The following is a 138,088-nucleotide window of genomic DNA, read 5'->3' on the forward strand; positions in this document are numbered from 1 at the left end:
CACACATGCATTCATTAGTAGTTTTCACAAATGATTCAGGCCTCAACTGTTTAGCTATAGCCTAAGAAGGACTGGCGGGGCCCTGTTGAACACGGTTGATAGGACAGCCAACTCTCAACTCGTATGAATCTCCTGTACAACTCCCTGATTCGATTCCTTGTCATGCACTGCAATCCCATCTCTACCTGTAACTTTCTCTTCCAGCCTGAATAAAGTACAAAAATTCATAAGGATGGTGGACTGTATATTATATATGTGCAATTGTATCTTACTTTACCCTACACTTTTGAGTTGCAAATTGCAAAAAATTGAAATTGAAAATTTTGCTTTCCTCATGAAACGAGCACTTGCTGGAAGGAATGGTTTCCTTTGGATCTTTTAACAGTAACTGCATTAGTCACTCAGACTTGACAAATGTTTGATAAAAATTGGCTGGAATGAATATTAGTACAAGCAGTGTGACAGAGTTGTACAAAAACGGCAGGGATTGCGAGTGCGTATTGTGACGTTGTAAAATGTTTGCGTGGAACTGTGAGATGGTCTGGTCAGCCCTGTTCTTCAGGAGTCCTTACCCATCACCGAGTTACATGAGCGTGTCCTTGTACCACTGTGCCAGTCCAACAGCTCATTTTATCCTCCAGAGCTCTCATAACTTTACATTCTGCCTCAGATCTGTTCAGACCTTTTCTGATATTTTATAGTTACAGAATTGCAAAGGCTTTTCATTGAATAATAGCCATGTTTATAACATTGTGCCTTGATAGGCCATTTGTGATATTTTCCTAAGCAGTAGAAAGACTGTAATTAAGTATACTACAGCAGTGATTCATACGGTGATTCATAAAATAAAAAAAGTGGCAGATTCATGGGGTGAGGGCAAATACATCATACTGTGAGAAAACAAGTGTTTTATATTTCATACAAATTTAACCCTAAAAACAGCCAAATATGTGGGCCAGAGCACACGAACTGGAGTTAGTGCTCGTAGATTTTTGCTGATACAAGACACACACATCTGTTATTGGTCTAGATGTGTCACATGGACCAGTCATGGGAAAGTGCATTGTGTTCTGACAAAACACCACATCTTTAGAATGGTAAACCGTTTAAAACCATTCACACAGTAGTGTTACGTTCCATTGATATTGATATATTTTAGTATAATGCGCAACTACAAGTCAGTAATCAGGCTCATTTTAACTTAATGGAATGTACATTCATAAGCATTCCTAACACCTTCACATGGTTTTACTGTTTTATAAGGCATGTATAACTGCCGTTGTCCTTGATTTCTTACATCTTGTGATGTGGTGCATGTTATGAAAAAAATCAACTATGCACATAAATAGTGTATCCGTAACATATCATTCGTGGCAGTTATAACACTTTTAACTGCCATGAACAATACAGAGCTTGTAAATGCATCACAAAACAAAAGCACAATGCTCACAAAGGTGTTGCGTATGCCCAGTGAAGGCCATATGAAGCGCTCGAGTGACTCAGTCAGAACAGGCACAAGCACAGCCCTATAGCCTAGACAACCAAACACTGAGCCTGAGCCTGAGCTAGTATTAGCCAGCTACAACTAGAAATACGTAACAGACAAAACTGACCTTATCCCACCATGGGTATGGTGAAATTAAGCACAGCTTTCCACGCTCCACCAATTGCCACAAGCTCTCCTGTAGTACTGTGTGGCCTGCAGTGATGTAGCCGCTGGCTTGCAGGCACCTGCATCAGAGGAGTGCATGCACTCCAGCTGCAGAGCTTCTTGCAAGCGTGCACATGCTAGAGGTGACTCAAGAGCTGCACCTGAATGGGGGTGGGGGGGTGGGGTGGTGAGGCAGATGCAATGATGCTACATATTCTGCAGACATACGGGCAATGTTCTGGCACCGTAAAATACCGCACGTCCCCAGTTAGACCACCTCAAGTGCATCTCTGTACAACTACAGAATGAGCCTAATGCCCAGTAATCCAGACCCCCCAGATGAAACCCAGCAGCTGCTGGGAGATCACTAAACTGAACATTTTTCATGGTTTCCGCATCTATTGTGCACCGGTCTATTCGCACCGGATCCAAAAGCGGAGACGAGGTGGCACCCATGCAAGCATGCAGTTGTGGATAGATCAATGAGTCTGGATGGAGACAGTTTGTCGGGAAAATAAACACTGAGATTGTCCAGCAGATGTAGGCAGGGGGTGTGTGTTTGGGTTAGAGTTAGAAAAAAAGATAAAGTTACATACGTCTGGGGTGTGTGTGGTTGGAACTGTACCAAATTGGGATAGTTAGATACAGAAAGACATTGGTGAGCTGGTCATCTCCTAAAAGACTGTTTGTGCTTTGTGAGCTGTCCAAATGACATTTCTTCCCTTTCGAGAGTCCCTGTAGCATTGGCCCACTGTGAAGAAAGATCGCTAAGATGTGGGTGAAGTGGTGAAGGAGAGACAAAGACAGGAGGCTCATTTTCAAGGCCTGAGACTTTGTGGTTGCAACCTTGAGAAAGAAAAGAGTGAAGAAAAAAAGACAATGATTTGAGATTCAAAAAGGCTCAAGCTCAGGGAATAACTGATCTCTCACGGATAACAGTTCCATCAGAAACTTCACTGAGAAACCTCCTTTCTCTGGAGGTTTGTGGATGAATCATTTGTGCACAAAATCACACAATTAATCGCATTTATTAAGCAATTAATTGTTGACCCAAGAATCTGGTTTCACTACACTACAACTATCACTTTGGTTCTCAAGAACACAGCTACCCTATGAAGTGCATTATGTGGATACTGTGGGCACAGATGATAACCAGTGCAAGGACTATACTTTTAGACTACATCTCCCAGAAAAATTCCTGGTATAATTAGCATAGGACAAACAAAAGTTATAACTATACCACAAAAGGCAGCCAAGCGCATAGGAATTGTCCCTAGCTAGGAGAATTCCAGTTAGTTCCAACTGGGAATATGCCCCACAGGCACACTTATGTTTGGAGGTTCCTGCAGTTTTCCATTTGCGAATAAGATGGGAATAGAGTATATCAATGCACACAAACACACGCACACACTATTCAATCATCAGCTATATTCTGTAATTCAAGTGACATCATCCGTCACCATGGTGACTGTCTGGTAGAACACTGCAACGCTGGTTTCCAGCCCAGATGATAACAGGGTTGTCACCAGCTTTAATCCTGTCGAGGTCACTCTCTGGTCTTTCTGCAGCATGGACCAGCAATCCTGTCAGTGGATTATAGGCCAACTGAGGGGGAGCGGGAGGGGGGGGATTTTTGGTTTCCTGCTGTACATTGTTTCATAAGAGTAAAGAGAGTGGTTATCCATTTCTCAGAACAGTCACTGACAAACTCACTTGTGAGACAATATTAACATTTACTTTTAAATTACTCTAAAACTGCACATCTGTATGTACTTGTGCTAAAGTATGAAAGAATTAAACTTTCTTTTGGGTTGCTAAAAGTTGCATAAGCATATATGTATGTATATAAAGCAATTTCCTCATTATTTATTTAATGGCAGCACAGGTTCACCCTTTGCATGTTCCACAAAGTGTAACAGTGCATTTCCAGATGTCAGCACAACACAAACTTGAGTGCTACCAGTGGACCCTGCAGGAAGCTAAGCTATATAAATAGCTGCAATTCGCTGACCAAAGCGGTGAAATGATCTGGCCGAAACCCAGGAAGGGGAAGAGTCGCGGGTGTGCTGTAACACGGGCTTGGGTGCGCGGAGCCGATCACGTGATCACCCCCTGAAAATCAGGCCCACGAGTGGGAACAGAATGTTTCGCTCCGCACAAAGGTGAGCCGCGATGTTCCGGCACACGGCCTGATCCAGACACCGAGGTGCGACCGGCCGGGAGGGGCCGAGAACAACGGAACAATAGCGAGCGTCTGCGAGCGCCCAGGCTAAAAGCGCCGTCCTTTTCCAACCCGAGAGCAAGACACCGGACTCCTGCCGGGAGAGTTTGTTTTCTGAGGTAGGTATGGCGATCCACAAAGCCTGCGGAGGGATGAAAGCTCTGCCACCCTCCCCCCCACCCGCCAAAACAAATAAACAAAACACACACACAAATGCCACAGCACTGGGTTTCACTGTGAAATAGGCCACCACACCACATCCTGCAAAAGGAACAGGATTCTTGGTAATTCTTGGTACCATGTATCGCAGCGCATACAGAGATAGTTCATCATCAAATGTATACACAAAAACAACGTGGAAAATTCATCTGAAGAAAATCCTAAGAAAAAATGACCATTGTAATCAGTATTTAACCTGACTATTATTGTTCAAATTATGCATGCAAGCGAACATACAGGCATATGTGTACAACTGGAGCTTGAGAAGAATTAACTTAAGAGTGTTCATTTGGATGAACTGGGCTCAACATGTCCAGCAGTTTCCTCAGGCTGAGATTTCTACCAGTGCGCCCTTAAGTGACTCTAAAATTCTGGTCAGGAAGCACTTGTAGGAGGCCCAGTTTGATCTAGTCTGGTTTAGCAATGTTAGCAAATTTGTTGGTTCGTTTTTTCTGATTAATGGCATGTTACTCCCCTAGTAACACACTGTTAGGCCACAAAAATGGAGGTGGGGCTTTCCACAGCATTTATTCTCCAGAGTACGGAAGTGAGCGTCTCTCTGCTGTCCTACAGAAAACTCCTGATGTAATAATCACTCCTTCCCTCCCCTCTACCGCTGAAATGGAGTATTTATCACTTAGGCAACAGTTTTGTGTTTTATACAGCAATTTTGACTTTCAGCCCAGCTGTGAACGTGCCCTCTTTCACCTTCACAACAAGTACATAACGTCATGTTTCTTGACATCGCTTTACCCTTAAATTACTTCAAAACTACCACAATCACAAGCTGGAAGTCAACGTTTCCCCCGAACGACCTTTATTTATATTGATGTAGCTATCCCCTCTCACAATTGCTCAATATGGGAGGTAAAACTTCAGACTGGAATGGAAATACCAATTGATTCCTGAAGGATGCAGTAAAATAAATGATTTAGAGGTGACCTTCTGACAAGCTCCTTAGAGTGTAATATTGATGGGACAAGTTGCACCAACCTCACAGGGTGGGATCAGTTCCGCCTGATCCGTTCATTCCTCCGTCCACCCATAAATCTCTTGAGCAGCACGCTGTGGCTACTACAGTGAATCACTGCCCGCATGAACCATAGCAGCCATGATCACTTAAAAATATTCTATTGCTTTTATTAGTGCCCTCCCTGAGTGGACACACCTGTGTGGTCATTTTACACCAATTGGAGCCCATTCTCCCAAGCATCCAGGAACAGATTCCAGTGAAGGCCTCAGGAAGGAAGGAAGTGAAGGAGCAACTTTTGAACTACAAGTAAATGACTAAGTACTGATATTCAGGTGAAACATCTGACAATTGTTTTCTCAAAACTAGCCATGCTACCAGAAGCACGTAATGTACTTTAGGTAATTCTGAGAGGGCTAGCATATTCTTCACAATCAGTGGCCAAAATTTGAGATTTCAGTCTGCCTGTTGCCTCTGCTGAGACAGGACAGCTCTCACAGATGGGATGAATCTGGTTGCCATGATCCTTGTATCTATTCAGGCGGCTGTGAAGCGCTTTCAATCACTAACTCACATGAGCCAATCAAAATATATTGTGGGGCATGGCAAAAAAACAAATCAGTTGGTCAGTAACACACTACAGCTCCACCCAGTGGGGCCCACACAGCCTCATTCCAGTTACCTCACAAAGAGATTTGTTTTCATTGGCTGGCGGCTGAATATTATTACAAACAAACCTCTGAACACTAATTAAGAGCTCATGCTGCTTCCAAAACAGCAGGGAGCTGGAAACCCAGACAACCTGTCAACTGAATACGCTCAGAAACAAGCCCAGAACTGGGTTATACCTCAAGGGCGAGGCTGGATTGGCTGACCCAGGATCAGTTGGGCTGAACATTCCAAGAGGCCCCTGTTACTGGCAGCTTGTCCTCGTTATATCATCCTCAGATGAGGGACACTCTGCAGTGGCTGTTATTACAGACATTTTATTCTTTACGTGTGTGTGTGTGTGTGTGTGTGTGTGCATGTGTACAAGAGAGATCCCTCAACAATGAAGCAAAACCTTCAAACGGTATCACCATGTAAGTATTACTTTATTAGATTTCCCTCTTCATACACAGAAGTAATAGTAGTAGTAGTGTCCCATCTTTGGGAAGTTGGTGGAGGAGGCATTATTCAATACAAAACCGAAGCACATTCTAATGACACAGAACATTCAATGTGAAAAGTCAGAACTATCAAATGTGGGTGGGGAATGTGTCAGGACAGGGGCAGCAAGCAGGCTAGTTTTATTTCATTCATAAAGAGGGCAATGACTACTACCCCACTGAACCCTGAATGAGATATTACCCATAACCCCCACACCCCCAGGACAGTACTATCAATTTTAGTTCTCTTGGCCACAGATAAGGGGAAGGGGGGGATGGGGGGGTCCATCTCTTACACATGTCCTCACTCCTCATGTGTATAGAGGACCAACTGACAGAACATCCCAAAAGGGAGACCGTTTTTAAAAACTCAGATCGTCTGCAGTCATGCAAACATAACAGAAAGAAATCCGCACACAGAGGGGAAATAAATTTTAAAAGTGTGTGATGGACCCACCAAATGCTTTCCACACCTGGCAAGGACCAAGGCAACAAGGCATTTGGGTGCCAGTGCCACCTAAGAACACCAAAGTTTACACAGAGTATAGAGGTGGCCCCAGTGGTCAGTCTGAAAGGGGTCTGGAGAAAACGATTTACAATACTGGAGACTGGGAAAAATAAAAGCCCCCCCCCCCCCACCTCACCTCCCTGAAATGCAGCAACGCACTGCAATGGTCCCAGGTGTGAAAGTCCTTTCATGGGGGGCATGATGCTATTAGCTGCAAATGGCTCGCAAAAGCACAGCACTGATGCAGAAAAGTGGTGGGCTGTGTGTGTGTGCGTGCGTGTGTGTGTGCGTGCGTGTGTGCGTGCGTGTGCCTAGGGAGGGATGGAAGAATCTGCAGAACAAAGTCACATAAATACTCAGGAGCTTTCTTATCACACCTTGGGTGAGAGCAGATCTGAGCTAGGGGAGGGAAGGGATCAATCTGTTGTGTGCTGGCAGCTACTAGCTGTCAAAGAAGTTTCTCTGCTTGCAGAGACAAGTGCAAAGCTCTAAGAGAAAAACCAAAGCTGCAGAGGTGTCCGTCACAGGCACAGACACAAGGCACAGAAACCATCACATGCTTCTGTAGCCAGGACCAGTGAATGGGTCAGGGTGTGTGTGTGTGCCTTTGTGTGTGGCGGCATCTCTCTAATGGGGGAATGAGGCTCCCTGAATCTCCCGAGTGGGAGGAGCTACAACATGCTGTCAATCACTGACTGATTCCAAACAAAGTATTTTATTCATTTTATGTTACTGCAGAGCGAACCACTCTCAAATCAGCGACTGGTGGCCTGTTATAAGCACCCAACCATTACATGGATCACAAATTCGCCATTCTCCCATTACGTGTGCGTGCGTGCGTGAACGTGTGTGTGTGTGTGTGTGCGTGCGTGCGTGAGCGTGTGTGTGTGTGAGAAAGAGAGACTGTCCACGGTATTTTGCGTTAAAAGGATCTAGGATGTTTCTGAATGAAAGCAGCAGAATTTACAGCGTGTACACCGATGCGTCCCCTAAACATCTACAGCCACCCAAGCAGAAAGGAACCTTTCACAGCTCCATGGTTTCCCTACAAGCAGTCGGTTGATCCTGGATATCAATAAATACAGGTGCGGTGAGTCTCGGGGGGGGTGCTGTGCGCTCAGACTCGCAGACGTGCTCCATTAGGCCAGGGCGAGGACTGTGGAGAGACACCAAGACAGGGAGGGAGGGAGAAACGGAGGGATACAGACAGAGAAGGATGGGAGAGAGAGAGAGAGAGAGAGGAGGAGTGAGAGAGAGATAGAGATAGCCAAAAGGGGGAGAAGGGAAGGGAGAGATGTGTGAAATTTAATACAAGTGCAAGGATTACATCTGGCTCAGGTGGGATTGCTATTATACTGGAGATGTACATTTGCAAAAGTTTGAGAGGATCCAGAAGTTCCCATGATCAAATATAACAATAACTGACCACACCCTGGTTTTAAAGCTCCACTTTGTTCACTGTGATCAACATGGGAATAAATCTGCTATATGAGGTTCTTTAGTCCTCCCCCACACTAATGAGAAACAACTTGCACGGCGTTTCTTCCCTTCAGCATTCAAACTCTGATCCGTGTAATCGATCAGCAATCCCCCCCTCTCGCTGGAATAATGGAATGATCCGTGGCTCAGCCCGAGTCTCCCTCTCGCTGGAATAATGGAACGATCCGTGGCTCAGCCGGAGACATACCGCTTATGGCTTCCTGGGCGAAGTATTTCACGTCCATGTCCTGATCGTTGGCCAGCTTCTCCAGCACGGGTTTCACCTCTGTCTGCAGAGCGCTGTGGGTCACATGACACGTCAGGCTCCACCCTTCCCGCTTACCTTACCACCCTAAAACTTAGCAGGAGAAGCCCCTCCCCTCTTGCCTGCCCCATGGGACAGGCAGCTCCTTGCAGTTTTTCCAGTATTTTCCCCATAACTAGTAAACTACCATTAGCACTGTACAGGTTTATTAGGTAATAATAATCAAAGTGGATTTCATACAGAAGCTACTATAAGAGCTCAGTGGTGGCCAAGAGCTCAGGGGTCAGGGGTCGGGGGTCGGGATGCGTACTTGCTGTCGAGGACCGGGCCAATCTTCTGCAGGGACTTGGCCACGTTGAAGCGCACGTTGGCCACCTGGTCGTTGGACATCTTGAGGACGACTGGGAGCATCTGCTTGGTAGTGATCTCCTGCCCGCAGGCTTCAGACAGGGACTGTAACAAAACCCAAAAAAACAGCTCCAGGATCTGCCGCCTGCGCAGGAGACTGTAAAAGGGCCCTGCTGAAAGCCGTGTGCGCTCGATGCGTAAGGGACGGCCGCGGGACTCACGTTGATGCAGAAGAGGGTGGTCATTCTGTGCAGGTAGTTGGGGTCGTTGGACATCCCCAGCACCTTGGGAACGATGGTGTTCTGGGCCCACTCTGCTCCAAACTTCTCCACCAGCTTCATCAAGTTACAGGTGGCCGCCTCCCGGATGGCATACACTGAAAGACAGCATGATGTTTTGATATGATCATTCTTCTCTCCTCTTTGCCCTTCTTAAAATCCCCTTATTCTCTTGGTGTTAGTGGTAAGCTGGGCCCTACTGATGTAATCCTACTGCTGCTCATGGCCCTGTGCTCACAGTAAGCGGTTGGAGGGAAAACATTTGTTCACATCGATGTATCCTTCTACAACCAATCTTGCCCCGCCCCCCAAAACCTGTACCCCTCAATGTTTCTGCGAAAGCCAAGCACCTGCATATCAGGGCCCGGCTCGCAGCACATGCTCCGTCAGATTAAGCGCCTGGGCGCTCTGGAGAGAATTACACAGGTGAAGCCTTTCCGACAGGGCAGGAGTCACCTGCTGCGCCCAAGAGAGTGAGCCAGTAACAGCACATCTACCCATCATGCTCTTCACAACCGCATGCACGCGCAGAAACATACAACCACACACACACACACATACATACACAACATACAACCACACACACATGCATATACAACATACCCCCCACACACGCGCGCACGCGTGCAATTACAACATACAACTACACACAGAAACATACTTGCCCTCTCGTGGCTTGGACAGGACACTCTCTCATTAAAACCAAAAGCTGCTACCCCTGCTGTCCTCACATTTTAGGAGGTCACATTTTATAGGCAGGGTGCTGCGGTTAGGGATGGGGGGGGGGGGGTAGGGTGTGACAGTGGCCTGGCACAAACATTTAATAACAAAGTTCCACTAGGGCCCATCCATCTGCCAGGGGCACTGGGGACACCTGCTCAGGGCAGAGTCCGGGGGCCCATTAAAGCCACAGCACACAGCCTCTTAGAGACTGTTTACAAACAGTCTGGGGGCAAATCTGGGGTCAGTGCTGATCAGAGCTGCTTTGACCAGAACTCTGCTGGTTCAGCTAGGAAATGTTTTCAGTAAGGAGGGAAAAAAACTCCTTTATCTATTGGGTGATGATATGACAGCCAATCAGTTGTAAGGCCACGTGAGCGCACACTGCATTTTTCCCCCAATCACGTGGAAGCTCTAACGAGGGGCCCCGATAAAGAATGCTTGTGGAACAACTACAAAGGAGAGCCACGCCTTCCAAATCCCTACAGGCCACACAGGTATTTCACCCAGTTACTGAACTGATTATTATGCACATTTATAAGACAGCAGTGAAGTAGGGAAGGCCCGTTAGAAATGACAGGGCCAGACGCCTGTACCGTACGCAGGTAGAACCACAGCTACTCATCCACACAGAGAAACAGAGAAAGCCACTGCAGCCACAAGCCTGGGAGGTGCTCAGCAGTTCCTGTGCACCGCTTCCTGAGCAAACGTGCCTTTCATGCCATCGCCACCACCAGACCGTCACCAAGCTCCTAAAGCTGTCGCGTCAACGAAACCAAGAGCAGATTTTCAACTGACGGCATTGACTGAGTTTCTATTCGAGGGAAATAAAATTTTTTAAAAATTAAAAAAAAAATTGTTCTAGATTTTTTCCAAATTATGAACAGAACAGATTCACTTCCTAACTTCCTACCAGCCCTGTCGCCCCCCCCATGCCAACCCCCCCCCCAATGCAGCCGTGCAGCATAACACATGCAGGATCACCTGGTTCCCCCCCTCCCCCCTCCCCCCATGGTGTGAGAACGGGTATGTCTCCGATTACAGCTGCGCTCAGCGCACTCCCCCCCCCCCCCCGTTCGCAAGCGCCATCGGAGCCCGTCGGCCACGGAGACGACCTACATATCACACCGCACGTCTGCTAGCTCCGCCCTCTCTGCCAGCATTCCGCCAACTCAGCACGTCTCTGCCAGAGCCTGGCCCCTCCCACTCAGCAGAGATGGGCCCCTTCAACAGAACAGGGGTCCAGCCACCGAGGGCGTGAGGTGGCAACCCAAACACTGCCGGAGTGTGGGGGGGGGGGGGGGGGGGGGGGGGGGGATGATCACACCCTGCCCAAGAGATGGTGAGACGCAGGCTATGCGGACGTGAGCCCTAATCATCCATTAAGAAGTGTACTCGCTGTTTTACTACCTGCCTTCCTCAACTCCCCAACAATGTAACCGATTCATCCCAGATAAAAACACTCACCGTGGTCCACCAGCCACGCCATGCAGAGGGAGTTCAGCTTCTCGTCGAAGAACTCCACACCCTGTAAGAGGAGGACAGAGTTAGCGGCGCGTGTGTGTTTGGGGAGGGGGGGGGGGGGGGGGGGGATTAACTGACCCACTGACCCTTTAGGTGGCATCAGGCTGCCCTGCAAACAGCATTTCATCAGGGCTTTACAACCTTGTCATCGCTGTGATCGCGTTACACTCCATCTGGTCAGACTGCCGTTGCTCAGAACTGAAGACGGCCGGCTGGCCAGCGCACTCTCACACACGGAATGACAAACCAAGCCCACCACAGCCAAGCAGATGCACCCAATACACGCGTATGAGACCATGCATCATATCTCATACTAAAAAGCATTTGTGATGCTTTCTCTGAGATGGTAGATGTGAAGACACCTTCCACCCTCTTTCTGCGGGCCAGGTGTGGACTTATTTGCCAAGTCTTCAGTCAAAGGCTGAAAGGCTGAGCTCATAAGACGACCTGATGCCCTGATCAAGGTCCTTTAACCAAAATAAATGAGCCGTGTCAGAGAGAAACACACAGATGCACACCCTTCTGTACGTGCGTTTTGAGCGCACGTTGAGCACAGTGAATCTATGTAATAATACCATGCAAGAGCACGGCCAGACACACTTGGGTCTACACCCTTTAATCTGCGCCACATCGCGATAAAGCTTTGCCAGGCGATCGGGTATGAGCTGCACACTCCTCTGGGCGATGTGTAGCCATGAGCAGAGCCCCCACGGCTCGCCGACGGACCGCGGAGTGAACAGACGCCGCGGCCGGCTGCATGCTTTTAGGAGGCCCGCTGTGGCAGCCAGCAGCCTTTACATGGGACAGAGGACACTGCAGTGCTGGGGATGGCCTAGCCTTGACCAGGCTTCACCAATCTGGGAGATGTGGAAAGGAACCCGGGATTTAAATGGTTTTGGGGCGGGTCTGGGGAGGCGAAGGGGGCGGAGACTCACCAGCTGCCCCGCCAGCAGTGGCATGTACTCGATGATGGCCAGCCGGACCCTCCACTTGGCGTCCTCGGCCAGCTCCACGATGGCGGGCAGGAGGGACTGAGACAGCTGGCGGATCCCGATCACCTCGTTCACGCAGTCCAGGTTGGAGATGATGTTGAGGCGCACCTCCGGGCACTGCAGGGCGTCACAGAAGTGGGGGGAGGGCATAAACATCCCTGTAATCCCTGTAGTGGTCATGCTACACTAAGCATTATAACTGCTTATATGAAATTAACACTTTTATTAAGATTTGTTCTTTTCAGTCGTACATATGAAGTAGGGCTGTCACTTTCGTTCGATAATCAAACTTGCTGGAATCTCAGAAAACGTTTACATTTTGTATATGTAATTGCGAATTTGTAATCCCGTTGTCTAGGTGAAATAAGAAGCCTAATTGCACACCGCGCTCATCTGTGTCGCGCACATAGTAACGCTCAATATCAAAGAGACTGATAAAGAACAAGCCATGTTATTGTTTTGTCTGGAGAGTACACTGTAGCCTAAAAAGAAAGTTAATGTGTCGGTCAAGCTATCTGTAGGCTGTACATTCCAAATGGAGGAGCCAAGAACAACTGAAACTCCACCGCACCTCAGCAGTGTCATTTAGAAATATCATGGGTTCTATGCCACTGGAGACAAAATAATAACCAAGGAGAAAGTCGCCTGGAGAATACGCAAGCAGCAACTACCCTACTAACCCTCCAGCGGCACACAATTATTTCAGCTCGGTCAGTTTAGTTTAAGTAAGCCATGACATTGTTGTAAATTAATGAGGGACTCAAGCGTTATAATTCTTTCTTGCATGTGAGCAACAGTTGATTTACAGAGTCATTATATTGCTGTGAACAGCATCACTGGTATTGTTATGATCTTCCCTGGTTTTATTTTAACAAAACTTCAAGATATTGTTGTCATTATTTCTGTTATGGCATAGCGCAATTAAGCTATTTAGTGACAGGTTTAATGGGAAAATTAAAACTGGAACATAATTATACATTTTATTAACATGTAATAGCAGAAAATTTGAACAAATTTTAAATTACCATTCACTTTTCTTGAACAATAAAAGAAGATTTTTAGCAGTAAGCACCAATCAAATGCCAAGCCCACAGCCCTTATGAGATGGCTTCCTAAACACTCAATTCTGTAGATTTTATTCTGCAGGCTGAACTACGCTAGCATTCATAAATGATCCTTGTGAAAGCCACTGATTCTGTGTCAGGCCCAATACGCCAAACTAATCGCTTTCCAGGGCTTCATTTTCAAAGCGTTGGACAGCCAAGCATCAGCTCGTCATATGAAGGGTCAACTACAAACGCAACCCGACATATGCGCGGTTTCCCCTGGGAGCAGCTAACGCAGCACGGCCCAAGCATAGCCGTCTCCAAAGAGCGGGCGCTTCATGGCTCAGAAGCATACAGCCTCCAGAGACACGGCTCAACGCGGTCGCTAAAATCGCCAAGTCCGCCACCTCCCGCGGCGCCGCCAAACTCTTCCAATTAACACTTAAAAAGTGCAAGAAAACAGAAGCTGTTCCTTGGCAGAAGGAAAGGTTTCTTCTCTCTCTCTCTTTTACCCTTAATTTCAACAGACTTTGGACAGCCCGTTTGCATGTTCGTGCTGACCCTTGCGGGTTCCTCACTGGGCACAGGGATGCGTGCACTCCCCTCTGAAATGTGTCATCTCAAGCAGTGCGCCAGTGCAGCAGGCGCCGAATCGAGACGACTCGTGTGCAGTGCGCACGGACAAACTGCTGTTGCCCAGGTGACCCAGGGGGCTGGGGAGGCAGGCATGCGAGCAGAAGACACCTCACCAACCGAAACCCCTCCTGCCCCAGTTGATGCTCCAGACAATTATAAGCAGCACCGCGTGCTTTAGCGCCATACAGAGCAAAAGCCCCGGCTTCCTTCCTTGAACTAGAAATACCGCCTCGCGGTTGTATGCCTCCGCCAACCAAGGCAAAAACGTGTTTGTGAGGTCACAGTGACCTTGACTTTTGACCGACAAAATCTAATCAGTTCATCCTTGAGTCCAAGTGGACGTTTCTGCCAAATTTGAAGAAATTCCCTCAAGGTGTTCCTGAGATATCAGGTTTACAAGAATCGGGATGGACGGACGGAGAACCCAAAAACATAATGCCTCTGGCCACGGCTGTGAATAAAAAATGAATGAAGAAGGAACATGTCCAATAGAGCTCCTCCGTCAAGCACCATCTTGAGGATATGAAGAAAGGATAAAAATATTCTGTCTTCTATACACATCTGACGTTGCCAAGTGTTTGTTGTGTGTACTACGTGAAGCGAGCAATGCAACACCTGCGGAGGATGAGAGAAGCGCGTCTGAATGGAGAGACGGGCGCCCGTCCGAGCCGCGCTGGCGTCGGGCGGCGGGGCGTTTTATATGCTAATGCCCAGCGCCGCGGGCTGGCAGGATGAAACGACGGGGCCTCGGCGGGGTCTGGAGCGGGGCGGGGCGCGGCGCGGCGCGGCGCGGCGCGAGGGGCCGGCCTCCCCTTCCTGTGCGTCAGCCAGCCGCGGCCCGGCACCTGGGCTCTCTATAGAGCTGCTAATTTTTCCCCTGCTGCCTTTGGGACACTTGAAGGCTGCCGCCTCCTTGGAAATCAAGCGGGCCGCGGCCTTTCAAATTTAAATTTTTTTGCTTAAAAAACCACCGAATGACGGGGGGAAGAGGGGAGGGGGGTTTAATCAAGCCCCTCACTGCCCAACAAGAACATCGCGCGGAGCGGCCCTTGGAGCTAGACCCGCTGAACCCCCTGTAAAAACAGAGCATTCAGTCGGGACTGAACAGGAGGCCCTGGGCACACAGAGGAAAGAGAACCACTGTCACATGATTGACGCCAGTCTCATCCAACATACTCCTGCATCAGTTTTCAGACAGGCATTGCAGCAATCCAACCATACTGGTGAGTCATTCGTTTCATGTCCTCAACGGCCAAATCTAAATTGCAGGCACATGAATACAAATGTATATGCGCTCCTGGTGTTTTCTGCCATTATATTCTCCATGGTGATATTGTCCATTTTCTTCAGCGAAGACTTGGGGATCGCATGATCACATTATGCACTGCAGCATTTTGTGATCAATGACCATTAAACAGAATACCTCTCAAAAGTATTCTCGAAGAGTCTGCGACCTCAAACAACACATAATTATACACAAACTGGATACATGTCAAACCACAGAGAAGCACATCCAAACAGGCGAGGCTATGAGAATACTCTGCATTAGCACGACCACGGGAAGACAGAATAAGTAGCGCTGAGAGGGTCCAGAGCCATCGAGGCACCTGGGAAAGTGGGCGAGGTAGGGTGGGCGGGGCAGGGCGGGCGAGGTAGGGTGGGCGGGGCAGGCCAGGCGGGGCATGGCGGGTGGGGCGGGGCAGGGCAGGAGCAGTGAGGAGCTCAGGGAGGAGCAGCGGCTCACCTCGTCCTTCAGCTGGGCCAGGAAGAGCGGGAGCAGGTGCTCTATGGTGTTGTCCTTCCCCAGGATGGTGGAGAGGCCCATGATGACAGAGGCCAGGGCGGATTTCACGTGTTGGTTTGTGTCCGATACCAGCTCCTGTCAGAGAAAGGGAGAATGAGAACGCTCCCAAACACACCCACCCATCAGCAATGCCACCCACCCGCACACAAACACATGTACGCACACACAGCATCAGTTTAATGATGAGGTCCAATGCTAACTGACAAATACGTCTCACAAAACACAAAAGATGATGTCATTCTACCAAAATCAAAACGTACATCTCTCTTTAAAAAGTTGCATAAAGGAATACCATGAAGTGAGATAAAAGTTCAAAGACAGCTTCTTAAAATATCCAGAGGGCTCACCAAGATTTACCGATTAAATTAGGACAACTGTAAAAGATAAGGTAGAACAAAAAGCAGTCGCTTGGCTCCAGGTCTACGGAACTACTCAAAAATCCCCAACTCAACGGCGCCCTCTGCTGTCCGCTCCCAGGGGCAAAGTTGAGCGCGAAGCTCAGGGTGAAACGGGGCAGACAGCAGTTTGCTCAGGCAGAGAGGGACTGGCAACCTGAGGTGACCGTCCTCACTGGAGAACAGCTGACTCATTCCGCGAATGCCTGGAAAACCTCATTACGAGTCCCAAAGACGACATGATCCTCCCCTTAAGCCCTGCGTACCGCGTGCATTCACCAGCCAGCCGTGGGCTGCGAGCAGCAGAGGAGCGGGTTTACACAACCTGGACCGAGCCTGGAAGGCATTCCCAGGAAAAACCGCCCGGCGGTTTCTGGTTCATGCATGTCAGCAGTACATGTTGTCAAGGTAAATATGACACTCGTACGGGTTGCCTTGGCACCCAGATTTCTGTCTGGCTCAAACTTCTCGGGATGAAGAGGACAAGCGTGGCAACGGCGTGCCGTGAGCTCATTCTCAGCTGAACAGGCCGGACAGGTCCGACCCAGGCGTAACCCTCATTCATGAGCTACAGTCAAATCCTACCGCAATTCTGCACCACCAATTGGACCACGGCCAATGTGGCACCCCAGAAACACATCAGTTTGGCACCGTTAGTTCTTATGAACAGAAAGTGCGCATTTTTACATGCCAAATCTCCTTTATATACATTTTCATTTCAAACACAGTCATGCATTCCATATTTAAGAGGACTAAATACATCATTTTTAAATCCCCTTGAATATAACGGAGGCTCAAAATGAGACCAACAGATCCTTCACGGATTTCATTTTCATCCATCTTCATAAAACTGGAGAACAAGGGCAACATTAAAAAGAATTTCAGGAAATTTAAGACAGTTCTGCGCAGAAGTTCAATACACTGAACATTTAGATCGGTGGTGACAGGAGGAAAAATAAACATTTCCAGCTCACGTCAGTCATGCACGTTACATGTAACACGGATACAACAGCAAGCCGGAGATCATTTCTGCAGGGCAGTCCCAGGTGCCCTTTCAGTCTCCCACGGTTACTCAACCTGCAGTCAAAGCAATGGCGTGTCAAGGGAGACAGCGCACGATTGGCCGCAGGTAAACTAGCTGGGGGAAATGGCCCGAGTGGCTTTGTGCCAAGTGTCAAAGATCACTCAAAAACCAGCCAAGAAAGCACTCCTCAAAGTCATGCCAGTTCATTCTGCACACACAGCTTCAACCGTGACAGCTGCTTCCTTAAATTCTACAGCTTTTCAATTAGACGAAGTTCAAGAGAGGGGGCCCCACAGGGCCTGGTTATAGCTGGACCTACCCAGAATGCATTGCAGGTGCACATACAGCATTCCTACTCAAAATCAGATTAATATTTCAAGCTTGAATGCTTTTCTACAAAAACAAAAACAATTTAGTTTTTATTCAGTATGAATAAGTGTTGAGATGACACATCCCGCATCACAATAAAACAAGTGCGACACAGGCTATGATCCAACATGGATAGCAAGTGATAAGTGACGAAGAGGGCGGAGCTGAAGGAGACTGGCAGGAAGAAGGGGGCGGGGCCTCTCACCTTCACACAGGGGAGAATGTGGCTCATGATGATGGTCTCTTTGCTGTCCTCTGGTAAATTCTCACAGAACTCTGAGGGGACACAGACACGCGCGTCAGCGAAAGACTCTGCTGCCGGACGGGGTCGCGGCCGAGGGGGCCGAGGGGGCCCGAAACGCTGCGGCTCGTCACTCACCTTTCACCTTGTTGGCGGCGGCGGCCCGGACCTCCGCCTCGCAGTCCTTCAGAAGGTTCTGGAAGGCCGGAACCAGGTCGTTCTTGGTGATCTCTGGCCCCACAGCTTTCTGGAGCTGCACAAACAGGGATACAGAATGGTAAGTAATGGTCCGGCACCGACACTGGTTACCCTTGCATCCCCTAGCACACAGGCCTAATGGGAATCATGTCCATTCTCAATGTCTTCCACGGAACCGACAGACATGGAGAACCGGTCAGCATATTTCCAATACCCTGCGTAATATGTGCGCATTGAAAACTCTGGCCAAAAACAGAACATCGACACCACCCACAAATGAAATCCCTTCGCTTTTCACGCCTGTCTGGCAGCTAACTGCAGCCTATGCAGCACTTAGCAGAAGGAAAGAACTGCCAGCCTGAACGCGCGTCAATACATCAGTCAAAGAAAACCACGGTTATCAAGGCAGCCTGGCTGTTTGTGAAGGGTGAGAGGGGACTGGAGGTAATTTAGAACCGGAGAGGTTAAAAACATTAGACACGTCCAAATAAGGTATAATCCTTAGCGTGCGCGCGTCATTCCTCTGAAAATAATGCCATCAAAAGTTTACAGTGACTCACAAACTACTGATTTCTTTCTTTCTTTTTGCTTTCTGTTACGTTTCACATAGGCGGCGTTAAAATGCTATGCCCACTCGACGCAGCGGTGACGTGGACCAGAGGCTTAACAAGACAGGAAGCAGACGGCTTCTTCCCCGTCTCACCGGGGAACATTCACCCAGCCGCACAGATTGCCAATAATAACGCGGACAAACAAAGTGATCAGGGTTTCCATGGTTACCCATCACCGCGGCGCGGAACGCACAGGTTCGGCGCCCCTGACGCAAGCCAACGCCTTCCGCGCGCGACAGCGGCGGGGTGTCGGGGGGGGGGGTGAGTAATCGTCACCGACGGCGCTCGGCTGCGTGATCGACCTCGGGAAACGCTGCGTTTGTGCGGCGTTCCTGAGGCTCGCCGTGTGAACAGAAGGTTAAAGGTCAACATCCCTGTTACTACTGCTGTGCTCGTCAGCAAGGTAATTAGCCTGGATTCCTTTCGCATATGTCCAACTGCCTCATTGTATTAGCTGCTGCGATGCCAGTCTCCCTGAACAACGCTGTCTAATGAATATGCACAATACAGAAAGAAACAAAACGTATAGTAAATAGCTGAATGAGTACTTTGAACTGTATGCATTAAGTATTCCAGGTCAGGTGGGCTGAAGGGTCATAGCCTTGAGCCTGCTTGGACAAACGGTACTGCAGGGTTTAATGGTTCACAAAGGAGGATCATGGAGCTGACTGATGCAGAGGGTGAGAGAACATCTTCCCCACGCTGGGCTCCTGCAGCAGCGCTGGCCCCGGACCCCGGGCCCCGGCAGGCCCAGGGCTCAGTCGGGGGAAGGGAAAAGACCGTGTGCCCCCCCCGTCCCCGTCCCCTTTGCGTACTAGTGACGCCAATAAGGAAACGAAGACAAAGGAAACCTTATGAAGAGTCTGTATACCTGCGCTATGGATTACGCAAATGACAGTTTGTGTGCAGTCACCGCCGGTCCCCTCCCTACCCCTCACCTCGGAGAACTTGTCGGCCACCATGTAGCGGACCCTCCAGGACTTGTCCTCGGCGGCCTGGCGCAGGGTGGGCATCACCAGCGTCTCCAGGTCCTCCTGGGGCAGCAGGGTGGCGATGCTGACGCACGCCTCCACAGCCAGCAGGCGCACAGAGTCCTGCGTGGGGACGGGACAGGGGAACAAGTCCGCGTCAGTGTGCAGCTATCGATAAAATACACTGAAATTAAAATGTATTAAGCATGCTCCATTTCCCTGAGGCTCCAGTGGGGCCAAGCTGGAACGGCCCCGCCCACTCAAAGCGTTTACCTGCTCGTCGGAGGCCAGGGCGGTGAAGAGGGAAATGATGTCGCTCTTGACGTAGTCCAGCTCCAGGACTTTGGCGAACTCGCCCAGCTTGGAGGCGGCGGCCCGGCGCACCATGGGGGTGTCGTCCGAGCACAGGGTTCGGAAGTGCCTACGGGCCGGAGAAAACCCAATTAGGAAACTCCCTCAGGGCCACGCCCACTCGGCCCCCGCCCACAGCGACTTCGTCCAGGACACGGAACTAAAAAGCTGACGGCTAGAACTAGGTATTCAGCACATCGAAGCCTCTGGAGCGATGGGGATGCCTGAAAAACGAGCTCTGCTCAGCTTGCCAGCAGTACCGGATATCACAATCAAAACAGACCTCAGGAATGATCAAATCCGCTTTGATAACGAAACGCATTATGACTAAGACAGCCGCCCAACCAAACTAGCAACCAAGTGAAAGCTGTTTTTGGCAGACACATTTAATTATTTAGCTTTGTTAGAAAACACATTAGCCACAATAGTCAGACCATCAGATAAATGAATAATGTCATATTAGGGGTGTCTACACCCAGAATATACTACCGAGCCTAATTTTAACCCCTATACAGTATATTACAGTCTTATCACAATACGCAAGTGTGTTTTTGGTAGGCACATCAAAAGCTCTCCAAAGAAATCACCTGAAAACACATTATCAATGAATGACATAACAGTCTAAAGTTAGACATGACCTAAGTACAATCCAAAGGTGGGCGGAGCATTCTTCCCCTCATTCTATTGGTTGAAACGCTGCATGGCAGTGAGGTGTGGAGGCAGGGGGAAGGACAGCACTATAAACAGTCACGTGCAGAGCGCAGGGAGAGGAGGAGGGGCACGCACTGGCGGATCTCGGCCTTGACGGTGCTGGAGACGCGGGGGTAGCAGACGCTGAACAGGCCGCAGGCGGAGGTGCGGGAGGTGAACCAGTCCCCGCTGGCCAGCCTCTTCACCAGGGGCTCGAAGTGCACCTCCAGGTCCACGGGGGAGTGCTCGTGGGAGATCTTGCGCAGGGACTCCACGGCCTTGTCCCGCACCACCGTCTCCTCCACGGTGGCCAGGCTCTCCAGGGGGGGCTGAAGGGGGGGGGGGGGGGGAGGACGACACAGTCAGCACTGCAAAGCCTGAATTTTACTGCATCAGGCACTTTGTCTTGTATTTAATGATTCCGTTATCCCCTGTGACCAATTGATTTCTTGTTGGCAGCACTGTTCTATGAATCAACTCCAGTTTGCTTCTGTGGACACTGCGTAGCCAGTGCCATTCAAGTGTTGGCGTGGGGGGTCAAAAAGCAGGGATGAATGCACTCAGGGCCATTGATCAATGAAAATAACGATCTTTTAAAAATACAAAAACAAATGCATTTCCTATGACAGAAATTAGTTTATTTTTATTCGCACACAGTTCTAAATCAGAGGACTTGACATGTTCAAAATGTAAACATGAACATAGACCATGCAGGATGAGGCTAGAAACCCAGAGGGGCTGATATGGGGCTTTACTCATCAGTATAAACAGAATAACTAATAAACAAACACAAGACAAAACAAAGGAAAGAAGAAAAAAAAACTAACAAAGACAATACAGTAAAATGAATAAGATAAAAAAACAATAGTGCGTTAGCGTGTAAGTATGTGCGTGAATGAGTGCATGAGTGTGTCTGTGCAAGTGCGATTTTGTTGCTTGGATTAATCAGAAAAAATATTTTTGGAATTGTAAAAAATAAGGATTCAGAGGCAATGCTATGATAATTATTCCAGATTATTACACCTTTGTATCTAAAATAACACTGACCATGGGTAGTGCGATAACAGAGAGGGTGAAGATTTGCCTTTTATGCTATGTGTGAACTTGGAAATAATTGATAAAACATTTGGGAATTCAGTTGGGAATATATTTGGTAAGTGTTAAGGTCTTCCACAGCCAAGTCTCAGAATAGCTATGTACACAATTAATAATAGTTAATATTACAAGATATCTACCTGGTCCACCATGTACTTACACACATGTACAAGATCTTGTTCATGCACTGTTGCATGAAAATTATTTGGCCCATGTACTCCAGTTTTAAAAAGAATCAGACCTCCAGGATGAAATAACACCAGTGTAGACTCACTGAGCATGGGGTATGACCAATTAATTGGATGTCATTTCAGAGGGAATCTGTGTAGCACAGGTGCGCCATTGGATCAACAGTATCTCGCCGCTGCTCGCACAAGTAGGCCCGACAAGGGATGATGAAATTTTGGGCTGGAGACGTGACGTGTGGGGGGCAGGACGCAAGCTTACCAGCAGGCAGTGCACATACTCGGGACCTCCCACCAGCATGGTGAAGTTCCCCAGCTGCTCTGCCAGGGCGAGGAGCACCTCGTCCTCATCGTAGATGGTGTCTGCGGAGGGACAAACATGACAGGAGCACGCGGTATTAAAACGGCTGCGATAAAGCAGTGTAGCACTTACCCGACAAGCGACATGACGAATAACATACCACACAACGCATCCTCCTCTCCTACACAGCTATGAGACACAGAACACGAGTCATTCGTCACAGGTTGCCATTCATTCAACCTAAAATAGCCTGCGCAGGAGGCGGAGGGGTACTGCAGGTGGAACAGAAGGGGGGGGGGGGGAAGGGTCTGTCTCCGCAGGGACGTACCGGTCAGGAAGGGGAGGAGTTCTGTGCGGGTCCTCTCTACGCCCAGGGCCAGGGCGATGGTGGACAGCTTCTTTATGCTGTTCAGCCGGAGCTGTGGAGGGGACAGAACAGGCAGTGTTAATGCTGAGACAGGGAGACTATTTAAGACAGAGAATAATACGTTCACAGCCCGGCTCTCAGGACTCCCTCTACAGTTAAGACCAGATTTGGGCCCAGAAGAGCTGTGACTGTACCCACTGTTATGAGCTGAAGAGCCTCTGCGTCTCTCCACAAATATGCTCAGGCAAGAAACGCATATGATGCTACAGCAATATCAGACTCATTTGATCTACAGCCCAAGTTGTCAGTATGAGCGGGAACTACGGGGCTGTGGTTAGAAAACTTTCGAACCTTAACCTAACTCGTGGGCTACAGGTCAAAACCATGGCCGATTAACCACAATTACTGTAGCAAACGCATCCAGCCATCAGCCGCGAATCTCCCGGACGCGCCCTTCTCCATTAGGTAATATGCTGGAACAGTAATGGCGGATTTCATTTTGTAGGTATGCTGTCACTGAAACATTTCCCAGCGCTTTTTTTGGAGTAAATTAAGGTGCGTGAAGCATCAGAAGCTCTACAGGGTACCGAGAGAACATGCATTTACAGCTGGAAACGCAGTTCTCATAGAGGCTGCCATGGCAACCGATTAGCTATAATACCCGCCCACCAGCAGTTCCCACATCAGTGCGTCTGCAGATCCTTTCCGTTGCTGAAAATAAACACTGGTCTCCCCAGTACACCCTGCAGCATCAGCTTCTCACTACAGAAATAATTGCAGATTTTATTTTAATTAATTCATATATATATATATATATGTTACACCACTGACGAAACTACCTGAGCTGAAGGCCTAATGACTTGCAGATTTATACACCTAAACCCACTGTTGCAACAATGATGATGTGCTCTACCGGAAAGCCTATTTTTACTGTTTACATTGATGATTCAGAGATAACAACCTATTAGTCAGAGACTACAGGTGCGTGCCAGTTTGCCTCAGCCACACTGTTCCAACATCCCAGAGACTGTTCACCCTGAACACCAGCACAATTTCCCTTTCCAATGTGATGGAAGACACCAGAGTTATACTGGGCAACAGCAGTGACCCTCCAACAGTGAGTCTAGTGGCTTTTGCTTTCACCTTAAGATCAGAAATTGATTCAGGCCCAAGCAAACCAGGTGACCCGAGTTAACTGTATAATCAACTGCTTTAACTGATCGGTTACTGTGGTACTCAAGTTCTGAGTAACAATGAAAGCCAGCAGACCCTGCAGCTCTTGAGTAACAAAAGTTGAGTAACAACAGAATCCAGTGAGGACCAGTGGGCTACAGTAAATGAAATCCCGCCCCTTAAGCCAGCACTGGTCAATTTGGGGATGCCGGCGTCTCAAGACCCGAGATTCCTCATGAATCTGTCTGTCTACCAGAGACAACCGGTCGCTCTGCAATGAGAGCATAAAACTGTCCGCACAGCAATTGTAATAATGAATACTGTAATCATTTAACATCATAGAGAAGTCTCAAAATGACAAGACATTACAGATCGTCTGCAACAAATGGCGACTGAATTCGTTACGCCTGAAATATGCCTGGGGAAATTAAACCAACATCCATAAATCACTGAGAGTCTGTACAGTAAGTGAAGATGGTATAACTAAGACTTGATCAATCACCTGCAACAGAGTCCCCTGAAGTAATGACTCACTCTCCACACACATAGCTTACACCAATGTGCAACTGACAAGTACACTACATAGTCAGCATAATGTATGGAGGACAATCAGCCAACAACTTTGGAATAAGACTCCTTGGCTCATTCCTGAAGTGAAAGCAGGTTACCAGCTATCTGTATACAGGACTAACCATTCCATGGTTGATTTTTACAACAATCTCTAGCCAAGTCTTCACTCCACATCAGGCATTAATAGGCATGAGGCAAAATATTGTAATATTGAATCTCACAAAGAAAAACAGGGTTTCCCAAAGGACAATAGCGGACGGGGAAGTGCCTCACAGGGTAAGCAGCAATGGCATGAAGCAGTGAGCAGTGGTATTCGCACGGTATAGCCAACACCTCACCTACACGGTACAGCCAACACCTCACCTATAGAACACACAACTACACAATGCCAACAGCACAGAACCATTTATTGAAAGGTTCAATATAGGATTACGGAGATGTGAGTCTGAGGTGTTACAGATTTTTCTCTGATGTTAGTGGAGGTGGAACACCTCCGCTAACGATACCTGGGGAAACCATGAAAAATATATCAGCGGCACAGAAAGTGTCCCGGTTGTCTACATTTTCACCTCATTGTGAAACAAGAAAAAAAAAAGATTTATGAATTCAATTCTGCATATTCACATTGTCAAGCTGCGTCAGGCGCCATGCTTATTTTAATCTTACCGGTTTATCCAACCTTTTGTGTTCCCACGTTCCCTTACTGAGGGGTCACGCTGAGGTCACTAACGCTGGGGTACCACACGTACCACACGGCTGAGACTAAAATCGTCTCGTAAAAACTATTTGACTTGATTTTGTAGCTTACATTATTAGGCTATGCATATTTAAGCACTTGGTTTTTAAACACAGGTGTTAATTGTTGACAAAATGGACATGCCCGTATGTAGAACTGCCAAAATCTTTGTTTTACCTCTAAAACAAACTATTTTATTGTTTATAAAAATCAGTGACAAATGGCACTGATTTGAATTTATATTCTAGTTACATTTAATAAATCAAAAAAGTTGAGCCCTGGGTTGCTTTTCTTCCACTCATTCAACATAATTTAGTTTTGCACAGCACCATGGGAATATTGCATCACAAACCCTATATCAGGATGGGCAGTGTATCATCTCATGGTAAAGCATTCCCCTCTAGGGTGAATTTGTTTGTTTTTTAACCAAAGAAAAATGGAAATATTCTAGCCACAGTGAAAAGGGCAGAGCAGCAAAACATCAATGAAGCTAGGCTAGGCCATTATATAGCCAGGAGCTAGCTGCATGAAGGAAGAGGGCAGTGTTATGGAAGAAAACACTAAATTGCACCTTAACTCAACCATTGGTGGTAAACAGCGACTGTGCACATACATAATTAATATTTTACAATGTGTTAGAAAAGGAACACTCCAGACTATAATGGTGAAAAGTTCAGGGAAGACAATTGGTGACCTTTTGGCTTTAAATGTTGTCATTTTGCTTCAGTGTGACATACGCTGCGTGCATAGAAGATCTGATGTTGCAATGAAAGTCAATACAATAACTACTTCAGTTCAACAAGTTTAAAAGACAATACATAAAAATACTGGCTAGTGCACATGGTAGAGTCAAGTGAAGTTGTTCATTAATTACCATCTAATGTGGAATTTGCACTTCAGGCAAGACAATCCACCGCAGTACTCAAATTAGGCTACTTCGTAAATTTTCTTTAATATCAAACAATAAAAGGTAGCCATGTCAGCTAGTCGCACGAAGTAAAGCTAGCTAGATTATATCGACACTATTGCAGTGGGTATGTTTTCAGTCAAACGTGATGTTGAAAATTTGCACATCAACATAATAGAGGGTCAGGTGCAGCTTGCCAACTAGTGACGTAAGTTATAGACGTTGGTCCCGTAGATGGCAACAATTGATTAAATTTAATATAGGACGATACCTATCCAAATATAGCGATCGATAAGACATGAATGGATGTCAAGCAGAGCAGTGACATCAATGTTAGGTAACATTACCTGCAACGGCGATGTTACAATCATAATCACTATAATTAAAATCTAATTAAAATTAGTTTGTTAACGGCCTGGTCCAAATGTCTTTCGTTAGCATCCTTGTTAACAATAGCAGATTGATAACTAGCTACGGCCTCCAGAGCTTCACCAACGTAATCACTGTGCTTCCTAGCTAACCCACACAGAATCGATTAGCCAACCGAACCAACGTTGGCTAGCCCAGTTAAAACCGTCCCTTCGATGAGCACCATTCATTCGATTACGTGCCGTTTATATACCCACGATTAAAACACAAGTAAACAAAGAACCCACAGCGTGTCGTACTTCAACCAAAGTAACAGAAGACACCATCTCACAATCATATTAGGGTTTCTAGCCGGTATTAGTCAGCAAGCCATCCAGCTAGCTTTATTGCTAACGTTAACCGGCTTTGATTTCTGTAATAGGCCTTTGCTGTAACGATAGTATTTAACCCAACGAAATTTGACCATTTGATGTGACAAATAAACCCGTATCCACGCAAAACTTGTGTAAATCGTTTTTGTCGTTTACCTGGACATCTTCGTTCCGTAGCTCGTCAATGAGCACTGCGATAGGGTAGAGAGAGTCGTCTCCATCAGCTCCCGCCATTTTGGATAAGATTTGCGGCTTCCGCCTGGTCCCGCTACGGGGTTTCTTGTCGGAGAGAACAGGGACGGTAGCAGCGCTGCGATGATTGGTCAATGGCAATGTATTGTATTGGATGAGCGAAAGGCGTTGGAAAAGCGATGCTACTTGCAAGCAGTGCAGACTTGAGTAAGGTTGGTTTTTGTCTCTGCACCTGTAACATTCGACCACAAATTCAAATTACCAAAAAGAATATGTTGCTTGTAAGTATTTTTGTCCCTATTGTTTATCATTATTTTGTTTAGTAATATTTTTTTCCTGCAATCATAGCTATTAGTGTGGCGTTGTTTCTATTGTTACTGTCCTTTGTGCTGATGACATCAAATCACTGTTTGATCAAAGCATCTTCACATGAAAGATTTAAAAAAGTTATTTAATATTTTGGTTTTGGAAAAGTGGATGGCAAAGCTGCATGGTGCAATTTTCAATCAGTTGTTGGATGCTCCGATATTAGTCGGGAGCTTTTTTGTAATCATAATTAGGGCCACCAGCTTGCCTCCCCTGGTTTCTACCACTTCCGTCCTCCGTCAGCTAGAGGTCGCGATAGCTTATTTGTCAAGCGAGCCCCTTGTCAAACAAATATCCCATTTGTACAAACCAGGTGACCTGAGTTAACTGTTTAATCAACTGCTTTAACTGATCAATTTCTGTGCTACTCAAGTTCTGAGTAACAATGAAAGCCAGTAGACCCTGCAGCTCTTCAGGACCAGGACCAATGGCTCAGATACTGCTGTAATCCCTGCAGGTCACATGGTTGAGACAAACTGGGGGCCCTAATTTATAATGCATTGTCCTGCATAGTGGTCTTTTGGAGGCTATATTATGCTCCTGGGGTTTTTATGTAAAACGCCTGCCAATTAAATATAGCAGGACCTAGTAAACCCCTGCAAATGAATTAAGCCAAGATGGAGAAAATAATTGCTCTTTTTATTAAACATACTGTAGGTTACTGCTGGGCCATAATGTTAAAACAAACATTTGTATTTCATAAATACTTGCACTTATGCTGTTTTTCAGCTCCAATTCTTGTTAAATTTGTCAAAATGAATTATGAATGACAGCTGCTTCTATAGGCTAAATAATAATTATTGTTGTGAGTCATATAAGCCTGTGGCAAAAATGTATTTTGACCAGAATGCCGAAACGTAGTTTATTTCTTCCAGCTAATCTCGCTATTTCATCCTGCTTCTGTTACAAGTGAAATTATGAACAACATTGTTGTGTTATTATAGTGAGTTGGCATATTATGGCAAAAATAGTTTTTTTTTTTTTAATTGCGAGTGAATTGGAATAAAATGCAGATTTTGAAATGTCCTGCGTTTCAATGGGCTAGCATGACCACTGGTTTAGACATGGAACATCTCTATCCAGTACAACTCACACTATTGAATACAGCATATAGGCTAGTATTAGAACATGGTGTATATATGCAAGGGGTGTCCTGCTTGATCAGCCGTGGATCAGGACTGGCCGGTTTTGCTCTATAACACACGATCAGTAACTGGCTGGTTTATTTTTATTTTGGCCGACTTGTATTCTGGTTGTATGATGTAAGAAATGTAAGCAGTCCATGCACAAGCTGCATTGGAATGCTGCTGCTATATCTTTCCCAAAATGTCAGTCATCTGGAAACAATACTAAATGTGTGAAGTGGACATTAAAAGTCAGTTTTTTTTTTGTATTATTTTTCATCAATCCTATCGGTTTTGATGATATTTTATGTAATTGCTTCATTGTCAAGTTTTGGCTTTTTAGATTTTTTTGTCTTTCTCTTTTATGCCAGTAGCTTCACCACAGCGTCTATGGGGCATATCAAAATAGGCTACAGGTTCAATGTAGCTTCAAGCAAGTCTATATAAACCTGTTATTGGGAAGTGGAAATTAATGTGATTGTTGAAATTCATTTGTCAAGCTTAAAAATAATTGTGTCTGAACTTACAGAATTGATTGTAAGCTACACTATTCTGTGCGCAAACACATTTTATTTAGCTCTTCATCTGTGTATTCCGGTTCAAATAAAAATAGTCAGCCATCAAAGTGAAGAGGCTCGACAACATCCTCGTGATAGTGTGATAAATAATTAGCTAGTGCAACATGTTCAGGGTTTGGATTTTCAACGTTATTTTATGAAGGTAATCCACCTTAAAGGTAAAACATGTTGACTCTACTTGCACTGTTTGAGGTGCTTACTAGAGAAATCGGTTCTTCTGCAGCGACTGCGGCAGATGTCATCCTGTCCATTGTTGCACTGAAATGTCTCCTAAGATGATGGAGTTGAGTGCATGTACTAGAAGAAACCAGTGAGCTTAAAAGCTAACTGACAAAAAGCAGTGTGTTGTTTCCCTCTGAACTCCACCCAGAAGAAAACACAAACTCAAAGACCAAAACACATGACACTTAATACCTTGATCAGAACACACTCAGACCATCTGTCTGTCCCAGTGATTAAAGCTTTCACTCATTCATTCATTTGTGCAAAACTACATCAATAATTCATGTCATTATCAGGCAGTGCTGTATAATTGCAGAAATGAAAGGAGAAGGTAAAAGCGAGGGGGGGGGGGGGGTTCACAGGGAGCGTTAAAGTGAAAAATAGACTCCCAATCAGCACAATGATGGTACTCTCTTTGCTAATGTCTGGTTCTGTCGACACTACACTGTTGTAGACATGCTTGTGTTAGAACATTTTGCACCTTTGAGACCATTTTCTTAAAGGCGCAATCCACAGTTGTACTTTATGGTCCTTGTATAACAACTTATAAATTAACAATGCGAGAAGATTAACAAACAATATACACATTAAAGAGAAAGTTATTTTTATTTTCAGAATGTTTATGGTAATGGATAGAACTTACTGAAGTCTGCTTTCTTGCTGATGTATTAATGACTTCGAAGGTAATTTTTCATAACAGGAATGCAGAGGATGCTGTTTTGAAACAGATTTATTGCAGAGAAATAAAAGGACAAAAACTAAAACGGTTTACCATCTGCATATTTTGTTCAAGTTACTTTGACATTTGCTTGTTGAACAAACAGTTTTAGTATTTGAAACATAATTGCAGTTCATTCTAAAACACTTGGAAGCAATGAACAATCTAAGAAATAAATGCAGCAAACAATGAATTGCCTTGAAATTATTGTTCCTCTCAGTTTAATTGGGTAAAATGTTGGTTTTGAGATTGAATGTTCATTTCGTGGAAGCAATTTTACACAATTGTTTTTGTTTTTTTATTGCTGATATTTTGCAATTTCTTTGAAAAAACATTACAGGCAATATTGTCCTGATGACTGGTATTCAAGTGTTATAAAAGAGCAAAAGAACACAACGTATTCCAGTCTAATCCGTTTGAAATGACACAGACCGCATAAGTGCTAAAATAATGACCACAATCTCCAGTACACGTCGACTCGCAAATCACAGGATTGGCGAGTCACCGAAGATGATCATTGGACAAGAGTTTGGCAGAACGAATGGCTGAGAAAGAAGTCTACGTACTTGACCGTTAATATTCTACAATAAAAGAAAATCACATTTAAAAAGTCATATCAGGGTACTTCTGAGTGGATCGGTCAGTGCAGGCGCACTCTGTGGACACAGGCTGTGCATCAACACCACAGGTTTGGGACTCAGATAGGTTGTTAGCTAACCGCAGTCAGCACAACTGCAGGTTATAGTCAGTGTTGTTCTGCCAGGGGTTAGCTGGATTTAAGTTGGACAGGGCTTCTCTGGTTAGGCAGGATTAGTTCCTCCTAACAAGGTGCAAGGTATCCACACACTACCAGGCTGCTTGTCATCATTGAGAATCACGTGTCCTCTGATGGCCAGTACTGCATGGCCTGTAGGGTGTAGAATTGGCTTGCAGGCCAGTGCATCGGAGGAGCTGCAGTATTTCTGGTGCATGGGTGGGGGTGGCACAGTGATAACCTGATAGCCACAAAATAAGGGAAAATTGTTCAAATGTTTCAGCAACAACCTAAACACTTGTACACAAGTTTTTACTTAGCAGTAACATTATTTGAAAATAATATTTAAGATTCACTTTAAATTTAATTAATTTGTATCTATCCGTTCACTTGATGTTATTATGTAGTCATTTGGGTTATGTACCTTGTCATTTACAACAAACCCAGTTCTATAAGCAGTGCTCCATGCTGCACACTTATAAAGAGATACTGTGTCCCGTTATAGATGGGGCAAGTTTAGGGAGGCTGTGCTTGGATCTAAAATGTATTTATTCAACATTTATCCTTTAAAAAATAATAATTTTTGAATTGTTAGTCAGTTACATATAAATGTTGATTGACTCCCAGCCTTAAATTTAGCCCATACTGAAAACCAACCTGTGCAGAAAAAATCTTGGCTTCCTGAGCTCTAACGAGGTTTATTGAACTGCAGCCAGTTCTGATCTCTGCTCTACTTTGCAAGTGCTGTTATGGCACTTGTTCTATCGGTCTTGTTTCAGTTAGTACCCTTTACTGTGGCACTTGTGCATGATAAGGTGATTGTTGTAGCACTTTTATAAATGGACAGTTTCAATCAGTAGACATATTTATACTACGGTTTATCTAGCCTTATATGCAATAATTAATAAGTCCCTCTGATTAAGTGTGTGAATAAATTCAAATGCTTGCAATAAATGCTAATAAAATGGAGGGTTTTACATCTGGTATTTTTAAGTTGCTTACTGCTCATTGGCAGTCATTCCCCTGCCTAGACCATTTGTGCCGCACTAACGGCCAATATGAAAATAAATCACAGCGACGCTCTAAGGATAATATAAATAAATGAATAATAGAATATTAAAGGGAGTTATGCATCTATTTGTCATGGTCCCTGGCCTCGGATGAGCCAAGACCAACATAGAAAATATTACTTACCATTCCATTACAGTGCAATACACCAGTGCACACAAGACCGTGTTGTCACTTCCTGGTTCCCCTCTGATTCTGCCCTGTGAGGAGTTACAGGCAATGTACTGATAACTAAGGTTCTAAAATTAGTCAAGGGAGGTGGGCTGAATCTATCTGTGACCGGTTCTTTCTTTGCCAGCTTCCCGTTTGCCAAGTCTGCTTGGTCTGCGATGGGCCTGTAGAGTGAGAACTTCACACATTGATGTCAGGGCATGACATTATTGTAGAAGGAAATGGATATCTCTCTCTCTGTGAACCGCGTTTCTAGAGGGAACATAATCAATCTGAGATACTTCAGTTAAATTACCCTTTAAAGTAAAACTGCAAACATACTTCCTTGTTCAAAGCGATCCTCTCAGTCCTTTACCACTGGTTGGACAGTGATAGAGACAGTTAGGCTGTGTCCTGCAGTTCAATATGGAAATCAAACAGTCCTGTGAGATAAGGCTGCCATGGCAAAATGGGTGAATGCCTCAGTGATGGGTCTGGTCACACCGGAGAGCTGGTTTCTTAATGCCCAAAATCTTTTGCAATGGTGGTCATGCTACCTGTTTTTTTCCATTATATTTTTCCACAAGTGTGTCTGAAGACATTGCTGCGCCACTAGCCCCCACATAAAAGCACTGTGACCGAAGCATACAGTCCTCCTGTGATCTACCTATGGGCCAGTGTTACCTGAGCCAGTGTCCATTTTCTACACAGCAGCCCACAAAGCAGACCACAGGAAAGCAAGCACAGGATGCAACATCTCTCACTTATGATAACTGGTAGCCTACGGCAGCCTGGTACATTATATTGGAGGCCTTAGTGCAGCGCTAACCAAGGAATTCTTGCTTAAACCCACGCCGTCTCTGGCAAAAGGAGGCCAATTGGGTCCACTGATTCTGTACTCCCTGCCAGTTAACCAATTGCATGGATAGCACCTGTGATAGGTATAGGGTCCAGCTTTAGCACCTTTACAAACTCAGTCACCCAGAATAATCATGTTATTGAAGTATCTATTTTGACCTGGATAAACAGTGATGCAAGATCTATACAAGGGTATTCTAGGTAAACGTGTGATGAATGAACTGAGACAGGTTTATGATGTTGAGAGCCCTCGTAACTCCTATGAGTTTACTGTACCGTTGAAGTCCGACAGTAGGAAACTGCTTCTGATGTCATATATCCCTAGCTGTGGGGTCTCCCTGCCTTGCCCAATGCACTGCAGGTACCAGTTTGGAAGCCTAACACTGATGTCCAAACACATTTGAACATCCGAGAGGACAGACACAAAATACCTCTGCCTAGGGTAGTTTAAACGAAGGCCTGTTCTGCTGAACTATGAGCACAAAATGTTGTCAGATCAAGTCTGGAGGTACGTACCAGTACATGCAGTAGAGACAGCAAGTGCTAGGCTATAGGAAGGGATCTGGCAGAGTTCTTTACGAAAGAAAGTATGTGGACTGCATAAAAATATGACCACTCCCACTGTGCAAACCATACACAAAAATACTAGCAAGCTTGCATTGGTTAAAGTCCATTATGGGAAGGAATTTGCCATTTTTGGTGTTATGCAGCTGTATTTATATAACAAATATATTCCTTTCTTTCGCGATTGAAAAGGGGGTTATGTGCGTCATCGCAACGATGGGGGGTGGAGGAGGGTGGGGGGTTTGAAAGGATATTCCCAGTGGTATCCTGCGGCTTAGCGTGCCATCATTGAAGACAGCTCGCTAATCCCCTCGCTGACAAACACACACGCACACACATGGCATTTACCACCTGACCCCACTGTAAGCAGAACATGCACACAGAACATGCACATCCTTTGCACCTGGGACAAAGGCCAACACGATGTTCCATCTGTTTCACAGATGTCCCACACAGGCTCTGTGTATCCGCGGTGCGGAGATCCGCAGGGATGTGGGCCGTTGTGCAGCAGAATCGTCCATGTGAGATGTGTTGTGTTCTTGAATTCAGTGGGCCAGTTTTTTTTTTTAACCTGTGCCTGTCCATGTTGCTCTTCTTCTGTCCTTTTTTTTTTTTTTAAACCAATTTTTTTTGACCAGTTTAGAACGCACCATTGTATTTGTCTCATTGTTGAAACAGCATTAGAAGATTTGGGAGAACGCAGGCAAGCATGCACTGTGTGATCCACAAACATTCCACTGACCCACACATGCATGCGTGTGCACACGCACACACACACACATCAAACACACTTATGAGTGCACACTTGGACATCCATCCATCCATTCTCATCCATTGCACATCCACATGCACACAATGATATCTTGTCTTTTATTTGACAATGTTCTTGTCACAGTTAACACTGGTTTGAATTCCTGTTACAATACACAAGACAATCCAAATGTAAACATTCAACGCAGGCATCCTGATCCATTTCGGTAGCTGACATATAGCCTCGTTGAACCAAAGAGGAGACTCCTTCACAAAACCAACCCAATTAATATCGTCTTTTACTCTTATAATGCTTAAAGGCATCAGGGGCCATTCTTATATTAAAAAAAAAAAAAAAACATTTTTTTAGGTTGGACCTACCAAGAATTTGTAAATTTGACATTTGTACATCCAACAAAAAATTTTTTTCTCCCAGACATACATTTTCCTCAGAATATATTTTCATTGACATATTGCCCTACCTATTGACTTTTTCCCTCTTAAATTTTCATTTCAATAATTTGGTTCAATTTTCTGATCAGAAAGTATGAATTAAATCATAAATGTAAAGAACATCGGTCAGTCAGTAGGTGCCTTTTAGAACTGCACGGTTATTTCTACATCTTCCTGCCAAACGGGGGTGCTGTGGAGGATCAGGACAAATCGCACGATATGGCTTAGCATGATTCTCATATTTACTCTGAAAAGAAAGAACACGGGGAGACGGGCGACAGACGCGGGGAGACGGGCGACAGACGCGGGGAGACGGGCGACAGACGCGGGGAGACGGGCGACAGACGCGGGGAGACGGGGGACAGACGGGCGACAGACACGGGGAGACGGGCGACAGACGGGCGACAGACGGGGGGAGACGGGCGACAGACGCGGGGAGACGGGCGACAGACGCGGGGAGACGGGGGACAGACGCGGGGAGATGGGGGACAGACGCGGGGAGACGGGCGACAGACGTGGGACGAGGCTCCGGCCGGGGCGTAAACAGGCCGGGTGGAGGCCGGCAGAGTTCGGTTCATTTGGTTTCCTGGGCCGGTCACGGGGAAACAAAGAAAACATGGATACACCACGACGGGGAGGGGACCGGAATCTTCAGCCTCCTTCTTTTATACACAAACCCAAGAGGCAGAATTGCAGATGGATGTAGGCGAAGGGTAAAGGAATGTGTGATAGTGGGGGAGAGGTCAGAGGTCAGAGGGGGCTTGGTCATACAGCTGCTCTGTAGCTCCACTGCTGTTTGTGTTTGCAGGCTCATCCTTTCCCTGACCCTCCTGGTCCAAGCAAGTAGTGTGACACACACACACACACACGCACACACATTCACACAAACATCCATGCATAAATACACACATACACACAGACACACTGTTAAAATGCACATACGTGACATACACACACAAAGAAATAGACACATACTACATATACACACAAATACACACAATCACACGTGTGCACGCTCACACACCCGCTGGCCGAACACACTGCTAGCAGGTGGAGCCGCTGACCAAGCTGATGACAGAGGAAATATGGGAAACGATGACCTGAGGGATAGACAGAGTGATTGTGTGTGTGTGTGTGTTTTTGCATGTGTGTAAGCGTGTGTGCGGTTGGGATCGGGGGTCGGGGGGGTCAGGGCTGTGTCCGTTTCCTGGCTTGCTTGGGCCGGCGGGGTTTGAGGATGACGTAGCTGTTGTAAGTGGTGTACTGCTCCGACAGGAACGGGACAAAGAACGCCCGGAGCAAGCGAGAAGACCTGAGAGAGGCGGAGAGAAAGCGAGCTTAATTACCTTACTGTCATAACGTTACTGCAGGACAGGAAAATGACAGCACCTTATCACATCACTTATTTACTCTGCAGCTTGCAATTCATACATGTATCCAGTAATAATGACCCATTTATACTTCTTCAGAAGGAATTTAAAGAGACAGCCTTAAAAGCACAACAAAGGGTGCAATACATATATATATATATATATATATATATATATTTTATTTTATTCAATAGAAATTTGAATAATGCAACATGATACATAATACATGATAAATAAGCACATACCATAAGATCTGCGGCAAGGGACCATGCATCTTTCTGGTTACTAATCTACAATTTCCAAACCCTTACGACATCTGTGATGCTGGAAATCAGAAGCTCTCTCATCTGACAAAACCTGCCTCGGTTTTCAATAAAGCGTGTTTGTCGTATACTCTCCCTGAAATAATGCAAGGCTGCCCCCTAATGTCAGCAGTGGCACACAGCAGGCAGAGCCCATCGCTCTGGGATGGTTAGATCAGCCAGAGAGGAGGGGTGCAATGCAGAGAGACAGAGGACAGAGTCACCTCCAGTCGTCTGCGCATTCGAGCGTCTCAGTTCCCCATCAGCCATCACAAGGCTCCTGTCTGACCTCCAAACACAGACCGATAAACAGGCAGGAATGCCGCCCTCCCTCCCACAACAAAAAAAAAACCTTCGCATTCACAGATGAGAATACGCAGAAGCGCTTTATGCGCATTTTGCCTGGGCCATAGCAGGCTGCATGCAGCTGTGTGTGTGTGTCTGACATATTTCCCTGTAACCGGTCAGTGGCTTCACAGCAGTAGCGTGTGGTGTGCAGCGTGACCACTCTCGCCTATTGTACGGGATCTCTTGGAAAATAAGACAAAGGAATCTAATAGGACGACTCCTGGTGGGAATTCCATAGGAGTGCGGGGGGCGCATTTCTACACCGCTCAGACGCGCGGAACTTGGTCAGCACCCCCGCATCCTGCCCAACCCTTCGCCGAGCCTGTTCCTGCTACAGCACCCCGAGAGAGCACTAGAGCGTACCCGAACGTGGGCGTGAGCATGTACGGTTCAGGATGTTTCCGGAACAGGGGGCCCGGGGAGATGCGGTAGGACATGGCTCCTTCCAGAGGGTCAATTCAGACATGGAAAACTGGTCCAGCTCCCACCAACTAACATGGCAGCTACAATGGGGGGGCAGCAGAGTCTCATGGAGAAAAGTTGGGGTGGTGTGAAGTGTTATAGTTACAGTGCAGGTGTGAGGTCTCACCATTGTGTGCAGGGTGTGTGCATGAACTATGAGGGGGCGGGGCGCAAAAAACTTTTCAGCAATAGGGTGTAGCGGGGGAGGGGGGGGGGGGTTTCTTAAGGTGACACAGTGGGAAGTAGGACCGCAGAGGAGGTTGGGGTTTGGAGTTTTAAGAACCCCTATTGGACTTGAAGGAAAACTGGGGGGGGGGGGGGGGCAGCAGGTATGACGTCAAAGCAGCTGTCGTATTGGCCCAATTAGCCACTGGCTCACATGGCGATTCTAATTCTGTCTGCGAGCTCCATTTCCCCAGCACTGTTGAGATAGGGCTGCTGCGCTGGCTCTCGCTGACGTCAGTACACGTCCCATAAGGCCGTGCAGTGGGAGGTGTGAAAGCAGGCATGTGAGAAATTGAGGGGAGGGGATGGGGGTGTTGAAGGGATCACAGAGTGTTAAATGCAGTGAAATCCTCTTGAAATCACTAACAGATATATTCTCCCTCAGCTACTGCACTGAAACACCATCCAGAAGATTTCACAGGCTGAGCTTTAAACTAAATATACGTTAACTTTGGAATTGAGCGGAGTAAGTGGCTTTAATTTAATATATTAAAGGGTAAACCTGGAGTGTCTTGTATAAGGTTTCGTACAAAACACTCAATACAGTAGCACTGTACGCTAATGGTGTTGCATGACATACTCCAGAACAAAATGATCCATGTCTCTTCAAATTAAGCTAGCCATGTCTGAACATAATAGCATAAATCCATAAACATGTTTCCGCTGACCCAACCTAACTGCGTGAGCCATTATAGCCCTGCATAATATAATCAAACGCACTTCAGTTATTATAGTGTCACCCACCGCTCATGTAATGCAAGTACCTGTCTGACAGTAGCTGAATCTCTCACTGAAGTAAATATTAAAAATGGAAACACCCCAAATAAAACATTCTTTTGTATTTTCATTTCAAACATAGCAAATATATATATATATATAATAGTTTCTTATTTTCCAACAGCCACTACAGCATTCACAAGGAGCATTAACAACAAAAAAACATGAATAATAATAAGACAATTTGCCTCGGTTAAAACGCCTTCTAATGACACCGTGGCATCAATAACTATTAACACTTTGTTCATTTTTAGATTGTGGAAACGAAACACATCGGTAAGCTCGGCTGTTTCAGATCAGGTTGCCAGATGCCCTCACTTACTCACCCTTCCCATCACCCAGCCAAAGCGCCAAGCTGGAGCCAGTCAGCTCATTACCCTTCAGCAGATGCACCTTTCAACTCCTTTGGGGACGTGAGCACGCGCCCTCCCGTACGAGAGCGCGGGAGGAGAGAGGGAGGTGCGGAGACCGACCCAACCCGAGGCCGCGAGGAGCAGCCGCGACCTTCAAGGGTGTGCGGAACAGCTGCGGGAGACGACCGGAGCGCGGGTTTCGTGATTGAGCGGGGCTGGGATTGCAGGGCTGTTCTGACCGAGCGACCCCATTGATTTCTGATGATGAGGGTGGCCTAGCGGAGGCTGCGGCAGAGCGCTCTGTGAGACCGGAGGGGGGAGGGGGGGCTGGGGAAGGCGTCTCCGTGAGCATGCAAAATGCTCCCATATTTAGAGCTTTCCTCTCAGCTGCACCGCACACACATCGCTGGGATCAAACGGCCCCAATGACGCACGTTCCTCCAGGACTGACAGGCGCATTTGTGTGTGTGTGTGTGTGCGCTTGCGCGTGTGGCCGGGAGCTCCTGTGTGTGTGCATGCCTGTGTGTGTGTGTGTGTGTGCACTTGCGCGTGTGGCAGGGAATGAGTCTGTGTGTGTGTGTGTGTGTGTGTGTGCGCTTGCGCGTGTGGCCGGGAGCTCCTGTGTGTGTGCATGCCTGTGTGTGTGTGTGTGTGTGTGCGCTTGCGCGTGTGGCAGGGAATGAGTCTGTGTGCGAGTGTGTGTGTGTTTGTGTTCATGCGCTTGGCCCTGTGCAATTAGAGCTTGTGAGTGCCCTCTTTCTTCTTAATGATGCACCAAACAGTTGATTTTGGCAAGTCTAAGGTTTGGCTCATGTCTCTGACTGTTTTTCACTTATTACTTAGCTTCATAATTAATGAACAACACTGATCCACATGTTGAAAAAATCCAATAACAGACTCCAAAAATAAAGACTAAAATAAAGACCAGATACTAAAAGCTCTTCTACCTGCACTAAGGAAGCAACTGAACAAACCTGACTAATCAGAAACACCTGTAAGCCAATTGTCACAAATATAACGGTACCCTGAAATGGCGGACTATGTATAAAAAGTGCTGCAATTTCTACATGGTGAAACCAAAATTCATTAAAATTACCCTTTATACACTGAGAATCTGCACTTCAACCACATGTGAATTGATTACAAATCTTTGTCTTTGTCCCAAACATTATGGAGCTCATTGTATGTGCACATGCTTGTGTGTGCATTTGTGTCATGTGTATGTTGCATGCACGTATAAGTGTGCTTGCATGTGTGTGTGTGTGTGCGTGTGTCAGAGAGAGAGGACATGCATTGTCCTGTATGTATGTGTGCTTCTGTGTGTGCATTTGTGGGTCTGAGTGAGTGAGTGATTGAGTGAGTCTTTCTGCGTACTCTGTATTTAGAAACATTATTATTACAGAGGGGCTGGATGTGGTAATTACAGTAATTAGAGCAGGGCAAATGCACCTTCAGGAGTTTCACATCTTTCACAAGTTTCCCAAAGTCCAGTAAACTTCTAGCAAATGACAAAGGCACCCTACTGCATGCAGTTCCTCACATGGCCTCTAGAGAGCAGTGTGACAGCAGGAGCAGCTGAGGCCATGAAAGACTCCAGATAATGCACAAGAAAGGAAACTGACAGTTTCCTGAAACAGGAGGAGGTGAGTTCCTGTGTCCTGTCATTAACACCCTCTTCAGGGTGCAGTGTGCAATGTCAAGCATGCTGTGCCTTTCCTTTTGAGATTCAGTCAATAAGAGATTTTGTTTCTTCAGTTGCTATTTCTTGGAAGACTGTGGTATACCCACTGGAACGGCAAGGAGAAAAGACTGTTGTCGTGCACATCGGCTCACTGGAAGGTGCATCAGAAGTGTGCATGTGCTCCACCTGTCCTACTCCTGATGTGCGGGTGCAGATGGACCTCTAAGCGAAAGCAGCGGCGACTGACACTGAAGTGTCCCAGAGGGGAGACCATGACAGTCAGCACTGTCGGAAGAAGCCTCAGCGATGAGCTAGAGCACAATTAACTGAGCACTCCAAACTGGGGTAAAAAATCAACCGAAAAAGCCTAATCATGGGCTGAGGTTCGCATAACTGGCACGGCTTCGCCCAGTGCGGTGACTGACCTGGCAGCGTCCAGGAAGGGCTTGTAGGCCACGATGCTCCAGTCCTCCTTGTTGGCGGCGTAGCGCGGCTCGCGAGGGGCCTCCGTCTCTGTGTCCAGGTCCACCAGGTAGTGGCAGTGCTTGATGTCCACCTGGGGGCCGCAGGAGAGGAGACGAGAGAGTCAGTACACACGGGCGCGCGGGTATCTGTGTCTGCAGACACGTTTGAGTGCGTGCATGTCTTTGGGTCTGTTGGCATGCTTATGTCTGTGTGTGTATGCTTATGTGTGTTGGGAGACTTCCGCTCAGCGGAAGGCGTGAAGCTCACTCACGTATCTGGACGGCTCCTCCATGTTCTGGTCATTCATGTGGGAGGGGAGGGCCCGTGTGGCCAGGGGGCCTGGGCCATAGGGCTTGGGGAGCTGCCCCCGAAATTCAGACGCAATAAACTGGAGCTGCCAGCTGGGGGGGGGGGGGGAGACGTTGAGAATTACTATCTGTGCAATTAGGGCCCCAGATTTACTGACAAAGGGCCTCTAAAGCACACATGTAAGAAAGCACAGGAAGTGCATGCGGCTGTGGCAGGGAGCAGGCCTGCACGACTCACTTGTTGGGCAGCAGGAAGCTGCTGGGGAATCGGTGCCACTCCTTGCCCACGCACACGGTGACCGGCCTCCCCTCTGGAACGGTGTGAATGGTAGGGTCCTTGGCGATGCGGTGAAACTCAGGATACAGGTCCAGAGGGGCATGGTAGCCTACACAAACAAAAGGCAAGGCCAGGCCCATTCAGTTAGCCATTCACAAATCCCTCAAAGAGAGTGTCTGTGCACACATGCATGTGACTATGGGTACATGTGTAGGAGTACATGTATGCGTGTAGTGCATGTGTGTGGGGGGTGTATGTGTATGTAAGCGAGCATGAGCATCAATTTACATGCATGCATCTGTTCGCAAACTAGAGGGAAGGTGTGAATGTGCCTGTGAGTGTATATACTTTTGTGTGTGGTTTTTTTGTGCTCTACAGTGTATACATGCATGTGAGTGTCTGGTTTTTGTGCAGTGTATACAGTACTTGTGAACACTATAGTATGAGTGTGGTGTGTGTATATGCAGACATTATTATAAGTTTGAGTGTGTGTGTGTGTGTTTGTGTAAATGTGTGTTGCTACGTGTATTTACACATACAGGCAATGCAGAAACTATGGAAACACCTTGGTAAATGAAAGACAACAAGCACATGCAAAGCACATCTACCACATAGGTGTGCAGGCAAGGCAAAGTAGGCGAGAAACCACAGCTTGTGCAGTGGGTTACTTATTTGCTCACATTTTTCAGCCTGGGGAAAGGATAGCCAGTTTAATAAAAAAATGCTAGTTGCCCAACACTTGATTACATGGCTTTCACACTGGTTTTTAATTTTTTTGCCCACTACCTGTGCGCTCGTGTATATGCATGTGGGTGTGTGTGCATGTGTGCGTGCTCCTGTGTGTGTATAAGTCTGTGTGTGTGCGCGCGCGTGTGTGTGTGTATACGTGCGGGTGTGCGTGTGTGTGTATACGTGTGGTTTTCCTCACCTCTGAAAAGAGCCACGGATCGAGACAGCGACAGAACCGCAAACAGCAGCACAGACCCCAGGGCCAGCCAGTTGGAGGAGATTGTGTAGTGCTCCAAACGGTAGCGCTGGAACAGGAAGTGGTAGCACTTCTGCAGAAAACAAATGCATGCAGGAAGACTTGTGTGTTAAGGGAAAGACATTCATATCCTGGGGGCTCACTTTCACTTACTTAATTAGTCCTATCATTCACGGAGTTTGATTTATACTTCTACCTACCTGCCTGCAAATGATAAATCACAGTTGACATTGGCGTGGAAAGTTATATCTGGACGAAGTGACCAGTTTCATGTGGAGAGTTTGGTCAGGACAGAGTGACTGTGTGTGTGTGTGTGTGTGTGTGTGTGTGTGGAGAGAGTAGTGTTGGGACAGAGTGGCTGTGTGTGTGAGTTTGTGGGGGGAGAGCTGTGTTGGGACAGAGTGATCAGGTTTGTGTGGGAACAGAGGGCTCACCTGCAGTGATGACAGGGCCACAGCCCCGCACAGGCAGATGAGGGGGTAGATGGGGAAGAGGAAGCGCTCCTCTTTGTGGGGCCTCGTGAAGAACACCAGCATCCACAGGTACATGGGAGAGAGAGTGAGCCAGTAGGGCCGGCCCAGGTTCTGCACTGCAGGCACACGGACACACAGAGCTCAGCTCAACTCAGTTACAGCACACCCTGGACTAACAGACACACAGAGCTCAGCTCAACTCAGTTACAGCACACCCTGGACTAACAGACACACAGAGCTCAGCTCAACTCAGTTACAGCACACCCTGGACTAACAGACACACAGAGCTCAGCTCAGCCCAGATTCAGCACACCCGGAGCTAACAGACACAAAACTCAGCTCAGCTCAGTTACAGCACACCCTGGGCTAACAGACACCCAGCTTGGCTCAACTCGGTGGGAAAAATATATTTTTGCTGCATAAGGGGAGGGAAGGAAGCTGTCAAGGCTCCTGCCACTATCACCTTGACCACCCAGCTGTGTTAAATGTGAGCCGCATGACCAAAGGAGAAGTCCTATTTCTTTTCCTGGTGAGGTCACATGCTTGCACTGTAATCCTGCTGCTGCCGCTAAATCCAACCATCAGTCTTTCACCTTTCTCCCTCTATCCTCCAAGTCTCCCTCCATCACATTCTCTCCATTTATGACCCTCTCCATCACCGCCTCTCTTCTATCACACTCTCTCCCTCTCACTCAGTACAAATCAATAACGCAATGCGAGGTCATGCAATGTCTGCCAGCCAAACACCTGGTGCCCAGTTACAGAAATGCTTATTGTTGAGCGTTGTCAGCAAAGACGTGCAGCACAGAGATCTTAATCTCTATAGAGCACATGCCCTTATTACGAATGCATTGTTATCCTTGCAGGCTAATTGGATTTGGGTGCACAATGCAAGCGGCTCAACACTGAGCGTTATAGCCTGCTGACCGAACTCTCACACCCCTCCCCAGCAAATGACACGGCTTACGCGCGAATAGCTGTATCGCGCGCGCGGGCAGAACGGCAAGCTGTGACCTCACAGTCCGAATGCGCTGTCCAAGCAGCCACTCCTGAACTGGTTATGTGAATGAACCCTTTTCTTTTTGAGCTGCCATTGACACTGCAGTGTAACTGCCATTGTACAGGGTGTGCTGTACAGTACCTCAGAGTGAATTAGCACATAGACCAGCAAACCAGCAGAAGCCTGAGCCCCTGTCTGAAATGCTCCATGCTCAATCTGAGGCCACGAGCATGCTACCCTTGCAGCTCATAGCAGGCTGGTACTGAGCACGTGTTTTAAAGGGGCAAAGGAACAATACATTCTCCAGTGGAAGTAGACAGCATTTAATTTCATTTGATCAAACATGTCTGGCATCTCTGAGTGTTTAATAACCTTCAAACACTGGCTAGCGCCCAGGCAGCAGCCCATTAGCAAAGGCCTGCATTCATTAATAAAGAGACACAATGTTCTCTCCGCACGCTTCTCTGGACCGTTTACGGCAACCGTTCCTCTCGAGATAACGAGCATTCACAAAATCACCCGGCCGGCACACACACTTCCGCACACACTCAGCCCTTTCCCACTTTCAGCACACAGACACACACACACTGACTCACACTGACACACACACACTGACTCACACTGACACACACGGTATTGAGTGAAGGGAGCTGATGTCACAGTGCTTGCTCACCATTAAACCTCTGAAGCAGGGCTTCCATCAGCGCAGTGAGAGGCAGGGAGAGCAGGGCCAGCACGAACACCACGTTAAAGTTCAGGAAACCGTTCACAAAGTAGTACTGCCAGGGCTCTGTGCCTACACTCACCGCAAAAACACACACACAAAAGCACACGCAAACTTTACTTTAAGCTAGTGCTCCACCTAGGTTCAGACAGAACAAATAAAACATAAAACCAGAGAAGTGTATCCACGAATCCACTTTCAGCGAATAATAAGCCAACACTGCCCCTTCCTGCTAGCTCTCTGAAACTGCAGACATCTTTACTTGCGGCAGCTTCAGCTTCTCCTGTCTTGCATGTGATTCATATAGGGACAATTTATGAGGAAAGAATTATCTGTTATATACAGTAAAAACGAAATAACAAATAGAAAAAAAAAAACTGAGAGACGGTTTCACTACAGTGCAAAAACATCCCTGGGACAAAGCAGATGAAATAAACTGTACCGTAGAGATCGGGGCCATGCGGAGTGAACACGTTGTACAGGATGATGTTGAGGGGAGCGATCACCAGCTTTCCATAGTAATAGCTGTCCACTGCCACCACAGGGGCCTACGAGAGGAAGAGGGGAGAGGGGGAGGGAGAGAGAGTGGTGGGACAAAAATAGAGCGGTACAAAGAGAGATAACAGAACAAAGAGAGAAGAAAAAGTGAGGGAAAGAGATGGAGTGAAGCGAGAAAGAGAGGGAGAGACATGGCATTGTGAGGGACAGTTTACTACTGTGGCCGTTTACTTTTGGAGAACTCAAACAATTGTGTGTGAGCTTACCAGGAACAGAAGCAGGGACACCAGAGTCCAGGTAATGAAGCTCTTCCATCTGCGTTTCAGCAGCAGCAGGTCAAAGGCAATAGGCAACCTATCAGAACACAGAGCAGTCAGTTCAGCTCCTGCACATTCAAATAGTCTATCTGCATGACCAGAGAACTTTAATATGCAAAGACAGTAAGTATTGTGATATATAAAATTACATTATCTGATAGGCTACTCTTCTCCAGGACCAGTTACACAGCACATATCCATATAGCTGAAGTTTTACTGAAAGAAGTCAGGGTGAATACCCTGTTCCATCATTCGACAGACAGTGCGGTCTTCCAGAAAAAGAACCTGAAACCCAGTAGCCTAACCCAGGGATGCTCAAATCTGGCATTGAAGCCAGTAGCACTACTGGTTCATTCTTTCCCTCCAATCAGGGATGGATTGAGTCCTGGGACATCAGGCAAGTGGGATATGCAGCTAATCAGTCACATTAATCAACTTATTTACCATTTTAAATCTGCAGCTCTGAGTGTCCCAGGCCTGACTAATGGCTCATAACTGCTCCCCTGGGCCTGGGCATCCAAATTCAGATGTGCAGACAACAGAAATAGTGCAGTTCTACCGGACAGCCAAGAGGGGGCTCAGGGATCCAGGAATATATCATACAGGGTCTTCCCCCCATTTCCAAACTCAGAACCCCTCAAACTGAGCCTATACTCTCACCCCAAAAGGACACTGAAGGGCCAGCCCACGATGGCCCCTGCTGCCACGCCTAGGATGGCCAAACTGGGCATGTCCTGAAACCAGCCTGTCATAGCCACGATCGTGCTGTACATGCAGAAAGTGCTGGGCAGGAAGGCTGGGGATCACATGACACACATTAAGATTCAACAATGTATACCTGCTCATCCAGGACAACCTACACAACATATCCAACATCTTATGCAAAATACTAATGATAACACAAAAATAAAATAATCCTTCTACAGAAACCTGCAGAGGAGCAGAACATTCCGGCACTCAGGACAAGGAAGGCCAGCATCAGCCGTCCTACGTGGAGACCAAACTTCTTACACGCGGCTCTGCAAAGAAACACAAAGGACAGACATGTACACACGTGCACACACAAAAGGTAAGAGAATGGGGGCACGGGTGAGGGGCATGGGACTCACAGTCATCAAGCCAGTAGGTTTTAGACCCTACCTAAGACCCATCCCTTTCTGTTCAGGTGGAGCATGCAGTACACCCCCCTTGAGGCACCCCTTTTTGTCCGCTCTGACCAGCCCCTCTACAAAACTGCAGGACAGCTTTATACAGGCGCTTTGTGGTTAGGGACTTCCCTAGCACTCACTTGTAGAAGTAGAGCTCACAGACGCAGCAGGTGAACGCCAGCACACAGCGCAGGAAGTAGAACACCAGGACCTATCAACCCAAGGAAACAACATTCGGGGTCATTCTGCACTGACACTGATTCAGAGGTGCATTTGTTCCAAACAATTTTTCTGGCTTAATTTTCCAAACAGCAGTACAGACCAGTACTGGTCCTCTCCTACATTAGATATCACAGTAAACTCTTTTCACCAAGAAAACAAAAATGTACAAAAATCTAAAACATTTTTTTAAATAAAATGTAAAATCAAATAAATGATCGGGGGTATAGTCAGAAGTCGGCATTAAATCCTGAAATGCATTGAGCCTCTACACTGATGTTTCCATAAGCCCTTTTCCTGTGGTACTGGGAGCACCCACCTTGTTGGTCTGCAGTATCTTGGCGTGAAAGCAGGCGGGCAGGGCGTGCAGCCACAGGTAGGCGTAAGACCGGATGGCGTAAGCCGGGGAGTACTCCCACGTCTGCATCCCTTTGCCATACAGCAGGTAATGTGTCTGACAGGGCAGAAGGGGGAGATCTCACACACAAGTCTCTTTTATTCGGTCTACTCCTTCCATAATTTTAGAATGACATGATAACAGTGCATCAGAGAGAGAGACAGCGATAGGAAGAGACTGTGACAGACAAGAGCAGGACAATAAGATACTATGAGTCTATTATGTGTTCCACTATGACATCTGAGAGTGAGAAGAATTAATGTGACTGAGTGTGTTATAAAATGTGATATAGTTAATGCTAAAAAGTGAGTTGAGAGTGATTGGGAGAGCATCAGAACCCATCATCTGGAGAGTACTGAAAGGAGACATGATTAGGTGATTGTTAGACTGAGCTGTCAGCAGTGCACAGCACTCACAGGCTCCCAGTAGTTGAAGGTCTCGTCACAATCGGAGATGTTACTGAGCAAGGCAGCACAGAAGCGGGCTGACACCAGGCACTTGAAAGCAGTGGAGCCCTCAGGTGCCCATACCTGGCCTGCCTTGCTGGAGGTCCTACGATAGGATAAAGGCTGGGTGAAGGGGATCACATGCTTATCTGGGTACAAACTAAGCAGCCAGGGGCAAAGCAGAGAGAGCACAGCAATATTCCAGAATGAATTTGAATTTTAAATACCTTGTAGATTCGTAATAAAGCATCACATTTACCCTAAGTGTAAGATTAATTGCTGACGATAATGCCTACCTATCGTGATCTCGAGGCGCAATGGCTAAAAGATAATCGTTTATCTAACAGGGCATGCGCAGTGTGCAATTTGCTATTTCTATGCGACATCTGAGCTGACAGAACGAAGTCTAATATGCTAACTTCAGTCACGAAAGGTCCCGCGTTGAACTCTGTTAAATGTGTGACGAGAACACAGTGACTGGTTGCTGTTTCTTGTCTTTCATCCAGATAAACCTTTACCTAATTAACAACTGGCAGCTATATCTTAAGCAGGTTACGGCTTGTACACACGTAACTACTAGCTAGTTTTCAAGACCAAAAAGCTAAGAAGATTGGCAGCCAATAAAGCTTCATACACATTAACGTGCACTAGGAATAATAAAAGTGTTCGCCAGCCTATTTCCCACAAGTGGAGGAATTCCACAGGTTAACTCGTCAAATCCAAAGCCTTTGGAACATTGGTGATGGTAACGTTAGCTAGCCATCGAACACCCTGGGATGAATGAGACAACGTGACAATTGGTTGTTACTTCGTAGCTACGTGTCCGTAACCTATGAACCACACCAGCTATGCAGTTAAATCGCTGCTATATTTTAAACGAGATGTGAAATTCTGTTTAACGCACTAGCATATAATGAGTAATCAGAGACATATTTATTTACGGAGCTCCTGTCACATGCTATGTCAATTTAGCGAGCTAACGTTAGCAAAATTAAAGAAGATTTAGACAGCCAACGTTACTTAGCTAGCTAGCTAATGATTATGAAAATCGACTCATCTGCAGCACTCACTCATTCCGTATTTCTGGAGTTTTATTGTCTTCGATCCCTTTTTCGTCTTTGGTTATACGGGTATCACTTGCAATGTTGGAATTCACGTTATTTGCGTCTTGTTTGCTTCCTCGTCTGTTCCGCTGCCGGGTTCCCCTCGTCGCCATCTCTACTACTGGCACACCATGGCCGCGTCGGCCGCAAACGCGTTTTCAATCAATTGAAAGATGGCCATATCAAGTGTGGGCAAGCTCAGAATCGCCTAAAGCAGGCAGACCATAATAATCAAAATCACTAAATTTTATGACTTTGCAAATACTGTATCAAAAACATGAATAAGCCTAACGTAATAAATTCTGACTACCGGGATATTGGCTAGGCTATCCATGCCTTCTGTCTCTGTTGTGTAACCCCCTGTAATTAAGTGTTCCTGTAAATCCTGTATTTTGTAGAATTCTGTCTTTAACCTGTTTGTGTTATGTATGCACCTATTGTGGAAAATAATTTCCTCCTTGAGGACAAATAAACTATCTATGGCCTAGATAGATGGACAATATTTGGTAGGATAGTTAATTGTAGCCTAGATTTCAGTCTTTTCGTGGGATGTTACAGTACATTACAGGTATTTAGCAGACGCTCTTACCCAGTGGGACTTACACAACTTTTGCATTGCATCCATTTATACAGCTATACTGAAGCAATAAAGGTTAAGTACCTTGCTAAAGAGTACAACAGCAGTGCCCTACGGGAATTGAACCTTTGATCTTTTCAGTTACAAGACCAGTTCCTTACCCATTATATATATTTTTTTCTTATGTTGATCATAAGACAAATTTAAAATTATGCAGACCTTATCTTTTAATAGGGTTCCCACATGTCCTGGAAAACATGGATATTTTCTTTTGTGATGCAGTGTTCCAGTCATGGAAAATGAGAGAATTGCCAAAACGTCCCAAAAAACCAGTAGTTGTCCTGGAAAATATTGTGTGTAATGTTATAGGCCAAAACCACAGGTGCATCTTACGATCGCAATCTCCCCCGCCCCGGTCTCAAATCATGCACGTTCTACATAAAGGGACTATCAATCTGTTTTACTCACTGCAGAGGTTTCCCTGTTCTTACATCCTGGGATGCAAAGAATGAGTCCTGGTTCCCAGAAAGGCTGGTAAATCACCAACACCACGGTACAGTGTGGAACGGTAGATATTTTTGTGTGGATTGAGGCACAGAAACAGTGCAAGGAAAGTTTCAAAATGAAAAATATAAAAAAAGAAAACTCACAAACTGAATTCACTGAATGTACATGTGTAACTTCATCAGCAAATCCATATTCCACACATCACACAAGCAAATTTTACATTTGAGTGTCTTATTGAAAAACATACATGCAGAAAACATACATTTGGTTTTCACACATGAATTATGAGGTATTTCTGAAAAAGGAATATGAATTTACAAAAATGTATGCGTTTGTACAAATCAGTACATATTCATTCTGTGACCACCAGTCACCACAGATGTTGCCAAATTCACCAAAACTGAACAATTAAGGATAGCCATTTTAAATAGGCCACTAATATTGTTTCTCATTTCTTTTAAAAAATTTTAATCATGTTGTTGTAGCCATGTGTTGTTTCCATCCTTGGCCTTGTACAAGGATGCTTTCAATAGAAATAATTATCGGTTGCCACATTGGCTTCATCTGACCGATAGGAGAATGAAAACTTTAACCAACATCATCAGACAGCGATATAATTGCAGACAGATTGTGCATTGCCTAAAGCAAAACACCTTATATAGGGAATATCTTCTTGGACAGCCATAAATCTGATTACCCCAGGATAATTAGGATAAAGACACAGCTGCTCTACACAGCACAGCTCTATTCAGTATAGAGAATAAATATATATATATATATATAAATAAATATAGGTAAGCACTGAAGTGTCCCAACTAATAGGCAATGATATCATTTCAGTCAACAACCTGTTAATAAAGGCTCTGCATGTAAGCCCTTACAAAGAGTGAGGTGAAGTGGACAACCATCTATACCGTATTATGGCTTATTATCATCCTGTGTGAATTAGCAGCACGTCAATTTACATTCCACCTTTTTTAACACATCATAGTACATATTTGTTAGGGCAAAAAGGTAAACATGCATGTAAACTTAAAACTCATAATAAAACAATATTTCAGACAGACTAGTCACAACAACAATTATACACATTTCTGGGGGGGGGGGGGGATGCATTTACAACTGAACTCAGCAGCACAATTTCTTTTTATCAGTAAGGGGGCTGCAAGTGTTCTTACACTTTCTAAGGAAAGCCAGCTACATTTAAAATACAAGATGCACAGAATTCATTACCATAATTTACAGCAATACAAAGAAAAACTGTTACAACATTTTTAAAACTTAGTTGTTTTGAAAAGTCCTGGGGACCCACTGTGAAAACAAATACCCTATGTTGGTATTTGTTCCAACCATAGCAATATGCCCTTGAAAATAAATATCCCAAATTCACATCCCCGGAATTTCAATCGGTCAGACCTGTTTTTCCATTTACTGTGGTATATGTACTATATGGCAAATGATTCCATTTGAAAGAGGTTCCATTTTTTATTTATTCAGTTACAAACGGACTTGTGAAATAGTTGGCTCCCATTTGTTCACAGTGTGGAAACCTGAAACCATTTGTTTAAAATGAATGAATTTACTGAGAGAAAATGGCAGCAAGCCAAACCTCCATTGTGTTAAAATAAGGTTAACGACACAAATATGGTAGAACACATTTTCAGTAACCTTAATTGATTAAAAGATTTGCTATGAAACCAGCATAGTGAGTCCCCAGTAACAGGGTTGAAAAACAGTGAAATGTAGCAAAGCAAAAACACAGGACATGGGGAAAGAAATTAATAATGTATATTAATAAACAGACAAGACAGCATCAAAATAATAGGCAGTATCCACTGCATCCCTACTGGCTTTTAAAAAACCCAGTTTTCAAAATCATGGGGCATAATCTCTACTTCTAAACAAAATCGATGTCCACACAATGTTCCAAGCCCACTGTGAAATCCAAGCATTCCATCTCTTTTACCTCATTTTTCTATCAAATAAATAACTACATTGTTTTTTTCTATCATCACCAATCATTTTGCAGTGTAAGTCCCTATAGGGGGTAGCACGGGGGTGCAGTAGGTAGTACTGTTGCCTCACAACAAGATGGTTTGGTGTGAATCCCAGCCAGGGTCTTTCTGTGTGGAGTCTGCATGTTCTCGCCGTGTTCACCTGGGTTTCCTCCCGGTACTCCGGTTTCCTCCCACAATCCAAAGACATGCAGGTTAGGCTAACTGGAAAGGCTAAATTGCCACTAAGTATGAATGTGTGAGTAAATGGTGTGTGATGGACTGCAAACTGTCCAGGGTGTATTCCTGCCGCTCGTCCAATGCATGCTGGGATAAGCTCCAGTGCCTCCCTCGACCCTGAGCAGGGATAAGCGGGTATAGAAAATGGATGGATGGAATTGCCTTTAGGCCACTGTACAAGTTAACTAAAGAGTTCCTGAATTGAACTGGGTGTTAATGCCATAATCCAGAGGCATATGGCAGAGACGACCAGAAGTGAGTCCAGCAGAACCGCTCTGGTGCAAGCAGCACAATTTGTGTCTCACTGCCGCATGATCTGCTGCATAAACTGCTACCTTGAGGTAAACAGGCTTTCTCTACTTACAAACCTTGTGCCCCGCCCTTTTTATACCACCCACTAACTGTATCCCAACACACACGAGTGGCAAGGATGCATACTCAACTGTATCCCTTTTTCCTTTCTACAGACACCCTTAACTGAACAAGAGCATGTAAAATTCATCTATACCTATATCTATTCATCTAACTCCCTCTCTACCTCAGTGTGACCTGAAGCTGCAGGGGGAGGAGCTGGCGTAGCTTTAGCTGCATGCCCAGAGCTTGGCTGCGCGAGAGGGCGCGGTCTGAGGACTGGTAGGTCAGACGGTAGCAGAGGCTGGCGTGGCCCATGTGGGGGTGCCGGAAGCGATCCACTAGCGCCACCTCCCTGACGGCGCCCGCCGACACCCGCCGCACCAGGGCGTGAAATGCCAGCTCGTCAAAGCTGTCGGGCTCCACCCAGAAGCTGATGTCGTGCGTGTAGGCCTGCGGGTACAGGGAGAAGCTCCGGAAGGGCCCGGGCGACTCGGGGAGGAAGTGAGCCAGGAAGCGCGGGTCGGGGCTCCACAGCAGACGCCAGTCGGGCACGGAGAAGAGCTGCAGAGCCAGCAGGTCCAGGCTGAGCGTGGCTACGCACAGCCCCGCACCCTCTGGGCCCTCGCCCTCCAGGGGGGGCAGAGCGGCCAGGCGTCCCGCTCTGGTGGGACCCTTCGAATGCACCAACACCTGACTCACTGCGCCTCCCTCCTCCTCCTCCTCCTTAAAGGAGAAGCCGTGCGGGGCCAGCAGGGCCTCCAGGCGGCCCCGGAGATGCAGTAGGGGCCGGGGCTCGTCGGGGAAGGCCCCCGCGAGGAGGAGCTGGTGGAAGGCGGGAGCGCCGCTGCCCCCGCACCGGGAGACGGGCGCCCTGCGGAACACCAGGCCGCTCACAGCGTGCAGCACCCCGGGCCGGAAGTCCTCGCGCCGCGCCAGCTCCTGGACGTGCGTCAGCAGGGACGGGCGGAGCCCGTAGCCCCGGGCAGCCCCGTCCTGGCCGCCGTTGGAGCCGCGGTCCTCTTCGGCGCCGGCGTCCTCCTCGCCCAGTGCGCGGGTCCCCGTGGGGCGGATCCAGTAGACCTCCGAGGGGGCCACCTCGGGCCCGCAGGCCCCCAGCCTCTCCGGGGAGTTTCGGAAGAGCTCGGGCCACTCGACCTCCAGCGCGCGCACCGGCCCATCGGACTGCAGCTCCCTCAGCAGCTGCTCCTGAACTATCCGCACTGGGTGGCGCGACTGCGGACGCAGGAAGTCCCTGACCGGGAAAGATGCCGCAAGGTGAACGCGAGCGACAGACTGCAGGTGTTCAATGTAACAGGAGACCTGCGTGAATTTTGGAAGGTCGTCCAGACAGAAACGCTGATTTGCGTTATTGAATAATGAGAAACGAGGAAACTACTTTCAGACTGGGCAATGTTAAGGCCAATTATATGCAACCCTGCAGGGCTGCTCAACACTGTCGGCACCACTAGCATTAACCTGGATTCAATACCAGACCACGGTGCATGTCTACACACTGGAATGGTGTCTTAGCAGCATTAGTCAATCAGCAGCCCTCACTTGAGCAAAATATTAACCCTCATTTTTCCGGGTTACTTAAAGTAATAATCTCGAAGATTTTCATTAAAATAAATGTCTGTTCAGTCACTATCTATCGCCAAATTAGGTAACACAATGGTGATTGAGCCTATTATTAATTTATATTATTATTATTATAATTTATGATTAAAGAACTGGTTGTCTGTGGCGACATTCCCGGGAAAAAATCACAAGCGGCGCATAGTTAGTGACACGTTTTCCATCACCCATCAGTGGTTGGTCCGCCAGAGAGGGTAGACGGAGCGAACGCAACAGGCTCGCTCTTCAACTCATGTGTGAGCGGTGTACTGTTTTTTCCGGTGTCTGCTAGCGTTACAATAACGGGGGGGGGGGGGGGGGGGGGGTGGTATGGAACCCTAAAAAGTTTTTGTGTAACATGAGGTCATATTATTTGTTCATGTAGATTTCGTATTACATTTGATGACAATGTAACGTTACTAAATTACATAGTCTAGCTATTTGCACAGCTAACGCTAGCTACTGGATCATGTCAAGAAAGGCAACATTAGTTTAGACAATGTTGCGCACAGTATCCATCTCTCATATCAGGTAACGTTGCGTTAGCTAGCTAGCTAATGTAATTAACACAATTTAATATCAGCTAACAATTAGAAAAAACGCTAGCTAATGCTACCGACTGGTACCGACCTCGCAAAACATCTCTCGAATGCAATGCTACCTTGTTGCAACGATGCAATGTAGCTAACTTATGGTCAGTTCAGATCAATGATTCGCAACGAGACTGGATGCAGCTTGCAAAATTCCAAGACGTCTGATTGCAAACGTTATAACTGCATTTGGCGATTTGGCAAGGTGGGTCTTTTGAGACCCCAGGCAACGGCTTCAGACGCTCTACAACTAACCAGTTCACACCGCTGCAATTTTCTCTGCAACATTCTAAAACCGTTTCGTCTCGTTGCGAATCATTGATCTGAATTGGCCTTAACGTTACCGTTATTTACATTGCCATCAAGTTCATCAATATATTATAATGATCGGAATAAAGCCGTCTTTACTCAGAGCATTAACTAGGGGTATAGGTGGAGCAGAGCCAGGTCTGATTTCAGTGTAAAGATGTCAAACCGGAGAAAACTAAATAAAAGAATACAGCAGTATGGATTAGAGTTATTATTTTATTACGCTTCCTCATATGGTACTTCAGCCTTGCCCTTTTTTGATGAAATCTCCTTTGTTTTTGTTTTATTATTCTTGTTCTGATTGCTAATTTAACACCCAGCTCCGCTTTATTCTCGAACAGTTTGCTAGCAAAACCAGAAACACCAGCGGTAACATTTTGCAAGGCAGTTGTTTCATCAAAAATATCACACAACAATCATTCACGAGAAAGACTGTTTAGTGTGCACGAGATACATAATTGTAAGAGCTGCAGCAAATCCTGCAAATTCTTCTCTGCAGTGTAAAGATGTTCATACCGGGCAAAAGGTGGATAAAGAACATCTGTGGAAATTGATCATCATTAATTCTACCCCAGGTCTGCTACAGCATTTTAACCCAGCTCGGCAGTGTAAAGGCAGCTTAAGTTAGCCTTATGTTAGACAATGAATAAGTGTGTACATAACGTTACTTTTATAACAACCATTTTTTATTCAGTAAATAGTAAGTGTTATAGTTGGCGTGGCCCAGGTGCCAACTGACTGACATCACACAGGCGACACTGGTTGGATCCGGTTGGATCTCTGGGAAGTGAGGTCCAAAAACACACCTGCAATTACTGCTTTTCGCCATTGGTACCGCCAAAGAGAACGAAACAGAAATCTCGGAGATTGTAACTTTAATTTACTCGGCATAGTACAGGATTTTTCTGTGTACGTAAATCAGCGGCAATGTTGTAGGACTCGAAACCTGAACAACAGACTTCAGCTGCAGCTGTGACTGTATGAGTCAAGGGTACCTGTTCACATATTCGCTCAGCTCTTCTGGAATCTCGAAGAGGACGGTCTCCCGCCCCAGCAGCGCCTCCATTTTGACTCGCTGCAGCGCGGTGTAAGGGAGACTGCGCGTGAACGTGTGCGTGAGTGCGCCTTCCACATGGAAGCCTTTGTCCTGGCTCCTGAGAAATTATGAAATCACAGTGTAAAAGTGCTGAACTCTGACCTTGCGAGGAACCACCTCTCCTCGGCCTGGGTTCAGAGATGGAGCAGGCTACATGACAAAGAGCACAAAACACGGAGGGGGAAAAAAGAGAAACCTGCATTTGGTGAAACAATGAGAACTGTCTGTTTTACGGTTATTGGGTCCGAGATATGACAAAGTGCTCAAGTCACGCTCCACACAGATAAACAATAAACAAATAATCAAAGCTGCCGGAGCTCGAGTGGAACATGCAGTGATGCATTTCAGCCAGTCTGGTGTACCTCAGGCAGCGACTGGCCAAAACACACTGCTACATACCACACTGTTTGCAAGTTGCCGTAGCCGGTGATCGTTTTCCATCTGGAGCATTACTCATGCATTTAATATTCATTACACACGACTCATTCAGTCACACATAGCCCTGTAAAACAAACTGACGGTAATCCTTGTTTCACCGAATACAGTGTCTCGTCTCCTTTCTACATGGCGACTGACAACTGAGAGCACACTTCCGCACTGAACTTGAGGACAACAGTTTGATTCTGCGACTTGTCCAGTGGCCTTATATGCAAATTCATGCACAAGCAGTTAATGATCACACCACATGCCCACTAGTCTAAACATACAGAAAGACGTACAAGCGGCACATAATATTGCATCAAACACAACTTTGTTTTCTTTTCAGATCATGAAAATAATCCTGTATCAAAGTACTGACATTCAAACCTTTGCTCCTTGACCAGCTACGGTTAATGCGGCCATTTTCTTCTTACCCAATATGAAATGGTCACAACAAAAGCGGACATTTTCTCTGATGCTCTCCATCCAGCCATCATTGCAGATGTTTATTACGGAATCTCAACCGGTTGGTAAAACATAAAACCCTGAATGTTTTAACACTGCAGGAGACAAGTGGACATACAAATAAAAAGCACTGTTTTGTGCTGTTTGCTGTCCAGATACAGTTGTTAATCTTGTTCAAGGCTGGGCCCCTTTGTTAGGTCATCAAACCCCTAACTGAATGGCAGTGAGTATGGGGTCTGGCAACTTATTGCCATTGTTGAGAGTAAGTTTGTTCAAGTTTCAGTCTTGTGTGGGTAACAAAAGTAATCGGAGCAATGTCCTGATGATCCATGATCACTGAAAGTTTAGTTTGATTCATAAAATTGAAAACAACACACTTGGAATTTGCTAACACTTTGACATGACATGCGTTTTTGCAAAAAGACTGCATCCACCTACTGCAACAATTTTAAACGGAGATTGACCACTGTGCCAGATCTGACGAAACAGAACTGAGACCAACTGCATCACTCAAATTTGAACCATAACCCATTGTGAAGACAGTGATTAGGTATCATACTTTACAATGAAACATTTCATTTGTTAGCAAGGTGTTATACTCCATGTGAAAGGTTGAATGCGGGTATTATATTCTTCACCAGAAAGGAGAACCAAGCCTTATTTGATATATTGTGTGGCACTGGTCTCTCAATGTAAAGAGTGTCTCTCAATGCGCTTTACCTTTTTAAAAAATGTAAAGGGCTATCAAATATAGTGTTAAATATAGCAGTGTAAACGTTTCAGAGTGCAGTCTTTACCATGCATTGAATACCATATTACAGCTTAGTCTGAGCTGAGAAGTGCAAGACAGTCTGATATTACACACAGTAATGAGAGCAAGCCACAGAACAACAGAATTTGACAAGCGTTACCTGTAACCTGAACACTTGTAGCTCTGGTACTTGTCCCGATCAAAAGGGCAGATGTCACTCAGGATAAGCCCCGCCTCAGCTGCCATGGCAACAGCCTGCCAGCTATTGTGCCACTCCCTTATGGGCTTGTCCACTGGTGTGCCCCCTTGCCCATTACACAGTGCCACATGGACCTCGCCGCTCTGTGTCAGTACTTGCACACAGCTGGACATGGTAGCAAAGTCAAAGGTTAAATTTATCTTCAGACTATTAATTAGCACTAACAGTGTCCAACAAAATGTCAAAACAACAGCAGTAGTAGTCTGAAATCTAACTGGCATTTCTATTGTGACGCAGCGTTATTTGACTGGTCCAATCAGAGCTGGCCCATGAGTCTATGGGGCCCTTAGCAGTATCTTGAAAATGGGCCCCAAAATAATAAAAATAATTTCCAAAAGACATGCAGACCCCTTAACCATGCCAGGGCCCAAGACAGTCACCTATATGGCCTATTGGATGGCCCAGCTCTGGGTGTAATACAGATATTAATTCAGCACAGTAACACCAGCACTCACCTGTGAAAAAACTTTGCCAACAGGCTGCGATTTTTCTTCACCCCACTCTTACGACCACAGTGAGGGAAATTAAAGATGATGCAGTCAAACAGCTGCTGGGACAGCATCTCACACTCTGTCAGACGTGTGCAGTCCACATGGAAGTACACCTCAGCTCCTGTAAGGGGGTGTGGTGAATTAAGTCAATTTTCTAATCCCCTGACAGTTACATTTTACGTTTGCTCAGTCATTTGTTAATTAAAGGAGACTAATCCACAGCGCCCATATAATAAGTAGAAAATCTCAACTTCGCAACATAAATGTACCGAGAAACTGCTGGCCCACGCTTACAAAAACATCCCGATAACGTTTTGAGTCCTGCCTACAGTGTCATTGGAATGAGGTTTAATGGTGAGGACCACCGATCCTGAACATACCGCACTCTTTGAGACGCTGTAAATTCTCCTCCGCGCTGTCCTGCCGTCTTGCAACCTCTTCAGACTGCAGGCAGGTGGCCGTCACTCTCACACGGTCCTCGGCAGTCTGGCACAGGGCGGCTGAGAACGAAAAGTTACCCTCGCCGACCAGGAGAACTTTCCGTCGAGTTGTCATTGTCACAATACCTGGCAACGCAGCACAGGATGTGAACGAATGAAATTGAGATTTTTTTTCCCTACGGTTTATGCAAAGCACTTAGCTCAAACCAGCCACCTACCTACAGCGATCTTGCTTCAGTCTACAAATAAAATCAACGGAGGTTCATAACTTCAGCCTACCTTGTGGAAGGACATGCTACTTGTTAACGTTAGTTTCTCCAAAAACACCACTTGAAAGCAAGTAATCTAGGCAACATTTTAGTTTACTCGTAGCCCGTATTTAACTATCTAGGTAAATAACACAATTACGACCACAACCACGAGAGTGAAAATGCACACAACGATAGCATTGAAAAGATTCTTTAAAAATAGCTAACCTCACTGATATTTGCAAATAGATCGCGACGTAGCACTGCAGTCTTGTAGCAAGCCAGCAATAGCTGATTGTATAGTTGACGAGATGCCCTTGACCACACACACTGCGCTAAGTGTATAATTGCATTAGGAACTATCCTGTAGATACAGCTACGCGTTGTAGACGCGATTTGCATAGCTAGCTCGATAACCAGCAACAAGCCAGCTAACTTGGCTACCAAATGTTGCCATCTAATTTGCTCGTGATCATCAATGAGTGACGCCGCCACTCACTTTCCTTCCCATGAGATTTAAACAACTAACTAGCTGTTGTTAAACCAACACTGGAGGAACACATGCATTGCAACCGGCGATGAATGGAAGAATATTTCAAATGTTGAATACTTGTTTCAAACAATCATATCGTAATTTTCCATCGAGGTAACTCCGCTCTCACATCCAACATAAATGAGCGCACCTGATTCATTATCTACTGCAAACGTTTACCTCTTTTTCCAAAATGGGTGTGTCGATCACGAAGAACCTGAAAGAAACACTAGTGCACCAGTTAAATATTTAATTGTAGAGTTTATTCCTATCAATTGTTTGTGTACTTCTGTATTGAGCTGTTTTTATTCTAATATTCGGTTCAACCAATTTAGAGGATATATTAATGTATTTTTAATAATTAATTTTAATATAGCCTACGTGTACCGCCCACGTTAGTTTCCACAACGGAAGACTATTAACGACACACAATTTGAAAGGCGACCAATAAAACCATGGATTTCAGACAGAGGCGGACCTTTGGATACTAGCAATGAACTACATAAATACTTATACAGTGTGGGTAGATTTTTATACAGTCTCTGGTACTGGACTTTGACACCTAGGTTGCACTGATCACCCACGTTCCTTAGTTTCTTTTTGCGCTCACAAGGGAAGTTAGATTTCTTGCTTCAGAAACACCAACAGAAAAAAACACAGGCACGTGATGTAGGCTACAGTTCATATCTATTTTTTACAGTCTCTGGTACATTGTGCTGTTAGCCTGCCTTTTGGCAGCGAATAAACGTTTAACTTAAATCGGTTATTTCCCCATAACGTTTAAGTCGTACACCATCGTGGAAAAAATAAAATGAAATAAAAAAATAAAAACCCACATTTACATAGGCTTACAGTAGCCTACAGATACCAACACTATCAATATTAATTCAAATTCTGTTTCTCCCAGTCAGGAATTCTCAAGTAACTGATTGCAGTACCAATTTTGAGTTAATTTAACTCAATTTAAGTCATGTGGGTTACAAATGATACGATCTGTGAAAAGCTTTTTTATTGACACAGCAACCATAAATAAGTCGTATTTATTCACATTGTGTTGTTCAGCTAATAAGAACAGTATATCCAGTAAAAAAAATTTATGCAGTAAAGATTTGTGAACTAGCCTACATTTTATCACTGCATCCCGCCTCCTCTCCTTTGGTTAGCCTAATTCAGTTCAGACCAAGGCGGTTGCAGAAGAAAAGAAACTGAAAGCTTTTCTCGGACTCGCTGGGAGCCTGTCGCAAACAAGGTATGTGGTCTTCACAGAACTGAACAAACAAGCGACAAAATAGGTTATTTACTACTGGATTATATTATTTATTTATGTATTTATTTATTTATTTTAGTTTACCCGAAGTCTAAGTTAGGCAACTTGAAAAAAGCGTGTTTTTTATTCTTTGTATTTCTGTGTGTGTGTGTGGTCATATTCTGCTTAAAATGAACACCTTGAACATGTACAACAGTCATCTTTAACGATAAAATTACTGAATACAGCGTGATTGAAATCTATGCTCATTTCCCTAGTTCACTCTCCGAGTTTGCGTTTTGATTTTAGTTCATTTGAGACAATTTTTTATTTTATTTTTTTAATTCGATCATTTGGAAACCAGTCATCCAAGAGAACCAATAGATACAGTTGGGCTGGCTATATATCCTCTCCAGCTATTGATTGTGTTATTTCTGAATTGATAGGCAGGCATGGGCTATAGCTATAGTTTCTCTTTCGGTAGGTTCATGTTAAATGAAGATAATGGTGACATCCCATATCCCCTAGGAATGTAGGTAGCCCAGAGAAGTTCAGCAGAGGAATTGCAGGGACATATATTCTGCAAGTGGCACCCAAACGTATGTTTAAACCAGGATCAGTTTAATGTAGCCTATTATAGCCTATTTATTTTTTATCTGAAACAACGTGAACCTAAATCTACCTAAAACGTAGGATAGGCTGTACGAATAATTCAACGCGACACTGGTAAATATCACTGGGCTCAGTTCGGTGCTTCCTATAGCCTACTGGTTTCTAACATTTTACTACATAGGACCAAACGTGTTGACCGCCTTTCACCTTATTTTTTCCTCCCCAAAAACTGAAACAGAATAGGCAAAGCGGGCATCCTAAACGGCAGCAGAAATGTCCCTCGACTTTTACGGCTGGGAGGTGACTTACGATGACGACCAGCACCTACAGGCAGCACAAGAGCCCAAATCGGGCAAGCTCTACACCATGTATCACGGCACTAAAGTACAGACTGCCCGTGACATCATAAAACAGGGATTCCGCCAGTCTCCCGACGGCATGCTGGGTCCGGGCGTGTATATCAGTCGCAACCAGAAGAAAGCTGAGCGCTATCCTCTTCATTCTTCCGTGAACGACCGGGTTGTTCTGAAGCTGCGTGTGGACACGGGAAAAGTTAAGCGCATCAACACAGACAACCACCCAATGCAGAAAACTTGGCACAGCCAGGGCTACGACACCGCCTGGGTCCCCCCGAACTGCGGCATGCGGGCTGTACCCAGCGGCTTGGAAGAGGACTGCGTCTGGGACCCCAATCGCATTGAGGTGATTGACATCGCCCTGGCACCGAACACCACCATTCTTGCCGAACTGAAAGGTCTCATCGCCCAAGCAAAGAGCAAACCCGCCAACAACGGTCAGGGCTCGGGGGGACCGTGCCAGATCTGCAAGAAGGCGACGTCCGCTCACGCCACGGAGAGGTGCTGGGGCTGTGGAGAAAACATCTGCATCTTCATGAACAAACATTTATGCCAGTTCAGAAGCTGAGAGCTGGGGAAGAGTGTTGCAGATACAAATCATTTCTTATCCTTAATGCTTCTATTCTGAATCAGGAAGAGTAACCTATGTTATTACAGTTTTATCAGGTGAAACAATTAGCTTCTCTCCTATTTGTGCAATATAAACGAAAATGTAAGGCATTACAATGAAGCCAAGCTTTAGGCTTTATCTACTGCTTACCTCTGAAGGGCTGAATTTTTTGATTTACGAATATATCACGTAAGTTGCCAATTTGTCTTACTGCAAGAAATTTGGTTAAATAAACCTGTGATCTCAGTAATAGGCACTGCCATCAGGAAAAACTGTCTATTTTATAAAAGCAGCCTGAAATTCAACTGCCAAGCTGGTCACTGCTGGACTTAATGTACTTTATGTGTTTTTAAAAACTTGAAAACTTTATTATAGTTAAATAAAAAAGGCTATAAAAAAATGAGTTTGTCATTTGTGAAGGCTATAAATATGTACAAATAGGCCTAAATGTAGTTAGGTTTATGATTACAAATTAAGATCTAATTAAGAATGTAATGCACAATGTATAAATGTATAAATGTATAAATGTGAGAGCATAACTTTAAGGAAAAGTGTTTTTGGATAAATTGGAAAAAGCCAGAGAGATGAAATGCTTTGTCTTAGTGAGGGTGAGACATTCGTAAAATTGCAAGACCAGACAGATTCTCCATATAACTGAGCAGTACATGTTTTATATATTATCTTTGTTTCTACATGAGAAAATATGGATGGATTACATACTCTAAGATTGATGGTCTCATATTTGCTCCTGTTGGATTGTGGGATATTACTAATGGCAATGTGACTGGTTCCTTCGGAGGGCCCTTGATTCTCTCAAAGGGACTGCTCGACAACTCTGGGAGTGCATCCCAATCGGTCTATGGTCCCAATACTGGCTTGCATTGTATTTAATTTGTGGTCTGGTTAGGTCCCTAATTAATTGTGTGTTATTTAGATAGTGTACGATGGTTATCCTGAATGTTTTAATTGTTATTGGGGATATTGCATATGCTTATTGTTAATGTACTATAGTACATTTTCATGTAGTGTGGAACTGTCTTTATGTCTTCTGTGTGGTGTATAACATTGAGGAATACATTGGAAATAAGTATTTTTAATACTTTAATGTGTTATCCTCAGGAAAGACACTGCATTTTACAGTTCTGTTTTAACTTTTCCCTCAAACTAAACTAAACTTAACTAAACCACAGCTCTTTCCACTGGACTGTGTGAATGAACTCCCTTCACACTGTGTGAATGAGCACTAATGAGACATCCACATCTCACAACAGTTCAGCATTTTTTATATTTCTCCTCAACATCAAAAATACTTTCATTCCCTTACGTTGCAATACAGTGATAACTTTGAAGGAAGGCCAATGAAGCTTTAGTTTCTTGTAACAGGGCAGACAGTTGCATGATGATTTTCATGATCCGCGCCATGTAGCAAACAAATCATGTTCCCATGAAGTTCTCCGTTAATGGGTTAAAAGAATGAGCTATACAGGACACTGGGTGACACATTCTACCATTTCTAAACTGTGGGGCAGTATGGTGACCATTAAGGGAGCGATAACTTACTTTCCTCGTGTGTCATGTTATACTGGTCCCAAACCATATAGAATTTACTGTATGGCAATGGAAGTGATATATATATATATATATATATATATATATATATATATATATATATATATATATATATACACATATACATATATACATATATGACGTAGTAGCTTCCCAGGAAAGAAATGTTAAGATCAGTTTGTTATTGAGATTCCTTGTCTTCCCTCATGCTCAGTGTTAAATCCTTTGACTGAATATGAAAAGGTTGGGGTGAGGAGGGCTTCGTATCAGAGGGGAAGGTCTACAGCCAGGGGGAAGCTAAGGTATGATGATCAGTCTCTCCCTCGCCTGCTCACTACCGGTGAAGGCAATTTCCCATGAGCCTCAGCTGCAGTTCTGTTGCTCCTTGTGTTGAATAAGTCCCTTCGCAATCAGGTCAGGTATCTCAACAGCCAGCCAGGGCCCCAGCTGCGAGTGGAGGGAAAGATCAACAGAATTCAATGCTTCTGCCAACAGGCGTCTGAATTTAAATTGCATTGCGTGAGTATGAGTGCAGTTAAATCTACACACCCCAAGAGCCATCAGGTGAGCCAGCCCGAACTTCGGCACATTCCTGGCCCACAGGGGCTTGAAGTGGTCAGTAAGACAAATCTTCCCTCCCCTTTCACCACAAAAAATAAAGTGAACAAATTTTAACACAGTGTGATGACAATTATTACTGAAGTTATTTACAATGAATGTCAACATTGCAATAATGTCAATAGAAAATACCTACACTGATGCATTTGACATGGCAAAAACTCTTGTCATTCAACAATATTAAAACAATGAGTTTATATTCATGTTGTGACAGTGCATACAATCTCACTGCAGACAAAGCTATACTATAATCGATCAGTTATAAAAGAATCTCTTGCCTGCGTGTCTACCTTCTTTTATTCCAACCAATCACCCAATTGGCTTAGTTTTCTTAACAAGTCAGATACACCAACGCTAGTTTACTCCTATATTGGACCACAATAAAATGTTTCCAGCAAGGCTATGTATGCACTCTACAGCTATGGCCAAATATTTTTTTTAAATGTCAGGGCAAGGAAATGACTGCCTTAATAAATTGATGAACAGTAATGACGAATGAGTGTCTGCCCTTTAAGGCAGTTTCCCCCAAATAAGTAGAACGGCAGATCATAATTTGAGGCTCCAAATGGCAAAATTACAAAACAAATATGTGCACGGTTATGGTTTCCCTTGTAGTGAAAAGAAAAAGAAGAATGAAGGAAAAAATTTACACATACACAAACACATTATTACTATACATTAGTGAAGTACACTGACCTATACATCTTGGCTGTCTTGCCATCCAATTCTGGGATGGCCACTTCAGGGGCTGTTGCCGGATATGTGACTGGGATCTGGATATGGGACAGGAGCTAAATCAGATTAGGTGGAACAAAACATGAAGTCATTAAGATAAAACACAGAATTAGTCACCACGTGTCATGACCATCTCCAACACTTACATCAAATTCCATGTCAAACTCATACTTCAGCAGGTCATGAATGTACCAACATTTTCCAAACCACCTGGAGAAAGTACACAAATGATCTTGTTACAGGAACCCTCTACCGTCAGTGCATTAAACATACTATAAGTAAATGTTGTAATATATACAAGTAAGATTGTGACAATTGCCTATTTCAATATAACTTATGTCTAAAAACATCATCGGAGGCATATAATCGCCCATAATGCCGAACTCACCTGGTGCCCTCCTTGTTGGACTCTAGACGGAACCAGTCATTATCAGCGGACTTGTTGTTCTCGACATACTGTAGATGACAGAAGACAGTGATGCAAAAATAAAACATCGTGTTCACTTAACGTTATGCATTAACCGACGTCGGAATATCTGTTTAACTTTAAGATTAGCTGAAGCTACTCAGTCAATCATGAACACGTAGCTAAAGTTAGATAATAATGCTTGGCTGGCTTGATAGTGGCGCTGAGTCAACATATGCTGCAACTTGCTATGATATTGACATAGAGATGGCAACCAGCAACATTCTCTTTCATTTAAAATAAGTATATGTCCTGCTGTCCGCGGACTCTACGAAATTCCCATTCAAAAACATAATTTCTCCGCTAAAACACACCTAATCATGCTTAAGTTCGCTCTTTAAATTAGCCTCCTAGCTGCCAGTGTCTATGAAACGTATAAGTGACTACGACTGACACGAAAGCATCGCAATGCATTGTGTGTTTCTGACTTACTTTAATAAGAGCTAAGTATTCCTCTCTCAACCTCTGCACCCACAGCTCTTTGTCTCTCGGACCGGAGTTGGTTTTCAAAAGCGGTATCTCTGACACCGCTTTCCTAGTAGCTTCATCAGCCATCTTGCAACGTGAAAAGGAAATCCGGTGCAGCGTCTACCAACCATAAAATAACTATCCCCGCCCAAGTGACAAAACGTAAATAAAGATGGTATATACTTGTTTTGTAACCAGGATGATATAGACTACAAGTGCAGGTTTACACATAGACATGTCTTCGAAACGACGCACCTGAATGTTTAAAAACATGCAAGTTCCTTTTTAGTTGTGTCTAAAAAAGCGGAACAATATTTTCGTTGGCATTTTCTAGGGGGAATTATTTCTGTGACGATCGACGGGGGAGTGAAGTCGAATTGCACATTCCGTTACACAATTTTATACAGAAGCATCTAATTCATATACCATCTTTGGTGAAGAATCATCTCCGTTGTTGTTATGTGCTTGATATTTGGGCTGTAGCAGACCTAAGCGTAAGTAGAAAGCCAACAAACTGTATTTTATTTTATTTACATCATGCATTTGGGTTGGCATTTCTTCGGCATCTGTCATTGATTGTGGAATTTAAACTACCGATTGTAGCAGTAATAACGGCAGATACCGGTGATGCAGGTACGAGCATCACCACATTGTTTCTTACGTTATTACTGACGTTACAAGGCCAGATAGTAGCTCGATACGACTACTCCCGGCACTACTGCTGATGCTGCAATACAAATGTGAATAATAATAATAATAATAATAATAATAATAATAATAACTATTGACTGACTTTCAGCGGTGCCCTTCATTTTAATTCAGATGTTCAAAACTACTCTTACCAATGTTATATTTTAACGTTATATATTACAATTTATTAAGACATTTATTTGCTATAAAGCAAAATATGGCTTTTCTCTTAAAGAAATAGGACTACCTTTCGGATGCTCTGTGTGCTTGGGTATAAACCTTTTCGAACAAGTATTGATTTTTATTTCTGCATCGTCGTGGAGATGCAGAGGCTTTTATACTGATGTATACATTTGGTACTTTAGTAAGTGTGCGCATGCCATTTAATTCTGAGTTTGCATTGCTAGCAAATATGTTTTGCAGGAGGTGGTAGGTCAGGCAGAAAACACGAGTGTCTATTCCGCCCCCTGCTGGTTTCCATGGGCAGTGTGCTGGCCTTGTCTTCTCGCCCAGGGCGTCAGAACTCACCTTTCCCCCAGGACAGGCCCCACTCCCGATGGGATAGGAGGGATGGTCGCCTTCCAAACCCCGGGAGCTTTGACGAGCTGCACCGTAAATGTAAAGGTTCGTGTTCTATGCAAACAGAAGAACAGGAACCAAAAACATTGCAAGGTTATTCTAGCCCAAATCTATTGATTTGATTACATTTAATAATAGAGCTGATGTCCGGCTATTGACTGAAAACGCAATTTCAATTTCATTCATGTTTTTAGAGATACATTTTTACGATCCTTACAAAATTGTTTTGTTTGAATGCTTAACTGCAGTAAGATTGATGACAATGGACAAATAAAAAAAACGCTATTGTTTGTCGACGTGAAGTGAATATCCAATGTTGAGGGGGAGACAGACAATGAAATGATCTTTGTATTTTTACTTTTTTACTTTTAGATGTCTTTCCACAGCAGACAGAAGGAGTCAAACTAATTGTGAACAAGACTCTCAGTAGTTTCTTTAAGGTGAGGGGTCAATTTATAGATTATCTCAGCAATTAATTTATGGTGAGGGATCTATTTAATTTCTAGATTTTATCACTGATCAAGGATTAAACCTTCTAGACTTATATAGAATACACAGAATATTGTAAGCGATAACTGTTCAGCTGTTCCCTTAATGTATATCAGGCCAAACTGAGCTAAAAATCTGTCTATCGCGCATGGATTTCAAAATTCTCTGACACATTTAAGTTTACTCCATTGATGGAATGGTATACATTTCAAAATAAAATTTTAGCAGTCTGCCTATTTTCTGGTTTTTATTCTTTTTGTCAAGCCAATATTTTGGTCTTCCTCAGCATGTACAGTAAATTATTATTGTATTATTAAGCACATACCCATAATTCATTTATCTTGCATCTAGGTCAGCCACACTTTTCATCTAAGTGCCGTGGCACCATCAAATTATCGCTTCCATGTCTCTTACCTGCAGTCGGACACTGACAGTAAAGAAGTGGTAATGTTCTCTGCGTACTATGACAAAGACAAATTGAATTGTAATCTGGCTGTGTGAATGGATTTGTTATTCATCTATATAACTACCTAAAATCTTTCCCAGGACTCCCCCATGCTGATTGGTGAAATGGATTCCTCGGGCAGTTTGAACGCACACTCCTTGTTTCACCTGAGTGAACGAATCAGAGCCAAGGCTGTCTTCCAGGTTAGGCTTAACTGAGATTGTTGCTCTCTCCCTTTCTCTGCTTCAAACAGCCTCACTCTTGTGTTTTCTTTCTGCCACTTTCACCCCTTCTGTCCTTTTCTCTCGCACACTCTCAGGTTCACTCCCATACTCAGTCTTTCTCTCTTTCCTGTTTGTATACGATTTCCATTTTTCTCCCTCACTCACACACGGTGCCTCACTCGCTGTCTCACTCTCAAGATCACATTCTTTTTCTCTTGCTCAGTCTTTTACACCCTCCCCATCATTCTCATGGACTCTCTCCCTTTCTCTCCCTCTCTCATCATCACTCACTCCATGGTCCCTCCCTTATGATCTGGCTGTGTTTCTCTCTCTCTCGCTCTCTCTTTCAGACTCAGCAGTCCCAGTTTGTGACCTGGCAGTTCGAGACAGAGTACAGAGGGCGGGACTTCACTGCGGCCGTCACTCTGGCAAATCCGGACATCCTCAGAGAATCTGGTGAGACCCAAGCCACTGGACAATGTAGTGGCAAGGCTGAACATCAGAAAGTAACCTCAAACATACACACAATTACCACACACATTAGACCAGCAAGCAATGCAAATTAATGCAAATCAAGCAGGCCTATATATTTTCTGTAGATGCTCATTTGTGTTTGCGTCCAATTTAATCAAATTTTAATGATTTAATAGTTATCCTTTGTTGTTGGGCATGTGCATATGTGTGCATGTGTTTATATGTTTTTTGCATTGTATCTGTTTCCCTGTGGACAGTGATCATGGTGGCACACTTCCTACAGAGTGTGTCCTCACAGCTGGTCCTGGGAGGGGAGCTGGTATACCACCGCGGTCGTGCTGAAGAAGGTGGCATTCTCACACTGGCTGGCCAGTATTCAGGTAAAAGACACTGACTGGGAAAAGCTTTTTTTTTTTTTTTAGCTTATAGAAACATTTTTAGAATAATTTCATTTTCGGAGCGGGTTCCATTGAATTACTGTCTTCGCTTAAATATTTTTTTAGTCAAAAAAGAAAAATAATGAGTGACAACAAGCCATTGTCACTTTTTATCTTCTGTGTTTTTTTTTATCTGGGAACTGATTTTCATCAGGGCCAAACTGGGTGGCAACACTGAATGCAGGTAAAGGAGGTGCACATGCCAGCTACTACCACCGAGCCAATAAACAGGTATGTTTGTCATACAGCCAGTGACTCAGGCAGGCATGCTGGGAACTGCAGGAGGTTAAAATGGCTACTTGTGCATTTGTCATTAAATCAGTGAGTCATTGTCTATGTGGCAGCATCACTATTCATAGTGAAACTGAGGAGCAATCAGATGATGTATGATTAAGGTTTTACTTATTACAAAATTGGGAACAGTTCAGTCATCTAATGAGGGACTGATATGGGAGATTCTCAGAGCAGGCTGGTGCAGCATTGTGCCAGGCCTACACGATATGCCAAACGTGTCTGGAACACCCCTTGGTACCCTCTGGGGCTGTTTTTCATGGTTTGGGCTTAGTTCCAGTGAAGGCAAATCTTAATGCAATGACATTCTAGACGATTCTGTTCTTCCAACTTTGTGGCAGCAGTTTGGGAAAGGCCCTTTCCTGTTTCTGCATGGCAATGCCCCCGGGCATATAGCAACGGTTTTGTCGAGATTTGTGTGGCAGAACTTGACTGGCCTGCAAATAGCCCAGACCTCAACCCCATCTAACACCTTTGGGATCATTTGGAAAGCCGACTGTGAGTAAGACCTATTTGCCTAATCAGTGCCCGACCTCACTGATGCTCTTCTGGCTGAATGGAAGCAAATCCCTGCAGCAATGCTCCAACATCTAGCATAAAGCCTTCCCAGAACAGTGGAAGTTGTTATAGCAGCAAAGTGAGAAACAACTCCATATTAATGCCCATAATTTTGGATGAGATGTTGGATGTCAGTGTCCACATACTTATGGCTATCTTGAATAGCACTGGGGCTAGTTTGCCCAAAGCAATGTATTGTATTTCCTTTTTGAACATTTTAATCGCCTATTTTGTCTTTTTGCCAGACTTGTATAGATTATTTTCATTGAGGGATTTACATTTATATCACTGTGATGTCCTTCGTCCATTCAGGAGCGTGTAGATTAGCGTGTGCGCGGTGGAGGTGAGCTAGGCATGTGCTGCCAGCTGCTGTCTCTTCTGACTCTGCAGCTGTGCTGTGCAGCCATTGCGCTAAAAGCAGACTGTATTTCAGCAGATACAGGCTGACTGCGCACACCTGATCTACCAGCAGAATGACTGTTGAACAACGAGGCAGGAATGCCTTCCTTGTTTTCTGTTGCCCCGCAGTACTTCTGAGCCAGTGCTGAAGCTGGATACACCGTCGAGGAACCCACAACACCTTTTCTTTGTGGGCTACAACAACTGCCCAGTCTAAATTCACTTTTATTACTGGTGTATTTTTCTGAAAACTACTCAAAAATTTTCTTTGGCTAAAGTGCTATGTTTACCCTCAGATTCAGGTGGGGGTGGAATTTGAGGCGAGCACCAGAACTCAGGAGACCACGTTCTCCTTTGGCTACCAGATGGATCTTCCTGAAGCCAACATGGTCTTCAGAGGTAAGGGCGGCGTCGCTTTCATAAGCACTTAATCTCCCAGCCACACCTTTGCATTTTAGGATTGCAGTTAGAATGCAAGGGGATTTATTTTGTTTTTCATTGTCTGAAAATGATAAGCTATTTTAACCACAAGCCCTTGCATACTTAGGAACTATTTTAACCGTGAACACTTGCGTACTGTTCTGCGGCTTGCAGACAACACATTGGACTGTGGTCACGTTGGAATCCGCTTGCCCTAACAGCACTGATGCTCCTCCCGTAGGGATGCTGGACAGCCGGTGCATCATCGGCGGCGTCCTGGAGAAGCGGCTGTCCCCACTGCCCGCCACCTTAATCATGGGAGCCTTCGTTAATCACCGTGGAGACAAGCTGCAGTGCGGGCTGGGGGTGAACGTCGGGTAGGCCGTCGCGGCACGGGAGGGCAGGAGAGGGGCCAAGCCTCTGTGAGACTCAGGCCAGCGCCAATGTGTACTCTAAGACTGGTGAAAAAAACGCCCGGTGCCTCCCTCCCTAGAGGGCCAGTGTAATGGAGCCCCACAGCCTCTTCCTGGGGCTCTTCCTAGATGCCCCTCAGTGTGCTCCCTGCTGTCCCTAACCCCCATAACTACCAGGGAGGCTGTCTATGGTCTGCAGGCAGGGCAGGGTGGGGGGGATGGAGATGTGGTATGGCTCTGTCTGGCGATAATGGGCCTTCTCTAATGGCGAGCTATAGACTGTGCCTGCTATCCAGCCCAATTTCTTAAGTAGACCTTTGCAAGGTGCCCTCTGTGTTGGACACTGCAGGGTAATGCACATCCAAAGGACACAGCGCGTCCAGGCTTTCAGCCAGGGACCAATCAGGAGAACCCCTTTGAGCTGTCACTCCGCCACCCTGTGCCCCACCACATCCCCGCACTTCTATGTACATGAAGCGGAGCTTTGTAGCCATTTAATTCGTTTTTTTTTCCTATGTTTATAGTAAGCCAGTGTGAATTCCCGATCCCCGCCCCTATTGTTCCTTGAGTTGGACCGTGAAGTGCACATAGTCCTCTAAAAGTTAAGAGGCTGACCCTAGGACGAATTCCTCGCAATTCATGCAGAACCCATGCAAATTGTTGTTTGAGTTGGACCGTGAAGTGCACATGGTCCTCTGAAAGTTAAAAGGCGGACCCTAGGACGAATTCCTCGCAGTTCATGCAGAATCCATGCAAATTGTCGTAAGGATGTATGTGCCTAACAAAGTAGGTATTTTAAATGGTTCCAGCTTCTTGTGTTTACTTCAATACTTCTTGTGTGAAAGGGCATTGAAAGGGGTTTCAGGTAACCTATAGGGTTTGGTGTAACTTTAGCTTCAAGGAAACACGAGAGTGTTTATTCGTGTGGTTATGTGTTCCTGAGGGTAAACAACCATCTAGCCTCTCTATCAATCTGAAATGGATTGTTGTGTTATGGTCCCACCCACCTATTTGCTAAGGCCTACAGCAAATTTGTGGTTTACACCCTGCTGCTTTTTTTTTTGCTTTTGTAATTTACCAGAACTTCTATTATTTTCCAGGCCATGTGGGGAAATGTTTTTGAAAATGTCTGGCTGTAGAATAGGATAAATTAGTGCAATAATTATTTATGATGTCAGGTTGCCAGATCTTGCATATAAAGGATCAACAGGGATCAAATAAGTACTGGATATGTTTTAGCTCAATAAGACTTGACAATTTAATTAGTACCATGTTTTTAATGGGCTATTGAGTGTGGAAAAGCGAGGGGGGGCAGTTGTTGGTGACTCCTGGATCTGTTCAGCGTCCCAGCTTTGTCATCCACATTGATTGTTTGTAAACCTGCCTACACTGTGTCCGAGTGCTCTTTGGCATGACTGGCAAAACCCTCAACCGGTATCTGACAATGTAATACGTCATGGTATTGTCCTCCAGAATACGTACATTTCAAGTTGATTGCATGTTAAAGCGGCATCTTAAATGATAATGAGGTTTTCAAGTAGCGAATCCAGCTGAGGCGGTTTCAGTGACTGGGTATGAATTTGAGTGAACCTGTGCCAGGAGTGTCATGGGGCAGCATGTGATTTGCCGTGTCATTGCTCAGAGAGGGTTCCCTTTGGCTCTGCACTTCTCACATTATTACTCAGCTTCTGCTTGATTGGATGCCGCTTGCTGCACTCATGTCAGTGACAAGATAGGTCCTCGGTGCCAGTTTAAGGGATTAGGGAGAAAAGAAAAATGGGAATAAAAAGTTGCTTATGGTAACATGGAAATTTGAATGCATAAGCACCAGTTGTGTTTCTGAGAACGGACTCAGGGTCAGGCCAGTGGACATGCTGCATTTGCAACTTATTTTGGCTTATGTTGCTCATTCTGGAAACAAAAACATTAAGTTAAGTACAGTTTAGCCCATCGGTTTATTTATGTATTTTACTTTAAAAATATTACAGTGGAAAACTACATTTTGAGGTACTCCATACATACAAGATATCTAATATAATCCCACTAACCAGTATACAGTATATTCAATTTATTTTAAACCAGACTTATTGGTACATAGCCTATGTTTATTGTTTGAAGTCAACATGTTTTGGTTCTCCCGCAATAAAAAGGCGGTTTTAGTGTGATTTACAAACAAGTGGTATGTATATATATATATATGGCCGGTCTTTGAAGTGGTCTATTCATCAACTAATCAAATCAATCGATTGCATAATGACCGTTCATACGAAAGGAACACCACATTGGTAGAGTTTTAATTACTTAAAAAGACTAGAAGGTAAATACTGTAAAAAACAAATAAAAAATACCCATAACAATAGTTGTCAACAGAATCATGAAACTTAATAGATTACAAAATGATATATTAGCAAAGCAAATTTATCAGGAAAATTAGGAAAGTGGTGTTGTGTTCTATTTATTCATGCCTGTGTGATGCTTTAATATTTAAACCTGCCATTCGGTCTAATGTTATTGTTCCACATTCCCCCAACGACCATTTTGCTCTACCAGCCACGCAGTACTACAGCAGAGCTTGCGCTGGAGGGAAGAGAGACATACCTCTCGCTGATGTCAGCCGGTCCCCTGTGAGGGTCTGGTGCGTCAGTGGGAGCAGCAGAACACAGTGCTGCGGTGCTAATGTGAGGAAGCATACCAAACCGAAGCCCTACCGAACCTGGCATGTCTCAGCGCTTGTGGCGAGCTCCATTACTGACTGAACCCTTCTTGAGAAAGGCGGACTGATTCAGTACACGAAGATTGAATCCCTGTAAACACATTTTAAATGGTTGAGTCACCCCCCCCCCCCCCCCCCCCCCATCCAAATAAATTTTATTATTAATTTTAAGACACCTTAAGTTTTAGTTGGTTGTCTGTATGGATGTTTAGTGGGCCAGTTTTCAGCATTTGCACCACAACTTGAATGTGTGGCCACACTTAAGGTTTAACTAATGATTTGTGATGGACGTGTAAATATTTTAAACTAATAAATGAAAGTTATTTATTTGGATATGGTGTGTGTCTTTTTGCTCTGGCAGTAGTAGTCCATGGAACATAGAAAATAAATATGCGCTACTGTATGTGCGCAACAGTAAATAAAATTATCTCAAATTTGCCGACTGTAGATGCAGGAAATATTATGTCTGGTGTGCTTACACGTTGAGTTAACTTCATACACCCTCTTTCCTCCACCCGCTGTATTTAGGGGACACAATGATCTGTATGGATCTGGAGCATTCATTTTCAGTAGTGTGTCTTTTGTATGTGTACATACAATAAAGGTAATCTGTGACAGAGAGCTCACCAGATTATTCTTTTGCTGCCTTTCTTGCTTTGTTGGTTCCTTGCCCGCTGGGCATGCGATTCAAAAGGCATGAAACAGCTGAAGCTCAAAAATAGTACATCAGACAAAGCGAGGCGCAACAGGTGATGTTTGCCTTAGTAGTCCCACATCATTGGCTGCTCGGAGGGGTTGTCTAACCTGGGAAACAGGAATCTCTTGATTCCATCCTTGTGCATGGAAAAAGGTAGCATATAAGAAGCGGTGTGTACGGCCCCATGGATGGGGAGCAATTGGGGGAGGCGTTTGTGTGTGTCTGCCTGTGTCTCATCGGGGCTTTGGTTCCTTAGGAACCACACGCTCATAGCCTGCTCGCACGGGTGTAAAAATAAGCCTGAAAGGAGCGCAAAAGCTACCTGCGGTGAATCACACAACAACACTGACGTGTCCTGCTCGAGGAGCCTCAGCACACGCTGCACGCCTGCGTTTGCCCGTGGGCCCTGCGCCCAGCCCGCTGCGTAAGCCGCGTGCTGATGACTGCCGAAACCGGGCAGGTGACGCTCTCCGGTACCATTCCACCCCCCAGGGCAAGGGATGACTCTGAGCTGTCGTGCCCGAGACGGCCAACCCACATGCAAATTTTCTGTTGCCCCTCCCACTCCTTCACATTGACTGTACAAACAGTTTCTATGGAATGCGCGGTCCGGCCCCCGTGACAGACGCGATCGGAAGGCAAACACAGCAGCACGTCGGCCGGAGCGGTGCGAAACCCAGCCTGCAAAGCCAGGTGAGTTTAACGTCTCCCCCCCCCTCCCCCCGAGGGGCTCCACTTCTGCATCCACTCCGGAGAGATTTCCTCCGTTTCTCTTCTCCTGGCAGACTCCTTTGATCTTTTATGTTGTCTGTCAAAAAGCTTTTAACGCTCAGGAACATTGTCTCTGCATACAGTTAAATGCAAAGGTATTGGGACTGGTATTGGGATTTGTTGTTTTGGCTCTGTACTCCAGCACATTGGATTTGAAATTAAACAATGAATATGAGACTCACGTGCAGACTGTCAGCTTTAATTTAAGGGTATTTGCATCAGTATTGGGCGAACTATACTTTTGCATCTAACTGTACACTCCAAACAAAGCAATACAGGAGAGTGGTTTTTGTTACTTTTGATATCAGTGGTCGTAATTTATCAAAAATTTCAAAAAGTGTAAAAACTGTATTGTAACTCACTCTGGATGAGAGTACTCGTTAAATGCCAGTAAAGTAAAACAAAGCAAAGCTAACAGTGCTTTGGCAGTGCATGCATTATTTCCAAATATTTTTGGTGTTAGACTTGCCACCTATGTGGCGTGTGGGTGATATGACAGTGAACACAAATACCTGTGTTAATTTGAGTTACCTGTGTTAATCAGCTCGCTGGCTTTTTTCCATGACGTTCCCCATCACAGGTTATTAAACTGCATTAATTACCTGTGAAAATATGCACTGTAATCACAGCAGTCAGATTGACACTGGTCATTATTGCTAAATGATTGCGTCAACTAAGTGCTTTGGATACCACGACTACGTATTCTGCTTTGACTTTAAATTTCTCCACAAGCTAATTAAATTATACAGGTATCAGGCTGAGGTGTCAGCTATGACACTTGGACAAGAATGTCACCAAACATTGTCGGGCAAAATGTTCTGGAAAGTACTCCCCGAACTGAAGTGCTCACCATAAGCACAGCCTTGTCACTTTTGTCCCACCAGGGGCAGGGTGGGGTTCAGTTGTCCAAGCGTTGCTTGTGTTTCCACAGAACAGGTTTCTCCCACAGCCATAAGAGACACCCGTAGGCTACAAGCTGTCATCGGTGAGACATACACCTGACCTTAGATTGATGCTTTTTCTTTTTCGCTCTTTTCTGCATGACTGTGTTGACCGTAGGGTGTCTTTGCCTTACTGGTTCGCAGGTGAGCATGCAGATGTCAGCTGCAGTGCTGCTTGCTCAGGTCGCATTGATTCCAGAGGTACAATTGCTGATTCCAAGTCATGGAGAAACAGAAAAAGCAGAAATGCGGGAAATTTGGGAAAGAACATTTTAATTAAAAACCATGCAAGTTTGTTGAATCTATGTTGTAATGTGTTTATCTTTTGAAAGAAAATACCTATTGTTTGTCTGTTCATGAAGCTGGAGAGCCATTTGCCATGACACTCCATTGGCTGGGCTGATGTCAGGGAACAGCAGGCAGCTGGACTCCCTGATCCAATGAGCTGGTCCTCCATCACTGGTCTCACCTGCCTGCTGTGCTGCGTTGTGTTGTCAGCTGGTAAGCCCCTCCCTCCGGGAGGTGTTTTCCATGAACTGCATTTGAGCAAATGACCCGTTTGCACTCTTCCTGGAGATGTTTAGTCAATGTTGCTGATGAACCTTGTAGCAGGGCATTCTATCATTTCAAGAGAGCAGGGGCCTGGGTCAGGAAGCAGGATAACTGAGTAAAACCTGGAACAGCTCTTTTTACTTACATTACATTACATTACAGGCATTTAGCAGACGCTCTTATCCAGAGCGACTTACACAACTTTTACATAGCATTTTACATTGTATCCATTTATGCAGCTGGATATATACTGAAGCAATTCCGGTTAAGTACCTTGCTCAAGGGTACAGTGTCCTTACCCGGGAATCGAACCTGCGACCTTTCGGTTACAAGCCCAGTTCCTTACCCACTGTGCAACCCATCTTCAACCCATATTTCAGGTTTGGAAGTGTTCTTGGTTTTACACGGTGCAGTTATCCAGCTAACTCAGTAATCCTGCTTCCTAACACAGGCCCGTGGACCTTTGGTGATGCGGCTATGTCACTACTCCTTAAATTTAAAGCTATTGTGCTGTGACATTAAAAACCAGCATCTGCAAACTAAGCTTTTTCTCCCCCAAAACAACTCACTCAAACCAAAGAGAATATATTTCTAACAAGATACCTACATATAAAGCAAGAAAGCAGCAACCATTTGCATGATTTGTACTTGTCTGTTTGTATTCTTGTGTTTATTGTTGTAACAATGTTTATGCTGCCTTCTTGGCCAGGTCACTCTTGAAAAAGAGATTTTAATCTCAATGAGACTTTAACCTGGTTAAATAAAGGATATATATATATATGATATCATTCATCTCAGAATAACCATTTCTTTGCTCTTTGTTTCTTGTTCCTCTCAATGAGGAACAATTAACTAAAATATACAATTAGTCTTTTCATTTTTCCAAGCGCTATGCTGTTTTGTGGACTATTTTGTGCTGAGTATTTGAATGGAATAACCTCTCACCCTCCCACTGTCATATCTGTGTTTGTATTGTCTGCAGGCAGGGTGTCTCCCCCACAGAACCTGAGCGTGACATTTCTGGATTTCAGGGGTGAGGTGAACTGGTCCCCTGGTATAGGAAACCCACCAGGAACCACATACACTGTGGAAATGCTGCCTATTGGGTTAGTCTGAAAGCTTCAGTACACTGGTTATGACCTGATTATAGGTATGTGTATAAGTAGCCACTGTGCCACACTCCCCACTAGTAACCAATTGCAGTCATGCCAAAAAAGTCACACATAAGCACAAAGGCAAATATACATTGTATAGTCTGTGAGTGACAGATATTGGATGCCTTGGCACCCACTTCTCTGCATACACACACACACACATGCGCAAACCCTTTGAGCAACAGAGACAGATACCAAATATCCAGTGACTGTGGCCCAGCCTTACACTTTTGAAATAGTCAAAGTGGCACCATAGCACAGTACAGATGTGTGACAAGTGTTTTATTGCCTTCTCTGTTTTTTCACAGAAGCAAGAGTTGGAGTCGATTGGAGACGTGCACTGACATAGAATCCACCACATGCCATCTCAACTTTAACCTGACTATGAATGACCTGTTGGACTCCTATTACATCCGGGTCAAAGCCTCATGGGGTGGGAACAGCTCCAGCTGGATCAGCCTGGACACGGTCCAGCCATATGGGAACAGTGAGTTTCATGCCCGTTTTCATTAGAAAACCCATTGTCAATGTGAAACAATTCTTCACACAGCCTTGCTGTTTTCTGTTCTCTCTATACAGTATATGTCTATAGGGCATCTGTAATTGCTATGTACATGTCCACATGTTATTTTACATGTATAGTGCAGACTGTAAGATTTTGGACAGTAAGTCAGTTTTTCTTGTTTTGGTTCTGTACTCCAGCGCATTGGTTAAAGTGCAGACTGTTAACTTTAATTTGAAGATATTTTTGCCTATTACACTAAGAAAGCTATAACTTAATGGCTTATGTGAAAGCTTATTAATAAGCATACTATACACCTCCAGCCAAACTGTCCCAGTTAGTTTCTTTTTTCCTCAGAGAAGTCTAATAGGGGAGCCCTCTGAGAGGGAGTGAATGCTTTTGATTATGGTGTGACTCTGAATCTGAATCTGATTTCAGCCCTAACTCTGTCCTAACAGCTCTGCTGAGTGCCCCGACCCTGAATTTGTCTGTCCAGGAGACAGATATATTTGTGCACATCCGCATGCCCCAGCTTGTTCTCTCTGTGCTGCCCAAACTGAGATACAAGGTCCGGGTCTCTGAGGGAGCCAGTGGAGATGACGAAAAGGTTAACTTCGCCGTGCCCATTGACAAGTTTATGAGATCTGTAAGGCATCCTGGCAAGACATCTCAGATGCGCTGCTTTCAGATTAAGATAATATACCTAATATATCTAGAATCACGGTTTTTTCTGAAACTTAAAGTCAGCAGTGCACTGATCTGATTCACAGTGGACCTAAATAAGTTTGAACAGCTTTGCGTTATCAAAGTGCGTAAAAATGCGTTTAAAAAAATGCAGATGCTATTAAGTGATTTTGAAGTTGATGCTTGAGTGTGTAAGAAAATGGCCTTACTTGACTTTACATGTGCAGTGTGAGATGCTCAGAGAGTCCTCCTATGTGTGCAAAATCCTGAGCCTGGGCCAGCGGTACTGTGTCAGGGCCTCCGCCATCCACAGACAGCAGCAGACTAAACCACACCTCTCCTCAGTGAAGTGTGTGGACGTGCCTGACAATACCACAGGTTTGCGAAAAGGTTTGTGCTGCCTCAACGCATACTGTCATAATGTTGTGTCAGGATATCCATTAAATGCTGAAAAGTGAAGCCTAGTCAAAGCAATTGAGAATCCTGAGATTTAGCAAATGTATAAATTAGTAGAGTGTGCAAAAATGACATTTAATGGAGGAAAAGTTTTAAAACAAAACTACAATGGAGCTCCAAAACCTTTGTTTTGAACAATAAGCAACAATTTAGCTTGTTGAGACAGCAGGCATATAATTCAAGTGGACCTAGATTTATAGGCCACCTGTTACAGTCTGAACAGTCACTTGTGAACAGCAATTTCAGAATTAAGTTTAATTATTGAAACTTTTCATTTAAAACTTTAATTAAGGAGAGTGACTTGGAGCATGGAAGGGGAAGCGTGTCTGAAGTTTACTCTCGTCTTGTTCCATAGATATACTGAAGCATATAGGTATGGCAACCTTAGCATTGCTGCTGGTCATAATTGGCGTCATCATAACACCCATGTACATTTACATGAAGCCGAAGGCATCAGATCTCACACCCAGTTCACTGGTAGGTATAACACCGTGCACATTACCATACTGACCATCATCATCCAGCAGCCATCCTGTTAGCACACATGGCTTGCATGAAGACATAAATCTCAATTAAGTGGTTAATGCCCTTACATCACGTATATCTTTCTAACAGTCCACAATCTCATTGTTTTTTCTTTGAACTGCATGAATATTTTAAAAATTATTTATTTATTTATTTATTTATTTATTTATTTATTGCATATTCTTGATGCATCCAATGACTTTATGAAAAAATGAAAAAAAAATATCAATGCTCATGACCTCTGCTACTTTTTAATTCTTAGGCCAATAGCTTACAGAGTTACAGATACTATTGGGGTTGCCAGAAAATCCTATCTAATGTGAAATAATCTGCCTATCGAAGAGACAATTACTTGTGAGTTCCTATTATGTTCATAAAAGCAAAAATGGCAGTGATATAGTGATATTTTCAATCAAACATGTCAGTGCGAAATCGGTGACAATTGCCAATTTAGCTGAAACAACACTGATGGAACTGCTGTGTCTCTCTTGAACAGAAAGTAGTTGGCGGAGCTAGCAGGATCTTGATGGCCATTCCAGCTGAAGCTCCGTCCCCCTTGGTGCGTGTCATCACCCCTTCCCTCAGGAGTGGCATGACATTGCAAGAGTACCCGTCATCCTGCAACTGCAGTTACGAGTGCAGGGTTCCCATTTCCTGCTCGGTGCAAACCGCTGATTTTCCCCTACCTGCGGCAGATGAGGAGGAACTGGAAGAGCAACATCTCTCACCCTGCCCGTATGCTGGGACGTTGGATGAGGAAGTGCAGGGGAATGACATTTTGGAGGGGGAGACTCACAGCGCAAGGCCGCTTTTGGGAGAAAGGGACTGGCAGCTAGACCGGGGTCCCTCTTGCCTGGATGTGCCAATGACTAGCCTGAGCTTGTGTCTGGACTCTGGAGAACCATGGGAAAGCTGTGGAGAGAGTGACAGTGTCAGCACAGAAGGAGAGGAGACGGACGTAGGAGCGAAGCTTCTGGGTCAGTCCCAGAGGAATTCTGCTGGGGACCTGTCCAGTTCACTGGAGACCCTTGCTGAGCCTGACCCTAGCTCCACCTACCCCACTGGGTATGAGCCCCACTTCAGTCCAACCTCGTGTGAGCCCAACTCCTCTGCCTGCTCCCCCTCACCTACGTTTGGACAGTCAGTGTTGTATTTAAAGAGGTGACCAGAGAAACATCACCAGTGGAAGGATTTAGAGGACTGTGGAAGGAGGCCAATTTAAGTTGGGTTTAGTGCCATTACATAAATTGCATTGATGCTCTTAGCAGAAGTAAATTATAAAGCGAGGGGAACTTTGGAAAGTGGAATTACTTGTTGGATTAGTACATCAGAAGATCAGTATCAAAACTGCTGTGACATATTGCACTGGAAATGTTTACCTGGAAGCCATTTGATGAAGCCAGTCTACAGTACCTTTATTTACCTAATCTTCTGAAAGACATGCAATGTCATCCAATTATTTCTGAGGAGATATAATGAATGAGAAGATGTTGCATTGTGGTTCCTGATTGAAAATGTGATTTTAATGATCTGCCTCCGTGTGTGTATGTGTGTGTGTGTGTGAGTGCGTGCGTGTATGTATGTGTGTGCATATGTGCGTGTGTATGTGTGCGAATGTGTGTGTGTGTGTGCATACAAATGATTTATGTTTACACATGGCTCCTTGCCTAAGGCCTGCGATTGAGACTGCAATTATTTGCATTGCATTTGTTACTGAGAGACCTGTAGCTAACTGGTAAAATTCATTACGCAATGCTGAGATGGACAGAATTAGGGTGCTGTTTTCTAGACTGTACAAAAAATGAAGATATATTTTATGATATGGAACATATAATACTGTTTACACCTAAATATACTTGAAAATATATAATATTATAAACATATTGCTAAATATAAAGCAAAATAAATGTGTTCACATTAAAGGGACAGAAGCTTGTCTATTTTTCACATTGCGTACCACATATTATACATAAAAGTGGTTGTACCCAGACAGAAAAAAATAAGTGCACAAATATCATAAAAATGATTTAATTGTTTGACTTCCAGGTTTGCCAGACCACCAGGATTTTTACATATACAAAATGTAATATAATTTCATAACTCTCTCTTATACCTTTAATTTATTTGACTATTTACAATTCTTGGTAAGCAAACGTTGTTTTGACATTGTACAAAAGCTGCCGGTGTTGGTGGGTGGGTCAAAGTTGACAGGTGGGTTGGCATGGGAAAGGAGGAGAGTGGAGGGGGTAGATCTCCAAAAAACCCCAACTCATCCTGGGCAGGAAGTGCATGTTCTTCTGGCACTTCAGTTATGCTCAGCTTCAAATACCACATTAAAGCAAATATGCCATTTTAATTAGTCAGCTATGCAACAATGTTCTTTCTGAACTTCAGCAGCTGCCAAAGTTCCACGTTTGTTTAAGTAACAGAATATATATATATATATATATATATATATATATATATATACAGTAACAATGGCTTAGCTGGAGGGATATGGACAAAGTGCAATAGTTTAATGGCTAGAATCCAGGCTTTATCCTTAGTTTTAGACTTTAGCCTTAGCAGTTGTATTAGCCCCATTACAGCAGCGCGTCATTCCTTGCTGAAGAAGGAGGAGAAGAATCCCCCTTTCCTTGGCCTTTCTTCCTCTCCTCGCATGCGCAGCGAACGGCTGGTGACAGTGCCCCGCTGCAGAGTGGTCTTCCTCACTCGCTCTTTCTCCCTCTCCTCCACCTGCTGGCAGATCACTAGCCTCATGTCCTCCTGAGCGAGAGCGAGAGAGAGAGAGAGAGAGAGAGAGACTGTGTGAAAAAAAGACAGCAAGAGAAAGGCATGGAAAGAGAAACGCACTGTACTCGGCGGCAGAAAATGAGAGGAAGAAGAAGAGTGCACTTTCTTACAGATGGAGATAGAGAGAGAGAGTGAGATGGGGAGGGTGAGAGAGTAAGGCAAGGAAGGAGAAAGTCCTGGAGGCAAAGATGAGAAGGGAGTGGGCGATATCTGTCTGCAAAATATGAAAGCAATTTGGCCTTAGGAGCGTCTGTCGGGATCTGTTCACAGGCAAATATTTTCTGACACGAAAGTGGTAATAAATAATGTCAAGGCTGCAGGTGCAGAATCAGAATGTCAGAATTCTCCAGAACGCTCTCAATCATTTCCGAACAGGCCACAGTTGTACTAATGCAGGAACTGCATCACTTAGCTTGTTTTTCAATGTCACTAACGACTTGCTCTTTCTAAATATAGCTAATAAGCAAAACCTTCCAGCCTTTGTAGCTCACGCCCACCATTAACGTCAAGGTTATACATTAACTTCTTTTATTTATTTATTTATTTATTTATTTTTTTTTAACTTTTTTTTGGCTAGATTTATCAGCTGCCAAATAAAATGAAACACATATGATTGTTAAGTAGGCAGCCAGCAAGCCTGCTATATCACATCCTTCTCATGCTCATAGCGACCTATTGTTCAGATTTTATTAGCACAGACATAGAACTAAAGTGCACTCACCTGCCAGGCATCCACCTCCTGAGACAGTGCCACCTTGTGTTTGATAGTGTTCATGAGCTGTTGGGTGAGTGAATCGCGTTCCTGACGCACCTTCGCCAGCTCCGCCTCCAGGAAGCTAGGTAGCGGAGAACAACAACTCCTTGACCCAAACAGTTCAGAAGTACACACCTTTTCTTACACAGAGCCTATTATTTTTGCCACCAAAACAATTTACTTCCTTGATGGGCACAGAAGCTGTGACCGTGGTGAAAGCACAAGGAACAACACCAAATTTAGCTTACTCAGCATACATTGATTTGGCCGTCATATCGCACACAAATGGATTGATTCCAGGGATTTTGAGGTCCTCACCTGTAGCTGGGCTGTCCAGGAGAGTGCCTGAAAGCCTGCAAATCTTCTTTTAAAGACTGCAGCTCCCCTTCTCGGGACTGAAGCTGTAGAAGACGACATTTGAGAACACTGGCTTAAAATCAGACCCGTGAATTAAAATTGGAATTAGAATATCCCATTAGAAACAGACCTCTTCCTTGAGCTTCTGAATTTCACTCTCCTTCTCTTGTAGGAGTTCGGAATGAACCTGAATAGCCTCCTTTGCCTGAAAAAAGTACAGTTTTTATTACTTTGGGGGGGCTCTTTAGAACAAGATAAAGCAGCATAGCATTCAAAAATGCTCGACTACACCTATTCTTGGGCTTTCTCTGCGGTGCACTGAGGCAAGGAGAGAGACAGGGGCAGTTAGTATTTAAATATGCAAAGTGTCATGTTTGAAAATGGGACTTCGCACAAAACTCATGAAGGGTTTTTTTAAGCCACACCCATTCACACACATCTGTTCATCAGACGCTGGCTGGGGCATTTTTTTGCCTGGCGAGCAGGGTTCATGGGGGCGGTGAGTGCAAAGTGAGCCGTGGGCACCGAGGCGGGGGTGGAGGGAGGGTGGGGGGGTACCTGGGTCTGCTGAATCTCACACTGCAGGGACAGCGGGAAGCAGGTGGTCTCACTCAGGCTGGCCTCCTCCCCCAGGGCCTGGACCCTCTGCTTCAGAGAGTGGGTGAGCGTACGCAGCTGGAACACCGTGCTGCGCTCCTGGTCCAGCTGTGGAGGCCGCAGACCCAGCCGCTCGCTTAGACGTTCCCCCACTCCACCTCTCACGCCCGCGCTCTTTTCTTCTTCTTCTCTCGGCTAAAAGCGAAGGCTAACTGTCCTGCTCGTTTGCGCTAGCAAAGCTCGATTGCTCACCTCTGCCTTCCTCTTTTGCAGATTGATCTATAGCAGGTGTAGGCAACCCTCAGCATAGAGAGCCAGAGATTTTCCTGTTTTTTTTCGCCAAAGCTGTGTAGTTGAATTAGGCAACCGAGCCTTCAGGCTCAGGCTCTTAATAATCGATGAAACTCTTGTGATTAAGCTTGGACGGAACAAAAACCAGAAACATCACTGGCACTCCAGCACCAGGGCTGCCCCTTGTCTATAGCCTTGTGTCTCTCTCCCTCAGCCCCTTCCACCTCAGTTCTAATTCCCACCCTCCCCAAACCTCTGCCACCTTCAGCAGATCAGCAATGTCAATCACTGTAAGCACCGCCTTCATGGATGTTAGCGCCACCCTCCCAAACTGACCTCTCCTTCTCTCTCCTCCAGATTGGTCTGCAGCTCTGTCACTCTCTGCCTCAGCCCATCCCTCTCTGCCCGCAGCCTGGAGCCGTCCTCCTGCGCAGACCTCAGCCGTTCCTCAGCACGTCCGTATCGTTCCTGAAGCAGTCTGTTCTGTGGAGCGAGAGAGCGAGGAGGCAAGAGAGAAGTGTGCAAGTAGTGAGAGAAGCTATTCGTGCGGGCGTTCGACTGAAGGGAGGTTGTAAACATCTTTAGGCCTGAGAACAACACAGGCTTGTATGGGCGTGTGTGTGCGTACGTGCGTGCGTGCATGCGTGTGTGTGTGTTTGTGTGTGTATATATAAGTGTGTGTGTGCCTATGTGTGCGTACCTCTGCCATTAGACTCTCCATTCTGGCGGAGCTGATGGAGTTGCTGAGGCTCCTGTCGTCCATATCTTCCCTGAGAGTGCGCAACTCTGAGCGGAGAGTGTGCTCCAGAGCCACTGCCTGAGACAGAGAGGAAATATTATGATAAATCCATAAACACCTGGGCATACATACACAGGTGTGCTAATATACATATACTAACATATGTATTTACCGCTTATACTGTATATAATCGTTGATTCTGAGGAGATGGGGGCAGTTCTGCTTTAGAAGGTGAGACGGGAGGGTTGTTTTCCATTTGTTTCACCTGTTTCTATCATTTTTATTTGTTTAAATGGCTTTTTTTATTCAGGAGGGAAAGCAGATGAGAGGGGGGAAAGAAAGATTGAGAGAGGGTATTAGAAGTAGAAGGGAGAGAATGGAGAGAGAGAAGGGAAAGAGGGAGTTAAAGAGCAGGAATAAAGGAGGGGTTGAAGAGTGAGGGAAGGAGTTGCCTCAAGAGAAGGAAGGAGGTTTCTGTCTGACGTATGAAGCCAGAGAACGACCCCAAGCTGCTTAGCCACATTCCACAGGTCAGGTGAAGCAGCAAGACAGAGACAAAGACAAAGACGGAGACAGACAGGGATGGTGAGGACAATGGGTAAAGTGTCTATAACATTGTGTGTGTGCGCACATGTGTGTGTGCGCACATGTGTGTGCATGTGTGCGTATGTGTGAGAGAGAGAGAGGGAAAGAGCAACAGAGAAATTTAGGGCTGCAGTAAGGAAAATTCCTGAGCTCAATAAGTGGTTCTCTTGTGTTCCCTTAGACCACTGCTTCCTGTTCTATCAGTGTCTTCTAATTTGGAAACTGAACATCGAAACAATTCAGTATTCACTGCTTAATTCCTCAGATACACATATGTCTCCATATATACACACACAGGCCTGTCATCCTCATATTGTTTCATTTTTTCAAAAAATATTTTGTGCCCAATATAGGGCTGAACAATTCCTACTGATATTTGGAACCCCACTCTCAATTCAGGGGAGTGTAGACATCCACGGTTCTCCTCCAAAACATGTTGTGCTGCGAGCTGCTTCTTTTCACACAACAGGCTACAACTAATTTCGCACAGAGTGGAGATGAAGGAACCTGGACCTTTCATGAGCAGCTTTAGCATGCAGCCCACAGGCACCTGATTGACCAGCAAGTATTGCCAGAAAGCAATGAAACACCGGCCCCTAACCGACTGAACCCTTGCCAATTGTGCATCGCCCTATTGCCACCAGCCAGTCGGGTCTGGCATGGTCTGGATTTGACCTAATAATTTTGGCTAATCCATGCACCACAGCGTGATGCTTTAAACGAATGACTGTTTTATTTTTATCTTATTACTGTCATTACATTGCACTTATCTTAAAATTGGGTAGAAAATGTAGTCAGTCCTACTGCAGGAGAAACAGCAGAGAATTTAGGAGAATCTCCCGATCCTGTGTGCTGTGTATGTGCAGGTTACACATGGACAAGTAAAGGAAAGTTAAGAAGGGAGAGAGAAAAATGGAATCTGATTGGTCACCTCAGCCAGCTGCTCCACCAGCTTTTGGTTGTGATTGGACAGCTGGGTTAGCTGCTCGCTCTCCTCCCGCCTGCGATCCCGGCCCTGGTTGCGCTGTTTATCCAGCTGCTCTCGGAGCGCGGTGATGTCGGCCTGTAGTTCTGCCTCCCGCTGACCGCTTTCCAGCTCCCTCACCTCCAGCTTCCGCTGCAGAACGTGCTTCTCCTGCTCCAGGACCTAACACACAGGCACTGCACTTTATTATAAGGACCAACACACAGGCACTGCACTTTATTATAAGGACCAACACACAGGCACTGCACTTTATTATAAGGACCAACACACAGGCACTGCACTTTATTATAAGGACCAACACACAGACACTGCACTTTATTATAAGGACCAACACACAGACACCGCACTGTATTATAAGGACCAACACACAGACACTGCACTCTATTATAAGGACCAACACACAGACACCGCACTGTATTATAAGGACCAACACACAGGCACTGCACTTTATTATAAGGACCAACACACAGGCACTGCACTGTATTATAAGGACCAACACACAGGCACTGCACTGTATTATAAGGACCAACACACAGGCACTGCACTGTATTATAAGGACCAACACACAGGCACTGCACTTTATTATAAGGACCAACACACAGACACTGCACTGTATTATAAGGACCAACACACAGACACTGCACTCTATTATAAGGACCAACACACAGACACTGCACTGTATTATAAGGACCAACACACAGGCACTGCACTTTATTATAAGGACCAACACACAGGCACTGCACTGTATTATAAGGACCAACACACAGACACTGCACTGTATTATAAGGACCAATAAACAGACACTGCACTGTATTATAAGGACCAACACACAGGCACTGCACTGTATTATAAGGACCAACACACAGACACTGCACTGTATTATAAGGACCAACACACAGGCACTGCACTGTATTATAAGGACCAACACACAGACAGTGCACTTTATTATAAGGTCAAAATGTATAGACACTGGACATTTTTCAAAAAAGCTTAATGCACAGTCATTGGGCTTTATTATAATGCAAACCACTAAAAGAGATTTGATAGTTGGTATGCTGCAAACCTTTGCCCAGGGATGGAATCTATATTATATGTATAATAGACACTTGATTTAAATGTAAATTGTAGATACCAGAACATAACAGTGGTATGTGTTTAATACAACCACTTCAGAATGATTTCAGCATACCTCTTAATTGGAAGTAGATTACCTGTTTATTACCTGCTAACTTTGTTTTCTTTAAAGAAAAGCTTATTTCATAAAATAAGGAACAGAAATCTTGCACAGGGTAATCATCACAAGGAAGCACAGCATGAAATGAAACAATAAAAAAATGCATACTCAATGTTGAAAGAGAGAACACAACATCTACACTCCAGATGCACGCACCAAAGTGGTATTCCTCTGGAAGAGGTATTCCTCAGTGAGCCCAGATCTATGGTCTAATTGCTTGCCTGTGAGAGTACTTACAACCAAACCTCTGTCTATTGGGTCCGAGCAACAAGAGAGTCCTGTATCACTCTCCACCTGCCACCTAGCGTTGCGCTAAATGTTCACCCACTGTGTGTTACACAACTGGTCTCTGTTCCTTATTTCTATGGAGCACGATAGAAATATCAGTGAGAAACTGAACACACCAATTCACCCAGTTCTCATCAAGTCCACTTGGTCTATTTAGTCTGCTTAGGAGCCATTGGAAAGTAAATTACAGCCTACTAATTAAGTATGCCATTTAAAAAGCACAAATCAAATAGAGAAAGAACGCACAACATAAGGACAAGGTGCAGCGCAGTGGATGAAAATGAACAAGTTGTTTACATCAAGGTTGTAAACAGCAGTATGCAACCTTAAATGTAGTATGCAAATATAGTGAAAGATAGATATTTTATAAACATACTCATAGTATGTCTTTAAATGCTTAGATATGTTGTTTAGAATTGGTGCCAGGCTTTATTATTATCACTTACATTTTTAGTGAAGTAAGTTACAATATACAGAACAAAACAATTCTGTAATCTGAATTCTTACAAACTGTCAGTGTTGAGAGCCTTATATTGTGTTTGATAGCCGTAAATGTATAATGTTTCTAATTGCTAGATAATGACATTTAAAAAAGAGTGAAAATTTCATTTTTCTAATGGAAATCTTACATAATTACATTCCTTGACATAATTCCTAATTTCTTAAAAGCCTTAATTCAACCTAACCCGTAATTATTTAAAAGTGTTTTCTGGATGATTTTGAAGCTGCATATTAGGAATGATTATTCAGAGAAGGATTGTTCAAAACCACTCACGCGACCCTTTGAAGCCTTTTATATTTTTGAATTGAGTAATTACCCATACATTTATGGAGCTGTATTTATGCTGAAAGGATTCCGTTGAAGCGGAAGGGTTTCAAAAGCATCCTCCCACCTATGTACCAGACACCCCACTGCTCCACAGACCATTGGCTGCAACTAATACACCATGAATCATGTTGCTGTGACCTGTGCATAACCCTAGAAGGTGTACAGCCAGCAAGCGATTTTTGTGGAGATAGGTAAAAAAAACAGGCCATTCAATCTCTGTTGAGCAACAAAATGGAAATCATAAAAAATGATGCCGACTTTACAAAAAGGCGGGGCCTAGGCAGAACAAATGGAACTTCTCTGGCTTGAGTTTCCTTTTAAGCTCACCCACCCCAATTCCCATTTCTCTTCATGCCCCCGACTCACCTCAGAGTCTTTGTCCTTCTTCTCCAGCTGCGCTGTCAGCTCCTCGTTCCGCTCCAGGAGGGCTCGGCCCAGCTCGGCGGCCAGGATCAAGTCCTGCTCCAGCAGCAGGGAGCTGGAGTCATCCTGGGGCCCGTCCGAGGGGTCCGTCTCGGCCACGGGGGACATCCGGGGTCCCCTTTGCTGGGAGGACGTGGAAAAAGGGAAGAAGGAGTCCTCCAGGTTTGGGGAGGGGAGGCTGTCCTTCCTGGGGGAAATCATCTCCCCAATGTCACTTCCTGTGTCTGAGCTTCTCCACATATCTGAGGACATGGCACATCCTGCGGCCCCTCCCCACTCCTCCAAGCCCCACCCACTCACCAATCTTTCTGTGATTGACAAGCTGCTCTTCTGTTTGCTGCCCAGGATTTATTCAGCAGCCTTGGTGCCCAGGTGTCCAAGCAAAAGCAATAGTAGGGGGTTCCTTAGGTGCACCTTGGGTGAGCGTGACATGTGAATTTCACTGCTGAGGTCCACCCTATAGGAAATGCATGAGGTTAGCCATTCAATTCACTACATGAATCATTTAGTGGTCATAATTCAGAAAAGAACCCCCCAAAACTCTTGCTTCAGTGCCTGTAATTCTCTCCTCCTTCGATTTAATCCAACACAGAGTTTGGGGCAACACTTTTATGGCAAACACATCCCTCATACCTCAAACAGACAAACAGAATTTATTTAGCCCACTGAACCCCAAACCCCCCTACCCCCTGCCTCCCTTTAACATTAAAATGATTGGGAAAAAAACTGTATAACCAACGATCCAATGACCCGGTTTAAGTTATTCCCCTTTAAAACAAGCATCTGCAGTCTGAAATGAAGTGTCTTTCTTGTCATACCAGTGTACAGTGCAACAAAAAACTTAAGAAACAGAGGTAACGTAATCTGAGGCCTGAAGACGGGCCCTATTGTGCTCTTTGTGTGTTGCCCTGTGCGGAAGACAGGACAGTGTACTCCACACATTCCTGCAGTCATTCAGACTGTCTTAATGGGGCGCCACTTTACCTCGTAGGATCTGCTAGACAGGTTTTTAGAAGTGGGCGGGGGGGTGGGAGCGGGGGGGTGGGGGTGACTGTGAGGTGGCGAACTTTCCCACCTTTACATTTCTACAGTTTTTTTTCGTATGCGGCATCTCAACCTAACTGAAACTCACAAAAGAGATTATACTTTGCCTAGGTTATTTAACCTTATCTGTTTTTTCTGTACTGTCAGTATTTTTTCTCCCTGTATCGGAAGTCTTTGTTGAGTACATGTACACAGTAATGATATGAGCGAAACTGGCTTTGCATATTATCACACCCACATATGTTTCATGTACCCTCACATAAACCATATGACTTATATTTAGAACAGTTTTCACTTTTAAGAAAACATTTTATTTACGACTTAGGCAAGCTGCTCCATTTCTCCCAGCTGTACCCTTAGAAGAGCTATATGTTGAATAATTTAAGAGACCTTAAATTATAAAGCTCATGCTGTATGCTGCGTTGTTTTTAGCTTCATATAATATGGGTTGTTACAGTAAAAAAAAAAAAAAAAAAAGCAAGACAAGACATTTAAACTGATGCAGAAGCCTGAATTACATATTTCACACTGCTCCTCTATTTTTCCCACCTGTGGAGTTTTCCTTACCTGAGCAGTTCCGGGGGCAGCTCTTGTGTGTGTAGCCTACTGACGGCGATATTCTGCTAGCTGCTCTACCAGCGGCTGGTTGTCAGCCCGTTGCGCAGGTCCCGCCCTCTCCGGGAGGAATTCTCTCAATCCCGGTTTCGCGTCAGGGAGTGTCTGGGGAATAGATGCACTTCTACAGAACAGGTGATTCACAGGTGCGCCTGCCGGTCTGTCAGGCCCCGCCGGCACATTGCGTGCCTACTCAGGAGGGTGGGGCCGCAGTACACAGAAGGCAGGGATTGGGGGAGAACGGGCGCACGTATGTGCAAGTTGCAAATGAAGAGGAGGTATGGAGGTACAGTAAGAAACTGAATAACTGCGTCATCTAAAAAGTTTGCGATTACCTGCTCGATTTACATCACAGTGAGCCACAGTGCCACTTACTGCTTAAAAGTTGAAACTACAACATGCGAAACCCTGTCATCTGAAAATAAAATATTCAAGTGGAACAAAGCGTATTTTAGGTTTACGGATGGTATTTACTTGTATTCAGGATTTGTAGGTTCTTGGTTAGCTCGGTTAACTTTCTCGTGCTTTAGTGGTGTTGCATTGCTAGCTGATCTGGTGTTAGCCAGGTCTTGTGCTATAGCTCACATAAATCAAGTGAATACCTTTGACACGGAAAAGAAGAAATAGGATTTGTTTGAAGAAGGTTTCTGGTTCGGCTCAGTGTTGACACACTGCTGTTGTAAACACGTAAACGTGAATTTCTTTCAGTAAATATCCAGCCTTTTAAATTAATGATATGCCAAAGTAAAGAAATGTAGACCTTGATCTTGAATTTGGTGAAACTCCCTGGCAAATAGACAATGCAATGTCGATCTATTAATGTTTTTGCATCCAAACAATACATGCAGTAGGGCACAGTGGTGTCCCTTTGATGTTACATGAGTGAGACAGGTCTGAACCAGGATATGACACATATAGCTGACCCCTGGCCCTGATTGCTGGATCACACGGGCAGGCTTGGGTGAGACAAGGCAGAAACAACAGAAAATCTACCGGAAGAAAACAAGATATAGACCACAGTGTGTCAGAATATCAGGCTCAAAAACATGTTAACTAAAAATCCAAAGGAAGGGGAGGTTGGATTTGAGATGGAGTGACTGCAGTAATTTGCGTGATAAAGTGCATTTTCCTTGGCAGGTGAGTTCCTCTGAATGAATACCTTGTTTGGCTCCAGGGACAAGGTGCTTGGCCCCTCTGCTCAGGCCCCAGGGGAGCTGTGGGCTGGCAGTCCTCCCAGTGCCTGACAGAGCCTTGAGTGTATCGGGCCAGTGAGGTCAGCCTAGGGCAGGCTGGGGGCGGGGGGCAGCCCAACTCCACACAAGCAAGAGCCTGTCAGCAGCTGACCCCCATCTAAGCCACTGCTTCCTGTTTTCTACACGGCATGCTTTTCCAGTACCTGAATGGGGTTATTTGGAAGTTATGGAACGACCCCTCTGCTTGGCTCTGGCCTCAATGTGCCGTCTTGTGGATGGGCAGGCTGCTGTTACATGTACTAGATAGGGCATGCTTGAGATCCTTCTGAAATAAATGAGATGGGCCACAAAAAATCTCTTTGTACACAGATTTTCACAGAGGATTTTATGGGTGAACGCCTACGTTCCCATTCCATCCAGCCAGCCCAAATGAGCTGGCAGCCACTTCACAGCACACACCATCTAGAGTGTATCTGAGAGATTGTGGACTCAAAAACCTGGCAGAAGACAAGAATCAGCAACTGTGTGTGTGTGTGTGTGTGTGTGTATTAGAGAGAAAAGTGAAAGAGGCTTCTCACACAGACTTCTCTTGGCAGTTTTAAGTCCCTCCTTTGGAATCAGATGTTGGGCGGGAGTGTTTTTCTTTTTTTTTTTTTTGGTGTATTTTAGAGTGAGTGAGTGAGAAAGAGAGAGAGAGAGAAATAGAGAGAGAGATTCATCACATAGGACACAGACTGAAAGACAGAAGATGGAGTGCCGCGTGTTTTCGTTGTTTTCTCTGACACTGTGCTGTCTGCTACCACTCGCCGTGCGTGCAGGCAGACAGATGCCCAAACTCTCTGACAGGAAGCTGTGCGCAGATTCAGAATGCAGCCGTAAGTAACGTCTCCTGGCACTCATGCAACCATTAAGGCAGGCTGTGCACACATAATGCACCTCATCTATATGCATGCACTTCTGAATTTCTTGTAAACCAGATCTGGTGTTTTCTTGATTTTTGCAGCATTTTTCTGTTTCATTTCAACACTTTAATTAACTTGAATACTGTGCAGTACAAAATGAATGAAACACAACACAGCAAATGTATTTTATAAAGGCGTATCTGCAAAAACATGCAGTATTTGTTTCAACAGGCTATGCAATTTGCAAGATTATAGTATTTTGTCCCAAGTTTTTTTTTCTGTTTTAAACATAAATTTCCTATGACATGATTTGCATGTTTTAAAACCTCTGTGATTTAAACAAATAAAATTATGATGAATGATAGTTGATGAATCAGGGTCTCTCTCTGCTTAAACCCTAATACCCACTTATTCATTGTTATATAATTACTGTAACATACAAACCTTACAGGTGCCTGTAGTGTCAGGTGACCATGTCTCTCTGTGTTCAGATCCAATACTCATTGCTCGTGCCCTAGAGGATTTCTACCCCCAAGACTGTCGCTTCATCCCCATTCGCAAGGGTCAGGTCATCTATGTGTATGCCATGCTCAAGGACCGTGGTAATCTCTTCTGGGCAGGCAGTGTGAGTCTCACACCAAGGGACACCAATGGGGAAGTGGGGTGCTCTAATAATACACTACATACTGTCCAGTAAAGAATTAGTGCTGTCCAAAGTAAAACCGAGGATATAATTATTATTATTATTACGACTGGAACAGGTAATCGTCATTTCACAGATTTGAATAGCTTTTCTAGTTGAATTAATGTAGTAACCTTTTTGTTTTCTGTTGTAACTGTCTTGGGCTAGGAGAATGGTTGCGATCTAGATATTTCCATGGGCATAGATGGTGAAACATGGCAAATGTGTACAGTTTTGCTTACTATTGGCTACCCCCGCCCCTTAAAAAAAATCTTGTTGTTATGCCTGCAGGTTCAAGGTTCCTATTATGGCGAGCAGGAGGCGCGTCTTGGCCATTTCCCGAGCAGCGTAGTAGAGGAAACCCATGCGCTTATGCCAGCCACAGAGGAGGTCAAAACTGATGTATGTATATTGGGAGTAGATCTCTTTATGAAGACGTCACGACTATAAATAAAGATTGAAACTAGATTTCCCTGAAGTTATGTGCTGACACTGTCAATTTCTTAACAGAAATGGGACTTTTACTGCAACTGAATGCGATTTTGGAATCACCACAAGCTTCGAAGTTCACAGATCTACGACTGAATTCCTACGCATTTAAATGGACCAGTGAAGCCTATGCAGTAGTGCAAGCGGTTTCTGACTAGCCAAGCTTGCGCTTTTACCGTGCCAACATGTAAACGGAACGTAGACTGGGTAGTGACTGGGTGTGCAGTGTGTATTTTGTAAAAAATAAAATATCCAGTGTGAACACATCAGACAAAACAACTTTAACCTTGGATATGAAAATACCGTACCCTACGCACGGCTAGTAGGAAATATCTTTCCTCTGTAGCTAATAGCAAGCGGACCACTTTAGCAACATCAATATTATTGCATTTTGAATGGAATAAACGTAAACAAAGCTGCTCTGAAATGTGTAAGCGTCTCTTTTTATAATAATCAAATGTTTATTTAACAGGACTGCAGCCATTTGTCAGATGATCTGAAAACTATCTCCTGAAGTTCATCGTAGACTATCTGCTTTGCTGAACCTGATATTGCCATGACTGAAACGTTGGAGTATAAGTTTCAATAGGCTACTGGTGTAAATTATTACATTAACAATATCAGCATTGTTCTGCGCAGCTTACACAATGATTTTTAAAGAGGACTTTAATTTACTTTTTAATTTAGAAACACTACATATAAGCATTTGGAAATTCACTAATGTGCCCTACAAATGTCGTATCTACGAATGGACTGCCTTCAACATAGGCGCACCGTAACCAAGGTAACGCGCGACAACAAGGTGGTCATGTTAGAATGTGATATTTGGCAACCGCATCCGAGCGCGTGTTTAAACATTACAAGGTAAGTTTCTTGCTACGTTAGAAGAAAATAATACCATAAGACATGGCAAGGTTATAATAAACTTGCAAGGTTACAATGCAGTTAAAAATTTCTATGTGGCTTAAACTGTCGAGTTAATTACTCGGAGAGTAGGCGACGCGATAAGCTGTAAGCATACATATTTTATACAAATATGTGTATAATTTACATATTAAAGCATAGATATTTTGAACTGTTGACCTATCGATCTGTTTTGCGATTATGGTTTACAGTTGCTTGCACCAACACGCCTGGTTATTATTTTATAAATTGCTGGCTATATTAATAGTAATTCAATTGTAGGACTATATGTATACATATGCATATAGCGTTTTGCATTTTATTATTATTTTACTGTATTTGAATTTGTGAGTTGCGCATTGTTTGAAACTACTTTAATGTGGATAATTCATATTTTGCTAGTAATTTCAAATATATTTTGAAAAGGATTGTTTTTAAAAAGATTGTAGCCTAATTGCGATGGAAGTTGCGCTAAATGTAGTAATGCTAATGATGATAGTAATAACAACAACAACAACAACAACAACGACAACTTTTTTAGCATGGAATTTCCTTTGGAGGACAGAAGCCCCTCTTTCCACTATATGGTACGAGCCTCTGGACAGGGTGAAGTGTGGCAAGGCGAAGACTCCAAATTTGACCAGTACGGCTGGCGCTGCTCCACCGGCGAAGACTCCTACTCCACGGGCACCCTCATCGGCAACTGGTCAGAAGAGCGCTTCGATATCCGTCATGCATCTCAACGTCGCCCTCTACCGTCTCAGGTGGGTATTGTTGACCTGGTCTTGAATTTTGCACTGACGGGGTGATCTTGTGTAATGTAAATGGGATGTTTGTTTAAATGTATTTTTTCCTGATCTTTATATTTTCACCTTTCTCAGTTCTCCCACTATTTTGAAACAACATATTCTTCTTCCTACAAGAGAGACGAGAAGCACTCCTTGCACACCACTGGTACGTTGCCTCCAATAATTATGAATGAGTTGTCCTCACTGTTCTCTGGCAATTATTAAGCTGAATTTATTCTGCATATGCGTGTGTGTAATTTGTAACTTGCCTAGGACTCTGTTTTTCACTGCAGGCTTTAACAAAGAAGCTCATGCTTTCCCTGGGCACCAGCCTGAACTGGATCCCCCGCACATCCGGTGTGTTCCCAGCTCCAGCTACAGAGTGGACTTCAAAGATCACATGACATCGAAGGGCCGCAAAGGGCCACAGGCTGCCCCTCAGACTCACTAGGTGGGGAATGCAAAGGGTCCGAAAAACACCCCTCTGAGTTCATTCTTCACTTTTGGGTAATAATCAGCCTGCGGTGGCGTGCTATCACGTCACAGCCTCGGAGAGCCACTGGCTGTATGAGCAGAGCGAGATTAGATGAATGACCCTCTCATATTGTTTTATTCAGTTTGAATGAATTTTCTATCCTGGTTGTTGCCGGATTGGCTTTGGGCCTAACTCCATCTTTCAAAGCGATCAAGCTGTGTCATGGCTGCATTTCAAACTGCACTCTCTCGTTGTGTAAACTCAGGATTGTTAAGCTGATTTCCCGTGCCTTAAATTCGAAACTTTTCACTCGCAAAACCCACGCTGGACTGTCCAAATGAAGAGTGAAATTACCATGGCACACACAATGGCTGCATGTGGTGAATGCATTTGGAGTGGACATTACAGTTCAGCTCAAACTCATTGATTTATTTTATTTAAACTTGCTGGTAAAAATAGTAAAAATTACAGACGCCAAAGACATCAAATCTCTTAAAACGTTACTAGCTCTTGCCACACTTCCAATAAATTAGCCATTTTAAAATTACAACTGCATTCCATGTTCTTGTATTACCCTGAAGGTAGGTAGAATTAAGTTGCAGACACACCATTTGTATCAACACAGCAAAAATACTACTGTGTTAAAATCTATTTGAATACAATTTATCCCTATTTGACTATGTAAATTGTGTTATAGTTGAATTAACATTTTAAAGCAAAGAGGATACATTTTTCAGAAGTCTTGGTTCCAATACACTGGTTCACTTGGCCAAGAGAGGAGGCCTGGATAATGAATTTTATGATACTCTTATCTCTGCACACCTGGACTTCTACACTGGCCTGTAATCTATGTGAGCATGGCATACTGTACTCTATGCACACGCAATGCTAATAAAATAAAGCTGATTTGAACAGCTAGGACTCCAGTCTTGCCGTTATAAACATGGTCAGTACGCGTAAATAATTAAATGCTGTATTTATGGGTCCCATCTGTAAATAAAACAGTAAAACTACTGCCACATGAACATAACCTCTTCGGCTATTTTTTCTCATTGTTATCAATTACAAGATTTGTTATTGATAACAACAAGGAGGGGACTAGGAGGGGGAGAACCCAGCAGGCACTTCCTCCTGGAAACTTCCAGTAGGTAATAGAAAACATCCCCAACAAACTCTTTTCGGTAATGTCCGCATTTGGAACGTTCCAATACACCCACACTTGCATGCATGCACATACCGCTTACATATATGCATGCACACTGTTTTTTTCACACCTAAATAATAGCCATCAGGGGATGTTACCAGTTAGATTTTATGCAACATGCAACAGTTTTATGTGACCTTGAAATTACATTTTTGTGCAACAAATATGAGAATATTTGGGAATGTTCACATTATCTCACAACAAACGTAATGTAACCCATATGCTCTTGACATGTTACTTGTTAGCTGCTAGATGTTTGGCACAAAACAGTATTTTCAATAGGTCTTCTCATTGATTGCTTTTGCTTTTGTGTTTTCTAGATGTACACAATGAATCATGTTCATAAACAGTTTTTTAACTCTTCTCTGCATTGCGATTGTAAATGCGATTTCTTCACTGGAAGAAACTTTTCACCACAATCCTTTTTTTTAAATGGGAATTACTTTTCCAAAAAGACAAAACACACTGAAAAAGACACAGCTGTCCTATTAGTGGATCATCTCATTGTTTTTTATTTTGAAAATCATTAATATCATCATCATTACAAATTTAGTGAAGCATTGTGTTAATACAGCTCTTACTGCTACTGCTTGTCAGGAATGTATGATTATAAAGTGACTAATAACAACACAAACACAGAAGCTAGGAACTGGAAAAACGGTTTTTGGCCACTGCAAACATCTCTCCTCTGTTTTTCTTGTTTGTGGATGGGTGGGGTGGGGAGGGGGTGGTTGGAGGTGGGGTAGTCATAGTGTTAAGGTTTGTTTGGAAGGGTGTTGAACTGTGGCCTTCATATGCAGTGCAATCAAATCATTGGCTCTTGGAAGTAGTCATAAACAACACTTGCGCTACTTAGAACTGGAACTACATGGCAAAACAGTCAGCAGACTGTTTATCCTTTTGCCCCTGGCCTAGTGTGTGTGTGTTGAAGAGATGTTTAAGGACTTGCCCTTGTTCCACATAAATATTAACCTCTCTAGAGTCCACTTAGAGTGCAATTAATGCTATTTCTACACATGGAACCATTTTCATGTGTGACTGACAGGGATATATATATTGTATTTTTTTCCTCCACATGAATGATTTGTGATTACAGGTCTCTGTCAAAGATTGGTTAATAAAATCTTTGAATGGGTTTTTCAAATTCTTTCCCTTGCCCTGGACGGCATATATTGTTGACTGTGCAACCTCCATTTTATCTCTTATTTTGCACCAGTTTACCCACACATTCAATTAATATGGTATGAGGTATTGTGTTTGATGCAGGTGAATGGGCATACCATTATGAAAAAGTAGGATACTCTACATGAATATATGTGGTCATATGCGAAATACATAATGCTAGTAATTCATTTTGTACACATTTTGTTTTGCATAAACTTTGTGCGAATATGCAGCATATATTTCAAAATTGTTGACGCAATCATATGTGCACAAAAATGGTTTCACAGACACCTCCAAGTCAACATTAGAATTTAAACCTGCAAAACAAGTCTCTTGTCTGTCTCCTGCTGTGTTTACGTTATTGTAATTTGCATTACTGCCCTTCAGTCGCTTATCCACAGTGATTTGCAATGCAAACGTGTTGTTCCAAATACAGTGTTCATACCACGGACAAAGATGAAAGGGAGCTGGTATTTATAGCTCCGTTATTAGATGTGGAACCATGAGAAAGTCAGTTCTTACAGAAATGGAATGTACTGTAATATACAGAAATACAATATAGGATCAAGATCAGAAAAGATGCAACATTTAATAATACATGGGCAAATATTGCGGTTACCACCGCATTATATTACCCAACAAGCCTGCATGCACTGCAAAAAAAGTTCAGAATACTCAATATTTCAAGTCAACTTGCTTAGCTTAGATTTAAAGTTGTTATGCTAACTAAAACTCAATAGTTGTTTTGTTCAGAAAACTTTAAACTTTCACTGCAGGCTGTAAAGTTTTTCTAACAATGAAATGCAAGTTTTCTGATGAACGTTAGTTGGCATAACTTGGACTCAAAATTTTAGAATCTTAGTTAAGCTAAAAATAAATAAATAAAATAATAATTAGTGAAGCAAGTTTCCTTGAAGTTTTGAGTATTCAAAACTTTTTTTCACAGTGCAGTGTATTTACAATGTATTGCAGTATATTTTATTTCTGTAAGATCATGTATTCTTGTCTTGTGTCTCTTGTCTAAAAACCTTTCTTGGCTTGACAGGGATGGGTTCACACAGAGAACCTTTTTATAGGTTTCAATGTGCAACAGCTCAGCTTCGGCTCTCAGGGTCAGTTCCTGGACAAAGAGCTGATTGTGGTTGCCTTACGTGGTCAAATTCCTCACATTTCCGTAAGACACACCAGGTTGAGTTAGTCTGGAAAATTTGATTAGATGGTGTCAATGAGTCTGTGCTGGGCTGCGTTCCACAGGAAGCTGTAGAGGGGATATCTGTGCCAGTATGATAAGGGCATGAAAGGACTTGAAGTTCCAAGTTAGTCAAACAGACCTGACCTTTGAACTTCATCTTATCCTATCTCAATCTCTGTAAAACATTTAATGACACCATGTCTGCTGAAAATATCACTGGTTTCCGGGTACTGACAATTATGTTCGATGTGAGAGTGAAGACGGGTTGTGGGGGCAGGGACAGTGGTATGAGGGCCAGGGTTGCCAGGTGCCAGCATGTATGTTGTTGGGGGTTAGGTTAGGGGCGGGGCCAGTAGCGCTACTCTTTCTGGGCTGCTGATACAGCAGGCTTGTTGTCGCGGGTGATAGGGATGATGCGTTCTGGGACGTTCGCCAGCTTGTGAGGCGCGATGACGGTCAGCATGCTGTCAGAGGACAGGGAGGAAGTGACCGTGCCCGGATCCACCCCTGCTGGCAGCTTGTACTTCCTGAGGAACTCCCGAGACACAAAGCCGTGGGTATCCTGCGAAGACCAGAGAAAATCACAACAGGGTGCTCTACTGAGCCCTGCATCGCCACTGAGCTGCTCTGCACTCCGCTGGCACCTTGCATCAGCGTTTCACAGTGATTGAGAGCAGGGTCTTCAGACCTTAGAATTGTAGGGTACTCTCTAGCATTTCTTTTGCCAAAAATGAGCTGCATACATAAACCGTACACACATGCAATACAAAACAATGTCATGGCCAGGGGTGTGATGTCATTAATCATCATCCAGTATTTCATATTAAATTTAAATATAATACAGTACCGAAAAACAAAAATATGAGATTGCCTCTAATTAATCAATTTGAGGATATACATGATTGTTTTCTGTTCTACCTAGCCATCTTCATGTTGTATAGAACTGTGAATTGCTATTTGCTGACATAATCCATGAAGCACTCTAAGAAAATGGTTTTATTAAGAACGAGAAAAATGAATTTGGTTGAATGATGATTCACAGATTAAGTGATTGACGTGGGAATGGGAGTGGTTACCTGGCGGTCCTCGTACTTTCCATGAATCTCAATGAACTCCCCGTTGATCTTGACCGTCAGCTCCTCAGGGGAAAAATGCTTGACATCCAGGTTGATGGTGTACTGATCCTTATCCATCCGCATCTAGCAGAGCACAAACAGGAGGGACTGGGTCAGAGAGGTCAAAGCTTTTCCCGTTGTCTAAAAGTGACAACAAGCATAGTGGTCGAAAGGCAGGTTATTTTTAAGAAATCTGCCTGATTGCGGGCATTGACTCATTCCAGAATTATCCAGAAGCCTATCCCAGTGAGTGGAGATCCAGTATGCGACCATATATGGTTTCAACAACACCAACATGGACTGCCCTGTTCTCCGTGCCCCTGGAGGGCCTACCCTGGAGGGACTGCAGCTCATGCGTTGCTGGCAGAGAGAGGCAGCAGGCTTCCAGCAGCAGGGCACTGGAGAAGTCAGTCATGCGTGATGAGACGCGAGGAGGAGGCCACGGGGCACATAAAACTCTGAAAGCCAGTGTTTTAGCAGGATGAGCTACGGGGCAGTCACAATCGCACGGCAGCTTGTTTGTGCCTGCTGTCAGACCTGACGCGGAGTGGTGTTATTCATCCTTTTCTATAAACAGCCTGTCTCGCTGACTGCACTTCTGCCTGCCTCACACCATCACATCGTGTTCCTTCAGCGGGCAGCCTTATCCAGTTTGACTCACAAACGAAGCATGGCAGCTAATTCAGACAGGTTAAGTAAGGGCAGCAGCACTACGGGAAAGGATAAGTACAAGAGCCAATGTTGCAGGAAGCACTATAGTCAGCTGTACTGTCAACATTGTCAACTGTCCTGAGAAACAGATTCAACCTGACAACCTATTTAGTATCTTATGTGTAAGGATGATGCTAGAAAAGAGGGTTGTGGTTCATAAATGCTGTTTCAATTAACTGATTGTAACAAATGCATGGGCTTTATAAGAGTCAGTGTAACATCTGTGACATTCATAAAAATGTGATTTATTAGATGGCAAACAGCTAGTGTCACTTTAATGAGCATTTAGCAAAATGTGCATACTAAATGGTAAAATGACTCTGGTGTGGGTTTCTGTACAGTTTCTGCTATCCCTAATAGGAGGTTCATACATTTTAATCGAAATGAATTTTATCCCATAATTTGTGAAGGCCAAATTTAAGGTTGGAGCCCCCCCCCCCCTTCCCGTCCTGCAGAACAAATAAAGCCAGTCATCCCTTCTCTGCACTCCTTCACCAGCCGCAAAACTGCAGGACTTACACGGCTGGCAAAAGCACCATATTTGCTGCTGACTAGGTCTGGCAGACTCTTAATCCAAATCCCTGGGGCACATAGACAGCTAGGGCAGTGACCCACAGTCAGGACTGGCAACCACAGGATTCGATCCAGACTCACCATCCTGAGCGCTTGTGCTTTAACTGGACGCCCAAACCGGGTGTTCTGGTGAGCCTTCTCTTGAATATTTTTCTCATTGCATCATGTTGCAGGGTGAGTCGCTAGTGACATTAGTAGTATCAGTAACAGCACAAGTTAAAAATAACCAGGGATTACTGTGTCCAGAGTTTAAATAATTGAAACAGCTGCACCTTGCTTTGTGTCAGTCACTCAGTGTGACTTTGAACAAAGAATTTTAAAAATCCTGGAAGCCTGTTAGCTCTAAAACACAGAATGGCCTTCTAGCATTGATAGGACATCTGTAAGTGTTACATTTTTCAGGAAAAGAAAGACAATAGGTGTGAATGTAAGGATAATGCTAATTACTTTCTCTAGTTTAGCATGACTGATGTTGAGCCATGATGATCATGGGTTCACTATGGGAGTGCAGCTTTGCCTACCCTGATACCATGGTTACAGTACCATACCATGCTATTAGTGACCAATGACAGCATTGCAGTCTGTATGGGGGAGCCTAATCTAAGCCTTTGCAGCCCCTAAATCACATGGTAATCTAAATTTGTCACACCAAAACAATGGCCACACAAAAGACACAACCTTTTCTTGTCCTGTTCTATTAGAACATGGCAACATGGAAGGAGTTAGTGCCTGTGCGTGCGTGTGCATGTGCACATGCGTGTCTGTTCCTCACCTCTGAGTGCCCGCTCTCCACCCAGCTGGGCAGGCGGGGGAGGGGCAGCCGGGGGTAGTAGAAGGAGGGAAAGGGTGCGTACAGCTCGGTGTCCGATATGGGCTCCCCAAAGTGCTGGTCGAAGATCCGGGGGGTGAAGTACGAGGGGAACATGGAGCGGCGGAACCAGGGGTGCTGGATGGCGATGTCCATGGCGGCTGACCCAAATAGAGGACCGGAGGCTGCACTGTTGCCCTGCGGGGGGAGAGTACCGCCTGTCCACCGAGTTCTCTTTTATATACCCACCTCTCTGTCAGTCTGCGCCAACCAGACACGCTCCTACTGATCTTTCTGGAACAGTGATGTAAACAGTTTTTTTCAGTCTCTCGCCATCCTTTTGTCCCTCCCTCCCTCTCCCCCCACTCCCCCTTCCCCCTGCTCTCTTTTTGTTCCTGTGTATGTGTGTAAGCTGGTGGTATGATGTCATCGAGTCAGAGACCTCTGAATTATTTTCAGGGGTTTGAATAGTGCTGATTAGACTCTTCTCGCCACTGGAAACCTGTTTTTTATTTGAGTCTGTGGAACGGGACAAGCCCGTATCAAAGCTGCAGGCTCTCAGTTCTTGAATTTGGCATCCACTCCTGAAACTTGGCCTAGAACTCTGGCTGACCCCTGTGCCAAGGCATTTATGTCACTCCCTCTCCAATGTGCCACCCACCCTCTCCGGTCATCTCACTCCCCCAAGCTTTGTCTGCAGGGACCGTGGGCTTGTAGCCATGCTGGGATGAAATGCGGGGTGTGGGGGTTGTCCACTGGGCATTGCCAGGGACTGAGCTCTTTGCAGAATCAATCCCCATAAAAAGTCCTGTTTCAGGGACACCTGCATCACAATGCAAGCATCCCACAATTCATGGCGGGTGGGGGGTTCCTCTGTTCCTCTGCTGGATGCCTTGTCTATGAGTCACTTCTTTAGCTGTACATTACATTACCGACATTTAGCAGACGCTCTTATCCAGAGCGACTTACACAGCCTTTACATAGCATTTACATTGCATCCGTTTATACAGCTGGATATATACTGGTTAGGTAACTTGCTCAAGGGTAAAATGGCAGTGATCTGTGAGCTTTATGACTACAAGACCAGTTCCTTACTCATTATACTACACTGTTGCCCTAGCTGTAGTCTGGCCTATGGCCAGTTTAAATGTGACCCACCTGAACAGGCAAACAGTGTCACTGAAAGGTGCAGATGACCTCTTTCACTCATTTGTCTTGTTTTATCACTGTTTTATTATTATCATTGATGGTCAATCTAATTGATGGTTGACTATCATTTAATATATAGCTCATAAATGATTTCCCTGATATTTTTTTGGAAAATGGAATCATCCTGTGTGCTTTGAAATTATGCAAACTGAGCAGACAGAATTCTGTATGTCTGGTTACAATTTTGGGGGTTTTGTGGGGAAATGATTTAATGCAAAAAGGAGATGTTTGGTCCACACCAGCACAAGGGAAAGGTGGGTTTTAAGTGGAATTGAAACTGAAATCATGTGATCTGTAAAAGGCAGGGGTAGAGGGGTCAGCGGTGGAATTTGTGTACAATGTCCTGAGTCATACAGTATGGCTCACTGGAACATGCCAGAGGGGCTAGTCTCAGTGTCTCAGTGACATAAACAGGAAATAGGAAGAAACAGGAATATGTCCCTAATTTCCCTCTGTTTACTTTCTGCATTCAGTAGGTTCAGACGGTAGAAGCAATTGTAACTGAACTCTTTACATGCTATTCCAGTACCAAAGAGACCACAGCACATGCTCACACACGCGCACACACACGCATATACTGTACATGCTGCAGCCTCTTTAGTGTGTCTCGCCCTGCTGTAGATTCTGACGTGCCCACCTTCGCTATGGCACACCGTCAGCTGCTGGGCGTCGGGCTTCCTGTGTGAGAGAGCAGGCCGTGTGACCGCCGAGCCCCTGGGACACATTACCCTCATTAGCCCCGACGTTCCTCAGCCCCCTCAGCGGGGTATCTCTTCATGTGTACATGTGGGGGTGGGGGTGGGGAGGCTCCGCACTGGAGTGTGCGCCATGAGCTATTTCTAGCCCGGGGTTATCACTCTCAGCACAGAGACACGAGCACGCACTCTCTCTTTCCCCTCTCTTTCGCTCCCTCCTTCTTTCTCTCCCTGCCATTGCTCCAGCAGCTCTCTGGATCTCTCTGCAGAGCAGCAGACCTCCGTCTCTCCAGTCCAGCTGCTTCCCGGCCCCCACCCCTGGACACTGTCTCCCCTCTTCATCTCTCGGGACTCCCTGGGTCAGCATGGCAGAGCGCACCATTCCCCACGCCTACCCAATGAGCGTGGACTATGAGATGAGCACCCCCTGCCGCATCTACGACCAGAACTTTGCAGAAGGTAAGGGAGACTCTCCAGTCCCGCTGAGGAAAGCTGCACCAACACCATCGGCTGCTGCCTAAAAACAAGACCGGAGTGAGGGCATGTTTGTGATGTGTTGGATGTGTAACCCATCAAAACACACTTTTTGTTTGTTTCTTTGTTGATTTGGTGACGGTGATTTAATTAAATTTCATTTTTTTCCTATAGAACTTTTTACAGAGGCACTGTCTCAAAGATGCTCAGCAGAAAAATAGAAAATGAATAAGGATGAACAGGACTTGTCAAGGCCATGCACTTGCACTTAGAACAAAATGCATCGTCCAAAGATGGCTGAACATTGTAAAATGCCATTAATACGTCTGCCTGTTATCATTTGACCGCTAACGACCGATGACATATTTGAGTAAGCTACGCATTTCTCCTTGTGTTCTCAAGTTTCAAAACGGGACAGAGGACAAAGAACAGTCAAAGGCTGAGGGCTTCATTCCAGAGACCAGTTCTGCAATGACTGTCAGGTTTTGGAATTTTAAAACCACTGTCGCCTGATATAGTTAGCTGGCATTGCATTACTTTTCCATTACAGTCAGATCATACCTAATAATATTTTATATTATATATATACATATATATAGATATTTATATATATATAACATTTAATACAATACATCAGACTAGAAAGAATGTCTCTGCAGAGGTTTTAAAAAAGCCAAACAGCTGAACAGCCGGGTTTGCTTTCATAGTCCTATGAGTGACACAGCACAAAATCGAATTTCAGTGCTACACGAAGCCGCAGGGAGTTTTATTTTGGATACCATAACTGTAAGAAAGTCCCTGTTCAAAAATAAACCAAACACCCTGTCAGAGATGGATTGAAATCAAGCTGTCCATTAAAAGCCTTGGCTGCCCCACTGTTGCATGGGTAAATCACCAGCCATAACTCTAAAGCAAAGACGCCTGTAATTGATCTAGAGTGATGATTCCAACAACATTGGGGGAGTAATCCCAAGTAGCGTGTTGTGTAACTGGGCACGTGTTACATACATATCTACTCCAGTCTAGTGTAATCACACACAAATCATAAAAGGAAATAGCACAGGGTATGTGGAAAACGTTCCCTTCTATTACAGCATAATAACAAACAAAAGTAAACTCATTGAGGTATATTTCATCCATTTCCTAGCTAATCTAGTAAGAAATTGATAAATAGCTAAGAAAATTAAACATTTGTTTCCCTGAGGCTTGAAAAGTGGTTAGTAGTTTACTTTGCACTTATTCTTAATTAAAAGTTTGTATTTCTGTATGTAATATTCTATGACTAATATGATGCTTTTCTTGGGTTAGGGAGGATATTATAAAATGCAAGTTGTCATTAAACTTCTACTGATCTGAATCTTTTCCATCTTTCTTCCACTTCCCAGCCCTCTCCCCCCAGGACATCCTTGCGCCCACGCTATTCCACGGCTACTACATCCGCCCGCGCATCAACAAGCAGCTGGAGAGGGGCTTCTCGCAGGTGGACAACGAGGACGACTGGTACCGCGTCCAGCTGGACGTCTGCCAGTTCATGCCGGACGAGCTGAGCGTGCGCACCGTGGACAACCTGCTGGAGGTGAGCGGGCGACACGCCCAGCGGATCGACCAGCACGGCTTCGTCAGCCGGGAGTTCACGCGCACCTACATCCTCCCGCTGGGCGTGGACCCGCTCCTGGTGCAGGTCTCCCTCTCGCACGACAGCATCCTCCGCATACAGGCCCCGCGCAAGAGCGACGACCTGGAGCCCGCCATCAACCAGCTGAAGATCAACGTGGACAAGAAAGGAGCCAAAAGCTCCTGAGGAGCACGGTGGGGACAGCGAGTCATAAACACCAGGCTTTGCATTATTGCTGAGATTTAGAGACTGGAGTGATGCAATTGGGGGGTTTTTTGTCAATTTGTTTTTTAAAGTACACATTGGCCCTAGTTCCTAAATAATAGTTATTTGGAGCGTACTTGGGCTTCAATACAGAAGGTTTTGGTATTGAACCCCACAGAAGGAATTATTATATTGAAATCAAACCGCAAACCAGTCATTATTACTGCGCCCTCTGGGAACTGTGTATGAACAATGTGCCAATAAATATTTTGTCATGTAAAGAAACCACACTACTTGACTTTTGCACAGGTAACATACCGTATGCACTCTGTCCACAGAAAATACACTCTGCAAGTCAATTCACAGAATGGAGAACGCTCACTGTTAATTTATTTACTCATAGTCATAGGCTTCTGGGCCTCAGTAGGTATACATAAAACACAAACATATACATGAAGGTTGCGTTGCAGTACTACACTCCAGTTTTCACCTTTTGCTCTCTTGCAGTTGCTGTAATTGTGCCACAGATCTAATTTACTGCTCTAGATGATTTGCTGCATCTGTATTATTATTATTTTATTAATATTTTTTGAAGTCATCAGTCATTTTCACATTTGAATGGTCTTTCCCTAGCACTAAATTATTTTTAAATGCCTTTTTCTCTTTTATTGACATTTAGATTTATTTGTTTAGCTTCATTGGTACTTTTCTCATTAGAACACACCTTCTATTTGCACTAAATAGATTTTTAATGGACGTTTTCCACTTTTATTTACATTTAGATTTATTCATTCAACATGTGCTCTTATGCACAGTGATGTACAGATTAGTATACACTGTATAAGATAAACAGCAATACGCATTCATAAATTGACATTCTGTAACAATGTAAATGTTGTCATTGCATAGGCTGAAGCACTGCTATCATAACTAACATTAAAATTAATGCAAAAATGTTTACATATATATTCTTGATTCGCTACATTTATATGTAAAAATTTTGCTCCAAGTAATCTGTATTATTGTTTTTCAATATGCGTGCATATATGCTACAGTGTAAGTATCACAGTATTAATGCTGCCTAGTAGGTCGCCTGAACTGGCTATTTTGGTCTTTAAAAACAGATTTAAATAAAACACGTTCGTATAAAAACGGCGCAAGATTCCAATTGTCAATAGGCCTACCTCCCTCCTGTGTTTAATTCCAAATGTACAGATTTGGGGGCCAGCCGTGTGCAAAAGATCTAAACTTAAGAGGAATTAATGAAGGGTGGTGGAAAACAAATCAAAACAGTAGTAGTATGACATAGTACAAAATTTAAGCTCTGAATTCAGACTGATTAAAAATAAGTAAACCTATATAAGTAACATATTCTTTAGTTAGTAACCTATTACGCTGACGAAAATGAAAATAAGTATTTAAAAAAGCTATTGACAATGTATGTTCTCAGACACTTCCTATTTTGTTTCCCCCTCTTCTGTTGTATCTACTATCAAGTGAAACTTGGCTTTGCCCCAAGCTCTAAAAATAAAAGGGGGTTTTTTCAGTGTCCACTGACAGTTAAACATTTATGAATTCAAGGTCGGACAAAGACGCAATATTGTTTAACTTCAACCGTGGGGAGCGTTTCTCTCGCGGAAAATAGCCTACGGTGTGCCCCCTCCGCACCTGAAGGGCTGTTCCTAGTCCATGAACAAGGAAATAAGACACCAGAAAGCAAATACCGTCCGAAGCGAGTGCGCGCCTCACAAAAATGCATCGCCATGGGAAACAACCTTACTAAAGCTATCGATAAGTAAGTGACATTTATTTTAAGTACTAGCTTGCTGTAGCCTATATTTAAATGAAAAAATGAGCCTCACTGATAGGCTTACGTGCCTTTTCCAGACTCAAGTTTTACCTTGAACTTAGAAGTAGCAGTATAGGCTATTCGCATTACACGCTAAAGCTAAGAAAATAATGCTGCGACAATGATGTTAAGCTATTCGTCGAAAGAAATGTTACTGGCGTGATATTGTTAGTTGTACGCGTTAAAGCTAAAGTGGGAATGTAAATGCGATAACGTCATTTATAACACCGCAATAGCGTGCTTACCGGTAGCCTAAGATGTGAGAGCCAGTGTCTGTCACGTGACGGAACATATCCCATTTGTTTTTCCCCGTTATAATTTCTGCTGCTGCTACGACAACAGTTCATATTGTATATGTAGTTAGGCTAGTGGTATAATGCTGTATCCCTCAAAGGCAGATGTAAAATAAATAAATAAATAAAAATAAAAAGTAATTTGCAGTTTCAAGAAGCAACACAGAAGTGATCGGGAAATGAATAACATACATTGTGGGGATATGAAACTGAACCACACAGGATTGACCATGCATGAGATCACACAGTAATTCAAAGGAAAAGAGAATTGTCCTTAAGCTTGCATATAAAGCACTTGTGTCCCGTTGTATAGTAGAGTATTGTGATAGTCTGGCTTGGAAGGGAAATTAAGTGAAACAGGTGTGGGGGAAACCCAAGATTCAACCATGCATGAGAGTACAGACAGTAGAATATAGAATGCTCACATCTCATTGTTATTTCCTGAAGCAACACATTTGCATTTTCCAGCCCTCCTCTGTTAGTTTATTGTCTGTTAAAACACAAGTCGAATGTTGATGGAGAGTAACAGAGACCTTGAGGCTTAAAAGAGTGTGCAACAACACCATGGCATTCACCTGGAGAAGGAGCTGTGAAGTTGTGTACAGATACTACAGTCATGAAAAGTTCTGGGTGTCTCATGGCGACCAGTGTAAACACACATCATGCATATGTAATATTGCCATTTCAGAGCTAGCATACACTGGTTTGGGAAACAAAAATGAATACATCTGAATGTCCTTGTTTATATAAATGTGTACAGAAGTCTTCAACAATAATAACAGAAAAATAATTTCTCCTTCAGGTGGGGTCTCAACCCTCGGAAATTTTCAAGCAAAAGCAGGAGGGCGAAGGGTAAGTGTATAGATGCAGTCACTGTTGTAAACACTGTAACTACTTTCTGCATTCTGATTATTAGTATTCGTCTAAATAGTTTTATGCAGAATTAACTGAAGACAATTTGTTTACATTACAATTCGCTTGGAATTGTTCTGTTGTGAAAGCCTTATTCAGGGATAGGCTTTGGTTGGACACCCTGGTCTTATGTCGGCCTTACTAATCAGTCTTAAAAGGACTTTGACCATGTACTTGATGTGGCAATATAACTTTTCTTGGAGTTTCATTTTAAAATACCAACTGTTCGTCTTCTAGAAATTTTAAGTTATAAATTGTTTTAAGAGGTTTCAATTAGATTTGGTCGTTAAATGGTTGCCCCCAGGAAAGGCAAAGATATCCAGACCAAATGAACAGATGAGATATTTGCTTCACCCCCAAAGGAAAGTAACAAACTGCATTTTGAGAGAAGGTAGACACAATTTGATATTATTTTTTAATTCATGATCAGCATTCCCTGATTATTACAGTAGACGGAATGTCTTTTTGAACCCACTGAGAATAAGAACCTCTTACAGGTCCACCTTGCCAAAGGGTCATTTGAGATGTGCTATGGAGAACATATTTCACAGAACAGTCCTTGGTGCTCTTGAACCTTAGTGGGCTTCCATAGAAAATGTGGTTCGATTTGCCAAGGAATTCTGGGACTTCTGTATTTGCCTGTGAGAGCTACAGTATATGGTTTGTCTCACCTGTTGAGTGGGTACTCTGCTGCAGCCCTTGTAGTTTTGATCAACTCCCAGCATTCCCTGTCCTTTCTTGCACACATCTGTGAATGGAATGTCTAATGTTGCTATGGAAGCAGAAGGGCCTGGGGGAGAGGTCAGGAGCTTATCATAGAAATGGCACAATGGTGACATCTGCATTTGATCAGAGCTTATGAGAGGAAGACTATAGAATACTCTACATGATTTAAGAACATATATGTCTCTGTGTGTGTGTATGTGTGTGTGTGTGTGACTGGTTGTCATTGAATATTTCAGTTTTGTGGCATAGTTGGGTATTGCACAAAGATTTTGCATTCCACATTTACCTCATTTGTTTGAGTTCTTTTTGGGCATTAAAAAACATTCCTTAGACATCTTGTTACAGATTTTTTAACTGACAAAATCAGATAATCTTCCTATTTTGGACCATAATGTAAATTTTAAAAAATAATAATAATTGATTCCCTTTACTTCACTTTACAAGGCAGCAAGACTGAAACTGGATTTTTAAAATACATGGCTGCAAGTTCAGGAGAATTGTACATTGTACAATGGACATTGTAAATTATAGCCACTTTGATTAAACTCTCCACAAAATTCCCCTTGTCATTCAGTAACACTGACGTGCATAGCCATCAAAGTCTTTGCCATCCCATGGTGTTAATTTATCAGATGTAGAAGCAAGTTGAACAGGTGTTTATCTGTCACTACACTGCATGCACTTTCTCGCCTTCCTGAAAATTTCACCTGAGACAGGGCATTCATTTACATGCAGTATTCACAAAGAGACTGACAGGTACTTAGTCAAACTTAGTTCCAATGCACTACCCTTAGGGTGAACTACTACACAAACCAGTGGAAATCAGAAAAAAATATTTCTAAAAATAATCTTTCGGATTTCGTGTCCTATTTCACTGTAGCTGGACTTAAAGCAGTCTTTTTAATAGTAGCATGTTACAACAGCCTGGCTGATTTGGTGTTGTTCCAGTACAGGGATTCAGTGTGTTCTGTATGTTTGTTCTTTCAGATGCACCAGCTCGCCCGCCCCATCAGGTATGACACAACAGTGCACGTTCACTGGCCTCTCTCACCTGGTGCTTCCACATTCATTACAGAGAAATGCTGCATGGGTGTCAAACTCTCTTTACATCTGCACGGAAACCGATATTTACACAGGCAGAGACAGGCATGGATAAATTGGTTAAAGTGTGATAAAACACAGCTTGTCTCACAAGCTAAATCTACCTCCACCCTTAAGGTTAAGAAAAAATACAACATTGCCTTATTAATTTGCTTAGCTGTCATGCTTATTTTGATTGAACTGCACCACTTGAATTTTCTTTGGTAATTTATTTCCACTTCCACTGCTTTCCTGAACGTGCTCAGGTTAGGTACATTCAGTGATATACCAGCGGTGCCCCTCCTAGGATTTGAACTGGCAACTTATGTGTTAAAAGCTCAGTTCCCTGACTACCTTTGATTCACTTAAGCGCTGTGTATAACTTCTTCCCTAATGCAGAGAACAGGCTAATCAGATTGTTTTTTCAGCTCTGTAGACATGACTTTTAAATAAATACTGTAATTTATCAAGTGTTGTTACTAGTACAAGCTACTATTTAAACTGTATTTATTTGTTATTACTGCATTAATAATATGTAGTAATGGGAGTCGGTTTCATGAACCCCATAATGGGAGTACCATATGCCGTCAATCACAGACTCCAATAAATGAACCAATTAGGAGGATTTGCTCTGAGTAGTTGAGTTATTCATTCAAATTGATAACTAAGTGACTGACAACAAACCGATGCGTCCATCCATTTGGGGACTCATGAAGCCACTAATATGTGAGTTTTCCAGTTTTCACGCTGTATTTCCTCTTCCAGCCACCAGAGGCCCATTTGTACGATTCGGTGCCGGACATGCCAGTCTACTCGGTGGTGAACAAGAAAAAGCAGCGACAGGAGGAGGTGCATTATGCGGAGGTCCAGGTCCTGCAGTCGCACTCGGGATCCAGCAGGGGGGGCCAGAGGCCATATCCTGAAAGTGACAGCACCACAGAGTACGCTACAATAGACTTCAAGGGTCAGCCCCCTCCTCCCTCAGCCACCACCCAAGGCAGCAGCCTCAGACCATCCATTTCCTCCAAAGCAGCGGATATCCTCATCCCCCCCGGCGACCTACAAAGACCCATTCCCAATGCAGTGAGGAAGGGGTCATCCAAGAAGGCAGTGGTTGTCTAAGGCTAGTTTTACTCCAAGACAACTACAGGAGATTCGACTGTCTGTTTGTCAGGACAAATTTTCATTTTAGCAGGTCTGTCATTCAGGACTGACATATTCTTTCGCCATACACAGTCTCAGTGGGTCCTCTGGTCTACATGAATAAAAAATGAAGGGTTAATTTTTAATATCGTGTCAATGTTGCCCTTTCCTTTTTGATCAGCAGATTAATGCAACATTAAGTGGTTCTTGCCAGGTTCTAGACTTTGTAATATCCTTTGAATAACATAAATTTTGCATTATGTTCTTTAACGAATGCACTTTGTCAGTCAAGTCCGGTTCTGCTTCCTTATGAGGTGAATGCACATCTACACCATTACTGTGTGTCCTGCTGTTTGCCTCCCAGTGCAGAAGTTTGAATGGTACCCCCACCCTAATACACATCATCGGTACTTGTATATTTGATTGGCTTAGGGGTTCTCTTTTTTGGAATTTTTTATCATTTAACTTTTACAACCAAAAATAGTTACACTCACATTCTTTGCATATATCAAGGATTCACAAACAGAAGGCTCAAGGAGTCTTGATGACATTTCATAATTCTACATTGAATATGCAATTGTGGTGTATTACGTCCTGTTCTCTTCCAAGAACCCTATGTTGACAAATCAAGTTCAAACAGCCATTCCAGCTGGAAGTGCTACTGTCCCAAATCATTACATTCCTAAGCATTGCTGTTTGAATTTCTTTAGTAATGTTTCACCTTCAGAGTTATAATAATGTTTTCTGGGTGCACATTGTGCTGGATGCTGTTTGTGTTGATTTTAGAATAAAGTAAATGTTATCTTTTCAAAATGTAAAAAGTCTGTATGCGAACGTGCACATGAGCGGGTGCATGCAAGTGAATATGATTTCTATGATTTGGATGGTTGAACTTGTTATGGTACTTTAGAGATTTATGTTATATTTGTACGTGATTTGTATGTGATTTATTGCAAAGGTTCGCAAAGAATATCACTTACAAAGAACATTCTTCCTTATGGAAATGCAACTTTGAGACATTGTAATATATTATGACAATTTTTAATATATTTTCCAAATGGTCCACATATTTACAATATGCAGCAGCATGTTCCGTTTCTGTAAGGTCAGTAGTACCTTGTTTCATTCTTTGCTGTTCCCAAACAAATACAGTATATTTTTACAGTAAATACAGTACATCTTAAGGTGCCCAATTTATTTTATCATCTTAAATTGGTGATTGTCAGATTTTCCAGTTTTGTAAGCAGACACCTGTTATTGTGTAATTCTGGAATAATTGTTTCTCGATATTTGGATTGCTAGTTTATTTAAGGACAACTGTATAAACGGCGTTTTAATTGTATATGCAAAAAATAAATAAATCATGAAACATTAAAGCATTTCAAGTTGTATGTCATTCTGTTTTAAAACATTATGCAGTGATATTTTGTGTACGGCTACATTTTTCAAACTATTGAAGTTTTTTTAAAAGAACGTACGATAGTTTGAATGTTCTCTGAAAATATGGCAATGAATCAGGAATCATTCTTCAAATGAGAAGAAACCACTACGCCCCTACCGTGCGGTCTCTGCAGTTTGCCGCAGAAATGGCACACGTGGTGTTGCTACATTGTAACCATAGAAACCTGCAGCACTTTGTTGAAGTGATTTAGAGATTGAAATGTTACAAGGAGGCGAGTAAGAAGTTTCGCTGTTCGAATGATCCGTTTTTAATTTGTAAATTGAGCTACTAACATGAAATGAATTGTTGCAAAGGGAACCTCTGACTCGGTGAGTAAAATATGTATTGAAAACGTATAAAGTTAGCCATCTAATCTAACGTTATAACGCATCCTTCCACTGCTTTGTTTCTTGTGGATCATAGGGGGTGACTGTTGGCAAAATAAGTATTTTCACAGCAGAGAATTCAATCAAATGTTCGTACAGCTGTTTTGCCTAGCAAAATAAATCCAGATGAACTGTATTCGGACGCTAAAAAATATTCTAGCTAGCTAGCTAGTTATATTGCAAGCATAAGCATTGACGAGGGCTGTTAGTCATCGCTTTTGCGAATAGTAATCGGCTACTCTGCTAACTTGCAGAATTGTATTTCACTGCAATATTTTGTTTGATAAATGTCTAAGCAAACGACACAAAAAGAGATTGGTTTTAATTATTTTCGTGATGGATTCGATTTTTGCCAGTGAGTCATTTAGGTAAACACTAAAGAATGTTGATACCTATATAGACTAAATCTGTTTGGCAAACAGCCTGTTCGAACTAGTTTGGCTAGAATTGTAGCTAATGCGTAGCAAGATATTACGCATATCTTCCGCTTTATTAAAACGGATTCCAACTATATCATGAGACGAAATATTCTTTTGAATATTTCAAATTTGATAGAAATGAACGAGTGTTAGCTGTTAATGCCAAAACGCTTAATTTAACGTAACCATTGAACAACTGATTACATCGCAAAACGGGGATGCCGTTATAAGCGTGCATTGTCCATTATCGACCATAGTGGGACAACTAAATGGAATTTACCGGATGTTCATGAAATCAAAAACTTAAGAGGAAATTTGCATTCTTAAGTTTGCAATTGTTTCTGTTTTTTAAATAATTGACTTGCAAATCGAAATGCATTACATTCGAATAAGAGTCATCTATCCAACTGAAGCCGTGCAAGACATCTGTAAGGTCTATGCATTGATTATAATGTATAATTCTTTATAAATCATGGGAGACCCACTCACATATTAATGCAGTCTATGCCCTAACGACACCATTAAACACTCTAACCTCTAGATGAAAGCAATTTAATATTAGGGCCCATGTTTCAACTCTGTACCTCTGCTGGCCCCAGCTTACACAGTAACATGGTGCATCTCATGTTGATGTTCCGCTGTGTTATGACATTCAGACCAGTGTGTTTTACAGGTTCTTTGGAAAATGTGTCTTGTATGACATCACGTCACCATCGGAACAAGCATGGCTTGCACTACACATTGCAAGACACCAGTGCCAGAAGGACATGTGAGTGCTTTAACAAATATTTCACCACATCTTCTTGGGTATTTTTATTGGACATCTTGACTCCTGCACTGGTTACTAATAGACTGATGTTTTATGATATATTTGATTTAAATGTAATATTTTGATATTATTAATTTAGCATATATTTGGCCAAGTATGTACTTAGGTACAAGCATGGCCACAAGGGGGCACTAAACACCACAAAATCAACCACTTGAGAATCTTCTTGTACAATGAAAATACAATCTGCAAACTGTCTAACGGTACGTTTATCAATATCAAGATTGTGGCAGAATTATATAATGATGTTTTACTTTATTTTCATACCGTACTATCTGGAAGTTTTTGTACTATTTTTGTACCACTATTTACTAGGTTTTTTCGGGTTTTGAAATGAACAATGAACTGGGATGGATTGCAGCATAACGTAACACAACGTAGCAGGTTGATGCAGGAAGTTGAATTATAGAAGGAGAGGAAGGATGTGGTTTGGTGTTGTTTGCACATAGGTCTCTCTCTCTTGCTAATCTTGGCATTGAAGTACATATTTCTATGTCCTTTCATTTTGGCTGCATGCACTTAATACACAAGTAGCATTAAGCTACTACCTCATTTTCATCGCTTATGCTTTTATGTTTCCTGTTATACAGCTTTCTTGCTGTTTTCTGTCTCAGAGATTACATCTAATCCAGAATTAGAGAACGCTCATCAGTGCCGTAAATGAGTACAGAATTACCTCAGGATCGTTGCCTGAATCCATTAGAAGATGGTCACAGCAAGTAACAGTTGTCAGGCCACAGATATTAGGTTTCAGCAAGTGGCACAAATACAATTTTAAATGGCAAAAACCATTGTTGAACTGTTGTGTTGTTGACCAAATCCAATACATAGCATCCATCCCTCAGCATTTTGCTGTTATGTTAATTGAAATAGTGACATTAAAGAGCTATGGCAATGCAACTCCTCATTCAACTGTGTTAGTGTTAATCAGTTTAAGCTTCAGGGTCCAAGTTGAACTATGCGGTTGTTCCCTGCACTTGGACCGGTACTTCTCTCTAGGGTTTTCGACATACTTGTTCCTGGTTATGGTTATACACTTTGTTGTACGTTGCTCTGGATAAGAGCGTCTGCCAAATGCCTGTAATGTAATGTAGTGTAACTGCAGTATTGTTCCAGCGACCTGGTTTTTTTGTGGGGGTTTTTAGGGTATACATTATTTTCAGGGAATTTTTCTTGCAGGCCTTTACAGGAGCACTTTATTGTCATGTTTGTTTGTCTGTTACAAAACTCTGATGTGGGATATCTCTTAAAACTACTGCCCATACTGTATGTCTCAGTGCCAAAGCCCAGCACAAGTTGCAGACTAAAATGATTTACAGAGGGAGGAAAGGCTTTTGTTATCAGGAGCCTGATTGAGTTAGTCTTTTTACATTAGGCAGGTTGCTGGGGGTTGTGTGGTAGATTTTTACTTAAAACATGTGATATTAAAAGTAGTAACAAATAAAAATGAATACTAACAATGAAAAATAAATAACAATGTAATGGAAATTTGATTATAGCTGAAGTAACTAGGCCTATACACACAGGGCAAGAACAGCCATCCCTAGTCCCTCTGCCAGGTTAGGCCTGGTCTGAACACTCACTTGCCATGTGTTCCCGAAACATACTGCGGGGGCATGTGTTTTTTTTTGTTTTGATGTGGTACATGCTTATACTGCTCTGTATGCAAATGTCAGTATGTGCGCACTGTATTTATTATTGAAGCTTAATTTGTCTGATGGGTTAGATCTAAGTATATCCTTAACTTTTATTAGCATGGAAATTGTGAGTTTTTTACACATACATTTTTTACACATATATGTAAAGGTATTATTGAAGATAAAACACATATAGTACTATAGAGTGTGAATTATTGAAGTGGGGCGAGATGATGGGATTTCTCATTTTTTGGCAATTTAAGAAACATCAGTATTCTAAACATTCAACATTTTAATGTGCTTGTTCATAATGTTCAGTCGATTTGACTTAATTATATACCAAAATCTTTGGGAGAAATATCCTGCAGTTTTAGAGATTGTTGTCTTTGTGGGATAGTCATAACTCCATCCGCCCTGCTTCACTCGCCTGTCGGATACTGTAAGCTGAGGCGTCGCCATGACGACAATGGAGCGAAGCCGATTGGAGGGCATGCGCAATGCTGCCCCCCTCGCCCAGTTCGTCTTGTATCCTGTTTCATTTAACTAGTTAACGGGCTCGCGCATATGGCCATTCCAAGTGACTAGGATGCTGGCTGTACCCTCCTTTGTGTGCTGACTTCACATATATTTTAACGCTAGTCAGTCATTTCATACTGTACATCATCCCCTCCGTTGCCTTCCTGTCCATGCCGTATTAGAAGGTGGAAGAATGATCGCATCTCTATCAAAAGGAAATCTTCTAGACGTACTCCAGGAGGGTTTCAATGAGGTATCTTGCTAACGTTAGCTCTGTTGGCTAGTTCGCTTGCATTAATGTATGGTTGGGTATCGGCTTTTATCAGGATGTCACTTTTTTGTTTGCCTGAATGCTGTATATTCTGTTTAATTTAAACACATGTCCACAAAGATGACTTTAATGGAAAGCTTATCTGGTTTTACATGGTTGGAAATGATAACAAGTCAGTGGTCTGTGATGTCTATATTTTCTACCACACGTGGTTTATTTTGTTTATCAAAACTAGATTAGCCAACTAAGGTTACGTCATATTGTCAGAACGCCGCAGCGCGGATTTGGCTGTCATATTGCTGAAAAACATCACTCGCTAGGTGGACAGCATACAATTCAAGTCTTGCATGTCAGCCTTTGGTAACTTATCCAAGTTTATAAGCTGGCAAACTCAACAGTCGTTTAGTAATAATTAATTCTCTATTTTAGCCAGCTATTATAGTTGATAGTTTATGTAATTGCCGCTAGCCCGATTAGCTTGCAGCTCCTTCGATTTTGAAATATAGCCCAGACTATAGCTACTACGCAGGGTAAAAACTCAGATAAACTGTCTGTAAATAGGTGGTTTGCTTGCTGGTAAGAACGTCTGTCACTGCACCGCTGCTAGCGAGCGCTTAGTAAATTGCAAATTAATATATTGGAATATGGTAATATTACTTAATTATTATCTAGTGAAGTCTGAATACTGCATATAGCTAGAAGCAACATTTTACATGGGTCAGAATGTCTCAGGGTAACGATATGACGGATGATGTTCGCAAGCTAACTAGGGTACACAGTATTGGTAGCCGGAGCAAGTTTATAAAAACCACGGGAGGCACAGAGAACAAAGATCACCATAGTTCGTTGTGGCTGAGAAAAACGGAGCGTCACACAGAGAGGGGTGGGGGAGTAATTTGCGGGTCCCAGCCGCAATTAAGGGCTTCAATCAAGAGCGCGGCGAACAGCCATCAATAATGCCGTTTCATAGGTCTGAACGCTGCCTTAGCAAATAGTATTTGAGATGTGGGGTTTACAGTTCCAGACCTCAACGGTTTATCCCACTCCCTAATTAAATCGTTTCAAATGCACACCCCTGAAGTTTTAATGCCTCATTGCATTTGCCCAAGGGTTATGTCTGCCCTCTGATCTAAACCCATGGGCTACACGGTGGGCTGCTGGCATGATGAATGATGTCACCGTTGCTGTGAGCTCAGCAGCACAGACATGACTCTTTAGGGTTTCAGGTCTGTCAGTGTGTGGCTGTGTTGTTTGTGATAGCAGACATCACACTATCCCCGGTCATACCTTCTAGATTTCCTGCTAAGTGTTCCATTCTGTCCCAGGTAGAGGGGTGAAAGTGTTAGGTTCACACACTTTTTAAATGACGTGCGTCAGACATCACATGAACGCGGTTGCCCATTTAGAGGTGTCTACTGACTTCCAGGACGGTGAGCTACACGGGAACAGGGGGGTCTGAAGGGGAACAAGCGCAACTAAAAACGCATAGTTAAACGCAACCGGTATTTGTTGAGAGGTAATGCGTTGTTGAGGGGACCAGAAGAAAATGTTCAGCGATACGTTTGAGTGGCGGTTTGAGGAGTTAGAGGAATAATCTGTTGTTGGTTCTATATTCCCCGTGATTGTGTATCTGTCCGCTCTGTTGCTGCCTGCAGCTGTGTCTTGCCGCACAGGTGGTAGAGCCTATCAGCCACAGTCCTCATCCCCATCCCCCAGCATCACCTGCTCTATCTGTCCATTGATTGCCCTGCAGGTGCTTTGGTTCTCTGTCAGTGTCTTTAATGACCTTTAAACCTGAAGCACATAGAGATATCAGTCATTGATGAATAGTAAAGTTAGGATTACATACACACTTGGGTGTGTGTATGTAAATGTGTATAAATGTGTGTCTGTGTATGTGTATATATGTGTTTGTGTGTGTATATGTTTGTTTTTGGCCGTGTGTGTGTGCGTGCATGCCTGTGTGTGTATGTGTTTGTGTGTGCGTGTGTGCATGTCTGTGTGCCTGTGTGTGTGTATTCATACGATTGTGTGTGTGTGTGTGTGTGTGTGTGTGTGTGTGTGCCTGTGTGTGTGTTTGTTCGTGCGTGTGTGTATGTATATGTTTGTGTCTGCGTGCGTGCCTGCCTGCATGTGTCTGTGTGTGTACGTTTGTATGTGTGTGTGTGCGGGTGTATATGTTTGTGCGTGTGTGTGTTTGTGTGTGTGCCTGTGTGCATGCGGGTGTGTGTGTGTGCCTGTGTGTGTGTATGTTCGTGTGTGTGTGCCTGTGTGAGTGCGTGCATGTTTGTGTGTGTGTGTGTGTGCCTGTGTATGTGTGTGTGCGTGTGTGTGTGTATGTTCGAGCGTGTGTGTGCGCATGTGTGTGTATGTATGTTTGTGTGTGTTTGTGTGCATGTGTGTGTGTGTGCGTGCGTGTGTGTGTTTGTGTGTGTGTGTGTGCATGTGTGTGTGTGTGTGCATGTGTGTGTGTGTGTGTGTGTGTGTTTGTGTGTGTGTATGTTCGTGTGTGTGTTCGTGTGTGCGTGCATGTGTGTGTGTGTGTGTGTGTATGTGTGTGTGTGTGTGTGTGCTTGCATGTGTGTGTGTATGTTTGTGTGTGTGTGTGTGTGTGTATGTATGTTTGTGTGTGCGTGCGTGCGTGTGTGTATGTATGTTTGTGTGTGTGTGCATGTGTGCGTGTGTGTGTGTGTGTGCATGTGTGTGTGTGTATGTATGTGTATGTGTGCGTGTGCGTGTGTATGTATGTGTGTGCGTGAGCGTGTGCGTGTGTGTGTGTGTACGTTTGTGTGTGTGTGCGTGTGTGCATGTGTGTGTGTGCGTGTGCGTGTGTGTGTGTGGGTTTTGTGGTCTGGCAGGTCTCCAGGCTCTGGGAGCAGACAGTAGTCTGATTCATTGGGCCCACCACACAGGAGCAGCCCCCGTGTTCCCACAGGACGGCAAGCGTATTCTTCCCTGGGCCTGCACACGCTGCGGCCTCAATGGGCCCTGTGTTGGCTGATGGTATCAGGCTAGCACACTGCTGCTCAACCTGAGGCCCCAGACAGCCACAAAGAGCCAGCATCAAAGAGGACAAAGTGCTCTGTACATACAGCTCCAGCACCATTAGTTATACAGGCTGTTTGATGCTGTAGCTTTGGGGCATAAGATGTTGTGTAAAACTAAGCTTGTTTGTGCAATGGGCAATATCTGTCTACAGCATTATTATTATGATTAATAATAATAATAATAATATTATTATTATTATTATTATTATTAACCACATTTGATATTTGTGCACCGAAACATGGCAGAAAAATACGCATCACACCATTACGGACCCATCTGAGCCCTTCTTTGTTGTGTTTTGTGCTTTTTATTCATGTGTGGTATGTACAGGTATAGGGGTTTCAGTCCCCACTTTTTGAGGCCCCACTGTGTAACAGTGTAATGTGTAGGAGGTGTTTGAGGCCCCACTGTGTAACAGTGTAATGTGTAGGGGGTGGCTTAGGGGCCAATGTGTAGCGGTTTAATATGCTGAAGGTGTCAGAGACCTCAGTGGTCTAACGTATTGGGGGTAGTAGAGACCCTAGTGTGCGGCTGTGTGGTGCATTAGGTGTGCAGACGTGCGTGTATCTGGGGCTCCTGGCCCTTGCGGGCGTGAGAGCCCTGCGGCAGCGCTGATGTGGTGAAAGTGGCGAATCCGGTGGGACGCGCCCGGGGCCGGGTGAATGGACGGGGATTTGCGCTGTCAGTGAGGCTGAGCCCGGAGCTGTGATCAGTAAAGCCTCTTTGTCAGCCGTTTGGATGGCACTGCGCAGGCTAGCGGGGGGGACACCCACCCCCCAGTCAGATCCGGACCGCTGACCCTGAGCTGTGGGAAAGGGTGGGGTTTGTGGGGGGCGGGGGTCTGGGGGTGCAGCTAATGGGATTGTGCTGAGTCCTCACTGTCTGCCCCTCTGGACCCTCATCTCATCCCACAAGCTGTTTTTAAACCACTTAGTCCCTCCAAATTTTGAGTTCCCATTTGCGATTGCAGGCCTTTCCTTTTGTCCAAGTGACCTTTTTTGGTGGTCTTTTTTTCCCACTAGTGTAAAAAAAAATGGTGTTGAGGGAGCTGCTTTCTGAGTGTGTATGATTTAATAATTTATTGTACGTCAGTGAGTCACTGAGTCACTGAGCAAGTGAACTTCTGAGTGAGTCGGTAAGTGAACGTGTTACTGGTTAATGAATGAGGGTGAGTCACAGAGTGAGTGAGCCATTAAGGAACCGAATCCTTAACGCGACCGAGTCAGCGAGTCAAATGAAAACGAATCTCTGTGCAACTGTGTCGGTGAAAGAGGCACACGACTCGCTGGGCTTGCGTCCTCCGGTCGCCCTCCGGAGCCGGAAAAGGGGCGGGGCGGTCTCGCTGACCTCGTGTGGCCTGCGCGTTTCAGCAGCAGCTGGCGGCGTACGTGTCCTGGGTGAACGCGCAGCTGAGGAAGAAGCCCGGGGTGCCGCCGGTGAGGGACCTGCGGCAGGACCTGCGCGACGGCGTGGTGCTCGCACACCTCATCGAGATCGTAGGTGAGCGTGCGCGGCCGGCGGCGACGTGACGTCACAGGCGATGGTTACGTGTGTCGCGCCCGTCAGGCTTTTGTATAACGTGAGGGTCAGGTGCATGTTGAGTAGTGGCGCTCCTGAATCCTACTTGTTGTATAATGGAATGGGAAATGCAGGGAGGAAAGGTTAAGGTGTGCGCTTTGCTTTGAGACAAACCTGTATAATAGAATGTGGAATAAAATAGCCCTCCAGTAAAAGCCCTCCAATGCAGAATATAAGCTGTATGAAGTGGTCATTCAGACAGGTGCTCAGATACAGGAGGGACTTTGTAGCAACAATTCCTGTGACCTCAAGACTCTGATGTGCCCTGGAGATCAGTGGGGTAGGCATTCATTACAGCTGTGTGTGTGCGTGTGTGTGTGTGTGTGTGTGTGTGCGCGTGTGTGTGTCTGTCTGTGTGTGTGTGTGTGTGTGTGTGTGTGCGCGTGTGTGTGTCTGTCTGTGTGTGTGTGTGTGTGTGTGTGTGTGTGCGTGTGTGTGTCTGTCTGTGTGTGTGTGTGTGTGCGCGTGTGTGTCGCCCCCAGCTGGTGAGCTCCTGGAGGGTATTCACTATGAACCGCGCGATGGACAGGAGAGCAGGGAGAACGTGGAGAAGGTCCTGCAGTTTGTCTCCTCCAAACGCATCCGCATGCCCCAGACCTCGGCCCGCGGTAAGAGCCACTCCCACAGGCTGTCCCTCTGAAGCACTGCTTCCCGAACTGTAGCACAGGACACACTGACGGGTTGTGAGAAGAGTTCAGCTGTTTCAGCACACGAAACAAGCATCACAACTCTTCCACAAACTTTCACACTAATTACCTAAACTTTGCACTCACGTATTTGTGGCTATATTTGAATAAGGGGTCACTGGTTTGTATAATTTTATTCACTTGCGTGAGGTAAGGATTTAAATGTTTTGGTATATTTATGGTATGATATAATTTTTTATTATTTATTCCTGTAATCACTAATTGGGATTAATTTCCTGTCCTCGTGAATTTCCCTCAGTCAGTGGCTTGTGGTCATGGAAAGCTTTGAAACACCTGGTCTACAGGAGGTTGTGTCATTGTGTCATTGTACCGCCTCCTTCTGTCTCCTCCAGACATCGTAGAGGGGAACCTGAAGTCTGCAATGAGGCTCATCCTGGCCCTGGCTGCCCACTTCAAACCCTCGGCCTCAGCCAGTCACAGAGCAGCAGCTGCCGCCGCAGGGCGGAGCCAGCCGCCGCCCTCCTCGGCCAGTCACCGGCCCAACTCCACCATGGCGATGGCACAGAACGCCGTGGCAACCCTGGCAGCGGCTCGGCAAGACGCCTGCCGCTCGGGGCACGGTGTCTTCAGCCTGAGGCAGGAGTGGCACAGGTGAGAGGCCACGCCCTAAAAATGGGCTTGAACTGCATACGGTTACTTTCACTGCATACGTTTACTTTTGCTGCATAAATTAACTTTCACTGGGTAATCTAAATTTTGTGGAGCAATGTGGGAGTCAGAAGCTAAATTCGGCACTAACGTTGCTTTTGAAATAAGTGTGAATGAAGTGCGAATTCACTAGACACCACAAATACATCCGATCCAAGGATTTAAGTAATCGACATCTCACCCTCTGTACGTAGTTTTAACAGTCAGGTTAGCAGGTCAGTCTGATGTGAGTAATAAAGTAAAGTTTATTTATATAGCACCTTTCTAGAGCGAAGATCACAACAGTGCTTCACAAAGAAATACAAAATAAAGAAATAAAAATAGTGGTAAAGAGTTATCGCTGTCTGTTCACCTGTGAGGCAAAGTGAAGAGTCTTTCTATCTGTTGTGCCATCATCTTCTCATTCCAGTTCAATCCGATGGTGAACAACAGCATTGTGAGAGTTATGCTCCATATGTTCCAGGCCTCTACATGTTACCGCCTACTATGATATTTTTCTTTTTGACACTGTATCATTTTGGTTTTTGACTCCTGGTACTTTTGGCTGATATTGGTGCTGAACTGAGTGTTGTGGTATCATGACACTAATGCAGTCAATATGATTGTTTTGTTTGGCTGTGATATTTTTACTTGGTGTTTTGCTGTTCTGCTGAACTTTTCCTGACTGTGCTAGATCTCACTTTCAAAGGAAATTGTTTTATTATTCTGTGTAACTTTTGGATCAGACTCCCTGGTAAAATGATGGTTTATAGTACTGGCTGAATGGGCCCCAAAATGAGTGGAGGTTCCTTGTGTTTTCAGCTACACTGATTTGAACAAATCATAGTTTTTGCTTTGTAGAACAAACTCTTCTGTTGCTGAGTCCTTTGGAACACATGGGAATCTTTATCCTCCTGTCTGTGAGTCCCCCGCCTTGGCCTTAATGTTCTAAAAAACGAGCAGGGGCTTCAGCTGGCGAACGGAATCAAGCTGTCGGCTCTGTGTTTAACAGGATTAGCTGACGGAGGGAACACACTCACATTCTCGCTTTAAAAGGGTCCATTAGCTGCTGCTGGCTCTTTGGGTATCGCCCTCTGGTGGCCGCAGGAGTGTGCTGCACCTGTGCTTGGCCTCTCACGGTTGGCGTGTTTTCTGTGCCCGCAGTCGCAGTGCCAGCGTGGATGATGAGACGGAGAGCCCGTGCTGGAGCGTGCGGGCGCTGGTGCAGCAGTACGAGTGCCAGCGGGACGGGCGAGAAGACAGCGTGGAGACAGTGCCCTCAGAGTAAGACCCCTGCCAACACATCCACGGGAGTGCTATGTGTATTCAGCTCCTGTTGTTTTATATTGGTGCCATTTTTTTGAGAGAGCTGAGCAGGAGACTGGACATTCTGCGAATGAAACTCGCTCCGGCAAGGAAGACATCAGCCATTAACAGAGTGGAATTGAGTGTAAAACGAGGTTTTGATTGAGTGCTCTGCGGCCGTTGGGTATGACGCCCTGGTGTGCACCTTTGTGAGCGGAAACGTAGTCTTACTGTATATCATGAAGAGATGAACCGGTCGATACATCTCACTCAGCAGCTTTATTACGAGTGAGTGTTTGACGCGCCTAACCTGTGGCACTTTACGGTGCATCACGGCAGAAGATGGCTTTTCCCTGTAGAGCAGTACAGTTGATCCACGGAGCGCTCCACGCATTTTAGGGGTCTGGCGTAATGCGATTATATTGATTCGATTGAAACCTCGACCTCGAAGGTTATGACGCATCGCTTAGCTACGACGGATGGCTCCATGGCAACAGCGCTGCTGCTTGTTGTAGCCCTATTCATTTGAAACAGGGAAAAGGACTTGGACAAATACCGCTTGGCACAACAGGGAAACCCTCCAAAAAGATCAGGAATGCAGAGATTGTAGAAGAATGGACTTGTTTATTGTAAAGGAATGGTTGACATTTTAGTCATGCATGACTCTCTTCTGTCTTCAGTCAGTGGAGCAGCGCTACTATCAAAGCTCATGAGCTAAAGGAGGAAGTATTACAGATATTGGGGACTCCAGGGCTCGTTATGGGGGCCTGCTTTGAGGAGGTCTGTCCAGTTGTCTGCCTGAAGTATCTGAGAGAGCCAATGGCTTTATTCCTTCTCTGGGTGGGGAAAACACGATTAACGTTTGATAGGCTGAAATGGAGAAGGTGTGTGGGGTAGCTGCAGTGCCCTGTGCTGTTTACGGTGTGAGCGGGAGAGGGAGAGGGAGAGGGAGAGGGACAGGACAGGTGAAGCCCAGCAGCTGGGGAATCTGAGCACATTTAGGGAGATGGATGGGGACTGACCTGACCTGCGTGGAGCAGCTGCTGGAGTGTGTGTATGTAATGGGTTTTAAATATGTGTGTGTACGTGTGTGTGATTAGATTCATTAGGATTTATGTGTGTGTAGGTGTTGTTTATGTGGGTGTGTGTGTGTGCGCGTGATTAGATATGCCTGGATGTGTGTGTAGAAGATGCTGTTTGTGTGTGTATGTTTGTGTGCGCGCGTGCGTGATTAGATACATGTCTGTTTATGTGTGTGGATGTGTATGTAGAGGATGTTGTTTATGTGGATGTGTGTGCATGTATGTGCATGTTTATTTGTGTTTGTGTGCACATGCATGTGTGTATAGTGTAGTGTTCTTGCTTATGGGCGTATGTGTGCGGAAGTGTGCATGTCTGTGCATATGTGCGCATGTGAGGCTGTGCTTGTGCGTGTGTGAGACTGTGTAGGTATACGGGATTGGCGGTTGGGAGGGGGGGGGGGGTGGGAGGTGTCAGGCCGTCAGACAGTCCCCGTCGCTCCAGGACGGGTCGCTCTCGTGAGGTCACGGTCGACAGCGGTCGCTCGTCAGCGCCGCGCTGGGGGACTGCGGTCAGCCCTCGGGCCAGGGCCGAGACAGCAGAGCGCTCAGCCGCGCAGAGCAGAGCAGAGCAGAGCAGAGCACAGCAGAGCAGAGCAGAGCAGAGCAGAGCAGAGCAGAGCACAGCAGAGCAGAGCAGAGCAGAGCAGAGCAGAGCAGAGCAGAGCAGAGCAGAGCAGAGCAGAGCAGAGCACAGCCGCGCAGAGCAGAGCAGAGCAGAGCACAGCCGCGCAGAGCAGAGCAGAGCAGAGCAGCCCTGCTGTAAAACACCAGTTACACAATCCCCCCCCCCTCCTCCTCCCTGCCTGCCGTGTGCTAATCCGGGCTGTGATGTAACCCCCAGCCGCCTCTTATCAGCACATCCCCTCTATCTTTTATTTGCTCAAGTCTTGCGCTCTCTCGCTCGCTTTGAAACGCCATAGAAGGATTGAATCTGCTGCAGGTGTACGTATTTCATCCGGACATTTGATCTTACGAATGCGCATTCTTCTTTTTTTTCTGTGGTTTCCCTGTTCCGAGTGCCTATGCAGATACCGCGGGTTTGCCTTGCGGGGCACTGTGTAATATTTCCCTCAAAGCTATAGAGGCATTTTTCTGGAAACGGTAACTGCTGCTGCGCATTCATGTTGTGTCGTTTTTTAGAAGCTAAGCTTGCAGGAGAGATTGCAGGCACGAATAGCAGCTTCTTTCTGAATACTTACCCTGAATTGCTTGAGTAAAAAATATCCAGCCGTAACGAAATGGACGGCACACTAGCTTCTCAAGTCACCCTGAAAGAGGAGGGACGTTTAATAAATAAGTAAATGAAACGTAACATCTTTGTTTTGTTGCCTGTGAGGTTTGTTTTCTAATGTAGAGGAGTAATTGAAGTGAGAGAATTACCCGCTTATCCTGAGCAGGGTTGCGAGGGGTGCTGGAGCCTATCCCAGCATGCACTGGGCGAGAGGCAAGAATACACCCTGGACAGACCGCCAATCTGTCGCAGGGCTCAAGCACGAGTCTCCATCCCATTAACTGTACATAGCTTTCGCATATACATGTATTTACTTCCCTGTGCAGTGGAGGGGAACTAAACTGTATTCCAGTAGTTTATTTGGCTTCTCTTGTTGTTTGTCACATGGCACGCAACCCTGGCGGTGTCCGGGAGCTGGAGTGGGAGAAGTTTGTTTCATAACCAGGAAAGAGTGGGGCGATTCGAACCTGCCAAATGTTAACGCGCTTCCCGAGGGCGGCAATTATATAAAAGATTAGCGAGAAAAAAATCCGCTGGTTCCAATTCCTGTTGTCACAGTTACACCATCGAGCGCGGCCTGACGGCGCTTTGTCTTCTCCTGAAACCGCCGTTTGAAGGATCGGCTGGATTTGAAAGTCAGATTTCAGAGTGTTTCGCTGTTGATCCTCAGGTCATCATGGCCCTGCTTCCCTTGTTGTCTGTCCTCATTTCTGTGCAGTGCATTTTGGGATAGGATACATACATCACTCATGTCAGAGCCTGTGAAGCAGACCCATACCACGGTTTTGTGTTATGGTGTGGAGGGTGTGCCTGAACACACTGCTGTGTTTTAGTTTGTGCTGTGACTGTGTAGGATATATGGGTGTTTTGCTGTGTTCTTTCTGTGTTGTGTTTCTCAGTGTGTGAATGCATGAAGCCCCCAAGTCTGCTGATATCTGCCTCTTTCTTCCCTATATCTTTGTCTGGAAGTGTGTGTGTGTCTGTGTGTGTGTGCATATGTGTCTTTGTGTGTGTGTGATCCAGTGCATGTGTATGAAGGGGAGAGAGAGGGTCTGTCTTTCTCCTTCAAGTGCACCCCAGAGATATTTTACATCAAGTGGTTTAACCGCACGGCTTTAAAGTTCCCTTCCAGTACGGGAGCTGGCTGTCAGAATCCTCCCCATTTTGTGTGCCTGAATGAGCCAGTCTCCTGCAGAGACCCCCACCTCACCCCCCCAACAATGCAATGATCCCCTGTGTAAGTGAGAGAGCGAGAGGGAGGGAGGGAGGGAGGAGGGGGGAGGGTAAACACTGGAGGGCTGGGCCATGTCTGACATCTCCACACAGAAAAAGAGAGAGAGAGAGAGCGAGGCGGAGAGCTCGAAAGAGAGCGAGGGAGGGAGGGGGGAATCGGAATCTGACAATCTTCCTCAGAAGGAAGGAAAAAGACATTTATTGAGGCAAGAATCTGCTGACTAACAATGCGTGCTTGAATGGGGAAATAATTAGCCCTTAAGACACAGGCAGAAGCTGAATAAGAGAGAGAGAGAGAGAGGGGCAGGATGCAGCTGCCTCTGTGATAGAATACCAATCCTTTTTCATCTGTCTGAGGCAGAGGCAGACAGGATTTCCATATGGTTCAGTGAGGGAGGGTCTGGGGGGAGAGAGCGAGAGCCTGGCTGTTTTCCTGCAGAAGAGCAGCGGGGCGCTGGAGGAGGCGGCGGCGGCGGTGATGAGGGAGAGCGCAGGGCAGAGTCGCCGCACGCTTCTCAGACGGTCTCTACGGAAACGCGCGTGAGGCGGGTCGGGCTCCCGCCACTGGCGGCGGCGGCCGAGGACGGCGAGCGCCCGCGAGACCGCTAACGGGGCGCGGTCCGCCCCTGCCGGGGGGGGGGGGGGGGGAGCAGAACGGTCGCGGCGGTGGGCTCCGCAAGAGAAGGCTTCTCCACCTTTTGTTTATTATTCGCCCCGGTCCGGACATTTTGACTCAACTCCCCGTGCGTTTTGGGGCGATGTTCCGGAGCGGGGACGGGGACGTTCTCCCGGGGCTCGACAGGAGCTGCACAGGAGGGTAGGGGGGTGGGGGCGGGGGGGGCAGCGTTGGGGGGCGGGACGCGGGCGCCCGGAGGTAGGACGCCAGGATGGGAGCCAAGCAGATGAAATGGTAAGAGCGCGGAAAATACACGCGACATCACAGCGGTCTGGTGCCGTCTCTGTCTCACCGTCCCATCGCTGCTGCCGTCAGTCGCCATGGTAACTCTTCTCCGCTGCACCTCGTGCACGGCGAAGCTTCACCCCATCGCTCCATCTGTCTGTCCGTCTGTCTGTAACGTCCAGAAACGTGGAGCGTGTTTTTCACTCGGTGGCCATTGTCAGTGTGCTGGCAGCGCGTTCTCACAGATGGGTGATTTGTGGATGTGTTTTTCAGTCCGCAGATATTGATCTCCTCAGATCAGTAATTCTTTTACAGCTGAGCCCAACAGGAGGTAGTGTGACAGGGGTGTATCTATAAAACTGTACAGAAGTGCTTTATGTGTCAGTGTGTGCAGATAGTTTATGTGCACCAGTTTACAGCATGGAAGTACATGTTCTATTCACTGTTAATTATATTCAGATTGTTTTTGGCTTAAGTCTTGATTAAAATAATTTGACATTCAGTCACGTTGTTGTCATATATACCTAATGACTATCATAAATCAACTAAATGTCTTGTTAGTTTTATTATTTTAGTCACAGAAATGATATGTCTGACATCTCCAAACAAAAGATGGATAGGTGTATATTTATTCATCAAGATTATACCAGAAAATAGGTTATAGAAGAATCCTACATTAGATTCGATACACGTTTCTATATTGACCATGTGCAAATGTGAATGCTGCCACTATGGTGCCTGCTCAAAATATGACCATGCCTTCTCTTGTCATATGTAGTTATGCAAAAACTGTAAAAAAAAAAAAAAAAAAAACCCTGTTTTAATTATCACTATATTTGATTTTCAGGAAAAAATGTCATATTTTACTTTTTTTTAGTTTTAAACTTCCAGTATCTGTTCCAGATAAATTTTGCCTTTACCAGTATGTTATGTTCAGCAGTTGCACACATCCCACCTCGCCACCTTGAGGAGCTCTTAGCTGTTTATCTTCAGCGGTCCCCTGTAAACATGTTATTGAAAAGGCGTTAAAAATTTCCGACCAAATGCTTCATGCTGTAATGCTAAGTAGACCAACTGTTGCTTGCACATTTTGTCTGCCAGTTTGTAGTGGTCACCAAAAGGAAAACCTGGTTGGAAGATCAGGGCATGAACGTGCAGTTTATTTCCATTTCATCGTAGTTTTGCATTTTGTCATGCCTTCCTCAATGTTCATTAAATTGTACATCTTCTTTGTAGAATATTTTTGTCAAGAATGTAGTCGATGAAATTAACACTTATTCTGTGCAGTGGTAGTATGCTTCCAGTGTATGGCATCAGTGAACAGAAGCTTTGTGGGCCTGAGTGTATCATTGGGTGGCAGTACTGAATATTTTCTGGTTTAATGCAGTGTCATATGTTTTTCAAGGTAGCTATATTATCTACTGTGTGACAGTTGCATATATATTCTGTGTGGATGGCGGTCCATATGTTCTAGTGTGCAGTATTAGTTGCATGACTGTTGTGTATGTTTGAGTGTGAGTAGCGCATACATTCTGTTTCTGTGTGACACTGGAACATGTGTTTGTTTCTATAGCAGATTTAATATCTTTTATCTTTGGTAGCCATGTGCAGTATCCATATGGGCTTGGGTTGAACAAGCATGTGTTATTATGTGACCATTAGGGCTGTTTGTGTCAGTACATTCCTCCTGATACGGTACTTATCACCTTACAGGTGCTTTGGCGTGCGTGACATCATGATAAGCATAATGACACTCAGGTCTTCTCGATCTTGCCACTTCTCCCCCCCAGATCAGAACTGTGTGCTTTGAACAGACTTCAATGCTGTGATTTACAGATTACTTTGGTTGATCTGTTATCTGTCAATAAATGTTTTGCATTGAAATAGGTTTGCATTAGTCAGCTATAATGGCATTTAATCACTGGCATTGGTGCACGCGTCCTGTTTTAAAAGGTCTGTATAGGAGTAAATTAAAAGTGTTCCTTTACAATAATAAAGTTGTGTTGCATTATAGTATATAGTATATTATTTCTGCAACTGTCGGTTGCAGAAATAATTCCCTTTCACGGTCTGCCATTACCGCCTGAGGTTTGCAGTCCGGTCCAGGTTTTTTTTTTTTTTACTTTTAGGCCGCAAATATTCCAGAAAGACCAGGCCATGGGAAGCAGAGGGCTAGGGCGTAAGATTTAGGAGAACATGGTGTATGTGGGAGAAGAGCTCTGTAGAACAGAGATTTAACGCTCCCTATAAAACAGTAATACAAGGGTAATATGGGATATACTTTGACAGCCCTTCACAGAGGAAAAAAAAAATCCTTTTAATAAGCTATATGGCTCTCTTCCCTTAAACCCCCCCCCCCCCCCCCCCGCGTTCTGAGCCCTTGAGAGAGGCATTATGGTCCTACTCTGGGAATAGTTGGCATGGTTTCCAGCTTTATGTTCAAAAACAACAAATGCCTGGGAGCCGAGCCAGAGCGGAGATTTTAAATCTAACGGCGGAATGAGCTCGCTGTGGTGCGGCCGGCCAGCGTCTCCTCTCGCCGGGCCTTCTGGGTTAGCGGCTCGCTCTGCTGCGGAGCACAGGATCCCTCCCAGTCCCGAACAGGAAACGCACTTTTGTTTTTCTACGGCGGTCATGTGAGAGGGGCATGCCCTCCGCTCCCAACGGGCCGCTTTTCTGCTGGGTTTTTAAAAAACGCCGCATTCCAATATTACCCACGGCGTCTTCGCCCCCCTCCCCACCCCCCCCACCCCCGCTTTACCACATGACTTTCTCCCCTTCTGCTCGAGTGCCCAGATTGGTTCGATTTGTACCCCTTTGATTGGTCGTCTGCTGGCGGTGCCCTGCTGGGGTGGGAAGTCTGTCTGTACCTTTTGCAGTCCCACCCAATGGCTTTTTGTGCTACACGATTTTGGTCTAGGCGTACAATGCAATGCGGTAGCTATAGCAACCATAACAGCGCATTTTCACAGCTGCGTGATCTAGATGGTGGCTCTGGAATACTACTGCTGGAGCTACGTGTGTTCATATGCACCCTGAGGGCAGTGATAGAGAAAGTGCAACTGGTCACCCCAGGGATGCGTGTCATACACTTGCTGAGGATCATAGCGCTCACCCTGAGCCCTGTGTGGACGCAGCAGGTGACTGTAAATGAAACCCTGAGCGTCCCTCTCTGGTTCCCTGCGTTGGGGACAGAATGCCTTCAGCTCTGTGGCCTGTCCTGTGGTGTTTGCCCCTCCTGTGTGGTTTTGGCAGGGCGGTCGGGAAGGCGGTGACCCGTCCGACAGGAAAAGGCAACGGGGTGGACGGAGTGGCCAGAATGGGATGTTTATTATATCGAGCGAATACAGCACGTTGTCTGAGATTGCACAGACCTTCATTGTTGGTCCCTAATTAGTGCCTTAATGTCTCATTTAGTCTGAAGGCATCTTGTAACTATGTCCACCAGATCCAATCGCTGCAAAATGGAGGTCTGCAATGGACCAGAGATGAGTACCGTGCTCGCCTTAGCCCGATGACTTAACACCATACAGTACAGAATATAATGTGAGGAAAGCTGCTGGTGAAGCTGCTCGCGATTGTGGAGCGCGAGGGAGCAACAGTTCTGCCAGCTGTCTGTGTCGAAATGTCGGTGTTTCCGCAGTCTGTTCTGGACATTAAATGTGCAAAATAGCTCTAAAGCTCTATGTTCCTGCTCACCTCATTCTTCTGATTAGTCTTTTTTTGAACTTATCCAGGTGGGAATTTGTTATTTTTGTTATTAATGTTGCTAGGTGTGTCTGCTATGAATTTTCATCAGCCTTGTGTCATTTTTAGAGCTCATTTCTGTGATGTTCAGCCTGTAAATGTAGAACACAGTGGAAGCTGTTTGTTACATCAGGCCGACGTGCGGGAATGAGGCTTTCCGCTCTGCGCGTCTCCTCAGAGACGGAGTTTGTATTATCATTTCCTTTTCTCTTTGCCTTCGACTGCTTCTTTAAAAAAAAAAAACCCAGTAAAAAAAAAAAAAAAGCTTTCCCAAACATTCCCTCTGCGTTCCCCCCACCCCGCCCCCTCCACCCCGGCTCCCAGCCTCCCCGTTTCGGATGTTGCTGTTGCGCAACCGCGCCGTCCCTTCAAACCACGCGCCTCCTCGCCCCCCAAGCCGCATGTGGGCCACCGGCAATTTACCGAAGGGCACGCTTGGAATTTTATCTGCGGACTGTGTGAGCAGCGCTCTCGCAGACGACGCTCGCTCCTTTGTTCGGTGCCGTTGTTTTCCCAGCAGAAGTTATTTTTGGTTCGGTAGGTGATTAATGCTTCACCTCTGTTCAGCGCACATGAGCCCTGTGGACGTGAATGGGGCTGTATTCAGTCCCGCAGGACGGCCTACTGGCCTGGGCACAGCATGCTCTCCTTCTCCCTCTCACACTCACTCTCTTTTTTTTTTTCTCTGTCTCCCCCTCTTTCATTCTTTCCTGCTGATAATACATTTCCCCCCTCTTCTCTTTCTCACACCCACACCACCACCCTTCTCTGTCCCTCTCCCCTTTCCCCTCTCTCTTCCTCTGGCCCTCTCCCTCCCTCTCTCCCCCTTCCTCTCTGTTTTCTCTCTCTCCCTCTTTCTTTTGCCAAGGCGGACAGCGATGACTCAGATTTAGTTAGGTTTGAAACGTACAAACCGAGAAAAGAGGAAAGGAAAAGTTTGGAGTGTGATCAGATCAAAACATGAGGGGGAGCAGGAGCTGAGGGTTTGCTGGTGTTTCAAACAGGCGGTGCTCGAAAGACATCAGAAAATGAAAAACAAAAAAGAGAGAGAGAGTGGGGGGCACTCATATTCAGTCCTCTGAGTATGGGAGCTGCAGGCCTATTCAGAGCACAGAGCAGACAATGGAGCCAGAACACTCCAGGGCTATCTTTCCCTACCCCTCTCTCTCTCTCTCTCTCTCATTTTATCTCTCTCTCTCGCTTTCATACACACACTCATATACACACAAGCAGACAAGCTCTGTGGCATACACCCCTCTTTTTCACGCACAATAACAAGGACAGCATCCCCCATAGTCTCTTTGAGGGGCAGCATTGTTGCTTCATGAAAGAAAAAAAAAAACAAAGGAAAAAATTCATTAGGGAGTTCTGATCTGCACCACTTACCCTCCCCCTACTGTGTCTCTCATTCACACACACACATGCACTCCCCCACACACAAACACACATGCACACACACACGCACATACACACACATACATACACACACACACACACACGCACATATGCACATGCTCATACACACGCACACACATGCACACACACACACGCACACATGCACATACGTAAGCATATGTATATGCACACATAAACACATTCAGACACTGCTGCAGACATACACACACAAACACACGCATTGACGGACCCACGCACACGCACACATATATATTTATACATACATGCAGATGTATTCATGCAGATGTATAACACTCTCAGACAAGCGCATGTAGATATACACACGCAGGCACATTCTGGGACGCACATGCGCCCCCCCGTCTTTTCAGCGCATACCGGGTCTCGAAGGCCACAGCTTCCTGGTCGCCATGGAAACAGTTTTGAGAAGCTCAGCTCAGAGAGACACACCTGGTCCCCAGTGGTGCGTGAGTCACGTGACACGAGTCACAGCCACGCATAAGGGGGTTGAGATGAAATGAAGGTGAAAATGGGGGCTTGAGAGTCATGCCTCTTTCAGATTAGGTGTGGCTGGAGTGCCTCTTTCTGATTGGATGTTGGGTAGAGCATCTCTCTCTGATTAGGTATGAGTAGAACACCTCTCTTATTGGTGTGTGGATTGTGTATAGATGCAGTACACTGTAGAGCTGACAGCCTCTGAGCCTTTTAGCAGCCTAACAGGGTGTGAGACACAGACCCAGTCTGTTCTGTAGGCATGGGCAGACCCTCCCTCTCACCTACAGAATCCATCTTTCACAGTACCTTTGGCTTACAGTCTGCACATTGTTGTAATGCATTGTGATAGCAGGTGCCTTTATCGTGTAACTGCGTGTTTACTGGGGTAATTCAGATGAAGCTTTGCGCTCACGAGCGGCCCATCCACCCGCGGTCTGAATGTGCCACCCTGCTGTGGGTGCTCGTGTTGGCCGTCCTCCCTGGATCGCAAAGACGGGTGCAGCTGCCCTTCAGTCCAGGATGCCAGTGAGGGAAAGATCACAAAAAAGACAAAATAGTTTAAAGAGTGTCTCACCTGGAGCTGTTAGGAGCACCTGCCTCCTGATCCTGGTGTACTCTCTGATCTCGGGGGCGCACAGTAAATAATTAATGCTGTTTGGAGCCTCTCACAGCGATAGTGTCCACCGCTGCTGTAACTGAGCACAGTGCGAGTCCGTCTGCATGTGAAAACGTCTTGCTGGCTTGGGCAAGGCATAACTGGCTGGAGTCTCACCCTTGGAGGAAGGGTTTCGGTTGTCAGGGTTGTGACCGCTGTGGCTGATGGGATACCTGCAGTCAGCCCGCACTGCCTGAGCCTGCTCCTCCAGTGCGTCGACTGCACAGTTCCGCTGGCAGACCGTG

General features: G+C 44.7%; 14 protein-coding genes across 29 annotated transcripts in view; 8 read left to right on the forward strand and 6 right to left on the reverse strand.

Annotated features, from left to right (window-relative positions):
• Nucleotides 1-6,136: 6,136 nt before the first annotated feature.
• On the reverse strand, nt 6,137-27,047 carry ppp2r1ba (protein phosphatase 2, regulatory subunit A, beta a). The gene is made up of 15 exons (XM_035434498.1): nt 26,890-27,047; nt 22,569-22,659; nt 22,202-22,302; nt 20,756-20,988; nt 19,892-20,039; nt 19,586-19,741; nt 17,977-18,091; nt 17,803-17,873; nt 15,750-15,884; nt 12,267-12,440; nt 11,275-11,335; nt 9,031-9,185; nt 8,772-8,914; nt 8,405-8,496; nt 6,137-7,873 (listed from the first exon to the last, which is right to left on the reverse strand). Exons 1-15 carry the CDS (start codon nt 26,965-26,967, stop codon nt 7,857-7,859), a joined length of 1,770 nt encoding a protein of 589 aa, XP_035290389.1. The 5' UTR covers nt 26,968-27,047; the 3' UTR covers nt 6,137-7,856.
• An 8,637-nt stretch (nt 27,048-35,684) lies between these two features.
• alg9 (ALG9 alpha-1,2-mannosyltransferase) lies at nt 35,685-48,747 on the reverse strand. The gene is made up of 15 exons (XM_035431856.1): nt 48,376-48,747; nt 47,276-47,411; nt 46,782-46,916; nt 46,384-46,454; nt 46,026-46,114; nt 45,756-45,891; nt 45,045-45,132; nt 44,723-44,828; nt 44,230-44,352; nt 42,518-42,672; nt 42,027-42,156; nt 41,060-41,207; nt 40,785-40,914; nt 40,474-40,604; nt 35,685-35,842 (listed from the first exon to the last, which is right to left on the reverse strand). Exons 1-15 carry the CDS (start codon nt 48,519-48,521, stop codon nt 35,719-35,721), a joined length of 1,848 nt encoding a protein of 615 aa, XP_035287747.1. The 5' UTR covers nt 48,522-48,747; the 3' UTR covers nt 35,685-35,718.
• Nucleotides 48,748-49,643: 896 nt separating this feature from the next.
• Nucleotides 49,644-59,706, reverse strand: fdxacb1 (ferredoxin-fold anticodon binding domain containing 1). Of its 3 annotated transcripts, none has more exons than XM_035432877.1 (6): nt 59,476-59,706; nt 58,456-58,641; nt 58,040-58,196; nt 57,486-57,689; nt 55,589-55,747; nt 49,644-53,332 (listed from the first exon to the last, which is right to left on the reverse strand). In XM_035432877.1, the coding sequence occupies exons 2-6, from the start codon at nt 58,628-58,630 to the stop codon at nt 52,261-52,263; spliced, it is 1,767 nt and encodes a 588-aa protein (XP_035288768.1). In that variant the 5' UTR covers nt 58,631-58,641; nt 59,476-59,706; the 3' UTR covers nt 49,644-52,260. The 3 variants fall into 3 exon arrangements, with proteins under 3 accessions (XP_035288768.1, XP_035288767.1, XP_035288769.1); XM_035432876.1 differs by lacking the exon at nt 59,476-59,706 and adding an exon at nt 58,992-59,469; XM_035432878.1 differs by lacking the exon at nt 59,476-59,706 and adding an exon at nt 59,447-59,468.
• Nucleotides 59,707-60,021: 315 nt separating this feature from the next.
• On the forward strand, nt 60,022-62,514 carry gig2p (grass carp reovirus (GCRV)-induced gene 2p). The gene is made up of 2 exons (XM_035432889.1): nt 60,022-60,544; nt 61,392-62,514. The coding sequence occupies exon 2, from the start codon at nt 61,427-61,429 to the stop codon at nt 62,075-62,077; it is 651 nt and encodes a 216-aa protein (XP_035288780.1). The 5' UTR covers nt 60,022-60,544; nt 61,392-61,426; the 3' UTR covers nt 62,078-62,514.
• A 1,294-nt stretch (nt 62,515-63,808) lies between these two features.
• On the reverse strand, nt 63,809-66,088 carry ufc1 (ubiquitin-fold modifier conjugating enzyme 1). 2 transcript variants are annotated; one of them, XM_035432891.1, is made up of 6 exons: nt 65,940-66,088; nt 65,430-65,497; nt 65,188-65,251; nt 65,003-65,079; nt 64,238-64,328; nt 63,809-64,135 (listed from the first exon to the last, which is right to left on the reverse strand). In XM_035432891.1, exons 1-6 carry the CDS (start codon nt 66,060-66,062, stop codon nt 64,052-64,054), a joined length of 507 nt encoding a protein of 168 aa, XP_035288782.1. In that variant the 5' UTR covers nt 66,063-66,088; the 3' UTR covers nt 63,809-64,051. The 2 variants fall into 2 exon arrangements, with proteins under 2 accessions (XP_035288782.1, XP_035288781.1); XM_035432890.1 differs by having other exon boundaries at nt 65,003-65,097.
• A 45-nt stretch (nt 66,089-66,133) lies between these two features.
• Nucleotides 66,134-74,434, forward strand: si:dkey-71l1.1 (uncharacterized protein LOC569883 homolog). Of its 2 annotated transcripts, none has more exons than XM_035432888.1 (10): nt 66,134-66,469; nt 67,073-67,289; nt 67,617-67,684; nt 68,085-68,177; nt 68,280-68,381; nt 68,753-68,858; nt 69,134-69,256; nt 69,468-69,544; nt 70,858-70,960; nt 71,223-74,434. In XM_035432888.1, exons 2-10 carry the CDS (start codon nt 67,145-67,147, stop codon nt 71,360-71,362), a joined length of 957 nt encoding a protein of 318 aa, XP_035288779.1. In that variant the 5' UTR covers nt 66,134-66,469; nt 67,073-67,144; the 3' UTR covers nt 71,363-74,434. The 2 variants fall into 2 exon arrangements, with proteins under 2 accessions (XP_035288779.1, XP_035288778.1); XM_035432887.1 differs by having other exon boundaries at nt 67,089-67,289.
• A 136-nt stretch (nt 74,435-74,570) lies between these two features.
• Nucleotides 74,571-82,346, forward strand: crfb12 (cytokine receptor family member B12). Of its 3 annotated transcripts, none has more exons than XM_035432881.1 (8): nt 74,571-75,497; nt 76,635-77,017; nt 78,051-78,174; nt 78,531-78,709; nt 79,183-79,331; nt 79,636-79,798; nt 80,220-80,341; nt 80,886-82,346. In XM_035432881.1, exons 2-8 carry the CDS (start codon nt 76,957-76,959, stop codon nt 81,552-81,554), a joined length of 1,467 nt encoding a protein of 488 aa, XP_035288772.1. In that variant the 5' UTR covers nt 74,571-75,497; nt 76,635-76,956; the 3' UTR covers nt 81,555-82,346. The 3 variants fall into 3 exon arrangements, with proteins under 3 accessions (XP_035288772.1, XP_035288771.1, XP_035288773.1); XM_035432880.1 differs by having other exon boundaries at nt 76,879-77,017; XM_035432882.1 differs by lacking the exon at nt 74,571-75,497 and having other exon boundaries at nt 75,532-76,717; nt 76,879-77,017.
• Nucleotides 82,347-82,401: 55 nt separating this feature from the next.
• Nucleotides 82,402-92,267, reverse strand: bicdl2 (BICD family like cargo adaptor 2). Of its 4 annotated transcripts, XM_035432885.1 has the most exons (11): nt 91,876-92,243; nt 90,565-90,721; nt 90,208-90,387; nt 87,437-87,652; nt 85,882-85,998; nt 85,518-85,664; nt 84,852-84,998; nt 84,424-84,498; nt 84,255-84,337; nt 83,904-84,018; nt 82,402-83,155 (listed from the first exon to the last, which is right to left on the reverse strand). In XM_035432885.1, exons 3-11 carry the CDS (start codon nt 90,370-90,372, stop codon nt 82,985-82,987), a joined length of 1,236 nt encoding a protein of 411 aa, XP_035288776.1. In that variant the 5' UTR covers nt 90,373-90,387; nt 90,565-90,721; nt 91,876-92,243; the 3' UTR covers nt 82,402-82,984. The 4 variants fall into 4 exon arrangements, with proteins under 4 accessions (XP_035288776.1, XP_035288774.1, XP_035288777.1 ...); XM_035432883.1 differs by having other exon boundaries at nt 90,208-90,721; nt 91,876-92,245; XM_035432884.1 differs by lacking the exon at nt 82,402-83,155 and adding an exon at nt 83,167-83,396 and having other exon boundaries at nt 90,208-90,721; nt 91,876-92,267.
• A 1,468-nt stretch (nt 92,268-93,735) lies between these two features.
• mia (MIA SH3 domain containing) lies at nt 93,736-95,616 on the forward strand. Its single transcript, XM_035432892.1, has 4 exons — nt 93,736-93,991; nt 94,510-94,643; nt 94,992-95,102; nt 95,211-95,616. Exons 1-4 carry the CDS (start codon nt 93,865-93,867, stop codon nt 95,232-95,234), a joined length of 396 nt encoding a protein of 131 aa, XP_035288783.1. The 5' UTR covers nt 93,736-93,864; the 3' UTR covers nt 95,235-95,616.
• Nucleotides 95,617-95,969: 353 nt separating this feature from the next.
• c9h11orf1 (chromosome 9 C11orf1 homolog) lies at nt 95,970-98,269 on the forward strand. The gene is made up of 4 exons (XM_035432161.1): nt 95,970-96,053; nt 96,634-96,856; nt 96,974-97,046; nt 97,174-98,269. The coding sequence occupies exons 1-4, from the start codon at nt 95,998-96,000 to the stop codon at nt 97,329-97,331; spliced, it is 510 nt and encodes a 169-aa protein (XP_035288052.1). The 5' UTR covers nt 95,970-95,997; the 3' UTR covers nt 97,332-98,269.
• Nucleotides 98,270-99,134: 865 nt separating this feature from the next.
• cryabb (crystallin, alpha B, b) lies at nt 99,135-104,436 on the reverse strand. Its single transcript, XM_035432159.1, has 3 exons — nt 104,087-104,436; nt 101,992-102,114; nt 99,135-101,477 (listed from the first exon to the last, which is right to left on the reverse strand). The coding sequence occupies exons 1-3, from the start codon at nt 104,276-104,278 to the stop codon at nt 101,274-101,276; spliced, it is 519 nt and encodes a 172-aa protein (XP_035288050.1). The 5' UTR covers nt 104,279-104,436; the 3' UTR covers nt 99,135-101,273.
• A 1,770-nt stretch (nt 104,437-106,206) lies between these two features.
• Nucleotides 106,207-108,604, forward strand: hspb2 (heat shock protein, alpha-crystallin-related, b2). The gene is made up of 2 exons (XM_035434849.1): nt 106,207-106,485; nt 107,886-108,604. Exons 1-2 carry the CDS (start codon nt 106,392-106,394, stop codon nt 108,299-108,301), a joined length of 510 nt encoding a protein of 169 aa, XP_035290740.1. The 5' UTR covers nt 106,207-106,391; the 3' UTR covers nt 108,302-108,604.
• A 1,282-nt stretch (nt 108,605-109,886) lies between these two features.
• zgc:193711 (uncharacterized protein LOC569781 homolog) lies at nt 109,887-115,701 on the forward strand. The gene is made up of 4 exons (XM_035434850.1): nt 109,887-110,114; nt 111,264-111,313; nt 113,087-113,112; nt 113,945-115,701. Exons 1-4 carry the CDS (start codon nt 110,083-110,085, stop codon nt 114,299-114,301), a joined length of 465 nt encoding a protein of 154 aa, XP_035290741.1. The 5' UTR covers nt 109,887-110,082; the 3' UTR covers nt 114,302-115,701.
• A 241-nt stretch (nt 115,702-115,942) lies between these two features.
• Nucleotides 115,943-138,088, forward strand: part of dixdc1b (DIX domain containing 1b) — a 35,943-nt gene continuing 13,797 nt past the window's right edge. For 4 of the 7 annotated variants that reach the window (XM_035434002.1, XM_035434004.1, XM_035434006.1 and 1 more), the window contains exons 1-5: nt 119,572-119,803; nt 124,240-124,369; nt 124,930-125,055; nt 125,487-125,745; nt 126,946-127,065. In XM_035434002.1, coding sequence (XP_035289893.1) covers nt 119,744-119,803; nt 124,240-124,369; nt 124,930-125,055; nt 125,487-125,745; nt 126,946-127,065 — 695 coding nt within the window. In that variant the 5' untranslated portion in view covers nt 119,572-119,743. Of the gene's footprint in view, nt 116,093-117,241; nt 117,338-119,571; nt 119,804-124,239; nt 124,370-124,929; nt 125,056-125,486; nt 125,746-126,945; nt 127,066-138,088 lie in introns of those variants that run through there. The other 3 variants (XM_035434005.1, XM_035434007.1, XM_035434003.1) reach the window with 3 other exon arrangements.

This window comes from Anguilla anguilla, chromosome 9 (assembly GCF_013347855.1).
Source record: "Anguilla anguilla isolate fAngAng1 chromosome 9, fAngAng1.pri, whole genome shotgun sequence".
In the NCBI taxonomy this organism is placed as follows: Eukaryota; Metazoa; Chordata; class Actinopteri; order Anguilliformes; family Anguillidae; genus Anguilla; species Anguilla anguilla.

Excerpts from the sequence above, each read along its gene's own strand:
- ppp2r1ba (XM_035434498.1), bottom strand. The coding sequence starts at position 26,967 with ATGGCGGGAGCTGATGGAGACGACTCTCTCTACCCTATCGCAGTGCTC. Across the intron at positions 22,660-26,889 it reads TACGGAACGAAGATGTCCAG|CTCCGGCTGAACAGCATAAA; the intron begins GTAAACGACAAA and ends TCCCCTCCACAG. Across the intron at positions 20,989-22,201 it reads AGTATGTGCACTGCCTGCTG|CCCCCCCTGGAGAGCCTGGC; the intron begins GTAAGCTTGCGT and ends CCCCCCCTTCAG.
- alg9 (XM_035431856.1), bottom strand. The coding sequence starts at position 48,521 with ATGGCGACGAGGGGAACCCGGCAGCGGAACAGACGAGGAAGCAAACAA. Across the intron at positions 46,917-47,275 it reads CCTTCAACTACTGGGAGCCT|ACACATTACCTGCTGTATGG; the intron begins GTGAGTGCTGTG and ends CTGCCCTGTCAG. Across the intron at positions 35,843-40,473 it reads CCCTTCCTGGACGCTGCCAG|GTCTTCTCGCTTGCTCCGGG; the intron begins GTCAGTCACCGC and ends CGCCTCTCTCAG.
- fdxacb1 (XM_035432877.1), bottom strand. The coding sequence starts at position 58,630 with ATGACAACTCGACGGAAAGTTCTCCTGGTCGGCGAGGGTAACTTTTCG. Across the intron at positions 58,197-58,455 it reads ACAGCGTCTCAAAGAGTGCG|GAGCTGAGGTGTACTTCCAT; the intron begins GTATGTTCAGGA and ends ACCCCCTTACAG. Across the intron at positions 55,748-57,485 it reads TACAAGTGTTCAGGTTACAG|GAGCCAGGACAAAGGCTTCC; the intron begins GTAACGCTTGTC and ends ATAATTTCTCAG.
- gig2p (XM_035432889.1), top strand. The coding sequence starts at position 61,427 with ATGTCCCTCGACTTTTACGGCTGGGAGGTGACTTACGATGACGACCAG.
- ufc1 (XM_035432890.1), bottom strand. The coding sequence starts at position 66,062 with ATGGCTGATGAAGCTACTAGGAAAGCGGTGTCAGAGATACCGCTTTTG. Across the intron at positions 65,498-65,939 it reads AATACTTAGCTCTTATTAAA|TATGTCGAGAACAACAAGTC; the intron begins GTAAGTCAGAAA and ends TGTCATCTACAG. Across the intron at positions 65,252-65,429 it reads TCCAACAAGGAGGGCACCAG|GTGGTTTGGAAAATGTTGGT; the intron begins GTGAGTTCGGCA and ends TACTTTCTCCAG.
- si:dkey-71l1.1 (XM_035432888.1), top strand. The coding sequence starts at position 67,145 with ATGGGCAGTGTGCTGGCCTTGTCTTCTCGCCCAGGGCGTCAGAACTCA. Across the intron at positions 68,382-68,752 it reads GAGCCAAGGCTGTCTTCCAG|ACTCAGCAGTCCCAGTTTGT; the intron begins GTTAGGCTTAAC and ends TCTCTCTTTCAG. Across the intron at positions 70,961-71,222 it reads AGCCAACATGGTCTTCAGAG|GGATGCTGGACAGCCGGTGC; the intron begins GTAAGGGCGGCG and ends CTCCTCCCGTAG.
- crfb12 (XM_035432881.1), top strand. The coding sequence starts at position 76,957 with ATGAGCTGGTCCTCCATCACTGGTCTCACCTGCCTGCTGTGCTGCGTT. Across the intron at positions 78,175-78,530 it reads GTGGAAATGCTGCCTATTGG|AAGCAAGAGTTGGAGTCGAT; the intron begins GTTAGTCTGAAA and ends GTTTTTTCACAG. Across the intron at positions 79,332-79,635 it reads CCAGTGGAGATGACGAAAAG|TGTGAGATGCTCAGAGAGTC; the intron begins GTTAACTTCGCC and ends TTACATGTGCAG.
- bicdl2 (XM_035432883.1), bottom strand. The coding sequence starts at position 90,516 with ATGTCCTCAGATATGTGGAGAAGCTCAGACACAGGAAGTGACATTGGG. Across the intron at positions 84,499-84,851 it reads GTGAGATTCAGCAGACCCAG|GCAAAGGAGGCTATTCAGGT; the intron begins GTACCCCCCCAC and ends TACTTTTTTCAG. Across the intron at positions 84,338-84,423 it reads TTCAGAAGCTCAAGGAAGAG|CTTCAGTCCCGAGAAGGGGA; the intron begins GTCTGTTTCTAA and ends CGTCTTCTACAG.
- mia (XM_035432892.1), top strand. The coding sequence starts at position 93,865 with ATGGAGTGCCGCGTGTTTTCGTTGTTTTCTCTGACACTGTGCTGTCTG. Across the intron at positions 93,992-94,509 it reads CGCAGATTCAGAATGCAGCC|ATCCAATACTCATTGCTCGT; the intron begins GTAAGTAACGTC and ends CTCTGTGTTCAG. Across the intron at positions 94,644-94,991 it reads ATCTCTTCTGGGCAGGCAGT|GTTCAAGGTTCCTATTATGG; the intron begins GTGAGTCTCACA and ends TTATGCCTGCAG.
- c9h11orf1 (XM_035432161.1), top strand. The coding sequence starts at position 95,998 with ATGTTAGAATGTGATATTTGGCAACCGCATCCGAGCGCGTGTTTAAAC. Across the intron at positions 96,054-96,633 it reads GCGTGTTTAAACATTACAAG|CATGGAATTTCCTTTGGAGG; the intron begins GTAAGTTTCTTG and ends CAACTTTTTTAG. Across the intron at positions 96,857-96,973 it reads GTCGCCCTCTACCGTCTCAG|TTCTCCCACTATTTTGAAAC; the intron begins GTGGGTATTGTT and ends CACCTTTCTCAG.
- cryabb (XM_035432159.1), bottom strand. The coding sequence starts at position 104,278 with ATGGACATCGCCATCCAGCACCCCTGGTTCCGCCGCTCCATGTTCCCC. Across the intron at positions 102,115-104,086 it reads TGGAGAGCGGGCACTCAGAG|ATGCGGATGGATAAGGATCA; the intron begins GTGAGGAACAGA and ends GTGCTCTGCTAG. Across the intron at positions 101,478-101,991 it reads GAAAGTACGAGGACCGCCAG|GATACCCACGGCTTTGTGTC; the intron begins GTAACCACTCCC and ends TGGTCTTCGCAG.
- hspb2 (XM_035434849.1), top strand. The coding sequence starts at position 106,392 with ATGGCAGAGCGCACCATTCCCCACGCCTACCCAATGAGCGTGGACTAT. Across the intron at positions 106,486-107,885 it reads CGACCAGAACTTTGCAGAAG|CCCTCTCCCCCCAGGACATC; the intron begins GTAAGGGAGACT and ends TCCACTTCCCAG.
- zgc:193711 (XM_035434850.1), top strand. The coding sequence starts at position 110,083 with ATGGGAAACAACCTTACTAAAGCTATCGATAA. Across the intron at positions 110,115-111,263 it reads CTTACTAAAGCTATCGATAA|GTGGGGTCTCAACCCTCGGA; the intron begins GTAAGTGACATT and ends TTTCTCCTTCAG. Across the intron at positions 111,314-113,086 it reads CAAAAGCAGGAGGGCGAAGG|ATGCACCAGCTCGCCCGCCC; the intron begins GTAAGTGTATAG and ends TTGTTCTTTCAG.